Source organism: Juglans microcarpa x Juglans regia, chromosome 3D, assembly GCF_004785595.1.
Source record: "Juglans microcarpa x Juglans regia isolate MS1-56 chromosome 3D, Jm3101_v1.0, whole genome shotgun sequence".
Lineage (NCBI taxonomy): Eukaryota > Viridiplantae > Streptophyta > Magnoliopsida > Fagales > Juglandaceae > Juglans > Juglans microcarpa x Juglans regia.
Window position 1 is genome coordinate 34912198 of NC_054598.1, and position 144179 is coordinate 35056376.

The following is a 144179-nucleotide window of genomic DNA, read 5'->3' on the forward strand; positions in this document are numbered from 1 at the left end:
AAGTAATTAAAAGGTGGCCCCGTGAGCTTTTCCTTATATATGGACAAGATATAATCATAGGGCGGCTACGTGACTCCCCGTTAAGTTTGAGCTGTTTATTTATTTTGTCTTCTCTTCAACGACTTCATTCAGAAATTTAGGCTTCTCAAAAGATGATATTTTGGAATGAAAAAGGAATATTAGAAAAAAAAAAAAAAAAAACATACAAACAAACAAAACTGCAAATAACAATGTCATCTTGACCGGCTCATGCCACGTGGTGAAGCTACGTAATCTTTATCTAATTAAAAATTTTACGCGGAATTTTGTATACTCTATATGCATTCTATTAAGTTACGTATTTTTTTAATATAAATTAATTATTTTAACCTTTCGCATCATTAAAGCATGAAAAAAAAAAACTGTATATAGTAAAATTCGCTCTCTTATAGCTGACTTTAATTCCTCAAATATTGCCAAGATACTTTATATCGTTAAGAGCCAAAATCTCCCACTAAATTGGCCTACTATACATATTGGACGGTACTCGACAGACCATTTTAGATTTAATTTATGGAGCAGTAGTATCGATCTCTTCGGAATTAAAGCATGCAATGCAGGTGGCCTGAGAATATTCTCTAAATCTTTAGCACAAACATATATATATATATATATATAAAGTTATGATCGCTTTTGTGGAGTTCTATCACATCTTAGTCATGATACTGTAAATTCATTACTAGACAACGTCTATAGTTCAATTCAGGCAGGAACGATTTTAGGCACTTCAGAATGAATTAGGTCTGTACGTTGGTTCTGAATTTGTGTGACGTTCGTTTTGGTATTGAAAGAAGAAAAAGAAAAAGAAAAAGAAAAGATAAGGCCCTCTTTTTTTGGTAAGAATTTAGGGAAATCATTAAAAACCAACCTGCAGGATATGCATGATAAACAAACAGTACCAAAGAGGAAGAGCTTAGGTAGCAAGCAAGGGATCTTCATTAATGATATATCATATATTGATGAGGCCGCCGCATTCTAAATGGGAAGTGTACGTCTGTCTTCGCAGAAAAGAGCGTCATGATGTATTGAAGGGATGACACGAGTAGTTTGCATGGTCAAGAGCTAGCTAGCCCATCAATTTTCTTGGAAATTAACGTGGTTGGGGAAACATCAAACCCATATAATTTTGATTTCAGCTTTGTCTTTCGTATTGGCCACGCCCGATTCGAATTAATTCATGATATAAGGTGTCGGCAACTCCTTTGAGATTATGTGATCAATGGCATAAAAAATAAAAAAAATAAAAAAAAGGACCGAGGTAGTCATGTTTATCTATTCACAACTAAGTTATCCACCAAACCAAACCTCTTTGAGATTAGAAAAAGTTCATGCCAATTGGCCGATGAATGTGGACACATGCTAATCTATTCACATTCACATGAGGCAGCTAGCTACAACCCAAAGATTAACACAACGTCGTATATATGCACATACTAACCAAGAGAATCATTACAGATGCTCGATGCAAACAATATATATACATGCATGTCTTAGTTGGGAATATTTTTCACCGAAAAATCATAATCATTGTAAAAGGCTACAAAAAAAAAAAAAAAAAAAATTCCATTCTTCCTAGTTTGTTATATATAAAACATGATCACCTATTAACAACGAGAATTAAGCCTCGTTTGCTTTTATAAATGATATGAGTTGAGTTGAGATTAAAGTTAAAAATTAAATAAAATATTATTAAAATATATTTTTTTAATATTATTATTATTTTGAGATTTGAAAAAATTAAATTATTTATTTTATTTTATATAAGAATTTGAAAAATTTATAATGATTAGATAAAATAAATTAAAAATAATTTTGAAAACAAACGAATCCTTAATATCTTATTTTAAGTTTTGTCATGATTATTACACTGATAAATTGGCAAAGATATTAGTATTATTGGTATCAATATTCGTGGGACACAAAGAGCTATTGACCTCTGATCTCTTTCTTTCATTCTTCTCCTTACATTTTCGGAGAGTGATACTTCTCATCTTTTAACGAGTAGCTAGCTACGAACAAACATTATTTTAAAACAAAAGGCAAACAAAACATGGAAAGAGACATGACATAAGTTATGAACATATATCGATCATGCATATAAAACCGAACCGGCCAAACAAACAGTGGAGACAGACCGCCCGTTAATTAGAGTAGGCACGCTCTATAAACACCCGATCACATGATTTCTTTGGATTGGTCATTATGCCATTATTTGTCTCTCACAAAATTTTATATATATATATATATATATGCATCTTAAAGCAATAACATGACGAAGATGAAAGGTCACGTGCATGACATGACCATGCATGTCGCCTTGGTCTTTAATTTACGAGACAGTCCCTGATCAACAAACCCACCCCCATTGACCCACCTTCGCCGCGCCTTCTCATTTAATACAATAGCATTTCTTATTTTCCTATGTATATCTTCCTTCCCTTCGTTAAGCTGACTTCCTTTACTTGTTCAATTAAAATAAGGAAAATATTATAATTATTACATAAAAATAATCATATAAATTGATGTAGTTAAATATAATTTGTCAAATTATAAAATTATTTTTATTATAAAAAATATCTAATAGATTAAATTAAATCATATCAATTTGTAAGATTATGTTTGTATAATTTCTTTAGACATAACAATACTCTTAAAATAATGAAGAAAAAAATATTATTTATTATTCTCTTGATTAACATCATTTTATCATTTATTAATGATGTGATATTAAATAATATATATATAAATAATAATTAAATGGTGATAATTAAAATTTATCTTATCTTAAAAAAATATTGCTCAGAGCATTAGTATTGGATAGATCATCATATTCTTTAAATTTTGATTAATATGTAACTTTTTCACTTTTAATTAATTATTCAAAACTTGAAGTCTATATTAGATTAATTATCACACTCTCTATAATAATAAAATATTATTATTTTTTATTATTTATACTGTTTAATTAATTTTTATTTTATTTTCATAATCTTCAATAACCTCCAACAATCATATTTATTTTCATTTTCACAATTCAACAATCTATAATATAATAATCTCATATGTATATAGATTAAAATCTCATATGAATAAAAATATCATATTTATAATATAATAATTTTAAAAAATACTTTTAGACTTGCTACAGTTTTTCTTATATTTAAAAAAAGAATGAATTTACTGTAGTTTATATTTTAGATAAAAATTTAGCTAATTTAATATAGATCAAATATAAATAATATTTACTAAATTTGAAAATAAAAAGATATTTGACTAATTTAATGCGAATGCTCTAGTTTAATTTTAAATGTTTAATCAGGCTTATTACGTTGAAACGAAACGCATTGACGTCACTATTACAGCATACACACGAGTTATTCTAAAAAATCATTTGACAATTATGTTTAAAATGTAATAACAAAAATATATTCAAAAAACGACGTGGCAGGAACATGGTCAGTTTGTTTAAGAGACACGTGGAGGGTGTGGATGAGGATATGCGCCGAAACCGGCGAGATAGACGACAGCGTCGCGCATCAATCTGACTGTTCGAAACCGACGGTGGAATTGGGACCCACACTAAACAGCTCAAACAAGAGGCAGTGGGACCCTCTTGGTTGCCAAGCTCCGGCCATAGCGGTCCAGCTGTAAAAAGCGACTGTTTGGCTTCTTTTTTAAAAAAACAAAACAAAAAAAAGTGTTTTTGCAAGTCTTTTAAAAATATTTATATTATGTCGAATTATTTATAGTTGAAGATAAGTTTATTAATTTAAAACATAAGGAAGTGGTTCTGCTTACAAAATTGTTGATGAATCAATAATTTTGGTATTTATTTTAAGGATAAAACCAACTATCAATGATCTCCCACCGTATATTTTATGTTTTGTATATGTCATATTAATCTGAAAAAAATATTTACAGTCGTAAAATATATAAATATTATATAATTTCTTTAAAAAATTTAAATGAATAACAAACATACATGAGATTCTATTTTTTTTTTAAATAATTATATGATATTTACATATTTTATGACTATATATAGTATTACTATTTTAAAATTTTTTAATTAAATCACTTATATTGCCAAAATATTAAAAATTTTGGATAGGACTCTAAATTTTAAAGGTGAAAAATAAATCACAAGCACCAGGAAAACGAGAAAAATGTTTCTTTTATTCTATCAGGAAAAAAAAACTTTAATAAGTTAAAAATTGAAAATTTAATGTGGTTAATGTTCTTTGGAATATTTGTAAGAACATATATTTTCAATTGAACATTATCAATGGATTTGTTCTTAGTAACATTCTGGGTGTCGTTTGGATAAAGAGTTGAGATAATATAAGTTGAGATAGAATTTAAAAGTTAATAAAATATTGTTATAATATTATTTTTTATATTATTATTATTTCAAAATTTGAAAAAAATAATTATTTATTATATTTTGTATAGTAGTTTAAGAAATTCATAATGATGAAATGAAATAAAATAATTTTACTATCCAAACGGGATCTAACGGAGAGAGTGTCAAGTATATTTAGGCCTCATTTAGATAGTGAGATGAAACGAGATAGTTTTAAATTAAAGTTAAAAGTTGAAAAAAATATTATTTTTTTAATATTATTATTGTTTTAAAATTTGAAAAAGTTGAATTGTTTATTATATTTTGTGTAAAAATTTTAAAAAATTGTAATAATAAAATGAAATGAGATAAAACCGTTTCTGTATCCAAACATGACCTTAGTTTTGAAGGAAAAATATCACTTGATTTATCAAAGAGTCATGTGGAATGAAAAATAATTAATATGTATGCTTATTTTTTTTTAGTGAAAGTTATGAAATTCACTTTAAAATAAGAACTTATCTGAAATAAAAAGAACAAATATTATATATAAATTTAAGGTAAGTCTCGTCCTTAATTTCATTTTTTCAAAGAACCGCTTACTTTTTAAGTCACAATTTATTTTTCTTAATATTTTTAAAGTTTTGTTAATGATGTGATGAGATCTACCTATTTTGGAATGAAAATATGCTTGTGCTGAAAATCGAAGGAAAATGTTTTTTAAGGAAAAAAAAAAAAACTACATAACATTGTCTGTTTCTTTCTGAGATAAAATGAACATAATGCCTTTAGCTTACTCTCCATATATTCGTTCAATTATATTTTTCATTCTAAAGAACATATTCTTCCAATGTTCTTTTATAAATTGAAGAAAAAAACCAGCCTTGAAAGGAAAAGAATCATTGTGCATTGGCATATACATCTAATTGGAGAATTAGAAAGATACATCCTATGAATTAATGGACAAATAATTGACACATGAAAATTAAAAAAAGAATTAATTAATTTCTTTTAACAAAAACGCATTATCATATTTCATGGTTATAAAATAATTATATTAGTATCATTATTATAAAAACAATTCATATTAATGCGAAGAAAATCTCAATTATAGATGTAATAATTAATCTAGTTTATATAATAAAGAAAAACTCTATTATCAAACCTTTGTGTAAAGCATACCTACTAAATTGTTTAAGTGACATAATTTAATTTGAAAGATAAATTTTAAATTTTGAATATTATAAATCAAATCTTATCATTTAAATAATATATATATAATATATTCGACTTAAAAATAAAATAATTCTATAATAAAGTATAATAAAAAATTTATGTTAAAATGATTAGGATTTCTAATAGTTTTATGCCTGAAATACTATTTATAATTTAAAGAACATATTGTGTGAATTTTATAATATTTAAAGTTGGGTGCAATTTCGAAAATGTTAAGAAAGAGTCCGGATTCTTTGGACAGTGAGATGAGATAATTTTAGATAAGTTGAATAAAATATTATTAGAATATTATTTTTTAATATTATTATTATTTTAGAATTTGAAAAAGTTGTAATGATGAGATGAAATGAATTAAGATAATTTCTATATCCAAACGAGTCTTAATCCTCGTCCTTAACACATATATATAATAATATAGTATTATATCCACAAAAAGATTACAAAAAATAATCACATAAATTGACATGGTTTAATATGATCCGTTAGATCTACTTTACGATAAAAATAACTTTATAAATTGACAAATCGCATTAATTGATATGTTTATCTTTATATAACTCTTTCTGGTTAAAATATTTTTCTATACATATGGTGTGATAATATTGATGCGCCAAACAAATAAGCTTTATTATAATAGTGGATTGGAAAGAATGCAATCCGCGGTGGCATCGGGATAATGAAATATGTTAAGATGAGGTGGCACCGCGATGTTCTCGTATTCTGTTTTGAAGAAAGAAATAAATAAAAGATTGACTTGAAAATCTAATAATATATTAAATATCGATTTAAATACGACTTTATTTTTGTAACAACTTTATTCGTGGGGTTTATTTATTTATTTTATTTTTTAAAATTCAATATTCGTGGGGTTTATTGGTTTGTAGACCTATCTATGTGAATGGACCACCACGTCGAATCGATGAAGTCGTCACTCTAAATATATGGGGCCTTATTCTATCAAATTGTCTGGTTTTATTTATTTTTTTTCTTATTCACTATTTTTTATTATTTGTTTCCAATATATTAAATGATTGGATCAACCTATGGTCCGATAGATAAAATCAACTAATTATCATTGGTTTGTTAAATCAAGGAACTCATACATATGTATTCAAAATGATTCATAAGAGGAAATAATTTGTATAGTATTTGGGACCCACCTGAAAAAAATGATACATTTAAGATCTACATAAAAAAAATTATTTTTTAATAGTGATCTCACATTTTTAAAATGAATGTGCAGGACATACACGCTCTAAAACTGTATCTACGATTATTCTTAGTCAAGATAAATTCTATATATTTTAACTATTTGTAACGAGTGTAGTGTTTATATATCAACTTATAAATAGCAAAAATTCTATTTGGATAATAGAATGAGATGAGATTGTTTTAGATGAGTTGAATAAAATATTATTGTAATATTATTTTTTAATATTATTATTATTTTAAAATTTGAAAAAATTAAATTATTTATTATATTTTGTATAAAAATTTAAAAAATTTGTAATGATAAGATGAGATGAATTGAGAATATTGTTCTATATCCAAACGAGGCCTTAACCGGATCACTTCATTCCCCCATATTGAGCTTTCAAGGATAATCATGCTCTAACCTCAATTTGCCAAAGCATTAATTGAACTTGTCTCCTTGATGGAAAACATCTATAATTGTATCATAATTTTGGTATAGGTCGAGTGTCGATATTATATATAATTACTAACCACGCATTTATAGATAAACAAGCATTAATATCTTAACATTTCAACTGAATAAAGGAACATAGCATCTAAATTCTAAATGAGTGACCTATATCGTCCTCATAATTGTTGTTATAATTCTTTTAATGTCTTCGGAATATCTCATAAATCATGTCCGAAATAAAAGAATAGGAGGAGTTGGCATATGTTGATCATCATAGGGTGGTTGGAAGTATACATCTAATTCATTAATCTTGAGTTCGTGATCATCAAGGCGATGACCTTAATAATAGGACAGGTCACAAGGTGTGAATTAGAGTTGATTTTGAATTTATGACACGCATGTGGGAAGAGAAGCCCATGAAAAGGATGATGCTTTAAATTTGTATAGAGGAAATTTGTATAGTTGAAACTTTTGATATTAGTAAAAATATTTTAAATGATTTGTAAATAGTAGTGAAAATAGTAGTAAAATAATCTAAAAATATCTGAGAACATTCGTATTTTCAAACAGATAACCATGTGAGTGCAACAAAGAGGTAAAGTTTTATAACAATCACCCTATTATAACTAATACAATGTATAAAACGAGACAAACAAAGTAGAAACATCTTCCAACCGGTCTATAAATATGATAAGTGTTTATTAAATATGTGACTTTAAATATATCTTAAAAAGTTGAAATATCTTTTCATTAAAAAAAAATGTACATGTCACGTGCTCAAAAGATACATGTTAATTTTTTAAATAGATTGGATAATTTTTTCTCCAGTCAAATTTAGAGGAAAACTTTGATAAAATTAAACGATATTATCAAGATTAAAATCTAAAACTTTAAAAACTTTGAAAACTTCTCATCTCATCATTACAATTTTTTTAAATTTTCACACAAAATAAATTAAATAATTCAACTTTTTCAAATTCTAAAATAAAAATAATATTAAAAAATTATATACTAATAATATTTTATTTAACTTCTTAACTTTAATCTCAATTCATCTTATTTCATAAAACAAACGAGACCTAAAAACTGATAAGTGCGAGTTACTCACACTCATAACATATACATGATTGCAACCATACATAACTCACACTCAAAACAATTACTTGATTACGACCATACAAAGCTTTCATTTGTTCGAATAGGAATATACATACGTACATGCTTTGTTGAAAGTGTGTATATTTCGTTTAGTTACGTAATTTAAATGAGATGAGATAATATGTTTTGTTAAAAGTCGAATAAAATATTATTATAATATTATTTTTTTTATATTAATTTTATTTTAAAATTTTAAAAAATTAAATTATTTTATATATTTTATGTGAGAGTTTTAAAAAATTATAATCATTTTATGAGTTGACATGAGATAAGAAACTAAACCAGCCTTAATAACGATGAAGTTTCTTTAGCATGGCTCGCCCCGGCATTTAACTGTTTCATAAATTAATAAAAAGAAAAAGAAAAATCATTATGAACCAAGACCTTAAAATACATACATACATACATTTATATGAAATTAGAGGACATGCATGAAGAAGAAGTGGCTCCAAATTTCCAATGTCGAACATGAAACTTGGAACCTAAGTCTTATAACGTCAGCAACCTAGATTAGCAGTGTCGGACACTTGGATGACAAAAGTATTTAAAATAATGCACCCATCCTATAACTGTTTAGGATATTCTCGTTAACTTGGTCAAATTTATCTTTAAAATTTAATTAATATCACATTTTTTTATATTTATCTATTTTATTTAAATTTAATTTTCATATTAGATTATCTATTTACTCTCTATATAATAATAAAATATTATTAATTTAATAATTTTTTTATTCAATTTATTTTTACCACATTTTGCAGCTCTACCAATTAAATGTTAATAATAATAATGTTCTAATTAAATTAATATTAAAAAATCATATTTTCAAAAGTCATTTAATACTAATAACAAAAGATATTTGATTAAATTCATCTTAAATTCTATCTAAATTTATTAATTACAAACTAATTAATATTTTTATTTTGAGTGAGAAATTAATATTTTAATGTTTACTTGAAGTAAAAAATTAATATTTTAATATTTGATAAATCAATTGTAGTTCTCCATCTTTAGTCAACTACTGTAACAAAAATCTAAATTATTTTAGATTTACCTAATTCAATATAGGATTTTTTTTACATTAATTATATAAATTTTAATCAATCTTTTCATTTAGCTAAGCCAATAAGAGCCGAAAAAATGAAAATGATGTATTTCAGCGTTACAACCTCTCTCGTACATACATATATATCAAAATTCCACATTTGAATTCTCGACCTCACAAAAGTCATAAAAACCTTAATTGGACGACGCACTACTTGATACGGGCCACGAAGTGGGCCATGCCCAAGGATAACTCCAGTCCATGTGCTTATCATTCATCCTCCACCACCCACCACGTCACCCTAATTTACAAGAGAACAATTATTACATCATAAATTATATTTCCAAATAATTATGTATAATATATTTAGTAAAGTATTTATATGGTATTGTTCGATTTGAAAGATTAATTCTAAGATATTATTACGTACCTATCAAAAATAATTCAGATCAAACTACAAAGCTTGATGATATCTAAGTTTCTAATTTTGAAAAAAATATAATACACACCACGAATAAACTACAATATGATTAATGATACTACTGTCACTTTGAGAAATGATTTTTATAATTTTAAAATATGTAAGTAATGGATAAATTTGATAATCACTATAAGAAATTATATTTATTACGACAGACTTCACTATTTCTCAAAAAGAGTTTACAATATTTGAATACTTTATAGTCAGTTAATTTAAATCCTAGTAAGGTTTGATAACTCGCTTAAACAAGAGTATTTTGGAAAGGTTTAGATAATGAGTTTAGATGATATGAAAGTTAAATAAAATATTATTAGAATATTATTTTTTAATATGATTTTATATTTTAAAATTTAAAAAATTTGAATTTTTTATTATATTTTGTATAAAAATTAATAATAATTAAATGACATAAAATAAGATAAGTTGAGATGAATTTTAAATTCAAACCTCCCCAAGGTATAATTTTGCTTTGGGACATCGTATAAGAGTGATTTATGCGAGTTTACTTGAGTCTCTTTTGATAAGTAATAATATAGTAATTAAATGCGAGTTTTACAATAATAACTTTAAAAATTAATGTGATTTAATAGTGTATATTTATAAAATTATTTTTATTATAAATTTAATTTAATATATTACATCCCATTTTGTGAATTTATTTTGACAAGATATTAAAAGTATAAAATCTGAAAAAGTGGGATTTATATTTATATTTATATTTTGAAGAAAGGCGAATAGTTCAAAATAAAAAGGTAGTAGTGATATACACGTTGAAATTTCTAGGCAATTCCGTCACGTCACGATGAAACCAGGGCTTGGAGATAACTCAAGAGAGGAGAGAGTAACCCATAGAAATAGAATGTGAAATGCCTTTTATCATTCTTATCACAATTTCATTTCATGTTTCATTAATTTTTTATTTGAAAATGGATCATTTTTCGTCAGCATATTCTCTTATCATCTCAAATGTTTGATAGAAATAGAAATACTTAATAATTTTTTCAATCATTTATATACATATTCTCTATAATTCGACTAAAGTTTTTAATTAAGGATCTGCATCGCATGCATTTATACCCCTGCCTAAATCCAAACACACTCTCGTGGGAATGGAAGAAAAAGAAAGATGGGAAAATGAATGAAAATTAAATTCAAAAAAATAATAAATAATAAATTTTAATTTTCATAATCAATTTATAAAATTACTAATTAAATTATTCAAATCAACCAAGGTGTGGTAATATGTGATACTATCTGTAAACTCAACATAAACACGACATGAAATTAATGGATTTGAGTTTGATGTTAATGAATTCGGCTCAAAACAGGCGGATCCACTAAAACATGATTTATAAACGAGTCAATAACGAATCAACCTGTTTAATATAAAATTAACCTGTTTTGATATGTTTAGAATTTATTTTAAAATTAAAATTTTATTATTATTAAGTTGTTATATTGATACTTCTCAGTATGCTTATATTTTTATTATCGATATTATAATTTTAAACCTATGCTCATATTTGTAATTATATGGTTTGTAATGTCAGTTTTAGTATATATTAAAATTTGAAAAATATTGATATATTTTTTTAAAGATATTGTAGTTATTAATAAATATAGATTTTAAATTTTATATAAAATTATATTAATCAGGTCAAATGAGTTATGTATTTTAGTTAAACTTATTTACATGAAACAATAATGTTTAAACAAATCGTGTCATGTTAACATATTTCTAATTAATTATTAAACGAATTTAAATGGGTGACCCGACCTATTATTTAAATGGATTGAGAAGTTTGACATCTTTAACTTAACATGTTCGAATTAATCTATATAATCAAAGAGTAATGCTATATACAGTCTCTATTTAGAGACTGCAATGCAAGTTTAGATAATTTTATTTTTAAAATTTTTTAAAATTATAAAAATGTTTCTCCTAAAATGATATCTTTTCTCATTTAATAAAAAACCTATATATACAATCTTTAAATAAAGACTATACTTAAAAATTACAAATAGAATTTCTCATAATCGAATACTCATGACTTACATGACACTTAACATAATCCAAAAATACTATATGCCATCCCTTAATCAACCCATTGCGAGGTGGAACTATAAAAATAGAATAACATTATTCTCAAAAAATACGAAAAGATAAGGGTATATTCGTCATAAGATTTTAAAAGCCGAGCTGGTGCTGTACTCTCTGTTTCGTAGCACCATGTTGGCTAGGTAAGGCCGGCTCATGAATGTCATTCTCTCTCACACCTTTCCTTTTTCTTAGGGGTTTTTTCACATATTAGTGTTCACACGCATATAGTCACAGTACCCCTCTCTCTCTCTCTCTCTCTCTCTCTCTCCGCTTTTCTCCTGTGACTGTTGTGGATGTTTGGAGGATTCCCACCTCTTTTCTATACGCACAAAGAACTGAAGGGAGTTTGCGAGAGAGAGATCACAGGAAAAAAGGGGAAAGTTCTGGAGAGAGAAACTACGAAATACTCCACGCTCCGGCGAGTCTTCCTTTCCTGGATTGAGAACCAGAGTGAAATCCGGTAATGCTGTAAATAATTCGTATATAGGTCTTAAATACAGGGTAAGCGAGAGAGCTTGGCTTGTATGAATGACCCAAAAATGCGTGAAGCGGCACTATTCTGTGACGAGCTTAACGACATCGTTTCCAGCAGCAAGAAGAAGAAATCAGAAGAGGAGAAGCTAGGGAAGGATACGCAGAAACCGCTTCAGCTAGTCGGAGTAGGCCGTTGCAGATCCCAAGCCGCTTCGCGGAGAGTGACGCCGACCACCTTGACGGCTTCGCCTACCTTAAGCGCCGGAGTTGCGTCCCCGTCGACCGTCGAGAAGGCCCTACCGAACGGCGATCTCTACATGGGTAGCTTTGCGGGGAGTGCGCCGCACGGATCGGGAAAGTACCTGTGGACCGACGGGTGCATGTACGAGGGGGAGTGGCGGAGAGGGAAGGCCTCGGGGAAAGGAAGATTCTCGTGGCCCTCTGGCGCCACCTACGAGGGCGACTTCAAGTCGGGTCGGATGGAGGGGTTCGGGACCTTCATCGGGTCTGACGGCGATTCCTACCGAGGGTCCTGGAGCTCTGATCGGAAGCACGGTTATGGCCAGAAGCGCTACGCCAACGGCGACTACTACGAGGGCTACTGGAAGCGTAACGTACAAGACGGGCAAGGCCGGTACGTATGGAAGAACGGGAACGAGTACGTGGGCGAATGGAAGAATGGGGTAATTTCTGGCCGGGGAATCCTGATTTGGGCCAACGGGAACCGTTACGACGGCGAATGGGACAACGGCGTTCCCAAGGGGAGCGGGGTTTTCACTTGGCCGGATGGCAGCTGCTATGTCGGTAGCTGGAACAAAGACCTTAAGATTCAGCTACCGAATGGGACGTTCTATCCGGGAAATGGTAAAGAGCAATGCTTCAAAAGCGGCAATGGCGCTTTTCTTGATGATGATAATTTGATGATAACGATGCGGAAGAGGTCATCCGTGGACGGCGCAAGAGGAAGCTTGACAGAGCGGAGTTTTCCAAGGATTTGTATATGGGAATCAGATGGAGAAGCCGGGGATATCACCTGCGATATACTCGACAATGTGGAGGCCTCCATGTTTTATCGGAACGGGACGGGGTTAGATCGGGACGGGATTCGACAGTTTCCGCGGAGGCCATGCTGTTTCACAGGCGAGGCTAAAAAGCCTGGGCAGACAATATCAAAGGGGCATAAGAATTACGATTTGATGCTTAATCTTCAATTGGGAATTAGGTAATTTGTTGAGCTGTGATTATGGGTTCGATTTAGTTTCTATTATTATGTTTATTCATTGGTTTTGAAGTTGAGTATTGAATTTATTGTTTGTCTTAGGTATTCTGTTGGAAAGCACGCGTCTTTGTTGCATGAGCTTAAGTGTACTGATTTCGATCCCAAGGAGAAGTACTGGACTAGATTTCCACCCGAAGGATCGAAGATAACGCCTCCCCATCTGTCGACAGAGTTCCGGTGGAAAGATTACTGCCCCATGGTGTTTAGGTATTGTTTAATTTGCCTTTTGTAGTTCTTGGTTTTGTTTGTCAATATCTTTCCCAATTTCGCTCGAATGTCTTGTACTGCTATTTTTTCTGCTATGGTGATGAGGTATTTCTGTTTTGGGGCCGTATATTAGACATTTGAGAGAGTTATTCCAAGTAGATCCTGCTGACTACATGATGGCTATTTGTGGGAATGATGCCCTCCGAGAGCTTTCTTCACCGGGGAAGAGCGGAAGCGTCTTTTACCTTACCCAGGATGATAGATTTATGATAAAAACTGTGAAGAAATCAGAAGTCAAGGTTTGTTGCCCGTCTTTTGACCTTTTTGTCTTGCTAAAGTTCAAACTTACCCAATATATTAAAATCAATTCAAAAGAATTACTGGCATAGTTTAAATTATTATTATTTTTTTTTTGTCTGCTATACTTTCTTCACCAAGCACTACTCCTGAGAGGAGGAACAATTAGATTGTGTCTCAAAGTTTGGTAATCATTTTTGTAGGTGCTTCTTAGGATGCTTCCGAGTTACTACAAACATGTTTATCGGTATGACAATTCCCTGGTGACAAAATTCTTTGGGGTGCATTGCGTCAAACCAATTGGTGGCCAGAAGGTGCGCGTTGTGAGATAATTTCTGGTATATAGCTTTAATTGATTTATACGATTATCTGATTGTGTCATGTGATTGGGAAGCAGACTCGGTTCATCGTGATGGGTAACTTATTCTGCTCAGAGTATCGTATCCATAGACGATTTGACCTTAAGGGATCCTCTCATGGCCGCACAACAGATATGCCAGAGGGTGAGATTGATGAAACCACGACCCTCAAGGACCTTGATCTTAATTTTGTCTTTCGCCTCCAGCAGAGTTGGTACCAAGAGCTCGTCAAGTAAGTTCAAACCGTGTACCAGTATCTCCTCTAATTTGATTCACTCAGGTTTCTCTATTTGGTCCTTTCATCTGTCATAACATGCTTGAAACCTTGCTCAGACAAGTCGATCGTGATTGTGAGTTCTTGGAGGCGGAGGGAATCATGGACTACAGTCTTTTGGTTGGTCTTCACTTCCGTGATGACAATACATGTGATAAAATGGGGTTATCACCATTTGTATTGCGCACTGGTAATCAATTAATTCCATATCATATATTTCGCTGATCAATGGATTTATGGAGATCATATGGATGTTGAAGTGAATGAGCGCATTTTTCAGGCAAAAAGGATTCATATCAGAATGAAAAGTTTATGCGAGGATGCCGCTTCCTTGAAGCGGAGCTACACAACATGGATCAAATTTTAGCTGGCCGGTATGTTTTTTAACTGTTGCTTCCTCAGTTTGTTGATTGTTCTAATCACCTAGTGTTGCTGTGGAATCTGTTGGAATATCCTCGAGGTTAATTGGGAAAAACCATTTTCAATTTATCATAAATGTATGCCTTTCATTTGAAAAAACTTTGTCAATCAGAGTTCGCATTTTTGTTAAGCTTTGTCTTATTTTTATTGCATTAATGGATTGAACATGCTTGTTGGAATTATTGAAAGTGACTTGGATTGTCTTAGCGATTCTGTGGGGATAGTTCAGTAGACAACAGTTGTATGTGGGGCATATAGAGGGGTATTATTGTCCAAGGCTTTCTCAAATAAGTTGTGCCCTTGATACTTCTGTCATTGAATGGCTGATGAATTTTGTTGCCATGGATGCTCAGTCTTGATTGCCGATTATCGTAAAAATAAATTTGATAAAAATCACTTCTGATTGAGCCAAGTATTTTCCGTTAGATAAGATTAGCATTACCTATATCTATGTAGGAGGACATGGGAGATTAGAGGGTTCCTAAGAATATGAAATGGGTTGTTTTGGTCTATTGATGCGTTTAGTTTGGTTAAAAAATGAAATTTTCATGCTTATATGAAAGGACCATATTTTTACTGAATTGAAAATGAAACATTTTCTGTATCAGAAAGCCCTTGATCAGGTTAGGAGCGAATATGCCTGCAAGAGCAGAGCGGATGGCCAGGAGGAGTGACTTCGATCAGTATACTCCTGGTGGTATCAGCCGGTTGACCCCTTCACGCAGTGGTGAGAGCTGCGAAGTAGTCCTTTATTTTGGGATCATCGACATTTTACAGGACTATGATATCAGCAAGAAGATAGAGCATGCATACAAATCCTTTCAAGCTGACCCAACTAAGATTTCAGCTGTTGATCCAAAGCTCTACTCAAGGAGATTTCGGGATTTCATAGGGAGAATCTTTATAGAAGACAGGTAGCACACAGACAAGAATATTATTGATGGTGAACCAGTACTGTTGGATTGAGAAGAATCTCCATCTCATTCTGAACCTTTCTAGAGAAAAAGGCTGGGAATCATGAGCTCTTCATCGGTTGGAGCAAATGCATGGGTCAGAAGCCAGGCCGCTACTATGCGGTGGCAATGACCCGACAACCTCTAGTCGGCGGGTTGGGGGCGGTAGTGGCTGATTTTTGAAGATACAGCCGTGGTGTTGTTACTTCTCGAAGGGGTAAAGCACTTGTACATGCGGTGTGGGAGGGGATTGGATTATGATTTGCTTTTTTTTTTTGGGGTTAAAATTTTTGTGGTAATCAAGGAATGTGAAGATTGGAAAGAATAGGGGTATAGGGAAAGCCAAGAAAATGTTGCCCAGAGAGAGATTCAAAAATGGGAGACTTGGAATAAGTGTACAGTCTTATAGAAATGATGGATTATGGAATTCCATTTTCCCATGGAATTATTTTTGTGGAAGATATTTTCAAAAGGAAAGGGAGATATGGGTGGTGTTATAACACAACCTGCCAGCGAGAGGACCCATGGGGGGAATTCTAACCCTCTGGGTCACGCTCTTTTGTTTGCTGTTTATATAAAATATAAGGAAAATGGAACTATTATTAGGTGATGGAAATGGGGTCATTGTATTGCTTTTGCAGTGAAAGGAAGGCAATAGGCAGCAAGAGTAGTAAAGACATGAAAAGGAGAGAAAGCACCATAAAAGATGCGCTGGCCTTTCTTGTTTCTTCACTTTGCTTGCTCAGTTTAGTTACTCCTCTCCCTTCTCTTTCTTTTTTTCTTTTTTATTATTCAGAAATTGTTTTCTATGCTATTTTCTCTTTTTGAATCGAACTCATTTTCAAAAGAAATATATAAAAATAAATAAAAAAATGAAATCGGTGCCCTCACTCTGTCTAGTTACAAAATGTGGGGAATCAAGAATGATCGACGTGGCAGGCACCCAATTGTGGGTATCTGAAAGTGTGATTCCTGAGATTTTGGGAAGGGAGGGTAATGATGTCATTTGGATGATACCAATAGCTCATTGGGACTCGGCCAAGGTTTTTTTTTGCTTTCTACTGCAGAGGTCAAAGACAGTCAGGCTGACAGTGGGGTAGACTGTAGAGAGAGAGAGAGAGAGAGAGAGAGAGAGAGGTGGTCCTGCCCGGGCTGCCCTACCCTATACACACAGATGGGGTCGAAACTCTGGTGCAGTACACTTTTCTTCTTCTCTTTTTGACCTACTTCTCTTCTCTTTTTGGGAGCTTCTAAACTCCTCTTTGCTCATACCAAACCCCAGCTCTCTTGCTCTTTCGGACATGTGGATGCCACTTGATGATGATGGATTTAAAAAGGATTTATATCACTTGAGGGGATAAAAATTTAAAATGCTTTTTTTTTTTTTTTTTTAAGAAACACGATTTTGTTTCTTGAATTGCCTTGCTCAATATAAACAAATTCTAACAACTAAGAACATAGAATGAATTCAAGGATCACTTCAAAACATGGAACATAATGTATAGATTTTTCCCGATCTATTATAAAACTAATCAAGTAATTAAACAGTTCTCGTTCCATCTTTTTTTGTTTTCAAGATAAAGATAATAGTATAAAGTTATCATAGTAATGTACTATTGTTCATGAATTCAAATTCTTAACTCTTATTTCAAATGCATATTTCACACTTGTTAACTATGATTTGGTACTCTCATCCTATCATATGATGTTACGTTGATTAAAATTTATGCTTATATAAGCAATTTTAATTATATGATATATTACGATAAGATGAGACTACCACATCATCCGTCCGAGAGTATTTAATAATTACTCATCTTAAGAGATTGCTGACGTGTTGGCTCGCTTGGAAAAATAAAAACACAATTCCTATCCTTCTAAGTGAGGGGAGATTTCATATGGAATCTACAACATCATGGTAACGTACTTGTGTGCTACAATACATACCCCTTTTGCCACACATGCAACAATTAGATCATATCTCTCCCATTTTTAGCACTTTAAAGAAAGGGGACACTTGTTGAGATTATAAAGGGAGATCATATCAATTGAGATTATAAAGGAAATCTTAAATATTGCACGGATAAAAAAAAAATAATGATAATGTATAGAGAAAGGAACAAAGTTTTTTTTTTTTCTCAATTATATTTGTCAAGAAATTGAATTTATGGAAATTATATTTAAATAGTTCTTGAAATAACTAAACCATGACCAATAATTGAGGAAGATTGAAAAAGTCTCTCTAAAGAAAAATTCTTCTCATCAATTATTATTTACACCCTACACCTTATGAAAAATATTTCTATATTCTATAAAAAAAATATACGTGTAAAATGTGAAAATAAATAGTAACTGATATATAATATTCCTCTCTAAAAAAAAAATATCAAATTAGAGATTACTTATATAAATTAATAAAAAAAACTGTAGTTGAGAAAGATGGAGGTCTCTCTCTGTTTTTATTTTTATTATTTTGTTTTTTTTTTTTTTTTGTCAGTAGTTTAGCACATGTTATAGCACGTATCTCGTCGAAAGGACGACAGGGTTGACCCCTTCTCCCAAAAAAAAAAAAAAAAAAAGGGAAAGAAAAAGGAAGAATGATTGTCAGCTTGCTATTGCTAATGGGATGTAATTAATTCTCAGTATATAAAATTGCAAATTAATTAATAGATCAGAAGATGATGTGGCATTGTGGGTCCATAGCATAATTCCGACCTAATGAATGTACTTTTATTCGGATTGCGTACCCATCAATAGTCTGTATGTTCTGGTGACAATTAAGTAAAACGTACGTTTTCAAAAAATAAAATAAAACGTACGATTAATAAATATTATATAATTAGATAATTTAGATTTTCTTATTTTAATGTCTCTTGTCTTTATTTTGCGTGACACAACGTACCTTTCTTTTTTGTATATAGTGGACTCAAAATGATCAATTATTTTAAGGTTCATTTCGAAATAATATATGTAATACTCCAGTTTAAAATTTAAATGGCATAAAAAAAAAAAAAAAGAAGTTCGCAGCACAAAGCGTGTGGAGTGTGGAATTTGAGACAGTGGCTGAATGAGAAGATTTTCTAATATATAAATAAATAAATAAATAAATATATATATATATATATATATATAGAGAAGTGGGATATGTGTAAGAGTCATGTCTAATGAACATTTCGATTGGATGGTAAGCAGAGTGCATTAGCCATTAAAACAGGGGTAATAATAGACAATCCTTTTATCACCATTTTCTTTTAAGTATTTTTTAATATCTTTAATAATTAAAAAAAATTTAAAAAATATACAATTTCACTAATAGTCATTTTCTTAACAATTAAATAAAAAAAATTAAAAAAATTAAAAAGAGTAGTAGAAAAGTGATAAGACTATTATTATTCTTAAAACAGTGGCGTACCTTAAAAGTAATACTTACCGTCAAGAACTCTTTAAAAATTGACTAGAAAATAAATAAACCTTGATTTATATATGTACCTTAAAAATCCCCACAAAGATCAGTACAGTGTATTAAATCTAAGCTAGATTTCAACAAATTAAATATTGTTAAAATTCAAGGGTTTTGCTAAGGTTTGGACATTAGATTAGTTGCATGCATGTCCACTTGCGGATTCGTTTTTTTTTTTTTTTTTTTTTTTGTTTTTTTAAATAAATTTTTGTGCATTTCTTTACACTTCACACAACCTATATTTCTCTTTTTGTCATCCTTTGGTTAGGTATATAGACTACTCAAACTTCAATTTTACCTTAAAAATATTTGCTCATAAATTATAATTAGATTTACAATCAATTCGTAGTAAAAAAAATTTGAATTAATAAATCATCTTAAATTTAAAAATGCACAATACAATAATTAAAATTTATTCTTTAATGTTGTTGCAATTCTTTTGAACAGGATTTCAATATCTTGAATGAAATCTAATGACGTAGTTATGGATAGATGATCAAGAGGATAATTTTTATTTTAAAATTCTCCATAGCCATGGCTCCCCCCCCCCCCCCCCCCCCAAAAAAAAAAATCAAAAATCTCATTTAGTACTTATTTGTCTAGGTTTCTTTTAGTTTTTTAATAATTTTTCATACTTACACCTATTTTTTGTCATTAATAAAATCTCACATTTTTTTTTACATCTCATAAGAGGCAAGAAAATATCTTGGTATCTTTTTATAAGCTATTTGGTAAATTTACAACCTCATTTTCCCTATTTATTTATACTTTTCCTTTCAAGTCTACCACTAACTAGTTTGTTTGGATTAGTTTTGTTAGTAAGTGAATGCAACAAATCTCACATAACTATTTCTATCTATATTATAGAGACTTTACAGTATTCAATCTTAGATTCAACAGAAAAGTTTATCTTTTTTTACTTAATTTTTATCATTTACTTCAAAAAATCTTATATGGCTATTTTTATCATTTACTTGAATCCGATGGAGCTCAAGTGAGAGGTTTAGATGAGTGGCTTTAATAATTTAATTTTTTCATAGATAACAACCTTATATGGTTAATATTTAATTTCGGTGACATACTTTGCTACCTTAAGAAATTCCTGATTTTTTGTGCGCCACGAGATCGGACTGGTACCGAGCTGGATGAAGTAGCCTGTGGTGGAACGACGGGTGGTGGGGCAGCTGGCCCAATTAGAATCAGTATAAGCTGTAACCTGAGTGGTGCTAGAAGAGTTGAAAAAAATGCCTTGGCCGGGGCTCCCTTTGATGTAACGGAGAACACGCGTAGCAGCAGTCATATGAGGAACACGAGGGGCATGCATAAACTGACTAAGAATGTTGACGGCATAAACAATGTCAGGTCGAGTGATGGTCAAATAAATGAGACGACGATAAATGCTAGGATCAGGAAGTAGAGGCCCATCTTCATTGGAAAGCTTCAAATGTTGTTCCATAGGAAAAAAGAGGTGGTCCGGGCACCATATTGGCTACTGTCAGAAAGTATATCAAGAGCATATTTTCGCTGATTCAGGAAAATACCTGCAGGAGAACGTGCAACTTCGAGGCCAAGAAAGAACTTCAGAGAGCCAAGATCCTTGGTTTTGAAATGAGTGAATAGATGATCCTTGAAAAACTCAATTTGGGGAAGAGCATTGCCAGCAACTAAGATGTCGTCAACATATACAAGAACAATAGTGATGCTTGTGTGAGTAATAAGGGTGAATAAGGAGTGATCAGCCTGAGATTGACGAAAACCTGCATCAAGAAGCACAATAATTAGTTTGAAAAACCAGTTGCGGGAGGCTTGCTTGAGACCATATAGGAATTTTCTGAGTCGACAAACACGGGTCTCCCCCTAAGTGCAATAACCGGGAGGTGGGGTCATGTAGACTTCTTCATCAAGATTGCCATGAAAGAAGACATTGTTGACATCAAGCTGATGAATGATCCAATTTTTGGTAGCAGCAATAGCCAATAAGCAGCGGACAATGGTCATTTTGGCTACCAGAGCAAAAGTCTCATGGTAGTCAAGTCCTTCAACTTGAGTGTAGCCCTTGGCAACCAGTCGGGTTTTGTATCTCTCAATGGATCCATCAGCTTTGAGTTTGGTTTTGAAAACCCATTTACAGCAATGGGTTTCTTATCAGGTGGAAGATGGTCAAGAGTCCAAGTGGAGTTAGCTTCTAGAGCCTGGAGCTCAGTAGACATTGCCTCGCGCCAATGAGGATGTTTGAGAGCATCAGAATAGCATGAAGGTTCAACACAAGAGGTGAGAGCATTTAAATAAGTAATATGTGAGGGAGAAAAGCGAGAATAGGAAAGAAAAAAGATAAAGGATGAGCAATACCTGAAGTCGTTGTAGCAGGTGAAGACGCCGTGGGCTCTGTGTGTAAGGTGGGGCATATGTAATCATGGAGATAGGAAGGCCATAGACAGGTGGAGGTGAAGGTGAGGAATGTGGAGTTGAAGGAGGGGAAGATGAAGGGGGTGGAGTTTGAGGAGGGTTTAGAGGTGTTTGAGAAGTAGGTAAAATGAGTTCAGGGACCGGAAGAGGAATGATGGGAGATGAAGGAGAAGAGGAGGAGGTGTCTGAAATATTTTGAAAAGGGAATTGTTGTTCATGGAAGGTGACATCACGAGAATAGAAAATGGACTGTGTATCAAGCTTGTAGAGTTTAGCTTTGTGAGTGCTAGGGTAGCCGAGAAAGACAAATTTAGTATCACGAGGAGAAAATTTATCACGGTGAGTACGAAGAGTTTGTGCATAACAAAGATACCCAAACACACGAAGGTGATCGTAGTTGGGTATTTTGTTGAAGAGAACCTCAAAGGGTGATTTATTTTGAAGAGTACGACTGTGAGTGCGATTGATGAGATATGCAGCAGTGAGAACACAATCACCTCAAAAATGAAGGGGTAAGTGTGCTTGAAAACGTAGACTGCGAGCAACATTAAGGAAAAGATCCTATTGTAACAGATGCCTAAAAATAAAAAATTCTTGATTTTGTGCAATCCAAAAATATGGAAAGAGATAATTCTGTCAATAAGTATATACATATTCTATAAATACATAATTAAGTAAGTTACAACCTATAGTAGTTGTATACATATTATCTTATGGTATAATATTAGTACGTACTATATATAAGCGAAGCCATGACTTGGATACTATAATGCTACGTACCATATTGCATGCATGTAGTGTATATATATATATATTATATATATAAGAAGTTAGAAAGCAAACTCGACATACTTATAAACGTCGTCGATCAGTTTTTCGTTGCAAAATCATCAACTACCATATATTTGTCAACACGAAAGAATATATATCTCTTGTTTTTGTTTAGCTTCAAAATATTTCTTTCGGAACGTACTGATCTCTTCTGGCTTTTAATTTCCTGAGCTAAAATCTCAGAAGCTCATGATGGTCATAGTGATACGACAGTATTTGAATTTGACTCAGAATGTTACCGTTAATCTGTTCTTACATAAATATATATTTTGTGTACAGAAGTAGACATCGGGAATATAAGACTGGAAGTATTACAATTATAAAAAAATTATATAAAAATAAATTTAAAAAATAATATAATGTATACATTAAATTATAAAAATATTTTTAAGATAAAGTAGATTTAATATATTATATTAAGTCACTTTAATGTATAAATTTAGGTCGATTACACAAATAGATAAAATGAGATAAAAATTAAAAATTAAATAAAATTTTATTAAAATATCATTTTTATTTTAAAATTTTAAAAACTAAATTATTTATTATATTTTATATAAAAATTTAAAAAAATTATAATAATTACATCTCATATCATCCAAAAAACCAAATAAGGCCTTACTTTTTACGTAATCTCCTGCTAAAAGTATTTCTCGGAATAGAAAGAATATGGAAAAAGCTATTTTGCAAGTCAAAATTGTTTGGGGGAGAGGAGATATATCAGAGACAGTAGAGATGAGAGAAGCGTGGAAGCACAGATCTCGAAAAACTGATTGGAGCGAGGAATCGACAATAGAGTGGCAGGTTTAGTAGGAGGGAGTTCTAGGCCTGCAATTTATATATATATAACAGAAACCTATCTAGCATAGTAGCATGCCTGAAAAGCACAAAAGAAAACAAGAAACCCTAAATACGGAGATGTCAACTACTTTGGTAGAGAAATCTACCCCTTTGATCTCTGTACTGTATGTCTTTCGTTGGCAATAGAGCTGCCCTGTTGGGATCATGAGTTGGGGACCATTACAAAAGAAAATTTATTCAAATTTTGTAGTACTGATCATCTCTGTCTTCGCCGAGTCAGACACACTCGCCGTCTCTAATTAGTGGCATGCACTGATGCACGTCGTACATGATCACCACGACATATGCTTCGCTAATTTGCTTTGCTTGGCATGCATGCACAGTCGCACGTCCTCTGATCAATACTGTTTTTTTTTTTTTTTTTTTTTGGCCATTGGAAGTTGGAACTCAGGGACGAAGTTAGGAAGGCTATATATACAGCTCCGAAAAACCTGAAAAGAAGAAAATATTTATGGGTAGATTTTGGCACTATTTTAAGGTTAAAGAATATTGATTATTAGCAATATATAATGAAGGTGAGGCATAAATTTTGCAATTTCCTCTTGATATTATTTAAAAAAAAAGAACAAATAATATTCAGGTTGTAAGAGCTAGCTGCTAGAGAATTCATATTGAAAATTGCCATTAAGCTGGCAACCACCATCCTATTCCTATCTGTACCGGAAGTTTTCGTTCTTAAAGAAATCGCTTTATGTCAACGTTTAAAAGCTGTCAACCTTCTAGCTTTCACCAATAAAACAAATTAATATTAAGATAAAAAGAGAGACAAGGATCCAGATCATCTCACATGCATTCTCATTAATTACCATTTATAGATTATATTAATATATAGGCTAGCTCTTCAATTTAATACATACTACGTACGGATCAACTACCTCATTTACTATAATTCTCTGTGGCCCGTGCCCTAATATATATATATATATATATATATATATTTTCCAACTAGCTCTGAAAGCAGCTCAACGTACATGAGTTAGAAACAGCTAGACTGACTGGCTAAATAATGCAAGCTGAGAAGGCTGCAAAACTTGATAGATATTCTTCTGTTCTTAATTTTCTGCTAGCTGTTCGATCTATATATGTACGTAGAGCCAGAGAGAAACATTCGTTCACATTTATTATATGACAGAATTTGTCCAACCCTCTTTTATGGTTTGTGCGCGCTAGATTGTTTTGCAGTAGTACTTGTGATTTGTGAAGTCCAACTCCAAGCTGGCCATTCATGCATGGAAGACAAATATCTTCACATGACACCATTCATCGGCCACCAAAAGTTTTACGTTCTTCCTCATGTATTTCTCAAACCAATTAGTACCGTTTTGCATAAACTAAGCTGGAAACTTCCTCATGATCAATCTGTGATCTCTGCAATGGGCTAAGTTCGGTTTGTATAATTGTATGAAAAAGTAGCAAATTAAATGCTTCCTCCCATGCGTCATGCATGATCTGCTATATATATATATATATATATATTATATCATGTGTATTTGATCCGTCTGCTTAGTTTACCCTAAAGGCCAATCCTTAACTATGATCGACAACAGATAAAATGTTTATTAACTTAATTTATCTTCTTTCAGATATATTTGATCACTCAGAGTATATTGTAGTTTAGAGAATAAAATACATATATGTATATATATATATAGTATTTGAAGTATTATGAATACATTTTTTTTTAAAGTATACTAATAAACCGTGTAATTCGTTAGATTACTTTTATGATAAAAATAATTTTATAATCTGACGTAACGCATCAAATCATCTACCAGTTTGCAAGATCACTTTTATAAAATTCCTTTGTAACTATAGGATTTAATCTCATGTAATATATCCTCGAGTGACAAAGGAGTTTAACCCTCTGTTTGCTTTTGATCAACAGCCACGTACAGCTTTGTTGCTTTTAATTCATCAAATTATCCATATTTGTGTGAAAAAAGAATAAAGATTTTGTTGCTAAAATATGCATACAAAAAAACAAAAAGAGGAAGAATTGTTTTGATATTTTATTATGGACGCATGGACGCGAACGTATGATTCATGTAGTTGTGTGTGTGCCTACCGATACCATATGGAAGTTGGCGCCGGCTGGTTAATAACAGTACTACTGATCTTACGCTACGTGCTTAGATCATGATCATATCTCATTAATCCACATGCATATAATATATAATATCTGAAACAACGTACGTACGCCCGTGCATGCATCCATCTCTCTCTTTAATTCTCTCCTCTGTTTCACGAAAATACATTAATCTGCCGAATATATATTAAGTTCCCCAAATCATGTGTATCTCGTGCATCGATTGATCATATCATCTCACTCTCTTTTCTGATTTCTCTATTCTCATATATATATATGCGCGTGCACGAGTTTCGTCAACAACTAGCTATTCCTTTTGCAGCTTTTTACCCTACAAAAAACTCTCAATCTTTTCTTTTTTTTTTTTTTTTTTTTTTTTTTTTTTTATCAATTACGTACTGTTAATGTTTTTATCAATCGTAAACAATGTTTTGAATACCGTACTGGACGCCGTACTGGTCAAGGCACTGAAACGAAATATTTCAGTACCGGTACCGTTTCAGAATAGCGTTTCGAGATAATGTTTCGGGATAGTCAATCTATAAATAAATTATATATATATAAATTATATTCTAAAATAATAGTCTATATATAAATAAATTATATACAAATACATATATATATATAAATTATAAATAGTCTAGTCTAAATTGAGGGTTAAAAAATAAGCTTGTAGTTTGGAAAAATGAAAAAAAAAAAGAAAAAACACAGGCCGAAATATAGGCCAGTACAGGCCGAAATTGAGGCCGGTACGACCGGTACCAGCAGGTACGGCCGGTATTTTGGCCGGTACGGAACATGTATAGTACCTGTACCGGCCGGACGGCCGAAACGAAAAATTTCGACCGTACCGGCCGGTACGGTACGAAATTTAAAACACTGATCGTAACACTCATTATATGTCGAATTTTATTAGATGCACTGATTTATTTCCATTAATTTGTGTCTTATAAGCTCAAGTACTACTACTACTAACTAATTAAGGTCTCGTTTAGTTACACGGTTCAGATGAGATGAGATATTTTGTTGAAAATTAAATAAAATATTGTTAAAATATATTTTTTAATATTATAATTTTAAAATTTAAAAAAGTTGAATTGTTTATTATATTTTGTATAAGAGTACGGAAAAATAATTGTAATGATGAGATGAGATGAGATAAGATATGTTTGTGTATCCAAACCGGGCCTAACAAATTGTTATCGAAATAAATCATGAAGAAATAATTTCACAATTAGTTGGCAATAGTTTTCCAAATCAAGGAATTGATTGCTTTATATTTAGGGGCCGGAAGTAAATTTAGATTTCTAGAATTTGTAATGGCTCGTCAACAGAAATGTTTTTAATAATTACTAATTTCTTGGACATATAGGTTAATTCAGACTTTCTAGTGGAATTAAACCTGTATATATAGTATATTTTTCAAGAATATATAGTTTAGTTCGTAAAATATGAAAACAATTTTTGATAAATTTTTTAACAAGAAGTGTTTTCTATCGTTCTCAACAATTGTAACAAATTTTTAATACATTTTTTGAAAAGTTTAATTGGTCCCAATTTAATGGGGCCGTATATTTATGATAGATTAGGCAGATTGCATTAATCGAATCGATATGTTTATTTGTTTATAGTAATGCTATATGCAGTCGTGAACTGTACAAGTGTCATATAGTTACTTTGAAAAGAGTGGAATCTATTATTAAAAAATTATTTTTTTATACGAATCTCGTATTTATTCACTTTTTTTAAAATAATTACACAACACTTATACACTCACGACTGCAACTATAATTTCTTATCTGTTTATAACAATAAAAAAATTGCAGAGCAATTAAAGCATACCATCAACCAAAAATATTAATGCATTAAAAGTTGTGGGATCAGTATCATGCGGACGATTATGGTGAACGTACTCAGTACCGCCAAAATAAGTTCGAGTTCATTGGATTCCTCAGTTTTCATATATACCAAATTAGCTAGGTACAGCAGAAAATTTGTGGCCCCTTATTTACTATTCAATCGAAGAACTAGAAAGGAAATATTATATAGTAATACTCTTATATATTCATCTTAATATTTCTTATCTCTAATCATATTTATTAATATATTTAGCAGATTTTAAGTAGATTTTATTTAATTAGTGATTATTATATATAAAAAACTAGTTGAAATATGATATATCAATAATATGTATATACGACTAAAAATGATAAAACTTAAGAGGAAGAATGTGTTAAATAATGTAAAATTTAGGTAATATATCAACTCTTCAAATAATTAAACCATCCAAATTTAAGATCAGGAAGAATATGTGTTAGAATATTATTTTTTAATATTATTGTTGTTTTGAAATTTGAAAAAGTTGAATTGTTTATTATATTTTGTGTAAAAATTTGAAAAAATTGTAATAATAAGATGAAATGAGATGGATTGAGAATGCTTCTCAATCCAAACGATTCTAAGGCCTAGTTTGAGTATTGAGATATTTATTATTTTATAAATAATACTTGAGAATACTTACTCCCAAGTTGGGATTGTAATGAACCTCTCTTCAGAAACCCCTGCATGGGGCAGGTTTGGTGTAATAACTGATCTATTATCCGTTCTAATTTATGTTACACCGACCAAGAATGATCAGTCCGGCCTAGCTATCAGTTTCAGGAGGAGGCCTGTCTCTAAAATTCTTAAATGGAGGGCGGCCACATGTCGGGGAAAAGATATAATTGTGTCCAACATGACGCTTGTGTGGAGGGGGACACAAAGCGTACGATATATTAATGCTCCATAATTAAATACTTTACACTCGTATCATTCATTTACCCCAATGAAGATTGTGCAAAGAAAAGTATGTAGAAAATCTTAATTATTATGGTCATGTTTTTAATTAAGGTTTCGGGGCGGACGACAGATTTCTTATACCAATGTACTTGATCTATAATGAGCTCGAGTGAGTACTTGTCAAAGGCAGCGGATTTCCTGCCCTGCATGCTGCATGCTTTAAATATATGTTTTTTTTTCACCTTGGGATAATATATTTATGCATATGATTTCATGGGAATTCATTGATTAGTCTTCTTTCAGCAAGACAAGGAACATTTAAACATTGCATAAAAGTAAACATGCATGCTGCTGCTTGAATATAATGATTTCAGATACTTCTAAAGCTCGCTTGCTGGGTCCTATCAATGATAATGGCTGGCTGCATCTGCAGGCATGCATGCAACATGAGTTTTGGTTACTTATGCAGCTTGACAGTAATAATTCAGCAGGGCGAGAGAGAGAGAGAGAGAGAGAGAGAGAGAGAGAGAGAGAGAGAGAGGTTGAAATTTTTGTGGTAGTTGGGAAGATGATCAATTATTGCAGAACTAAGTTTATTGCTGTATGAACTGGAAGAAAGAAGAAAATGGCATGCATGCATGCATGATAATAATGGTCACAGCACGGCGTGATATGCAACTCGCAAATACCCAAAAAAAAAAAGAAAAAGAAAAAGAAAACGATCTATAATAATGATAGATGGTGAAGAAAACGTGGGGGGCACAGTGAAATGATCATAAGAAATCAATTCAAGTGAATCTAATTATTCAGCAGGAATTTCAATTTTCATTTATTTTAATTTGCATGCATGGTATTGTTGTTCTAAATAGTAAATATATATGCTTCTTGTATATCAGCCTACAGATCACTCATATATGTAGTTGATCACACTGAGATTTGAGCTTGCATGGTTATCCAGCTTGAATCTCATCGTGTTTATCTTTTCCTTCTTTTGAAACATATAGATCACTTATTCTGAGTCGGAGGTTAAGTTGCACAAATCTAGTCAAGCTCGATTTATTTAATTCTAATTAAGAGAGCTTGAGTTTAAGTGTCACTACAAAAAGCTGCTTATTTGCTGTTAATTATTTTTTATAAAAATGACTATTTTTTATTAAAATAAATTTATTTTTGTCATAAATAGTTATTCTCACCGTAAATAATCCGTCAAAGATAACTATTGATCATAAGCATTTACCATCTTGCACATTACCATATTTGAGAGGCCAGCCATCGATAGACACAATAATTATCTTATTTGTGTGAGACAGAAGGTAGGATTGTCAGTGTCTAGAAATTGAGTAATAATATTCTTCATCTTAAATTCTGTCGTGATCATTAATAACACTTGCTTGTTGATGTAGCACCTTTTAAATATTTTTATGTGTTAATTATCATTTAAAATAACAATCATTTAACATGTATCATATATATCATGAACAAGTGTGATTAAAGATGATAAAATTTAAGATAAAAAATATATATTAATTTGTCTGAAGATTACTTGGAACAAATTAATAATCTTAAGCACTCTTGTAATAATAATAAAAAAATATTTATTTTATTTCATTATTTACTTTTTTCGAAGATACAATGTGAAATCTTTTAGTACTTTGAGACAAGTTGTCCATTTTTTAACATGAATTATGTTATATACAATCATTTTTACGTATTTTTTTATATATTTTATTGATGTGATTGACTAAAATAATTATTTTATATTAAAAAATGATATAATCAATCTTATTAGTAGAATGCAAAAAAAAAATACCTAAAATAATACACATAAAATATTTGTTTGAACATAAAAGTGCGGCCATTGGTGTACAAAAGATCCATATATATCAATCCCAACATCGGGTAGCACCTGGGGGAGACACTTACCCAACTATTTATTTTTCTTTCTTTCCTTTCACATGCTGATGATCAATTTTTTATAACTTATTTTATTGTTAACTCTTCCTCTATTATTTTTGTACCATGACCTAGCTAGCTAGGGATGTCTACCCAGACAACGCAACATAATTATTTTGTCTGAGGTTCCCAAAAAGGTGTTGTGCATATCGTAGAATACTCATCTATAATAACGGCAGTAGTGAAGTTTTCTCTTCTTCTTGTTCTTTGTACGTTCTACCTTTTTGGGAAATAATTGACATATTAGCTGCCTAGCTAACTATCTTCGTCTCATTTCCCATGAATGGCTGCAATAATATTGATCAGTCAAATTGTATTAACGGTTCGCGTTCGTATCGTATTAAGGTATATATATTATATTATATAAATCAACCTAAACATGATCTGTTAAACTTATCATATCAAAATTTTAAACCCTAACACGACTCATTAACATAACGGGTTATGTTGTGACAACCCGTTTTGACTCATTAGTGAATACTATGAAATAGGTTAACACGACACGACACGACCCGACCCGTCTCAACATGTTTATATAAATGGGTTGAATAGACTTAAAATTAATCCGTTTGATATGATTAAGTTTAACATAATCTATATAAATGTTAAAATCACAATATTTATAAAAAATATAAAACTAACTACAAGTCTAAAATTACAATTCAAACAATAAAAATATTGAAATTAAAATCTCAACAATTTTATTTTTAGGTATAAGAGTATAATTGTAATTTAAACATTCTTAACAGGTCATAATAGGTCTAAATAGGTCGACCTGTTATCAACTCGTTGAACAATCGTGTTTTAAAGGGTCAACCTGTTTTGATCTGAACCTGTTAAGATTAATCCCAAACCTGTTATTATCATGTCATGTTCGTGTGGAGTTAACGGGTCGTGTCAGATATTGCCACCCTTAAACACCAACCGACTTTCAGACGTCTTGGCCCAATAACATCAACTTCTAGATGATCTTTGGCAATTACGGTTTGTTTAAGCGGGTAATTAGAGATAGTTAGAAACTTGAGTTGATCCTTCTCGTGTGTGAAATCACCACTTTTTCCAAAAGTTTAAACTAATGAGAAGATGTAGATTTTATTATTTATTTTATATCTTAACAACTAACACTCTCCTCATGTGTGAGCCAGACTTTCTTTCAATGGGTGACCCTAGGGGTGGGTAGCGGGGGCCCGCCTCCGCTACCTCGCCAGTAGCCCGCACTGCCCATGCGGGGGCGGGCTGACCCCAGCGGGGCCGCGCCCCACACCCCGCTCTGCACCGTCCCACATAATAAAAAAAAATTTATTTTTTTATATTTATATAAATATATATTGTATATAAATATATACAACTTGTTAAAAATTTGAATTCAAGTAAATGGATTGCCTTGGCCTCTTTGGCCAACCTTTATATAGGAGGCCAAGATAATACAATAGTCATTCTTAAGTAATATGAGACTTACTGAAGGCAATCGAAAATATAACTCTAATGAGTTTATATTTTTTTGAATAAAATTTATATTTATATTATATTATAATTTGGGTCTAAAAAAAATTCTACAAAATAAAAATTATAAATCCAGTGAATCACTGGATTGAGCGGGGGGCGGGGCGGGGTGCGGTTTCAACCCCACCCCCCGCCTCCCGAGGGTGGGGTGCGGGGGGTAGGGAGGGGGTGCCCTCGTCCCGCACCATGCGGGTAGCACCCCTAGGTGACCCAACACGTGGAATATTTAATTAAATGGGGTAGAATGTACAGTTTGGCGGGTTCGAAGTTTTGACCTCTACTCTGATACTATTTGAAATCACCACGTGTCCCAAAAACTTAAGCTGATGGGATCAAGAGGTAGATTTTATTATTTATTTTGTATCTTAACATCGGTCACTATTAATTAATATTGTAGAACCCATTTTATATGTTTATTTCTCTTGGCATGACATTATCGAGTTCAAGGAATTAGAACTAGATCAGGACATCGATCCTTTTCTTCCTTTTTGAATAGTACATTTACACATATTATGTATGAATCGATAGAAAAACTATGTCGTGTCTTAAGTTCATAGCAAGCAATCGATGATCATTGAGCAGCATCGATCCGTTGTTGACAAACAGAAGCAGACAGTTTGATATACAAGATCGGTGGATAGTGAAAGGGATCATGAGGAGCGGCAGATTGATGATACATTGTTCAGAATTGGATGGCCAGGGACGTGGCCAATATGGCTGTTGGTTGTGTTGTTGGGAGTGTAGGGACGGAGGCAGCTTAAATGCATCAATATATATGCATGATTGCTTTATTCAATCTGGACCTACACGTCTAAATCATTGTTTATGGTCACAATAATTATTCAACTGTTCTTTATTGTGATAATGGAATATGTTAATAGTTAGATATAAAGGACCCATAAAATTTCTAGATTGGAATGAATTAGATCAGGAATGTGGACCAAAGCTAGGATTATGGAACAATTCCCTTGTCACTATAAGAAACTACTTAATTGTGACTAGTTATTTCTTGTAAAAATAATTATTTTTTTTCAAAATGAATCAATTTTCATCGTAAATAATCATTCTCGTTGCAAATAACCTCTCACAAATATTCATTTTTCTTTTAGTGGCCTGGGTTGGGCTTCAAATTTTTATTCATCAACTTTTAAATTAATATTTTGGTAAATAATAGATACAACATAATTGTAATATAAAAGTAAGATAAGAATGTGATATGCAGTAGTTTGTATGCATGGTACGAACAGAAATGAATGGAGTTATTTTTCAGTCGTCATACCCGAAATCCAACCCGAACTGATTCTAACTTGCGTAAATCACATCAAACATTTCTAGCCATGAAACAAACCATGTAGTAGTTTGCAAGCATGGATTGGAAAATGGCATACACCCCATTAAAAGATGGAAAAGTTTCCCACTTTCCTTTGAAGGCTAGACATGACAATCAGGAGAAATGTGTCACGGCTTAGGTCTCCCAAATTTAATGCAGAAAAACCCCACCTGAACCAAACCTAACAGTTTGAAAAGGACAGAATTAGAATGCAGTTGTAGTTTTGACGAGTTGTGATGATTTTTCTTTAGGGCTATTAATTGACAAATAAACTCCTTTGCATGGCATTTGCTCGTGGGATCATTGGTGGTTGAGACCGAATATATGATATTATTTGTGGGCTCTGAATAAAATCAAAACGAGTGGTTGAAATCTGCATGTGGCACCAGTTGTTGTTGCAGCTGTTTCTGAAACATCGTCGAGACATGAAAAGGATGGCAACCATTTGAGGGGAAAGCACGCCATATGTCTGCTGGGTTTCAAGTATTGCCATGCATCCTGTGCCCCTTGCATGCAGCTTGACTCATCATCTCTCTGTATTCCCTCCAATCCATCACAATGTTTACAAAACATCACACACACACACATCTTTCCATGTCTCAAAAGTACATTAAATATATAGCAGCTTGCTGTTCTGAGAGATATCTATATATCTATCCAAATCCAATCAATCATCACTGCTAGCTATAGGCCAGTTACTTAACATGACATGGAGATCCTAACTAGTAACTATATATCAAGATCGATGAACAAAGATATATTTCAAGATTCCCTTGTAGATATTGTATTAACAAACGAAGAAAACAATTTTGAGTTTTCAGCTTCTTTTGGGCAATTCAATTGCATTTTTTTAAAAAAATTAAAAATAATAAAATAATAATAATTTTTAAATTAAAATTTATTACTTTAAAAAAAAAAATCCTAAAATAAAGAACAAATCCGTATCCAACATATACATAGACATCCCAAGTTTATCTAGAACCTGATTTTCTAGATGTGCCGAGGCCCAATAAACCAACGGAAATAATCCCGAGAGAAACGGGCCGTACTAATATTATTATTATTCACAAAAAAACTAGGGGATGAAATGTACAATTCTTTCCCCAGAATGGAAGCAAGGAAAGAACGAAAATTTTGCTGAAGATCCTAATTCCATTACTTAGTTTAGGGAAAAAATTATTTTTGCCTCCCAAATTCTACTGCTCAAATGTACCGCTCACGCAGCAGAGTAGCATCGACGCTGTTCATTTCAGACGCTAGACAAGGCCGCATTGCTGGGAATTAATTCGATTACTTTATTCACCAACTTAAGCTAATCCGGCCCAATGGGTAGTAGTTGCCTTGTCATTTCTAAAATAAAGAACAATTCTGCATCCAAAGATTTAGACTGCGTTTGGATGTTGAGTTGAATTTAACTGAATTGAGTTTTTTATGAATAGTAGTGAGTTGAGTAGTAGATAGAGTTATGTGGGACCCATCTAAACTGAGTTTAAAATATGTTTAGATGTTAGGATGAGTTTAATACTTTTTATGAGAAATTGAAAAAGGTTGTGGATTCCACGTATAAAGATGTTTTAAGTTAAAAAAGTTTGTGGGTCCCATGTGTAAGAAGGTTTTGAGTTGAGATGAATTTAGTAATTTGAGAGTTAGGTATTTGGATGTTAGACTCAACTTAAAGTTAGACTGAATTCAGCTGAGCTCAGTTGAGTTTGGAAACCAAACGCAGCCTTAGAATCTGATTTTCAAAATGGGCCGAGGCTTAAAAACCTAACTGAAATCAAGGGAAGGCCGACTAATCCCGAGAGGCTGTGCCTTTCATATGGAATAAGACTTGTTCTGTACAATAGGATGAGATTCGAAATTGATTAGGACTGAGACGTCATAAAAAAAATACTCTTGAAAATATTCTTTTTGTGATATTAGAGCATTGGTATTGGACTAGCCAAATGCCAATATAAGTCTAAACTTTAGCTAGATGTTAGAAAAAACTTTCACATTGGACTAGCCAATTATCAAAAGCCCAAGACTTGAGCTACAGTAAAAACACAAGACTAGCCAATGTTGGCGAGTCACTGTTTACATGCCAAATGTTATTTTATGGTTTTCTATACCCTCTTTCTCTCATTTTTTTCTCTCTCTTCGACCCACGTATATCCTCGTTCATCCTTCCTCTTCCTCCGTTTTTCTTTCTTTCACCAATTCTCTCCCTTTTCTCTCAATTTTCTTCCTCGATCGAGATTATCAGACCCGCGTATGCCAAATATTATCATTCTTTGTTTTCTTCCTCGATCGAGATTATCAAATGTCACAGACTCTAAGCTGATATGGGTTTGTGCTGAAATTGCATTTGGTTATGGTTTTGTGGAGTTTGGAGAGTTAGTTTTGTGCGTGAGGTTTTCGTTTTTTGTGGATCTTTTCCTTGGAAAGTGTGGTTTGGAAGCCAATGCCACTTTGAGGAGACTTTGGAGGACTTGCTTGGTGTTTATTTTTAGTGAACGGAAAAGAGAGATCTCTGTGTCGGGGGATGGCCTTGACGATGTCTTGCTCTCCACCTCTCTTGCTAGCTATCTTGATAGTACTTTCTCTCCTCCCTTTTCTCTCTCTTTATGTTTGTGTGTATGAAGGTTGGATTTGAAGCCAAATGCGAATGGGTTGTTCAACGATTTGCAAAGTTATCAAGGTTATAGGTAAATCGACTTTTGTGGCTTATCTTTGGGTTTTTTTTTTTTTTTTAGAAAACAACCGCATTCATTGATAACTTGTTCTAATACAAGGACTTGAGACAGTTAGGAGGATACTCCATATCAAGTACAATTTGTTACAAATAAGGCATCCTTTCCTAAGTTGTGGGCAATTGAATTGCTTTCATGATATGTGGTTGAAATGACAATCTTCATATTTAGCCATACTAGCTTGGATATTTGAAATAAGCATCCCAAAATAACTGTTAGTTTGCCTCATCTGATGGACTTCATTTACCACTTTATTAGAGTCTCCTAATATTATCTTGCTCATGCCCAGCTCAAGGCCAAAGGTGATTGCTTTGAGTGCAGTTGTCGCCTCTGCTAGAAGTGGATCAGGAAAAGAAGCATGTTTCTTCCTCAAAATAGCCAAATAGTTGCCTTCCTCGTCTTTAACAACAACACCTATCCCTATTTTACACTGACTTGTATCAATTGTTGCATCCTAGTTGATCTTACAAAAACCTTAAGGTGGACACTCCCATTCCTTGTGTTTGTAGATGATGTCTGGTTAACATCTCTTGAGTCTAAAGCAGAAATATCGATCAGCATTTGATTCACTCTGTGTAACACAGTCTTTGGATCAATGAGAATGTTCTTAAAAACAAATTCATTCATTCTTTACCATAAATTTCAGAGAATTAAAGATAGTTCAATCATCTCTTCATTGTTTAGCTTTTTGAACATGTCTTGCAATAAGTCCTTAACACTTTTGTATAACAGTTGACTTTTCTGAATTTTCTTGGAACATTGACCCAGAGACTGCCTGGGGGGAGACCGACAAGTGCAGGGTTAGTATTTCCCACACTTGGGTTGGCTGAGGAGCGGGGGGCTTGTGAGGTACTTCTTGAGAGTCTCGTACTCCAGGTCGCACTCGCCGTCCCTTATATGTGCCTTTCGCAGAACTTTGAAAAAAGGCAGGCACTTGTTGGTGGATCTTGATACGAACCTGTTGAGAGCTACCACTTGCCCGACCAATCTTTGTACCTCGTTTATGCTTCGGGGTGGGGCCATGTTGAGGATGGCCTCCACCTTTTCGGGATTGGCTTCGATTTCACGTTTTGACACCATGAATCCTAGAAACTTCTCTGATCCGAGACCAAAGAAGCACTTCGTCGGGTTCAACTTCATCTGGTACTACCTCAATATTGTGAAAGTCTCCCTCAGATCGTCCAAGTGTTGTTCTGGAGTCCTACTCTTAACTAACAGGTCGTCCACGTAAACTTCCATATTTCTTCCCATCTGACTTTAGAACATACGATTGACCAACCGTTGGTAGGTGGCCCCCACATTCTTCAACCCAAAAGGTATTGTCGTGTAACAATACAGGTCTCGGTCGGTGATGAACGAGGTCTTCTCCTTGTCCTCTGTGATGACCCTATACTTATGGGTAGTTATAAGAACCGATATCGGACCGATTCATTACTGTAATCAAAACTTCAGGTTTTTTTTTTTTTTGGGTCTGGTCCAGTCTGATTTTTCTGGTTTTAGGGATCATCTATGTTAGTAATAATATGATGCTTACATATACTAAACTATTAGTCTATTTATATTTTAGTATAAGTATATTATTTTATAATAATTAACGCATACTAGTTTAATATTGAATTTAATTATAGTTTATATAAGTTCTAGACTTTTTATACATGTATATATGATCAAATGTATAAAAATGTATTTACAAAATGAATATACTATAAGAGTAAAGCTACAAAATGAATAAAAATATATTTTTATACGATGTTGTGATTTTTTTATTGTTTTAAAAAATATTTAAAAGTGTTAAAAAAATACATGTAAAAAAAACATAACAATTACACTAGATTAATAGATTTGAATAATAAAATTAGAACTTCATGTTATAATATAACATAAAAAATTATATATAATATGAAAAATTATAAATATATATACCGGTCTGGTTCGGTTTAAACCGATTCTTAAAATATGAAAATCAATACCACACTAATTTAGGACGAGTTTCGATTCTTAAGAACAGGTACTGCACCAGATCGAATCTACCGGTCCAATCAATTTTTCCATTTTTTTTTACATTATGGCTGGCACTGGCACATGGATAAGCATGTGCTGTATGTGTCATAACTCGTGTTGGAGGGGCAGTTTTATTTATGTTTTGTTTGGATTTTGGTTGCAGTGAGTTCTGAAATAGTTAAAAAATGTATACCTTGTCCGTTTACTTTTCGACTTCATCTTAATTGACTACTTATCACTACATTCACGTGAAAGATAAATTGATAATACAACAGAAATTGTCATGAATTAAGACCCCTTCCCTTTCTTTTCTAAACTGAGCAAAACGTTTATTTATGTACCAGATTAAAAAAAAAAAAAAGACTTTTATTTTCTCTGGTCGGTCATCCATGGCGTGCTTTGTTTGAAAACCAGAGCTCACCCCATGCATATACTACGTACTTGAATGAATGGAACACATTACCATTTGGGTTATAAATACCCAGATTCTCATGCTTTTCGTGTTAATTTAAAGATGAAGTGCTTTCCAGCTTTCCCCCTCCTTGTGCTGTTTTTCTTGGTTCTTTCAAGTGGTAAATATTCCCTTTTCGCCTCTGCTTTTTGTAGAGAAGTTCCATTTCTTTATAATTAATAGTGGGTGTTATTTTTTGAAGCTGATCCATCTCCACGTCTCCTCCATCTAACTTACACTGCAGGCAAAAGTTGATTTGATTTTTATCTTGTTGGTTGAAAAACAGGTACTACGTTGGGAGAGGCACAAGGCTGTTCTGAACCTACTCTCCATATTCTGAACTGCACAAAGCAGACATGCGTCCAAAGCTGCGTTGAAACCTATGGCCAAAGTATTAATGGTGGGTGCATCGATGAGAATACTTGCTGTTGCCTCGATGTTTCAATATATGAAATCAAATAATAGAGGAAATTCCACCTCTTTCGAATTAAGGAAATAGTTGTACATTGTTCGTGTACTTTTCCATCTGTAATCCTTGAAAAATTCAAATGATTTGCTCAGAAGTTCTACTCGAATGATTTTTAATCTTGTACTTACCTGAGGAAGGTGATATGTTTCTTTCTTCATTCGCCACCGTTGATGACTATTATTGTTCCTATAACTTTTTTAAGTATAATTTCGCGGCCCAGAGTGATTGGCTAAAAGTAGCAATCAATCAACACAGAGTGTCGAGGTGACCCCCACGACTTACCTGAGGTGTTTTGGGTTACAATCCTTGAAAGAAACCAAACCCATGTACAGTTTGTCCCTCAATCAAACCCAGCTATTATTTCAACTGATTAGCATATCAGTTATCTGTGCAAGTCCTTGTACTTGCAACAAAATTGCATCACACTGTGCACGTATGGTTAGGGGACAGAAGGGGGAGGTTGCAAAGCAACGCTCATGGAGATTTTGAGATCAACAAAGCAAAGATATCATAAAACACACAAATGTTTCATCAAATATTTGATAGGAAGAAGATCCAAGAGCAAAGACTTCTACATTCTAGGTGCTACAAGAACGGAGACATTGAAGAGTGGGATGAACTAAATTAGTTGAAAGGACCAAAACAGTGCTGGAAGTGAATGATTATGAGATTACACCAATACCAGCCATCCATACAACATTAACTGGCGGAACCATCGTTGACTGCAAGTGTCGGAACTGATGGATTTTCAATAATTTAAGTGATAAGAAGTAGATCACTAATATCATTTTGCCTTTGAAAAAATGGGTTTTAGAATTTGACATGATTTCAGAAAATATCCTCCGAACCTCAATTTCATAGCATTTCAACCAAGCCTGACCAAGATTCATGTCACTTGGCCAGTATTTCTACCAGAATGCTACGAATGTCAGGATTTCATACATAGACTGCCACTCAAGACAACTATTAACTTTTCATGGAGAATTAACATGAAGCAAGTTATTCACTTCCAAGAACGTCATTTGAAGAAAGAAACAAGATGAAACCGAATGTCAGAAAATGCACTTCCAAAGATCAATTCTTCAATTTCAGAAACTGAATATGATCAACTCAAGGCAATTAGTTTGCATCAGAAGTTGATTCAGATACAAAAGCCAGATGACAATCCATCAATACAGTAAAAGAAGCAAACCTATGTGCCTAACGGGGTGCCTTCTTCTTTCCAGCAATAGTAACCTTCTTACCCTTCAAGGTCCGGCAATTGTTCTTAGTCCGCTGTCCTCTACATGGCAACCCTTGAATGTGCCGCATTCCTCTATAGCACTGAATCTCCTTCAATCTCCTTATAGCCAGCGCATTGAACCGCCTCTGAAACACCCCAATCGGGTCAGTCAAAGGGAAATTTCTTCACAAGTAAAAGACAGAGAGGGGGATTTACCAAGTCGCCTTCAATCATGTATTTGGAGACTTCTCCACGGATTATAATGAGCTCTTCCTCAGATAAGTCCTTGGTAATTTTGTTCTCCATGCTGAGGTCACAAAGAATTTGGCGTGCTCTAGTACGCCCAATCCCATGAATATACCGCAGAGAGTATTCAACCCTTTTGTTGTTTGGGATCTCCACGCCTCCAACACGAACACATTTGATGCTTAGGCCACGAACCTAAAGATAATAGATGACACTGAGTTCACAACAACGCATCAACTCCAACCCTCCTCGGCCCAAATTTAACAAAATCCAACCTTCTGTTTTAGGAATTCCATTGTTTGGGTGCTAAGAAAATTATAACCGCCAGTAATTTAGGATAATTATGTTGTATAATCCTAACCTTAAACCAAAAACAACAGAAAGTTGGGATTTAGATACCGCATTTTAGTCTCAATCCCCAATATTTTCGTAGAGAAGAAACCGACAAAGACCATAAGGAAGAAAAAATATCCAGCCCATTCAGCGCGAAGAAACATGATAATACGAAAAGTTAGAGAAAAAATTATGACAATCAAAAGAGAAAATTGGGGCTCGATTATCACAAGTGTCAGAGTGATATTTCAAATTCTATTTATTTTCCCAAGGAATTATCCCCAAGCAAACATAAACAAAAGAGACCCCATAGAAAATAAATGCAGAAGCGAAGGTGAACAATACGCACCTTAGGAGTGCTTGCAATTGGGAAGGAGAAGCTGTTAGAGAGAGAAACAGGGTTTCTTCCGTTGCAGATTACGGAGAGCGAGGGCGCCAGAGGCATTGCCAACGTTTGTGCCATTGTTCTTCCTCTCTACGACTACTCAACGCTGCGAGTGTGGATGAAGATGGAGACCAACGCCTGCTTATCCTTTCTACAAACAATGGATTACCACTATTCAATTCGGCCAGGTGCCCGTGGGCTTCAGAACCCAACCCGGCCCAACCAAAAGTAGTACAATAATGAGCCAGGCCCAACTATAAAGTATGAATCACACTAACCATGATCTATGGCTTTCATAAGATAAGGATCCTTCTTAAAAACCCATTTATAATTGTGATTAGAGTGACCTAGAGTTGTAATTTAGCTGCCAGACATTTGGGTATGGGTGGGCAAAAACCTCGACCACTCCGACTCCATCCGAGCTCCGACTCCGACGGAGTTAGAGTTTTCAGAAATCGGAGTTGGAACAACGTCTTTTTATTCACAAAGGGATCCAAAACACAAGATCTCATTCGTTTCGTTCTCACTTCTTCTTGCATAGGAACTCTCTCTCTCATTTCTAGTTCTCCTTCTCTTTCTCCAACTCTTATCTCCCCATTGCCTGCATTGCTGCCAGCCATCGAAAAAGGAACTCCATCCGCCGTTCTTTCGTGTAAGCCTTACATTTCATATTTTGTTATAAGGATTTTAATTGTTTGTTAATTGAATGATTTAGGATTCGAAAATTGTTGTAGTTGTTTGTGAAATTTGTTGTTTTTGTGGTTTTTGTTGTTGATTTATTGTTTGAATGAGGAGATTTCTATTTTTAGGGTTTTAGTCATGAGATTTGTGAGATTTTGTTTAGGAAAAATTGAATGGTGCCCTTCAGACAACGTCCGCTCGAGCCACACAGATTGTTTACTCGATTGTTCGCTCGAGTATGGCTAGAGAGGACGTTCAGTTTTGTGTTTTATTTATTTTTAAAACCACAAACACAACTAGACACATGTTTTTCTTTTTCAATATGTTTCCAATGTGTAGATTATTTTGATAAGATGTTAAATGAAGGTTATTTGTTAATTATTTCAAATTATTTTCATAGCAAATTATGGATAGTACACCATCTTGCCGTGATTCTCCATAAGAAGATAATGTACAACTATTGGTGTCATTGACAGGTACTTCGGGCCGTAGACTCCCCCATCTAGAGCAGCTACCTCTTGTGCAAGTAGTCGAGTCCCAATAGATCTAGAAGATGTTAATATGCTTAATGAGAAGGAGGAGTTGATAATATTGAGGCCGATCGACCAGCACGACCTAGTAAAAAAATATCATAGACATGGAACATTTCACCAAAGTTCTTGATGATTGTGAGAACCCGCAGGCTCGATGCTACTATTGTGGGCAATTATGCGGTTGTCATTTGAAGAAGTAAGACACGTTAGTATTAATAACACATCTTACGGGCTGCCAGCGGCATAAGATACACAAAGGGTTGGTGGCAATTGATCATACGAAACTGACTTACAAGACTTCTACGACCACTGATGGCACGCAAATTTAGAAGCTTTCAATCCCTCAATACAGTGAGAAGATGTTGAGGGATGTTTTTGCGGAGATGATCATCACTGATAAGATGCCTTTTACCATGGTTGACAAGGCAGGCTTCCGCAAATTTGTGCACTCTTTAGAGCCACGATTTTCCATATCTTCACGGTATACGGTAATGCTTGATTTTTTGAAGAGACATGCCAAGGAGAAGGCAGTAATGAAAGAAATGTTTGTTGCCACTGGCCAGAGAGTGTTATTTACTACTGATACGTGGACGTTTATACAGAATGTGGACTACATGTGTATCATAACTTACTTTATTGACAGTGAGTGGACGTTGCAGAAGCGGATTATCGGCTTCAAATAAATTGTTAATCACAAGGGTTCATCCATTAGCAAGGAAATGGATGACTGTATAAAAAATTGGTGCTTTGTATTACGGTTAACAATGCTAGTGCAAATGACACTGTCATTGATTGGTTCAGGTGGAATATGACAATAAATAAGGATATCATTTGTGAGCATCAATTTATCCATGTTCGATGTTGTGCTCATATCATCAATCTCATAGTTTCTCAAGGGTTGAAGGAGATTGATGATTCAATTACTAAAGTTTGGAACTTTGTGAGATATGTGAGGGCTTCCCCCAGTGACTCCGCCAGTTTAAGGCAATAGCCGAACAACTTAAGATTCTATCTTCTAGTATGTTGCAACTGGATGTTCCAACTCGATGAAATTTTACATACATGATGTTGAATGTAGCGCAGAAGTACCAACCAGCGTTCGAGCGGATGGAGGTCGAGGATGTGGGCATGAGGTATGTTTTGTTGGAGTTAGTTGGGGGAGAAGAGAGCTCGGTGCCAATATCAGGTATTTTATTTAATTTTTGAAGTTATTTTATGGCATAATTATGCGTATATCTGGGACAAAATATCCTATTGCGAACATGTACTCTAAGGAGCTCTTAAGGCTTTTTTACCACTTGCAACAGAGTTGTGCTGACAGTGTGAGTTTGTTGAATGCTATGGCTATGAGGATGAAATACAAATATAATAAATATTGGGGGATGCTGAGAAGATAAATAGATTATTATTTGTAGCTGTGATACTTAACCCCCGATATAAGTTGGCAATTCCAGAATTTTGGATTAGGGATGTCTTCGGTGATGAGGACGCTGATCAGTTTATTAGAGAGTAAATGTGATATTGATGATTTATATAGTCATTACAACAGCAGTGGTCAATCTTCAACCGAAGGTGATAGTTCTTCACACCCGACCGGCTCAACATTTTCCTTAAATGACATACATGCACAGAGTTCAAATTTATTGCAGCTACAATAGTATCATTAAAATCGTGTATCAAAGAATATTATGCAGTGTAAGTCTGAACTTGAGCGTTACTTTATGAAAGATGTCGAGGCACCTGATGAAACATTCCAAATATTAATTTAGTGGAATGTGAATTCTGACAAGTTTCTAGTCCTTTCTCAAATAGCCAGGGATGTAGTAGCCATTCTTATCACTACGGTTGCCTTTGAGTTGACATTTAGCACCTAAGGTCATGTCTTGGATGCTTATCGGAGTTCATTGTCTCCGACCACTATCGGGACCCTCGTTTGCACACCGAACTAGTTAAGTTCAACGCTCATTGGAATAAATACCGTTGATGCCGAGAGTTATAGGCTTGAATCATGTAACTTTATGATTTTAAATGATTATTTATATAATTTTAATGTTTTCATTATTTAATTTATAATTTATATGATTTCGTAGATTTAACTGTGAACCTTAGACTAATTGTGGATGACTAAGACGAGCGCACTGTGGGATGGAGAACCCTTTGGCCCCTTTATTGGTGAGAAACTCAATTCCATTATTACTATCACTCAAACTCGTTAGAGTTAAAGGTATAGGTGAGTTCATAATGTGTCATATTTTATGTCATGTATCACTTGATTGATGGTTTAGAAGTCTGTAGTTAAATGACTAAAAAAAAAAAAATAGTGCATATGATCATAAAACTTCATGCAGGAAATCACTATCGAGTATTGAGTCAACAAGTCATCAACTCAAATGCATGGATTGTCAGGACTGAAGTGAGATATTGTGGCTATTTGAATCAAATATATGACATTATTTATATTTTGGTGTTGTAAGTTTAAATTTTTTGCGAATTTGTAGTTTTAAATTTAAATTTATTGTTTGCATACGTTAAATCACTTATTTTTGCATTGTACATTATTTAGTCATTGTATTTAAATTTTAAATTTTTAACTTATTTTTTACAATATTTTATATTTTATAATTATTTGTTTACATTATTTTGTCATTTTTTTAATATTTATAAATAGGGATGGGCCAATAATTGGGCCTTGGATATTGGGTCGTGGACCTAGGTCCAATCTGAGCGAGGCTAACCCACATGCACTATGATTGTATCTCCAACCTCCAAACTTCGATCGGAGTCAAAGGTCAACATTGTGACTCGTCAGAGTCGGAGCCCCCTGCATTTGGGGGGAGCATTTTAGTTCATTCTTTAATTTTGAAAATAATAATTAAATTTTTTTTAAAAAATTAATTTTTGAGAATCTTAATCTTATCATTTTGCTGGCTATGATCCAAATCTAAATGTGAAAAATCAGTGATTTACAAGATAAATGTGATGTAAATGGATTAGACAGGCTCATAAAAAAAGAAAAATTCTACTTATTATCCCCTACGCCACATATCAACATATGATTTCTCATTTTTACCCTTCTATTTTTTATTTTTTTTAGAAGGTATAAGACTTTTATATATGCAGCATATACATAAAATGTCTCTGATCGAGCACATACAGCAGAAAGGCCAGCAACAACCACACTAATACTACTTAGAAGAAATTCCGAAAGATCATGCCACCATTGAAGAGTATCATCCACAAATCACGCATGCCGAGTCAATAAATGTTACCTAGTCTACCAAAGTGCTGAATGTCCATGGATTGGAAAGACGACAACAGAATCTGTATCTCCCTTATCAAAGGGCTATAACTAAACTATTGTTCTTCATTGGAACGAACAGCTTTCACAATAAAAAACGGATCCCCCTCAAGAATCAAGTTGAAATACCCATATTATAAATCATCTGTCGTCCTCTTAAGGTAACAAGAGCCTCAGTGCCAAATCACATGATAATGTGTAAATATGTGTGTTTAAATAGAATAACAAAATGATAAATCACATATTAGTATATAGTGTAGAGATGATGAGTAGCATTAAATATATATATATATATATATATATATATATATGTATATATAGCTTGTTTCTTTGCATCTAGGAAACAAATCGTGTAATAGTGCAATATGGTTGTAATTAGGGCACTCAACGGAGACCACAAATGCACAACAATTTGTACACCACTGTAGCAACGAACATCATTTTCCCATAGCAGAACCAGCACAGTACATACAAATAATCCAAAACCAAACAGGTTGAACAACGTTCAGATTTCTAGTCTTTATGTCCGAGAATGAGAAGGCTTCACTTTCAACGAAACCAAAAAATAAAAAATTGCAATGTCTTGTGCAATCCCCATCGAACGGTGGATACAGTAACTTCATGCTAATTCACTATTTTACGGTCTTAAGAGTAAGAGACTTGAGTTCGGAAAAAGGATAATTACAACATGATAATTAAAAATGCATCCCGAGAAAACTATTATTCATTGCTCATTGTGGACAGGAAAGATCACATAACCATAAAATCTCAAGGACCTAAACTTCTGAAAGAGCAACAATATATTAAAAATGTTGAGCAATGCAGTTCGACTCAAAAGAGAGAGAAAAAAAAAAAAAATAGTACTCCAAATTGATGAGCCATAAGCCCAAACTCAAAACAAGAGGACAAGGATTAGACATAGTTAAATTTTCTTCTTTCCAGCAACGGGACTTGCCTTACCCCTCCAGGTCCGGGCATTGGTGTGTGTGCGCTGTCCTCTGCATGGTAACCCCTGACTATGCCTTATCCCTCTGTAGCACTGAATCTCCATCAACCTCCCTATGTCCTTCTTAACTTGGTTGTTCTGACAAGTAAAAACTGAAATTAAAAATTTGTGAATAGCATAGTTAGGGGTGTAATCAGTCCAGTTCGGTTCAATTTTGGACATATTTTAAAACTGAACCGGTACATACCGATTTTGAGATTTGAAGAACCGACACCGCACTGGTTACACGCCCAAACCGGTTCTTCCAATCTTACTGGTTCCGGTCCCATTTTTTTGGTATATTATATAGTACTATATATATTATAGTATAAATAATATAGTGATAATATATTATAATAAATATTATAAATGTATTATAGATTATAGTGATATATTATAATATATAATAGAGTGATATATTTTAGTATATTATAATATATAGTGATATAATTATAGTGATATATTATAATATATAATAGAGTAATAGAGTAATATATTTTAGTATATTATAATATATAGTGATATAATATTATTATAACTACTAATACAATAAACTATAGTGATAATATATAGTTATTTATATAGGATTTTAATATTATATTAATAAGTAATTTATCATATAATATAAAATTATTTTATATATAATTATATATATTATATATATAAATTATATAATATAAAAAATATTTTATACAATATAAGAAGTTAAAATATATATATATGAACCTGTCCGGTCCAGTGTTAGAAAAAGGAAAACCGGAACCGAACCGATTTTGAGAAAATGGACCCGGTACCGAACTGGACCAAATCCGGTACCAGACCAAACCCACCGGTTCAGTCCGGTCCGGTTTACTGGTTCACCGATTTTTTTTATCACCTTTAAGCATAGTAATTTTAAATCTTTGTTTCTTGATATCCTCGCACTGAGCGGCTGAAAGTTAGAACAACGTTAAACAAAATCCACCTAAACTTGTTCACTGTCTAATCTAAATAAACTTCATATCCTTGATTTGTTCTCTCTCTCTCTCTCTCTCTCCCTTTTTAATTGGATCAGGATTAGAGCAAATCCTCATTTTCCAAACATTGCCTTAGAGACAAAAGGGATTTCCTAAAGGAGAGAGAATTAGAATTACCAAGTCATGCCCAGTCATGTACCGACTGAGTTCCTCGCGGAGAGAGTAGACTTCTCTTCCTGTTAAGTCCCTGGCAAGCTTGTTCACGATGTTGAGCTCAGAAAGGATTTGGCCAGCTCTCGCACGGCCAATTCCATGAATTTGCTGAAGGGCAATCTTTAGGCGCTTCTTGTCTGGAATCTCCCCTATTCCTCCTCCAATATTAATGCAATGGACACGCACACCATGAAGCTACACAAAAGAGTAGACACCGGCACAACACTCAGAAGGTCTAATTTTCCACTTGAATGAGAAGAAAATGCAGGGAAAAACCCCTTTACAATTTTTGAGTACTAGATTTTTAAATTATTTAGAATCCTGGAAATCTAGATACTTAACCCACCTAAGCTTACTTGAATTGCAAAGACCGTAAAAAAGAAAAAGACCATATTGAATAATATGGAAAAAAAATTCACAAATAGTGACACTCTATCAGTCCAATATGAAATCAAATCGTTAATAGAAAGCAGTTCAACAAATATAATAAATTGAATTTTATTGCTTGGAAGAAAATTAACAAATAAAATAATAGAATTCTATCTCACTGTCTGGATTATAAAATAAATGAATTCAATGTACTCATTTTCCAAAATTATCATTAGTAATCATCAAAGGATTTATAAAAAAAAAAAAAAAATATGAAAATTACTACTTGTTGAGACATTTTGCAGCCAACATACTTGAGCTAAAAAAATACAACTTGAAAAATTCTTCCACTTCATTCATCACTTTCTTCTTCTCTAATATGGATGGATTGGATGCACTAGCAAATTGCAACCACGAAAAAAAAAATCCATGTGCTGCAGCTGTGTTACCTTAATTCAAGACACATATGGTTTATCTTAGTTCTGCTCGGGGGAAGTGGTGAGGAGAGAAAGAAAAATGGGGGAAAAAACTCCCGAATAAATGCCTCCCCACCACCACGAAAATCAAACCATTGTTCCTTCATCTTCTCACTTCTCACCATCTATTTCTCCAAGTCCAACCCACCTCAAGACTTCCATAACCAGATGCATATAGCGAGGGAATGAGCCTTGGGAATCCCTGAGATACAGCAATGGTCTGCTTCGCTGCCTCCACCACTTCCCTCTCCTCCAAACTCAGGGTTTTCTTTACAGAATTGCCACTTCCATGGCTTACTTTTCGAAGCCCTTCTCTCAAACCTACCCAAACCCCTACTGTTGATGGACTCGGCAGACCCATTCAATCTTAAATTCCTAAATAATTTTTAAGCCTCATGCATCCCATTCTCGGTGGAACTTCAGTGAAGCTGGTTGTGTAGCATCTCAACAATTTCAATAATTTAGAAGGATATATCCAAGAAACAACATGGACTTGGGGAGCAAACTTAATTTTTATATTTTTCATTTCTTCCCCAATTTTTATCAACAAATGAACCCAGTACAAACCACACAAAGAAAAAAGAAAAACCCTTGAGCCCTGTTCGGTAGCTAAGAATATGTGGGAGAAAGAACCGAAATGCGAATGCATAACTCCGCCAGGGCTGGATAGGAAATCCTATTTCTTTTCGTGAAGCTTCTCGGCAAGCAGAAAAAAGCAAAAGAAATCGAATCAAACAAACAGAAAGCACCAATAGAGAAATGGACATTCGGAAACCAGACTCAAAAACCCTGCTGACCATTTTGCCCGCAAACAATGCAGATTTAGAAGATTTACGAAAGCCATGTGAAACATAATCAGAATCAAAAGATCAATAACCCAACATCCTATCTTTCCAATCACAATTTTGACGGAGATAATAACAAAGATAACATCTTTTAATATACGGCGCAAATTTGATCTTCTAACAGAAGAGATTATGAAAATTACCGATAAATTTGGAAGAATCCGAAGACCAATATCAGAAACCGTTGCTACTGAGGCACGTAAACCAAGCATGATACTTGATTCAGCTTCTGATATTACATCAAACACTATTACACGATTCTGATAGTATATAACGAAAAACGAGTACATTAACATAACCACTGGGAAAGATGATTAGTGAAAGAAAAGAAACTAAATTAGTTGGAGAGAGAAAGAGAGAGAGAGAAGTGGACCTCGAGTTGAGTCCTTGAAGCAGATGCGATGATGGGCGTGGGATTTCTGCCTTCGAGAATCGAGACTGGCAGCGGCGGGCTGCAGATGATGGCAATGGCAGGCGGATGAGAGAGAGAGAGACAACTGGGGTATGAGGGTTTCGAAGGTTCTGGGAACGAAGCACAGAAGAGCGAAGGCTTCAGGCCTTGAGCGGTAACCCGTCCGGTCCGGTCCGATTTTAGAAACGAATTGCGATGTACCTGTTTTATATTTTTTAAAATCGATTACGTTTCGATTACTCTCTTAAACTGGTATTTCTGATTTTATCGATTTTTGGTCCTGTTTTACATTTTTTAAAACCGATTACCCTTCTAAACAGGTATCTCTGATTTTACCGATTTTCGATTCGGTCCGATTTTTTGATTTTTTTAAAATGTAAAAATATATAATAAAGTGTTACCTCTTATGATAAAATGTTATTAATAATTTAGTATATATTTTTTATGTTTAAAGTATATGATCAATTAAATTTTCATCTTTAAGATTAAACTTTTATTTTATAAATTATAATAACATTATCGTATATATAATTATATTAATAACATATAATCAAACAAATTACAAATCTTCGTATTTAAAATTAACATTTTATATTATAATTTATAAATTATAATATGAAATTATTTCCTATATGATATATAATTATATATATTATATATAAAAATTTAATATATAATTATATATTATATATAAAACTTATATATATAATATTTTGTATAATATATAAAATTAATTTTTATATATTTTTTTTCAACCGGTCCGGTTCAGTCCGGTCTGGTCCCGAAAACTATGGAACCGAAACTGGACCGATTCCGGCCGGTTTTCAAAATATAGGAATTGGTTCCGGATCGGACCGGTTCAAAAACCGGACCAACCGGTCCGGTCCGATTTTCTGGTTTAAATTTACACCCCTAATTATACTCAAGAGTCATTACTCTCTAGCTAACGGCACCGTTTAAACACGTGTTCAGTGTTGGGTTGTTCGCTATTATTCTGCCAAATGTTTTTGGATGCTGAAGTGATCTTAGGTTATTTGAATTAATATGTGAATTACTTATTGTAGATCCTATTGATATGTATTTGAATGTACATAAATTGAAAGGGTAGTGATAGTGATAGAGTTATTATCCTATTACTACTCATCTACTACCCAAGTTCATTTCAAGTTTTTTTTTTTTTTTTATCATTTTCTTTTAAGTATTTTTTTAACATCCTTAATCACTAAGAAAAAAATTAAAAAAATATATAATTTTACTAATACTCACTTCTTTAATCATTAAGTAAAAAAAAAAAAAAAAAAAACAAAAGGTGTAGTAGATAGGTAGTAGTAGGGTAGTAACCCTATCATTATTCAAATTGAAATATGTGTTTTAAATTTTCAGTGTATAATACTATAAAGTAGATTGAAATGAGTTTTAACTTTTTTATGAAATGTTTAAAAAATAATGGACTACATTAGTAATTAATTTGAAATGAATTTAGGTGTTTTCATTTTCCAAACACAGTTAGTCAAGGGTCTAATTCATACGAGTCCGTCTACATACAGTCACCCAAACTCAATCCCTGCGTACTCTTCCTGCGTGGCCTCGGTCGAAGTCATTTGCAATGAGCAAAAAGCCCTACAATGACAAAAATTGAATTCGAGTTCTGCCCAGCCCGCGCTGTACGAAATTTCTCTTTGATTTCAAGTTGCAGCTACGTCCGCTGACTTCGACTGGATTTGCTCTCCTCCACCACATCGATTTTCAGGTCTCTCTTTGAGTGTGGTCAGCACAACTTCCCTCCTCCCCACTCCCATCCTCGGTCCTCCCCACAGCTCTCACCATAGATCTGTTGCCGCATCGCCCACCACGAGAGTTCCTTGTGAGAAAATTTCTCATCACGATTATGCGGGTTCTTTTCTAATGAATGAGAGCTCATTGTGAGAAAATTCCTTATCAATAGCCAAGAGAGTGTGTAGCTGAAGTATAGAACTGACTACAACAGCTTCTCGTGTCTTAACTCCTAAATAAACATAAACCAGAAAAATGAATGAATTGGCTTTTACACACTCTTGTGGTTCAGTCGTGCTCTTTATTTATAATAAGCAATCAGTACTTTTATGCTATAAGTAAACTGAGTTGGGTTTAATGAATACTCCGTTACATTCAGAAAGAAACAGAATTGCAAAAATAGAACTGCAGACGAGATTTATGATTCTTCTTCTTGTGATGAATTTCATTATTTTTCTTTATGTTTATCCTTATCTCTTTGTTGCTTTGCTTTGGTTGAGTTTGAGATGGACTCTGTTTCAATAACTCCCAAACTTTAAAGATTAAAATTCACTGCATTGAATCATCATCACGAGAGGCAAAATAGGAGTTGTGCTCAAGGCTGATATCAACATTCTCAATACTATCGGTAGCCACATGGTAAGTGTAAGCTTGAAAAAGATGTATCAAATACAATTATTCTCAGTTTTCAGCTCCTTGAGCCAGCGATATGGTGATCCTAATCCAAGAGATAGTGTCATCCATGAAATGAAGAACGAAGAAATTTGAGAGATCCATGTTTAGCTCCGGTCATATCCAACTGAGAACGAACTCTGTACCCAAATAACATGAGTCGTTTCATTGCCTTTCGGAATCACCCACATAATCTACACAATTCCAAAATGATTGTCTCACAAAGTTTATAAAAGTATTAATCATTTAGAACGCAATATCACCAATTAGACTGTGTAATAGTATTTATAAGACAAAGGTTATGGATGTTTTTACTCGTGAAAATCCTTCCATAAACAATCTTACAAAACATCAAACTATTGTCACGGATTATTGTTCAATATGCAAAGGAGTGATGAATCCACTGACCATCTACTATTTCACTGTAAGGTTGTCATAACCTTGTAGAGTGATTATTTGCTAGGATGGGATGGACTTTGGTGATACTAAGAAGGGTGACCTATCTCTTAGTGTCTTGTAGAGGTGCAACAATCTAAAAAATGATGTCTATTTGTCTATCATCGTGTTTTTGGCGAGAGATGAATGATTTGAAGATCGTGAGCGGCCAATGGATAAGTTTAAACTTTATTTTTTAATACTTTATTCTATTGATTGATTGTAATTATTTTTAATGGCATGAATTTTTATGAGTTTTTTGTCTCACTAGATTATTATGCATAGGTGATGCTCTCAAAGTTTTGAATTTCGTACCGTACTGGCTAGTACAATTGAAATATACCGTTTCTATGATGTAGTAGGTATAGAGAAGGAAATAGTTTTGTACTGGTCATAATTTCAGTCTTTTCGATTTGTACCAGCTGATATTTCAGCCTTTACTTTTTATTTTTTTTTCATTTATTCAAACTGCAAGCTCATTTTTTGACCCCTCAATTTAGATCAGACTATTTATAATTTATATATAATTTATTCATATATATACTATTATTTTGGAATATAATATATATATATATATAATTTATTTATATATAGACTATTCCGAAACGGTATCCAAAACGGTACTGATACTGAAATATCTCGTTTCAATGTCTTGACCAAAATAGTCACCAGTTCGATATTCAAAACATTGGATGCTCTTGTATATGTCAGTGAACTTATATTCTTATTTATTTTGATCAATAAAATCTGCCCTAACAATTATAAAAGTTCACTAATTGGATGATCTTCTACTATATAATTGGAAATCATTTGCATTTCAAACGCCTCATTAGCTATATGTACACGTGGCTAAACTTTTTAATTTTTTACAACTCCTTTACTTTGGATGGGGAGAGAGAGACCACAGATAAACCTTGTACAGTTTTTAAAAATTGTTGATAGTGAGTACTCCATGATCACTAATGTGTCCACATGGATGAGAAAGTTTTTACATACATTAAATTAATATGTGGAAGAAGTCTACGTACAAAAGGGAAAACTCTCCTCTCTCACTACAATTTCCTAAAAAAATTATCTAAATCTCTTGATCTTGAAGCGTAGAATTTATTGGAAGACTCTAGTAGCCTTCTAAGTGACATAGAGGTGCAATTATAACAAAGCGAAATGGGTTGTAAGACAAGAAAAAGGTCTTGTGGGAATTTCGCTCCTTGAAGTAATTCGATTAACCTTATTTAACATTGATATCAAAACCTATGCTGCTTGTTTTCGCCCTTATAAACATTATTACATGTTGTTTGATGCTTTGAAATGAGTTTAAAAGCATGTAATTGAAGATGTACCATGATGGTTTGTGTTTCAAATTTTTCATTAGAAGTTACAGTATGACAAGTTTAAGATTAATTCTCTACATGAAAACATTACTTATAATGTCAGAAACATGTCTCTTAAATTTGGTAAAGTTACGTTGCATATAGAAGAAGAAATCTAAAACCCTAATTTTAAAGTTTATGTTTGGACTGTAACTTTGAACCAACTTTGAACCACCTAAATCTTATTTTCTAGACATACATTTTATATGGTTAGAAATCTGGGTTCATGAGTTTTAATTTGACATATCATACGTGTAATTTGGAATTAGTATGAGTAAATTATGACTGATTGAAAATAGGTGGTCGAAATAGGAAAAACCAGAAATTTGGACTGAGGAAGAAGACGATGAACGGTATTTTTTTTTTACCAGTCCCTCTCTTGGCCATGGAGAGTGTGATCCACCCTTGCACTTGGAGTGCATTTATGCTCACTTTATCGGCACACGCACACATTAAAATGACTAAACTTTGTGTTTGGACGTTGGAAAACACTGTAAGCGGCAGAGGTGATGTACACTCTTCACCGTGGCAAGTAAAGCAGAGGCAAGACAGCCTCTAGAGCCAAAATGAAGCCTACACGTGTAGGAGGTGCGTGGGGGCGTGTGCAACTTCTTCAACTATCCAATTTTTGTCACATGTGGCACGTGTAGTCTTATGTTAGTGTTTAAAGTTTTTTCATTTATTTGTTTTTAGACTGAGAGTCGAAAAATATTTTTTAAATTACTTTTAATAAAATGCTTAAAAAAATTGATAATAATAAAAATTATTTTTGGGACACTAGTCCTACATCCTCAAGTCCCATTTTTCTGTATTTTATGAATATTTATATTGTTAAATACATGTCCATATTGAATATGTGTCTTTAGATTTAATGACCTATTAAACCCTTCTCATAAGTTGAGAATGTGTGTTCTTTATCCATTGACATCATGCATAATGCTATGATTGGATGTTTGAGCTCATTTTTTTTTATTAAAATGGATAGAGTTGACATTGGTAATTTGTTGGGCTCATGTGTAATGTATGTATTTATTTTCTGTGAATGGATAGGGTGTAGCTTATAAGTATATCGATGACGTCACATCCTTATTTATTTATTGTTTTCTTAGAATATTTGTTGTAGGATTTTCTTTAGAAATGTAATATTAAGAATATAATTTTATTATTGAGGCTATGTAAAGGGATGCGTTTCGTGTCTATTGATATACTTTAAGGTTACCTTAACATGATGCACCAAATTATCAATGAGGTTTCGGGTGGAGGCTATGTGCAATGTGTTTAGTGCAATGATTATGGATTTTTCATATTTGATGAATGGATTATATGTGCATGAGTTTTGAGTTTTTTTTTTTTTAAATCCTCAATAAATTTTATTCAAAATTAATTAGATATATTATTTTGACTTATATAGTGGGAGATGATTACAAGCTTTTCGTAAAATTTTTTATCTCACTATGTAGGAAGAAATTCTATGGACTAGGTAAATTTTGGAACAAAATTAAATGTTAATGTCAATCTCGCACAATGAATGGAGTGATAATGACTACTAAGAACGTAGTTGCTAACCTTACTAAATGAGAGAAATTGGATGGGACCAACTATGACATATGACTTAGAAAAATTCAATATTTGCTTAATGAACAAGAGGTGCTTGAAAATCAATCACACCTTATGAGACAACCTGAGGAAGGGAATACTTTCCAATATCATCGTGATATGGAAGCCTATCATGCTTGGGCAAAGAAAGATCACACGCTTTATCATGCGTAGCAGCATGCACAATGATCTTATTGATGAATTTGAGAACTCCCCAACTCTCCAAGATATTTAGAATTAGCTGAGAATTGCCTATAGGGGGACATCAACTACTAGGATTTGTACTCTCACTTTGAGGTTTGAACATTATGTTATGAATCCTAAACATACCATAACTAAGCATTTGAAGTCGATGTCATCCTTGATTTGTGATCTAAAGGTTGCTGGCAATAATCTCACTAATGAACAGTTTAGGCCTCGTTTATTTTCAGAAAATATCTCATTTCATCTCATCTTATCTAATTATTACAACTTTTTCAATTTCCAATACAAAATAAAATAAACAATTCAATTTTTTCAAATCTCAAAACAAAAATAATATTAAAAAATATATTATAACAATATTTTATTCAACTTTTTAACTTTAATCTCAACTCATCTCTTCTGTGAAAACAAACGAGGCTTACTACCGTGATATGATCTTTGCATAAGCCAACATGGGGGCAAATAAAACGACACACGAATATTAAGACTTTTGCTGATATATCTTGCTATTTAAAGCTAGAGGCGGAGCGCATAGATGTGCGCTGTAATACACTCCTTGAAGCCCAAGTAGGGAAGCACAAGACATTCAGACCTAAGCGCAAGCAACATGGAAAATCTGTTGGAGTGGTATATAGTCTTGGGCTAAAGGATGGAAAAGTAGTAAAGTGCCACAGAGGCAAGCATGCTGATAAGGAAATGTCCAAATCGAAGTACTATAACTGTGGAAAAGTGAGACGCTTTACTCATGAGTGCACTAAGGCAAATAATATATCCTCTAAACACAACTCTCTTACTACTTATGTTTGTTCACATATTTTTCTTTCCCACTCAATCCTTGAATGAATTATAGACATGGGTGGAATCAAACATGTAGCTCGAGATCGAGTTGGGTTTATAGATTATAAAAAGATTCAGTTAGCAGATAGTATGTTATATTGGGTAATAGAACTTGATAAGAAGTGTTTAGAGTTGGCACCTATTAACTCAAGATGCGTCTGGGGCGCTTGTTACTTCTTCATGATGTGCCATATGCACCTGGTGTTTAATATAATTTATTTTCAGTTATTTCTATGTTGGAACTTGATTTTACTTTTCACTTTGATGGCCTTTAGCTGGGCTTTTATTTGGATATGACTTTATATGAACATGGTTTTCTTTCAAATGGTTTCTTTATATTGGATTTAGATAGTTCCTTATTTTCTTTCATGTCTAGAAATGATGATGATATTACTTCTAATTCATTGAAATGAACTAGACTAGCTAGAGAAACTCTATTAAGGTCTCATGCTAATGTAAACCGACTATATGTGAGGCTTGTTTAGATGGTAAGGCATGTAGGAAGGCTTTTGGAAAGGCTCCTAAGGCATTTTATCCTTTAAAGCTAGTCGATTCTGATATTTGTAGACATATGAATGTGAAGGCATGCCATGACACCTCTTATTTTTTCACCTTTATAGAAGATTACTCACGTTTCGGGTTATGTCTATTTGATCTCCTATTGCTTTGAAGCATTGGATTGCTTAAGCTTGTGGCTGAGGTTGAGAATCAGAAATAAATGAATTTAAAAATTTTATGAGCTGATCAGGGTCGAGAGTACTTGTTTAAAGAGTTCAGGGATTCTTCGAGCAAAAGGGGATACACATGCAATTAACAATTCCTATAAATATAGAAAACTTGGCCCTAGAGCAGCATATCTTCATAAGATATTCAAAAAACTAAAAGGGCTATGTAATGTTTGGTGAACATTCTAACAGATAGATTATAGAAATAAAGTCGCATGATGTCACATTTATCGAAAATGATTTTTCTAATATTGATAAAATAAAGAAAGATCTTGATTTTTTGAGTTGCAAGAACTTGAGGGTGTTACACCATCTTTTGGTGAAGGTGGAGAATTATTACATTCTAGAATTGTAAAAGATAGTAGGAGTGACTTACCTCCTAGTGGGAGTGTACTACTAGAAAGTGGCTCATAAGAGTCTCCGTTATGTGGAAGCAAATGCGGAACCATTTTTCGTCGTTGTTTTGAGATTGAAGGTGAATCTTTCATGTGTGCACTGTGTGACTTTGATAAACTTTATTCTTATGAAGAAGCACTAAGTTCACATGTTTCAAATAAATGGCTGGTTGCTATGAGAGATGAGATAAGTTCTATGACAAAGAACCAAATTTGAGAGTTAGTTGATCTTCCACTTAAGAGCAAATCTATTGGAAACAAATGGGTTTTAAAAATTAAGCACCAGACAGATGGATCAATTGACAAGTATAAGGCCTGGCTTGTGGTGAATGGTTATACCCAAAGAGAGGGTATAGATTATGAAAAAACATTATCCCTTGCCATTCGCCTTATTCTATCTATATTTGTACATCTAGATTTGAAACTTTTTCAAATGAGTGAAAGCTGCATTTCTCAATGGAAAACTAAATCAGGAGACCTATATGGATCAACCTGTTGGTTTTGAGGTTGAAGGACAAGAGCGCAAAGTATACCAGCTGAAACATTTCATTTATGGCCTTAAACAATTGTCTAGACCATTGTGTGTAAGTCAAACGTAAAAGGAAGAGTTTTCTAATTTTGTCTTTGTACGTAGATGATATCTTATTAGCTATAAATGACATGAAAATAATTGTCGCCGCAAAAAGTGGTTGTCCTCTACTTTTCATATGAAGGATATGAGTGAAGCAAATTATGTGCTGAAAGTTAGAATTTCAATAGATCGATTTAGAAAGCTTCTTGCTTTGTCTCAAGAGACTTACATTAAAAAAATTCTAGAACGATTTCGTATGAACTCCAAACCCATAAACACTCAAATTGAGAAGAATTATACATTGAGTCTAGAACATTGTCCTAAGTATTGTCTAGATGACTAACACAAGATGAGGTGAATTGGGTTATATTTAAAGATTAACAGTTATAAACCAAATGTACAATATAAAATATGAACAAAATACGAAGCAACAATAAATATAAGGAGTAAGGGTAAAAGAGAAGCAAACTCAGTATTTTAACAAGATTCAGCTCCACTGCCTACGTCCTCGCCTCAAGCTATCTCTTGAGGATTCTCAGATTCACTATTCAACCTCTTTTAGGTGGAGATAGAAATCTATTATATTTTTGAGCAGTATCGCTACAAAGAATCCGTGTAGAACACCCTCTACACTTGCAATCACCTTACACGTGATGATTCAACTATTCCATGTGTACTTTTACTGATGCAAGAGCTTATAGTTGGTAGATTATAAAAAAATACTCCTCGATGAGTGGAATAAGAATAATACAGCGTAAACTATATCTCTCTCAAAATGAATAAGGGTTAAGGCTCAATGCTTAGAAAAGAGAAAGATTGAAAGCTTTGAATGAATGTCGTAAAAATTGCAATCTGATGTGAGTATGCTCTTGTTGTTGTATCTTGATTTGAAGATCTCAAATGAGCAATTTATCGGTATATGAGATTTTATTTTTAAATTTAAAAAGATTCACATGTCGAAAAGAAGCACCACTTACTTTTAAAATTTTCAAATAAAAGTTTCTCATTTTTGCAATTGTTGAAGACAACATCATTTACTTTTCAAAATTTTTAAACCTAATCTATTACTTTTCACAGATGACAAAAGGAACATGATTTATTTTTTAAAATTTTCAAATAAAATCATTTACCTTTTGGATATGTCAAAAAGAGCATAAATCACTTTTGAAAAGTTTCAAATAAAACATGCACATGTGAAAATAACAATCAATTATTTTTCGAATTTTCAAAATTCAAACTTTTAATCATGCTATATACACCTGAAAGATGACAATCAATTATCTTTCAAAAATTCAAATTTCAATTAATTTGGCGCTTGGAAAGCGAGTAAATAAACATCTTAATGCCTTTGGAGTATTTAAGATAAATTTAAAGAATGTCGACTTAACTTGACTAAGATGAGACTTTCAAGAGTCATATATGAAATATTTGCACAATTTCATGAAATTTGATTAAAGCGAAATATGATAGATAAGTGACTGTACTAAGAAACTCAAGTTAGAGCACCTTTGTTGTGCCTAGACTAAGATTCTTACAGCATTTGAATGTGACAAGCCTAATTAAGTGAGAGTTCTGCCGTAACATACATTTCATACTGTATGTGCTATAGACGAGCATATGAGGGAGTGATTAGATGTGTCCCTGCCCCATCACTCTGTGAGCCCTAATGGATCAATAAATGATCTATTCCTATGCCATTGAACCTGGAATTATATCATAAAATGGAAACTTGATGTTGCTACCGTAGCATGTTTTCTTAGGACCACGAATGATATGGTCTCACGAAGCATGTCAAGGAAATTAGTCAAGTCTAATTGAATTGACATGAGTTTCTAAGAAAGATTGTTTGGATTTTTATTTGCTATTATATGTCTCATAGTCCGGTCGATTATATCATTTTCACTTAATATAATCATGAGCATATTATTTAATATGAGGTCAAGAATTGATTTGAGTTATATACTCGTGAGAGATTAAGGCCCCTTGACCTAGTGAGATCAAGTAGTTTGGGACATAGGCGAGATATTTTGAGTGATGTGCTATGTTAGTATGATGATAACTTACTATAATGGGCTAGTTACACTTTACCCATTCAAACTTTCACTCAATTCACAATGTGCCTCTGAAACTAATAATTGCATCAAAGTGGACCATCGAACTTTCAAAACTTCCCAATCCCCTCCATTTCGTCTACCAACAGTGTCAAATCTAACGAAAATTCACTGTAAAGATGTAATTTTTATCTAATTTATTATTATTAACCATAAAAAATATAAAAAATATAAACTATCAATTAATAATAAATCATTAATTATTGATTTGTTTCACAATTTGTTATTAAAAATTTGTTTATAAAAAAAAATTGATTTAAAAACAATTGTTTTATACTTTTATTAATATATTAGACTATATAATAGTATTAATATTAGACTATTGGTATAGTTATAAGTTATAAACTTTTAGTGATTTAATATTAACATTTTATGTAATAATTTATAAATTATAACAAGAAATTACTTCATATATGAATATATATAATTATATATATTATATATAAAAATTTCACATAAAAATTTATAATTATACATTATATATAAAACTTATATATATTAATATTTAATATATATAAAATATTTTGTATAAAACTTATATATAAAAATATTATTTTTTATTTTTTTTAATCAACTAGTCCAGTCCGGTTCGGTCCGGTCCAAAAAATCCTAAAACCGGAACCGGACCGAAACCGGCCGGTTTTTAGATTTTAAAAACCGATTCCGGACCGGACCAGTTCAAAACCGTTAAAATCGGTCCGATCCGGACCGGTTTTCCAATTTTCCGATTTGAATTTACACCCCTATGCTCAAGTGATAGTCAATGCAGTAAACAATCACGAAGAAGATAGATCCTTTTATGGAAGCATCCTAGAAGCTGTCAAGAAGTTGTTGATTTCAAGAGAAGATTGGAGTGTTGAGTTTGTGTACAGAAATTCAAATGAGGCAGCACACATTTTAGCAAAGGAAGTACTGTTAAACACTGAATTAGTTTGGATAGAAGAGGTACCAAATTGTATTAGATGCATTAAAGACAAGGAGAGAATATGTACCTAGTGATAATGCTTATTTCAGTAAAGATTACAGAAGTTTATTTTATTAAAAAAAAAAAAAAAAAAAAACTACAAGCTCTCTACCGTCTCCCACCGGTAGTAGATCTACCGCCTGCAGCATGATTGTTGTTGGGATTGATATTGTTATTGTCGCCAACTCCATTAGACCTGAATTGATTTGGTGAGTGCCAAAAACCTCCACGCCCGATTCCAAATCCGAATCCATTAAGATTCGCACCGCCATCGTTGAAAGTAGAGCCGCTGCCGCCGCCAGCACCAAACCCGAAGCTGCCGCTGCTGTCGCCACTTAAAGTAGAGCTGCCCCACCCAAATCCAAACCCACCACCATTAGTACCCCTGCCTGCACCAGAACCAAAGCCGAAAGTACTGCTGCCACCAGGGCCTGAACCCGCGCTCCAGTAGTAGCTCCAAGTTTCATTAGGCGAGGTGCCGGATCCGAATCTGAAGTCCCACCCTCCATTCTGGCTAGAACCTCGTCTGCCACTCCCTCGACCGGCCATGTTCTTGTTTGGTTTTTCTTTGGAGTTTTCTGGGACGAGTCTCTTTCTTTGAAAGCAAGAGGCAGGAACGAAGGAAAGTCGGACTACAATAGAACCGCCACCACCGCCACTCGTGTCTATCTTAATTGCCACTTTATTTTGTCAAAAAGAGATGATAATGATTTAATTTGGACTTGGAGGAATTATAGGATAAGCTTCTGGCTATTATGCACGGTTTGACTCTAGTGCCAAATCACTTACTGCATGTCATCCTCAACTGCACGTATAGTGTGCAAGCGATGCACACCTTAAAAAAAATAAAATAATAAATGTTAAATTTACATGAAAATTTAATAATTTATTGATAAATTTCATATGTAAAAAAAAATACGCCATTTTGAAGGCTTAGGTGTTATGGAATCAGATCATATGCTTTTGGCCGGAGGAAGTTATTATTTAATAAAAAGGAAAAAATAATATTTTATTATCTCATGAGTAGTTTGGATTCAGAGATAAATTTAGATAGTTATTTTAATTTTTTTAAAACATTTCAGAAAGTCGAATGTAAGGTTGAATTTAGTTCATTGACCGGTTCAGATTTAGATCTCTTCTAACATTCAAATATCCAACTCTCAAATTACTAAATTTATCCAAACTAAAAACCTTTTTACACTCAGAACTCATAATCTTTTTCAACTTTCTATAAATACATCTAAACTTATTTTAACATCCAAACACATTTAGGCTGCGTTTGGATGTTGAGCTGAGTTGAGTTCTTTATGAATAATAATGAGTTGAGATGGTAGAGTGAGTTTTGTGGAGTCCACCTAAAAAGAGTTTAAATGTGTTTAGATGTTAAGATGAGTTTAGATGTATTTATAAGAAGTTGAAAAATGTTGTAGGTCTCACCTGTAAAGAAGTGTTAAATTAAAAAAAGTTGTGGATCCCACGTGTAAAGATGTTTTGAGTTGAGATAAATTTAGTAATTTAAAAGTTGGGTGTTTAGATATTATACTTAATTTAAAATTAGACTAAACTGAGTTGAACTCAGATGAGTTTAACAACCAAACCGGGCCCTAAACTTATCTTAGTGTTGGCTCAACAAAATTAATTACATCATTTCAATTTATTATTATTTATAAAGAACTCAGCTCAGCTCAATATATTAACACAGCCTAAATATAGTTAGTCAATTAGTTTTGCTTTTTGTTTTTGTTTGTCTCTATTAGTTGTTACATGAACATAATCGATGTTGCTAGGGACGACGCAGGATTTATGTAGAGTGGAGTCGTAGGACATGTAAAATTTTATATATAATAAAAATTAAAAGATGATGTAAAAGCCAGTATATAGGAAGTTTTAAATTTGAATATAAAATAAAAAATAAAAGCATTTAACATACCAACTAATCTCAATGTTTTATCAAAAAATAAAAATTATTAATTATAATATTCATTCTCAATATAGACTAGTAAATAATTTATAAGAAAGTCGGCATTTATTTTATTTTGAAACCTTTTCTCAGCAATATTAAAAGTTGAAAAAATTCGTTTAATTTAATTTAATTTCGAAACGGCCTAGTTTTAACAATGTTTATTACTTAAGATTTTTGGCTTATACATATTGTTTAACTTAAGTTTTCAAAATAAAATGTAAAGAAAATGACGAAAAGTCATATTATGATATTCAAAACTAATTTAAATGTATATACAACATAATGAATTAAATTAAAAATTTTGATTCACATGAACCAATGAGCATATATATGATTTATCAGGATAAAATATATTTGAAGTTAAAAGGATTCACAACTAATGCTCTTTTATTTTTATTTTTACATAATTTTAAATGAAATTAATAAAAAAAAAATCAGAATTTTCGAACCCTTCTAAATTTGGAGTAATACTAGATACAATCATGTATTATGCAAATTTTATGTATTTCTTTTAAAAAAAAGTAGAGTCTACTATTAAAAAGATTTAATTTTTTAATATAGATCTCATATTTTTTTATTTTTTTTATAAAAAAGTGTATAACACATGAATTAATAGATGGGATAAGATGAATTGAAATGATTTAAAAAATAATTATGAGATTTATAAGTTAAAATTTATAAATAATAATAAATAATAATAAAATGAGTTAAAATGATCTTTCAATTTAAACCGACTCTTAAGCACTAACGACTCCAAATATTATATTTCCTAAATTCGTCCCTGGATGTAGCCGAACCATATCGTGTCTTGATTCTTGGTTTCTTTCTTCCTTTCGAAAGCAAGAAGAGTATCATTTGGGCTAATGACATGAAAAGCTTCTTGAGCTATCTTCTATCTTTGCCCAAGTGGGAAAGGTAAGCTTATGAATCTTGAGGCCCATATTATCAAAATACGTGTTTGGATTAGCCTCTCGGGCAGTGCTAACCTTGGGCCAGCTACCTGGGATCCTCCTGATCATCTACTGCATACGGAATTGCAGAACTCAGTTTTTTAAAAAAATTAGTAATGCTATTTAAAAATATTTATAATATAAATCTTTCACGTGGTATAATTTAATTTATAAAATTTAAATTTTAAAATTTATCTTTAAAATTAAATTATGTCATATGAATAGTATGTAGTGTAAAAGCTACTTGCAAATAGAATTATTGTTTTTCGAATTGTTCCATAGAATTGGATAGTTTAATTTAGAAAAAGATAGAATATATCATGTTATAGTCTTGCAATATTGAATATCCTACATGAATATTTCCTCCTGTATCTTGGTTTTACCATTATTAAATTTGGATGCATTTGTTAATTCCCGGCCAAGGTACGTACTGAAAACATGCAAGCTGCTAGTCAAGCCTTTGAAGTTTCGTGTGGCAAGAAACAAGCATTAACGTAGCGGCACAAAATAGCACTCTTTTTCTGATATTTAGTCACAAAGCTAGATCAAAAGTAAACAATCACTACAAATATATATATATATATATATATATATATAGATTTAGAAGAAAAATCCAAAATAAAATCAACCTAGCTAGCTCAAACAACGTCGGCGTGACCATGCATGAGGCCGGCCGGGAAAATCGACGTGAGGACATCACTATCGTCAATTAATTAAAGTCATTGATCATATACCTACATAGCCAGTTAGTACTGAATTATGTATATTGGAGGACAAGTGGGGATTGATCAATATTCATTCATGTTTTATCATGTGTACGTGGTAATTTAATGCAAGCGGCACCATCAAACAAAGAAATTAAAGACTTACTCCAGCTTCAATTTGGCAAACTGTAAATTTCTTTACATATTAATAATAATAACTTGTAGTAGTATCTACCATCGATCACCTTGACTTTGGAATTAATTTGTTTTACTTACTATCCAGATTCTCAGCCTCATCTTGTTGAATATTGTACAAATATATATGTATCGAAAAGTAACTGTTTTTAATTAATTGGCTAAATAACCACATCACATGTGACATAACTAATTATCTCATGTGGAAAATGAAAGATCTAATTAACTAAAGCATTATATATTTGATCTTTCTTTATCTTTTCTTATTTCTATTGAATCGCTCTGCGAAGGCAAAAATTACCATTTTTTACTTCTATAATCGTATCACATGGGATTACGTGAACTCAACCTAGCCCCATCTTCAATTATCATTCAACTTAAGAGTGGCAATATGTGACACGGCCCGTGAACCTAACACGAACATGACACAAAATTAGCGGGTTTAGATTTGATGTTAACGGGTTATGATCAAAACAAGTTAGCCCGTTAAGATACGATTTATAAACAGGTCAACCTGCTTAACTCAAATTCAACCTGTTTAATTTTATTTCAAAATTATAATTTTATTATTATTGAGTTGTAATATTGATATTTCTTAGTATGTTTATGTTTTTATTATTAAGATTGTAATTTTAGACCTATCCTCATATTTGTTTTTGTAGGGTTTGTAATATTGGTTTTATTATATGTCAAAATTTGAAAAATATTGATAGTTTTTCTTAGTAGGTAGTCTTATTTTAAGATATTGTGGCTACTGATAAATATATATAGATTTTAACTTTTTATGAAAAATTATGTTAATAATGTCAAATGGATTATGTGTGTTAGTTCAACCAATTTATATAAAACTAGTTTAAATGAGTCATGTCGTGTTGACCTATTTCTAATTAATTATTAGACAGGTTAAAATGGGTGACACAATACAACTTGTTATCTAAATGAGTTAGGTTAATGTTTAAAAGTTTGACACGATTAGCTTAATTGGTCAGGTTCGGATTGACTTATATAGTCGAATATTTATGACTTGATATGACACGAATACGATCAAAAAACACGATTTGCCACCCCTAATTCAACATCTCCTTCAAAACGGAGTACGTAGCAACCAATTTAATTTGACAAAAAAGGGTGAAAGTAATTCCTCCCCGTTGTTTATGAAGAAGAGATTTATGTAATTGATGATAACCTTAAGAGACTTTAATTATGATTTTAATTAATCCCTTTAAAATATAAGTTCCTATGTGACTCGAGATTTTCTTAAGTTAACTTCAGATTTAGTATAGAAGAGATGGATGGATTTGACACATAAATTTAGCTAGGATCCCAAGTCCTTGGTATGCACCCATATTAGAAAAAGAAAAATGCTTAGTGCAGTCACCTGGGGGAAGCGCCGTGCAAGCGGCTGCTGATGTGGCAATTAAACGGAACGCACCGTTTTGATGAGTTTGATTTCCCGTTTCCCTCATGCTCATGTTTCAGACGAAACAAGTTTCCCTCTCTGCCATTTTTCTTCCTCCCGTGTTGCCTCCCTCTCTACTCCTCACGAGACCTCTTTCTCCGCACGCCTCGAAGCCACGTCCCTCCACTTAGAGCTGCCTCTTACGGCCTCCCTTCGATTCCCCCTTTCCTCAGCCCCTTCCCCTTCATCCCGAAAAACCCTAAGTTCTTCGTTTCCCTTCATCCCGAAAAACCCTAACTTTCGAATTGCTGGCACTAAGCTCCACTTCCGGCACGCAGCTTCAAACCCTAACGTCTGCTACCACAAATCCGAGGTCCTATTTAAATGGGTATATTTCCTTTTAACATTCCATAATTTTCCCTTAGGATTTTTTTATCTACGAAATGTGTGATTTTTTTTATCTACAAACTGTTAGGGTTTTCAGGTTCTTTGTCTTTGTATTACTGAATGCTATTTTCATTCTTTGCTTATTTCTTGTTGAAGTTTGTACACCCCTGAAGAGGATTTATTGTTGGGAATCTTCGAATTGATCTTTTAGAATTTTGGCGGTTGACCTTTCGGCCTAATTTTGTGGGTTTGGGTTTTGTCAGGTAGTGTCTTGTGCCAGATTTCAGATTTTTTATTTGGTATAATTAAAGTATCGGCTGCTTGAGATTTGAGGAATCTTTTCAGGTTCTATAAAGCCGATTGAATCTGTATTTTGTTGGTTGCAAATATCTGGTAGAGAAGGGTATGTTTTCTGCTTTTGACTTTCAGCTTTGCTATTGACTTTTAACTTTGCTAGTTGTTGCTATTTGTGTGGTTGATCTGTATTCTATGCTTATTCACTCGGAATAAGTCACGGACTCACGGTTGTTTTGACCTTGAATGTTGAGGTTCTGGGTTTTCTTTTGAAGATGTGAATGGTTTGTGGGTTCAGAAAAATCAAATCCTATAGTTTACTGAAATGGTTGGAGATTAAAGCTGGATTCTATGAAAGATTGACAACATTTCAGCTCCAGTTTAAAGTTTCTAGTACACTATGTAGATTGTGAAATTAAAAATCAAGATAGGTTGTTGATTGGTGGTAGTTGGTGTCTGTTGCCTCTTTACCTTCTAAATGAAGCCTTTTTGTTTTAAACTGTAGTTTGGTAAGCTATAAAAGTAGCTACCAATTTTATCTTCTATTTGACTCACTAGCTACTCAGGCTTGTGCTCGTTATGGAAGTGCTTGTTTAAGTGCTTGAAAATCTTGGATTTCCCTGTTTTGTTTATCCTTGGAAAGAAAAAGAATACTTGATATGTTTTCAAATACATCAAAACTTGTAGCTGTCAACTTCCTTAACTTCTTGTGATTAGTCAAAGAGAGTTTCTTAGCAGCAGACTGTTTCACATTCTTGATACAAGAAACTAAAAACTGCTGCATGAGAATGTCCTCATCATCACTGTCTTATTCACCGTTAGCGAAACCATCGTGCTTCTGTAATATTAAAACTACATTGAGATATTCAAATACTAAAAGAAATCCAGGACGACCCTTCTTAGGGTGTCCAAAGTACAACACAAAGGTAAATAGTACTCTTCTAATGTAACTTGAAATAATATATTGATTAATATTAGGTACCTAACAATTTTTTATGTGTTAAATATTAGGGATTACCATATTGCAAATATTTCAAGTGGGTTGATAGTAATCAACACACAGACTCGGATCTACAAGAAAAATAAATTCAACTCTTAAGGAAGGAGGAAGAGCTCGAGAAGAGACTCGTCGATGTCGAAAGGAGGGAGATTCAGCGTAAAATAGTAGATGAGATCGAGAAGAGAGAGATGGTGCTATCCAGTAGAAATGAGGAGGTTCAAAAAAATGAGTTGATCCTTCTTGAGAGAGAAGCTCTCCTAAGGCGTTCACGCATGCTATCCTGGCTGTATTGGAGTTTTGTGATAATTGTTTGTTGTTACTTGGTGAATTGGTAGTGGTTTATGTTATAAATCATAGTCTGAATTTGTAGTGTAAGTGTTGTAAAAAGCTTAGAGAACTAAATTTGTAGTTGAAGTGTTATAAAATAGCTTTTGGAACTTGAATTCAAGTTTCTATGTACAGAATGTATAATATTGTTTTACGTCTAGTTTTTGGTCATTATGATGGATTTTCTCGTCTGTTCTGACTACATTACCTTGAAAACAAATAAAAATGAAGAGCCAAAACATGCCAGACTAACTCACGAACCCGCTACATGAATTATAGGAGTAATTCACGTACAACAACCAGCCAAAACTGGTAGAGTAACTCACGTCCAGCACCCACGTTCAGAATTCATTTCCTTCAAAACAAATTTCAATGGAGAGCCAAAACTAGTAGACTAACTCACGAACACCAAGCAGCATGAATTATAGGACTAACTCACGTACACCAAGAGCCAAAACAGGTAGACTAACTCACGGTCCAGCACCCACAAAATAATTACAACTATTCTGGCCACCAAGCTTACAAACTTACAAAACCCAATCATCACAAATTCACACAAAATGAACCTATAACTAGCATATTCAAAGCTGCCTACACAAATAAATTACAATTTTATTTGTGTGTCATGCTTTCTTCCCACAAAAGTAATTACAACAATTTAAATAGTCCTCTTGCAAGCTTCCTTCACAGGAAAAATAAAAAATTACAATTTTCAACTTGAAAGGCTTTCTTTCCAAAAATATATACGTACAAAAAATATAACTTGCCAAGCTATCCTTGCCACCAAAATAATTACAACTTCCACGACCTCCATTCTTTTTTCCCACCAATATATTTACAAAAACTACAACTTGCAAGAATTCTTCCAAAAATATACATGGAAAATATACAGGAGCAACTATGGAATCCCACAAATCATCATGTTTGGTTACCTTGGCTGTAATCTTAGGCTGTGAACTTGCAACTGTAGGAAAACAAAAAGAAAATTAGACAATAAAACAATTGTAAATAGAAAATTGGATATATGGGGAAGGATTGATGCTTGAATATATGTGCATATGTCAGAAGAAGAATTTTCTAAAAGTGGAAATGAGAAAATACCATTCACAGGAAATAACAGTAGCTATAACCATTCTACAACAGTTATTAAATAAACAGATTATGCAATTGTATATTTTATACTTTACTTGCTAATGTGTATATTTTGAGTGACAAGACACAGCTATAAAATGACAATCCTAGCCCAGATTTCAATTGATTTAGTCCATATTAGACATGCCAAATGACAAGAGCTTAATGGAGCATCTTAGTTCAAACTTCTACCTCCCATTACATTCCCTACCACCAACCATCGTATTCAAAGCTGGCTTTATTAATAGCCATAATAAGTATCTTTTCTGCCAAATTTTTTAAAAATTATCGACATTCAAGGCAAGCATATTCAATTATCTAGAGGTGTGCTAGAGTAAAACAAGAGATCACATGGCCCAAATTTACATTAAGCTGATAAAGTAGAATGAAAAATGCTATCGATATGGCATTAGAAGAAGTTGAAGTTAGAGGTACGCTCAATGTTGTAGAAGTCCGAACCATATCATTTGGGCAAAGGGTTGTGATCCGTCCAAACCAAGTTGCATCTGTAAAGAATAAATAGCAAATATTAATGTGACATCAATTTAGTGATATTAAAAATATTTTGGATTTAGAAATATTACACTTTCTTGACTCCCAACCATATTTTGGAATCCACTAATGTCAAAAGCTGAGTTGACTGGAATAGTCTAAAGATATATAGATAACAACAAAAATATGAACCAATATAAGTCTATCACATGTATGTGGCAAATACCTGTCCAAATATAAGGCAGCAATTTTGTAACAAAAATATGTATACCTACACATTTCCTTCAGAATCAAGATCTATCTCATATGGGCCAAATAAATTCCTACATGTGTTTTGAGATAGCATATCTCCTCCATCTTGCTAATAGTCAAGTAACAAGTAAAAAATCTATATCAGCACAAGATTTGCATAAATAAATCAATCCAAATAAACATGTATGTGGCAAATATTCTCGTTATTATAGATATCGAACTTTTTTACGTTTTCCTTTTATATTTGCTTTCTTCGTCCTCGCTTTAACCTTCCGCATTTCTTGCTCCATCCTGGATGCTCTCTTCAGAGATGAGGATCTGCCTTTTCCGTGCACAACTCGTGGACTGAGTACCTGCTGTGAACTACCAACTGTAGTTGTGTCATTGTCTTTAAACCAACATTGGAATCCGTTGGGGTCATCGAAGGGGGTTCTTGGTTGCCAATATATAAATCAATCATTGCATATAATTTTTTAGTTGCATCTTCAGTATGCTCTTTTGAACCCACTGCATGAGTAATCATCCGATAACAAATATTCAACAGACTTGAATATCTGTTAGTATCTTCCCGTTGATTTCCTGTGTCATAGGTACTCTGGATTAACGTATATCTCCGTTTGATATCCTTCCTCCATCGATCTAAAATGTACCTATCCGGCAAGTACTTTATCCCGTTACATTTGAATATGGCCAAGACATGCCTACACAGTATCCCCTTCATTTGAATAATCCACATGAAAATTTTACATCGCAATCTTCCTCATTAAATCCATGTAATATGTAACATGTTTCGTGAACTCCTCAACAGAAATTTCATTTTCTACCAAGTAGGTCTTCTCCACACCATTTCGTCTAAGTAGAGATGGATCCATATCGAGCATACCCGTAACTTGCTGTTGGACTTTCCTGAATTTTACATTCGAGTACAACTCTTGAAATCTCTTCTCGATTGGAGATCTAGAGATGCATGGTATCGTAACGCTAAATGAGTGGAAGTCCGAATTGATTTCATTCTCGATTTTCTTTCTCAATGCATTGTCAAACTGGTTGACAAACTCCTTCAAGTTTGTCTTCGCATGAACATATCCGTCAAAAAATGCATTTATGCTTTCGCTCCGTTGTGTTGTACTCATACCAGCCTAAAAATACTCCTTCAAAAATACTGGTACCTAATGTGTGCGCTCAGCGTACAAACTTTGCAACCAAACATTTTCTTCCAAGTTGTACGTGCTAATTACCTCTTCCCACGATTTCTCAAATTCTTCAATAGTTTGAGTGTCATACACACATTTCATCATTTGAGTTTTCAGGCCACTTTTGTAGGCACGATGGGAGCCAAGTTTCTCGAGGACTTTTTTTAATATATGCCAGAGGCAAAATCTATGTCGGGTTTTTGGAAATACAATGGCAATTGCATTTTTCATTGCTCTGTCTTGGTCAGTAATAATAGCTGGCAGGGCTATACCATCCATACACTGCAGCCAAGTCTGAAATAACCAAGTAAAAGTCACTGTGTCCTCAATGGAAATTAACCCTGCTCCCAACAGAATCGACTACCCATGATGGTTTACACCAACAAAGGGAGCAAAGGGCATCCCGTATCTGTTTGTTAAGTACGTGGTGTCAAATATTACCATATCACCAAAATCTTGATAAGCTGCCCTACTGCGTGGATATGCCCAAAAGAAATTTTTTAACCTCCCATCATCATTTAAATCCATCAAGGCAAAGAATCCGGGGTTCTTGCGCTGCATTCTACAAAAATAGTCTCGAAGTGCTCTAGCACCACCTGCTCTAAGTCATAGATGTCTTGCCTTATCGATGTAATTGCGACAATCTTTTTTCAAAAATGGGAGATTCTCAAATCCTCCCGCACCCACAACAAGAGATTCGAAACTTTTGTTCATTTGAATGCCAGCTAGGTCATTAGTATCAAGTACCCTTTTTACAGTCTCACTAACTTCGCGATTACATCGGAAAAAACGGGATTTCTGTGGACTCAATCTGTGATTGTGGGTATTATGAACTGTGGTCAACCCACATCTTCCCATCAAATTTTAAGGCATTAATCCTTGCCTTACAGTCAGTCTTTCTTGTCGGGCGTGGTTTGGCGACATTCATTGTCCTATTCCGAGCTTTCCCCGCACGGGCACAAGCAATAGTGACATATCTGACACTCCCTTCGTCATCCCTTTCACTCCTTTGTGTCATGGATCCAAACCCGTATTTCTTAGCATATATCTTATAATAGCTCATTAATTCCTCAAAAGAATCAAACTCCATCCCCGCTTTTGGCTCCTCAATCATATCACCACCATCCATTCGGTCTAACAGAGGTGTCTAAGCAGTGCCATCGCCAGTTTCCCCTAAATCTGGCCTATCATCTTCACCTTGTTCATCAACCCTAGAGGAGGAACAAGGCTCTTCAATTTCCCTACACCCGGGTGTATCCTCTTCGAATCTTTCGGTTGTTTCGGAGCTTGTAGCCATGGGAGGAGTCAGAGGTCTCATCCCATATTGAAATGGATAACCAGTATTCTGTTAAAAAAGAAATCAATTAAACTTCCAAAAAACAGGAAAAAAAAACAAACAATGAAGTTGCATCACCATCTGAATGTTGCTTGGACATTGGTATGCACTTGGATATGTGATAAAAGCCGGTGACCATGCAGGCTCTGGTCCGTAACCGTGCATGTAATTTGGAAAGTTTGAAATAGTTGTTGGGATGTCCTAACATAACAATAATAATGATAATTAGCAAGTACAAAGTTGACAAACTCTTAACAAATATTAAGAATCATATAAGATACCGCAGTTGAGGGATTTAAGCTACATGGTGTTGAGAGAGATGGGTTTTCTTTCCCTTTTTCTATGCTGACATGCTGCATTAAAAAAAAAAATTGTACAACCATTTTTATAGGAGCAAAAATGATGGACAAGAATGATTAAAGCTACACAAAAATGATCCAATCAAACACCCTATTTTTCTTTAAGCTCGTATGCAGAAGTTCTTCTTTTGACTCATACAATGGACAAGATCGTTGTACTACAGCGATGAAGATAATAAAGAAAAATGCAAGCAACAAATCTGATAAAAACATGTAAATATTCTTTAATAAGACGTCATGCAATATTGCAATTTCCATGTGAGGAGTAAGAAAGTAGCTCATGTTCAGACTTTTCAAACTTGTCAATTGTGAACCAGCTTATTAACAACTTCATTAGAGAAGGCAAGTAAGGTTGATTAATGTTTCTTTTAATGATAAAATTATAATTGTTTTACGCAAGGGCCTAGGAGTAAAAGCTTGTTGATTTTTAATCTATATCTGCTGAAATGAACCAAGGTTGAGATTGATTTCTACACAAGTGATGCTCTTAAAGCAGAAACTACAGGTCAATTGATCAAGCTAGGCTGTAAACTGGAGGCTGCCACAATTGCTTCTTTGATTAGTTTATATGCAAAGCAATACAAGTTGAAAACAGCCCAAGAAGTCTTTGCAGTTGTTCTAGATTTCCCAACTTATGAGAAAATAATATATAAGTCAAAGAGATACATATGCCAAATGTGGCAAACCAGAGGAGGCGTACTCGCTTTACTAACAAGTAACAAAAGTTTTCCATTCTTCAATTTACAATGGCAATCAGATAGTAATAGCGTCAACCAATGTGCAAAGCGATTTCTAGTTTTTATGAATGATGTGGTTCGAAACTACTGTGCATGTTATTGGAGTTCAAAGTCATAAAATAGCTTATGTTTTGAGAAACCGAAACCCATTTTTATACATTTTTAGACATGGTTTCAAGCTTGAAAAAATAGCTTCAAAATAGAGGATATTCATCCAATACATTCAAAACACAATCCAAACTATGATTTCTTATCACACGGTCAAGAAGAAGATGAAGACCCACATGGTAGAGTGAAGAAGAAGACGTGATTTTTGGAAGAAAAATATTTCGGAAAAAAATATTCAAACTGCTTCCGTGTTGTGTTCCCTAAATGAAAAACACTTAGTGCTTTTGTTTTGAGAAACCCAAACTCATTTTTATACATTTTTAGACATGGTTTCAAGCTTGAAAAAATAGCTTCAAAACAGAGGATATTCATTCAATACATTTAAAGCACAATCCAAACTATGATTTCTTACCACACGGTCAAGAAGAAGATCAAGACCCACACAGTAGAGTGAAGAAGAAGATGAAGACCGTGAGACGAAGATGCTGAAGACCCACACTGTCGTCAGACGACAATGCTGAAGACCCACACCGTCATTTTCGGAAGAAGAATATTTCAGAAGAAAATATTCAAACTGACGATGATTGGGAGTCCAAACGAAAGAAGAATACACCTGAAGAAACCAGTCCACAAGATCACAATAGTTTCACCATGAAAATACACCTCTCCGCACGGAAGAACCAATATAAGAAGTTTTTTCCACTTTCTTCGCACGGCAAGTTCAGAACATTCGGAGTCCGAAAACTGGCTTGAAGAAGAAGCTTTCTTTCCCGCATTTCTTTTCTTCGTCTTTTCGTTCTTTTTTTTTTTTTAAATTAATCCACGTGGGAATTAAAAAGTATTATTTTAGACGCCGACTGTGCGCCTTTTGCAGTTCTCGACTGTCCCTAGAAGAAGTGTTAGAAAAAAGGATAAACACAAATGTAAAATTAAAGGATTAGGTAACAAATTGGCAGTACAATATATACATACATACATGCATACACACACATATATATAAGTCGGGGCCTTGATGGGAAAATATAATATACATAGTCTTCGTCGTTTGCCCAATAGCACTATGATCGTTCAAGTTTAGGAGAAAAAACCAGAATCTGATTCGCTTGGTTGATACCTTAAAACTGTAATCTTTCTGTACAAAACAAACAAAAAAATGGGCAGAAGTTAATTGAAGGAGACGCACATGCATGTTGTTGCGGGCAGGGAAACTAAAGGCACTATGTCTATATATATGTATGACCTTTCCCACCACCAAACAACAAGGGCGCGCCGGGGCCAAGAGGCCATTAGTGATTATTGTCGCTCTTTGGCTCAATGTGAATGGTGCGGACGCGCGAGCTCGCGACTCTCAGAAGCGGCGATAGTTGCCAAAAGCCCCTCTCTCTCTATTATCAATTTTGACTTGTAATAATGCATGTTCTTATATCATTTCTTTGATTGAAAAGTATAGAAAAAATATATATAGTGGTGTAAAAATATGTCATCTATTTGTGCACTTCGAAGGCATTCAAACCAACCTATTTGAGCTCAAGTCAAGCGTAAACACTACCAATTATCCTATGCGTTAGAATTTCCTCTGTTATAAGAGCACTCTCATTGGATTTAACTTTTAGCTAATCCAATGAGAGTTTTAAATCCAATAAGTATTTAACTATTAGAGAGCCAAATATGTTCACATTGGATTAGCTAAATTCTAAATATTTAGATTTTAGCTACAATGACTTTCAAAAGTTTTTTCAAATTTGAAGGTTACTGTACATACATCAAATACATATTTTATTAATTATTTCTCTCTCCCTTTCTTTCTATCACATATTTTTATCATAATTGATATATTAATTTGAGTTAGTGATATATTAATTTAATAAGAATATGATTATTAATTAATATATAATAGGTAGAATAGTAAAATATCATAAAATTAATTAAATTAATAATTAAAATTAAATATTTTTGAAATTATTAGTTATTCATTACTATTTAATGAATAAATGTATAATCTAATGTGGAGATTTGATGTGAATAACTAAAACTAAATTCATCTTATATTATTTTATTATTATATAATGAAAAAATAACTATTCCAATGTGAAGATTTATGTGAATGGAATAACCAAAAGTCAAATTTCTCTTACATTCATAAAAAATGTCCTTTAACTTTGGTTAATCCAATGAGAGTGCTCTTAGAGGAGTAATCTCCTGGGTCTAGGCTAGGTCGAAGCGAACTGACCCAAGTCGCTTGGGGGGTGTGGGATATGCTGGCCCAGAAGGCTCATAGCGGGAAAAGAAGGAAAGAAGATGCGCTACGTGTGGGGATCGGTCAAGAGTGCAGACTGCTCTTGATCACCACCCACGATCCAAGTGTCAGGATCAGATCAAGGTGTCTGGGGGGACACTGACACCCAAGCACTGAAGGCAGCATAGACGAAGCCCCCCTGCACTCAGGTACTGACATGGTCACACCGCATTAATGGGATGGAGGTGGGCACGCCACGACAGAGAGTCACTCCTCATTTAATACATCCTCGAACTCGACACGCCACGACGTGCCTCCTGGGATGTCAGGGATAGCCGCAACCAAGTCTGACAAGTCTGTATTGCAGTAGGGAAGTGGCAGGGACACCCGACCCCTGTACAAAACTGCACACCCACTATCTCCCCTTTAGAGACCAACTCAGCCAGATATAAATACCCCCTCTCACAGCCAAGGGTGAGGTACACACTCTTTAATACTTCAACTCTCATTCTCCTTGATTGATCATTTCTCTCTTTCTCTCTGTCCCTACAACTAACTTAAGCATCGAAGCTACAACGCCCCCGAGCCCCCTATCCTTTTTTTCAACAGGAACCAGGTCCCGACCTCCACAGCGTGGAGTTGCCCAAGCCGTAAAACACGACATCAACAACCTCAACTAGATGCTTGGTTACTAAGATTAATGTTTGGAAATATTTGAAAATTTATTTGAGATTAGGTTTTGGAAAAGAAGAAAGAAAAATTAGAATAAAATTTTCTATAAAATAAGTATTTATTGGAGTTTGTGAAAATTGATAGATAAAGTTGAAAATTGTTCAAATATAATTTATTAAAATCATTTTTTGCTTTAAAGTTTGTAAAAGTGGTATTAATTTTAGAAAAAATTCTACTTATCATTCCGTACACCACACATAAACATGTGATTTGTCAGAGCCAAAACAACACTTTAATTATTTTTATTTGTTGAGTACCTAATTAGGCCGAGATTATTGTAAGAGCTACTGAGCTAAGGGTGCAAATCGGTCAGTCAGGTCCAGTCCGGTCCGGTCCGGCGATGGACTAAACTTTTTTGGTCCATCATTTTTTTGGACCAGACCGGACTAAACACTCATACGGACCGGACCGGTAGGTCGGTCCATTCGGTCCGGTCTATTTTTTTCTTTTTTTAAATCAATTAATAAAAAAAATTTATTTAAAATATTAAATTAAACTAAGTAACTTATTAATGTGGATTATGTAACAAACTCAATAAAAAATATTTTATATGGCCAATGATAATAAATTAGATGAAAATTACATTATTAATTTATATAATTACTATATAATTAACTAATTGATATTATATATTAGTTAATTCATAGAATATTAACAATTGTTAATAACATATTTAAAATTTTATATTGTTAATAGTGATATGTTAGATGAAGATATATATAAAATATTGTTAATTTATAAAATATTAACAAGTATTAATAACATATTTAAAATTTTATATTGTTAATTATACAATTATTATATAAATAATATATATAAAATATTTTTATTGTTATTTTTATTTTTCATTCGGTCCTGTCCGGTCCAGTCTGGTCTGAAAAAATCCTGAATCGTGGACTGGACCGAAACTTTTCGATCCTCTAAAACGGGGACCGAGACCGATCGGTCTCAATCTTGGTCCGATCTGGTCCATACCGAAACGGTAAGTCCTTTCGATCTGACCAAACCGTTTATCACCCCTAGTAAGAGCGATGCTACTCTGCCGCCTGAGTAGTACCGCTCATTGTTACCGATAGTGTGTTTTGTAAATTTTTTTTTCATTTTTCTATTCATATTTTTTTAATATATTTAAATATTTTTAAAAAATAAAAAATATCTCAATACACTTAAAATTATTTTCTTAATCACTAAATAAAAATTTAAAATTAAAATAAAAATTCCAAGTAGTCACCTAGAGCGGTAACCTTGAAACCGCAAAACAGCTTTTTCCTTAGGACAATGCTACATCCCCGATGGGGGCTCTCGCTGGGGTGTAGTATTGTTTTATATGTGTTTTTTTCAAATTATTTTTCTTATAGATTTTTTAATACTTTTTAATATTTAAAAAAATAAAATAAATTTAAAATATCATTAAAAAATTCTTAATCTGAAAGTTAGAAAAACAAATTATTAAAAAATACTTTCTTAATAATGAAGTAAAATATAAAATATTTTTTATAATTTTTTATTTTACTTCGTGATTAAAATTTTTAATAATATTATGATTTTTTTAATTTTTTTTAAATATTTAAAATTATTAAAAATATTTATATAATAAAAAAATTTAAAAAACCACCCCCAACGGAAGCTCCCAGTGAAAGCTCCAGCGGAAAATCTAGTATTTTCCTTTTCCTTCTTGTAAAGGGTAATGCCATGGCCTAGATGTTGCGTCATCAGGTAAAGTCCAATCAATCCCCTCTAGAAGTGTACGTGTTCGTGAGCTCATCGCGATCGTCAGCCATCAAACTAGTTGAAATTTTCAATTAAAAAAATAAAAAATAAAAAAAAATAACACTACCATCCAATTACAAGTCTGAGGTAGGTAGGTACCGAATAATTTAAGAGCATCTCAACCCAAAAGCCTTTTAAGTTATTCTGTCATATCCTTGTTACATATTATAGTACTATGGCTATTAGAATCTTAATTATTTAAACGATTAATTTATCTCTTTCAATAGTCTTTTGAACGGTCACTGCATGATTATATATATATATATAATAATATTAAACAAAAATTCTTGTCATCAACTATTATTTACTAGTACCTCACACCTCATTTCTTATAAAAAAAATTATAAATATGAGGTGAAAAAATGAATAGTAACTAATGTATAGAATTTATCAATATTAAATCAGTAGAAACCTTTATTCTATATACGGTTAATTTATTTCAGAAGTAATATTAATTAGTCATGCATCCACAAATTAAGAGATTATAAAATTAAACTTATGAGTGTCTTCATATGATGTGTTATATTTACTTTATAATTTAATGTACAATATTAATCTGATGTACAACATCAATCAACATTAATTATGAGTTTAATTTATGAGGAAGATTCTCATGTCATACGGTCATTCCACATTATGATATAGGGAATGAGTGATGCTACATACAGTCGTAAATTATTCAAGTGTCACTCAATCGTTTTAAAAAATAGTTTGGTTTACTATTAAAAAGTTTTTTTTTCATGTGAATTTCGGATTTATTCATTTTTTTAAAAAAATTAAGCTACACTTATGCACTCCACAACTGCAAATACCATTTCAAATACTCAAAGTATTGGTACTAAACCTTGGAATTGCCTTTAATTAAATATATTTCACATCTAACACCATGAGAGAAATTATATCTGTCCTTTGGTTGAAGGAAACCAAATTAAAAAGCCTAAAAACCCAAATATTCAACCAATTTGATTTGAACCTTTTTATGGCCTCGATAAACTTCAAAAGAAGATCAAGAAGAAGGAGAAAGAATGCAAGGGGATGACCACACAAGATATATACAAATTGTATTTTCCATCCTTTAAAAGACCAGCAACGAATTCTTGATATCATAATTCATCTTCTCCAAGTTTGGCTGCACCGCAAACTGAATCATCGGCGGTGGTCCACATGCTAAGGCCAAAGTAGTACCCTCCGATGATCCTTCCGGGATGTGCTCTCGCAGAACACTCTCCGTGATGAATCCCACACTGTACTGCCACCCTTCCTTTCTAGATTCCTGAACCACATACCACACCTTCAATTTGTCATGTTTCTGAGCCCAAGCATCGAGCTCTTCCTTAAGCAAAATATCATCCTCGGTGCGATTCGCGTAGACCACATACATCTCTGTCTCGTCTTCTGGGTCCTTCAGAATGGCCTGAACTATTTGATATATGGGTGTGATCCCTGTCCCGCCGGCGAGCATGGCTAGCTTCTTCGAAAACTTGGGTTTTCCATGAACTGAAAAGCTACCACGGCCAGTATATTCAATGTGACCCAAGGGACCCTTCACGTCAAGAATCGAACCTAGTGGAAGTGCGTCTAGGTACCGTGACATAAGCCCTCCATTTGGAAACTGCGGGTGCACACTTTTTGAGTAAATCTTAACCACTAGATCAAAGTATCCGACTTCATCAACATTGGTGGTTGGAGTGTAAGCCCGCATGCACAGCTTCTCGTCTATGGTAGCGCATAAAAAGATATGCTTCCCTACCGGTAAACCTAAGACCTGGTCATCGGACGGCAATGCAAACCGGAAGAGCCGGACATCATGGGATATTGACTTTTTCTCCATGAGCTTGCATTGGATTTTCTCACGCGGGACTAGCGCGACACATCTGAGCGGCGCAGTCTCTTTGATGGGGGCGAGAGGGGATGTGTTCGAGGCGCCATGCACTGAGCTGTTGGGCGAAGAGGTGGTCAAGTAGTCGGAGGCATAATCCGTTGTAATGAACTCGCCTATTCGATATTCCTCGAGCATCTTCTTGGCCTTGTCGGAGTGAATGGCGTCGAACTCTTCGGTGCAGTCGGTGCCGGCGTTGATAAGAATGCTGTCAGCACCACCGGGGTGATCGTTGAGGAACCGGGTGCAGTCATAGATGTGGCCGTGGACAATGATCCAAGCTGATTCGGCCGAGCTGTGCTTGTTGACCTCAGATATTGAGTACATGTTTGAGGACGTGTTCATGAAGGGTGATGAGACGCTCTTCTTGAGAAATTCGGATGATTTCTCAAGGTGCTTTTCCTTGGCCATCCATCCGCCAGACTGGTTGCCGGGGAGAGTCGGGTGCTCAAACGCGATTCCAATCTCTCCCCTGTGTGGCTGCTTGCACACATTTATTTTTACCCGGAACCAGCAGTTGTTCATCATTCCCTGTTTGCAATTTGTTCTAGCATAAATTAGTGCCCCACGAGCCTGATCAAGTTCCAAAGATATTTCATTGTTTTATTTTAAAGATGGTATTTTTAACAACACCGGCCAGTACGCGTAATATAGGACTGGACTGATGTTTGAATTTCAAAAGAGTAATGTTAGAGAGAAGTTACTATAGCAGTATACATTTTACACTCACTATATAGTTATTTTTAGTTTTCTATTTTTTTATTTTAAACTTGAAAAATATGTAGTCTAGATGATGTCATATCATATGTATAAAATAATTACTTTTAACAGTAACTTCTATCTATATTTATTCATTTTAAAATTTTAATACAATTACCCATTATCCATTATGAGTAATTGAGCATATTCACCTGTAAGTCATGTAAAGATCAATAAAATCGGGTCGGCTTACAATCATTAAAAGATGCATGAATCCATCTTTTTCAAAAAAGTAAGGCTCCCAATAATGCAGTAGTGAAAGTGATAAGTTGGTTTGACAGGATCAACAGAGAAACTCCACTCTTTGTCGGAGGCGGAAATTAAGGAGAATGAGAAACCAATGGTAGTGATCAATTCTGACTTTTACGCAATCATTCATACAAATTAAAAGCGAATATATATATATACATGATGATGAGACGAGACGAACGCCAAACCAACCAAATGAGGAACGTGCATACTCCAATCAAGCAAATACAACTGGACCACTAAAGTGTGAGAAACCAGACAAGTGCATGGCCGACATGATACGACGTACCATGACATTCCATAAGAGCCCGAGTGTTAGGGGCTTCAACCCAAGCTCAAACCGCAATCTCAAATTAAAAGCGAATATATATATGATGAGATGAGACGAATACCAAGCCAACCAAATGAGGAACGTGCATACTCCAATCAAGCAAATACAACTGGACCACTAAAGTGTGAGAAATTAGACAAGTGCATGGTCGACATGATACGACATACCATAACATTCCATATGAGCTTCTCGGGCTGAATGTTAAGGGCTTCATCCCAGGCTTGAACCACAATCTCAAATTAAAAGCGAATTTATATACATGATGAGACGAGACGAACACCAAACCAAGCAAATGAGAAACATGCATACTCCAATCAAGCAAATACAATTGGACCACTAAAGTGTGAGAAACTAGACAAGTGCATGGTCGACATGATACGACGTACCATGACATTCCATATGAGCTTCTTGGGTTGAGTCTTAAGGGCTTCATCCCAGGCTCGAACCGCAATCTCAAATTAAAAGCGAATATATATACATGATGAGACAAGACGAACACCAAACCAACCAAATGAGGAACGTGCATACTCCAATCAAGCAAATACAACTGGACCACTAAAGTGTGGGAAACTAGACAAGTGCATGGTATACGACATAGCATGACATTCCATATGAGCTTCTCGGGCTGAGTGTTAAGGGCTTCATCCCAGGCTCGAACCATCCCAGGCTCGAACCGCAATCTCAAATTAAAAGCGAATATATATACATGATGAGACGAGACGAACACCAAACCAGCCAAATGAGGAACGTGCCTACTCCAATCAAGCAAATACAACTGGACCACTAAAGTGTGAGAAACTAGACAAGTGCATGGTCGACATGATACGACGTACCATGACATTCCATATGAGCTTCTCGGGCTGAGTGTTAAGGGCTTCATCCCAAGCTCGAACCGCAATCTCCTTGGTTCCAAGCAGATCCAACACCTCCACCTCCAATGACCAAAAGCACCAGCACCAATATTTGCCGTACTTGTTCGGCTTCTCCGGGTGCTCCAACCCGCACACTCGCCACGTCTCTCCACCGTCTACAGTCACCTCGACACGAGTCACTTTCCTCCCACCTCCTGATCAAAAGATCATTCTAGTCTGCTCAAAGCTCCTTACTTATGGAAGAAGATATTTGTGTATATATATATATATATAGGATCATTAGAAATTAAACTTCCAAGTTCCAACGTCGGACTTGATGTAAGCCAAAAGCCTCCAAACAAAACACATTCAGCTTTTTCTTGAAAACGGAAAGAGTGCAGTATTATTTAATGCGCTTCATCGATAATAAGAAAAATATTTTAATTATAAAGAGATTATATAAAAATAAATTTATAAACTGATATGATACATTAAGTTGTAAAATTATTTTTATTATAAATTAAATCTAACGAATTTTATGAAATTATATCTATTTGTGTTGATTTATTTTATATAATTTTTTTTTATGTCTCTAGCTCGTAATCAAAATTTGTAACCATTAGATCAGGAAACCATGTGAACTAAAGAGTACGTACGTAAAAATGTAATTATACTTCCGCAACTCACCTGAGTACGCGTAGCCCCTCAAAGTGTACGGCCTTTGGGCCGTCCACGAATTTATCGGTAATATCTCATCATGACATGGCGTCGTTAGCGCAGAGTTTATGTTCAGCTCATTAATAATATACTCCGGCTTATACCACCAAGCTGCATAAACCAAATTAAAGAAAGCAAACGCAACTAATTAATTTTAGAAAAATTACCAAGTTTTATATTACATCTGCAGTCTCATGCATGAGTCGACACATGATCGATGAAAAAGGTTGTTAAAACTCAGGCTTGAAACCCTTATAATTAAGAAATAAAAATATATGTAGATTATAATTTCATATTAATTTTACAAGAAAATCAAGAAATAAATGCAATTTTTATAAATCTTGTTTCAATCTTTTTGTCAAGATCTCATATTTTTCAAAGTGGAAAATGATTTTTATAAATTCTTTTAACAATATCCCATTTGGTTGGTGGACTGTACTGAAATAAATTTATTTCAGTCTAATTTTTATAAGTTGAATATAACATCCAAACACTTAACTTTCAAATTATTAAATTCATTTCAGCTCAAAACTTCTTTACACATGAGACTCAAAACTTTTTTCAATTCAACACCACTTTACACACAGAATCCACAACCTTTTTTAAATTTTTATAAATATATTTAAATTCATTTTAACATCTAAACCCATTTTAATAGATTCTGCAAAACTTATTTTACCATCTCAACTCACTATTATTTAAAAAAAATTCATCTCAACTCAACATTCCACCCTAAATCTCGAGTTATTTTAGGTCATTCTTCCAATTCATTTTCCTCTTTCTTTTTTTAATTTTTTCCTGTTTATCATTGACCAAATAATAGATTTCTTTATTTTTTGAGGTCCGAGGAAATGAGATGCGGGATGACAATTTGAACAAAAAGTATGAAAAAATGGGTCAAAGATCACGTGCGAGGAGTATTATGTGTAGTAGAAATAAGGGCAAAGCTGGCACCTTCAAAATTAGCAAGCTCCGCGTCAACGTGCGAGGGAAGTACTTTGTTGTCGTTACAATGATAATAGCTGTCTGATTCTTTGGTCGTCACAATAATCCGCTTCAGCCACTTTACCATTCGTCCACCTATGAATCCCGGTAAGATCATCCTCACCGGGAACCCATGGTCCGGAGACAAATGCTCACCGTTTTGCATGTACGCCAACATGATTTCCCTCGACGGATCCAAGGCGACCTCGTACTTAATACTCGTCCCGTACTTGGACCCACCTCCACCTGGCAGGTCTTCGTGCCCTTCGAAGCACACATTGAGGGCCCCACGTTTACGGCTCAAGATCCCACACCGCCTCAGCACATGCCGGAGCAGTACACCACGCCACACCGATGTGGAGACCCCGGCTGCTCCCCAGTTGAAACCGATGGTCTGTTTCACCATGTTCTGCTCTTTCCGTCTGTTTCCCGCGCAGACCAGAGTGACCGGTAACTCGCGGGTTTTGAACTCGGTGACCAGTTCGTCCATAGTGAAACGGGCAGGTCGCTTGACGAGTCCGCAGACCTCGACGTCCCAGTCCTCCCACCTGGTCTTGGGGACCGCCCCGTGGTTGCGCACATAGTGGAGTGGCGCCGGGGTGATGAACCCGTGGTGCATGAGCCGAGTCAGGGGCGGCTCCGAGTTGAAGGGGTGCTTCCCCGTGAGCCGGACCATTGAGGGGTTGCGCTCCACCCAATTGTCGGCCGTGGCCTCGTCTCGCGGGTCCACGGTCGACTGCTCTAATTCGCCGTTCCCTTCCTGTATCAATTCTCTGTAATCTTTTTCATTCTCTTCCTCGCTCGACGAATCTTCCGCCGTCACGACTTGTTTCAAGGCATGCGCACTATCCGGGGAGTCGGACCAGTACTGGCAGTTGGGAACCGGATTGAAGGTAAGAACCGCACCTTTCATGGTGGGTTCGAGGCAAGTGAAATGGCGGTTGCCCACTGAAGCCTCCGTTGAAGACACAGAGAGAGAGAAAAAAATTGATGTCTGCTTTGATTTATTATTTTCGAAAGAAAAAGTGAGACACTTCAATTTATAGGTATCACTTTCAGTGAGTTGTTCGTTGCGTGGAAGAGAGGTGCCGATGGAGATGTATATTACTTTGTGAGGATAGAGACGTGGCACACAGAGAAGTAGATCCCATCAGACCTTGACTTCATTTTATTCTTTTACTTTACAATTCTTTTATATACAACTGCCAGCGTGAAACCGGTGCTAAATCAGATGAAGAAGAAAAAATAAAGAAGAATAAGAGGGAGGATGACTATGCCGTATGGAAGAAGAACACTCCGTTCCTTTACAATCTGGTCATCTCCCACCCTCTCGAATGGTTGTCTCTCACCGTCCACTGGGTTTCACTTCTGGCCCCACTGCTGTACCCCTCCGACCCATCTCTCGCCGTCCACAAACTCATTCTCGAGACCCATAAATCCGAAGATTTTCCCAATTCCCTCATGGTCGCCGACGCTCTCCTCCCCAGAGTGTTAAAACGCAATGTTTTGAATACCGTATCGGATGCCGTATCAGTTAAGTCACTGAAATGAAATATTTCAGTACCGGTATCGTTTCGTGTACTGTTTCGGGATAGTCGATATATGAATAAATTATATATATAAATATATATAAATTATATTCTAAAATAATAGTCTATATATAAATAAATTATATATAAATACATATATATAAAAATTATAAATAGCTTAGTGTGAATTGGGGATAAAAAAAATAAACTTGTAGTTTGAAAAAATGAAAAAAATAAATAGAGGCCGGTACAGGCCGAAATATAGGCCAGTACGGCCGGTATTTTGACCGGTACGAAATACATATACTACTTGTACTGGCCCAGTGGCCGGTACGGAAAATACTTGTCGTACTGGCCGGTACGGTACGGTATTAACAACACTGGTCAAGGGTGTATTGACCGCACAACGGTAAGCATAGCATTTTCTAAGTAATGGGTACAGCGTTGAATATTCTTCATCGACTTCTTAGATCCTCCTCATAGTTGTCTTCAAAGAAACAGAGATCTCACCAGACAGTAGTTGCATTTGGCCCAATTTACAACAAGCACAAGCTTTCAAAATCACATCTTTTCCTTTTAGGTCAGCTTTCACTCTTAAACATCTATCAAAGAGCATTATTTTTTCCAGCATGAATATCATCGGTAGCAAAATTATGTGAATTTGAAATAGAAAAGGAAGTTAGACGAGGATGCTGGCTGGCAAGTGGTTGTGAAGCTTTAAATTCTGCTAAAGATAGCGCCTTTATGTTTTATAGGATGACATAAGATGAAGGGTATAGCCGTATGGCCATCAGTAAATAAAATTTCAGCAGAAACATAGAGGAGGAGGGCAGGTTGTGAAATAAAATCAAGTTGTCTAGACTGGACATATGAAGCAGAGCATAGAGGTTATTGCCCAAGTTTTGGACAGGAAATCGACAAAAATTGTACAATTCCACTGGGTGGCAAAGGAAATTTCCCACAAATGTTCAAAATAACAGAGAACTGCCAATAGGAGTTGCTTTGTTTTGAAATCGGCAATTTGCATTTGCTCAGAGAACAAAATGACGCGTTTTCATTTTGCCATGTGGGCGCCAGTTCCGCTGGGTCCCCAAGTCGGTTGTATCTAGAGTTTTTCTTTACTTTATGAGAAGGGTCTCGCTACTGTGTCGCTTGCACAGTACCGCTCTGGATGACCGCTTGACGTGGCATGCTACGTGGCATATAATAATTATTTAAAAAAAAAGACTGAAAATGAGATGTGAACACATTTCAGAAAATTGTTCTTCACCCTCCCATCACCCTCGCCATCCTTGTGGCCAACTGGTCACTGAACATTATCACGAGTGGCTTCCGTCGCCAAGTGACTTCCCTCTCTGAATGGCTTCGGCTGCACAGTGCCTTCCGTCACAGAGCTTCTACCCTCCTCCATGAGTTGCTTATGTTGCCTTCCGTTGCCAAAAGTTCGACTCCCTCTTCATTGTTTGTTTATTTCTGGTAACTTCTGGTAATCTCTCACTTCAATGCATTATTTCTTCTCTTCACAGGTGAGGGTTTGTTTTTTTAATTTTTTTTTTCTCAAAACTTTTGACTTGCTTCTTAGGGGGTTCGGTTTGTTCCTTTTTTAAAGTCTAGAATTAGCTTTGAATAAGTTTTGAGATTTGGTGGAGGTTAGTGAATTTTTTCTATTGTTATTCTATGGATTTGTTTTGATGAATTAAGCGACTGGATTGAATTGGGTTCCATAAATTTTTTTTCTATTGAGTTTGTTGCTACGACCTCTATTTCTATTGGTATTGAAATACACAGCAAAACATGACAAATGCAAGTGATTCATGTAATAAATCCAGGACTAAAATGTGAATATAGAAAAGTTGGCGATCTTCTTTGGTTGCATATCATCTATCCATGTAAATTAAAGAAAATATATCTAATAAATCTAATCTTAATGCCAACATGTCAAAGATCATCAGAAAAGTGATGATGAATCATTGCCTCATTGTCTTTTTAGACAACTTTGCCACATGATCAATGTTGGCCTAAACCCGAAATCATTTGTCTTTCTCTCTCTCAAAAGGTGTGTGGATAATTTATTGTTCTCTAATTTTTGAGTGGTTAAAATTCAATTGAAAGATTAATGCGGCTTAAACTGAACCATATAAGAATGACTTGTAATTTTTCAATCGCATTGATTTTTGCTTTACTGATCAGATAGATGAGGCCAAATCTCAAAACTTATTTTTTTAAAGATTCAAAGACAAAAAACTTCTATGTGATCAAGTATCTACCCCAACTTTAACTAAAAACCTCTTTGTAGAACAGTCATAGTTCTATAATCTTTCTTATTTTTTTATGACTAGCAACAGTATGTAATAATGATCGTTATACTGCTATACATTTAAAATGTGAATGTGAATTTGAATGTAAATGTTGTTAAAATGTACATGTAGTTAAAATGTAAAAAATAATGAGTGAATCTAAATCTATTAAAATGTACATGTTCTCTTTGTATATGAACAACAATGTTTGAGTTACGTAGTGGAAATAGCTCATGTTTAGGAAAGTCAATAGTTGAGTACCCCATTTGTTATTGTGGAATTAATGCTTGTCAAAGAACTATGCATACGAAGGAAAATGAGGGGAGTCGGTTTTTTGGATGCCAAAACTATATGGTGAAATATTCTCTTCTTGCCTTCATATCTCTTTCTTGTTGATAGTGTTGTTTGCCAAAATTTAAGTGAGAATTGATTTTTGCAGTCTAGGAAGTCTTGTGGATACTTCTACTGGTATGATCCTGAAATACCATTATATTGCCAAAATACAATCAAACGATTACAACACTTTATTGATAAATTAAAAGTTGAAGTTGAAAAGATCTAAGCATCAATAGATATACCAACCTTGAATCATTGACTAGAAATAGAGGCCAAGAGGCGCAAGAGGCAAATGGAAAAGGTTACCTATGTTCTAATAATTTTATTGTCGTGGTTTTTCTATTTTGGGTTATTTATATCTGGTTATGGTTGGTTCAAATGAAAATGTTAATGTTATAATAGAAGTTAGCAACTTAGCAATTGTGTATATGAGTGTGGAATCTCTTTGTATTTTGTGGAAATTCTTTGTATTTGTTAAGAACTCAAATGCCACAAGGATATGTAATCTTGAAATGCCACAAGGGTATGTAAAAATGCTAGACCTGAATGCAAGTGGATTCTTCCATTAATGTTGTTTTATTGGTTCTTAAATTAAAGGAGGTTATACTATTTTATTGATTTTATTGGATTATGTCATTATACTATGTTATCCTGAAATGCTGGACCTGAATTTCAAATGAAATGTTGTTTTATTGGCATTTTACTCATGCACAGGCAAGAATATATTATTTGCAGCAAACTTTTACAACACCAGCAAAGTTATATAAATTTTCAGCACCTTCTCAAAAAACACTTCATACAAAAAATTTTGCTATACAATGTCAGATATCAAAATAAACACATTCTGCTATACATAAACAGTGTTCAAAATTCTGCTACACTTCATAAATTCTGCATAATAACTTCATAAATTCTCTACACAACAGCAACAACACCTCCTCAAAAGCACTTCATTTACAATGTTTTGCTAAACACCCTTTGTGTTCAAGATACTTTCTACACAAAAATCACATTTGTTAGACAACACCATCATAAATACAAAAAGGATCACTGTCTACAATAAACACCCAACAACAAGTGTACAAAATAATTTCTACACAAAAATACCAATGCTGGACAACACCATAAAAAATAAAACACCATTATGACTACCACCATCTAGGCTGATGTAGATCATCCCGATCCTAGAGATTCAATCGCACATGTTGCATTTGTATTGGAAGTATAGGAGCAGTCAAGGGAGTACAAAAATAATCCGACGCATGTGTCCAAATTTGACTTTCTTGATCATGTAGCCAGGATACCTAGGAAAATGATCAAATATCATTTTTTTTTGGTACTCGATACATAAACAAAAGAAAAGAATAGGAATAAACTTGTGGACACTTGACTTTTTAATTGTACTTGGGTTTGTAGTGCTACATGTTGTGTGCCGCTCACATTGTAATTTTGTGTATCTTCTCTTGATAAGTGACTACCTGTCTATGCAGATCAACAAAAACAAAAAATAATATCATAAGACACGCAAATTAATATATGCAAAATAAAAAAATGAAGCAGGTGCAAACAAACAACAAGGCAATGTGGAAGTATAGGACTTGTACGTATCTTTTCTGATTTGAAACTTCTAAAAAACTAATAGTATCTAAGAAAGGTGGAGTACATATGTTCAAAAATAATGGTGCAATATACAACCTCAGTTGTGGGCAATCTCCTTGTACTCAGTTTCTTGAGAAACTTCTCAATTGGGTGTGTTCTTCTCTTAGTTGGTGGTCTCCATTTACTCTGAACTACCAATGGACTAAGAACTTTGCCTGTCGAACCATCCATGGGAGTAGCTGGAGCAGTTGTGGAAGTACCATCTATTGAATCATCACTCGGGTACTCTAGCTTCAACTGTTCTAGTTGATCGATCAATTTCACACAGTTTGCTTGGTCTTTGCAGCATTTGAACAAAGTTGATAGAAGTAAGTTTGGATTCGACCATACCTTTGTCTCTCAAGATTGTTCGTTGCCTCATAACTACTTTTTATTTGGATATACTTTCCCTTTACATCCTTCCTCCACAGACCCAAAATGTATTTTGGTAGAACTTCTGTCTTGTCTAACTGCACCAAAATACGAAGAACGTGTCTACATAATATTCCTCTAAACTTAAACCACTTGCAACTATATGTAATATCTAGGGGATCTTCTTCATGTATGATCACGATGTAGTTTACATGTTTAAGGAACCCATCAGTTACTTCAATCTCAACCGCGACTACATACGTATATTTTGCACCATCGCCCCCTAAATACGAGGTAGTCAAATATTAAAACTCTCAAAATTCTTCTTGTACTTCCTTAAACTTGATAATTGTGTATATTTTTTGAAATTACTTCTCGATATGATAGCATGAGATGTAAGGAATCTCAGTGTTAAATGAATTGAAGTAAGCAATTGCTTCATTCTCTGCCTTCTTCCTAAAGGTTGAATCACATTGATCAACAAATTATTTCAATGTGGTCCTAAAGTGAATGTAGTCCTTAAAAAATACATTCATGATTTCACTATGTTGTGTAGTTGACATTTTAGCCCAAAATATGTTTTTAACGTACGTTGACACCGAAAACCGCCTATCAACATAAAGAGATCACAACCAAGCATTATCACGAAGATCATATGTGTCAAGCAATTTGCACCATCGTTCTTCAAACTCATTCTTACTTAACGATTCATACACACATTTGTATAGGGTACTCTTGAACTTGTAATATCGAGAATGTTACCCAAACTTCTCAGGAAGTTTCTTCATGATATACCACAAGCAGAAGCGATGCCTAGACGATGGAAACATTCTCGCAATTGCAAGTTACATTGCCTTATTTTGGTCTGTAATGATTACATTTGGTAGTCAGTCATTCATACACTTTAACTATGACTTAAACAACTACTCAAAAGTATGTGTGTATCCTCATTGGATATCAATCTTCACCTGAATAGAATTGACTAACTACGATGGTTCACGCCTACAAACGGCGCAAGTGGCATTTTATAAGTATTAGTCAGGTATGTTGTATCAAATGTGATCACATCCCTAAATGATTAATACGTAGCTCTACTTCAGGTATCTGCCCAAAACATATTCTTTAACCTTATCAATCGCATAAAAAAAGTCTGGGTTAATTATATTTTGTCCTCTCAAACTTTTATTCAATTCACAATATGCCTCTAAAACTACTAATTGCATCAAAGTCGACCCTCGAGTTTTCAAAACTTCTCAATCCCCACTTCCGTCTACCAGCAGCGTTAAATCTAGCAGAAATTCACTACAAATAAATTCACTACAAATATATAATTTTCATCTAATTTATTATCATTGACAATATAAAATATAAAGTAATGTATACTATCAATTAATAATAAATCATTAATAATTAACCATATATAAAATTATTTTATATCTAAGTTGCAAGCAAGTATGAATAATCTATGTACACAATAAAATTATTTAATATTCATTAACCATATATAAATTAATTAAAAAAATTATTTAATGATTTATGATTTATTATTAATTGATAGCAATATTATTTTATATTTTATGTGGTCAATGATAATAAATTAAATGAAAATCACATCTTTGCAGTGAATGTTATACACATGAGCAGCATGTGCAGTGAATTTTTGTTAGATTTAACGCTGTTTGTAGATAGAAGGGAGGGATTGGAAAGTTTTGAAAGTTCGAGGGTCCACTTTGATGCAACTAGTAGTTTTGGAGGCACATTGTGAATTGAACAAAAGTTCAAGAGAGCAAAATGTAATTAACCCAAAAAGTCTGGATTTTTTTCTGCGTATCCTGGAAGTAGTTCATTAGAGCTTCAACACCTCCAACTCCGAGGCGAAGTTGTCATGCCTTGTCAATATAGTTTTGGCATTCATTCGCCCCAAATGACACATTCTCATACCCCCCCCCCCCCACTTCAACAACTACACTCTTGAAAGTTTTTGACGTACATATTATGGTTTCATCATTTATTTCAAGTCTCTTAGCCACACGAGCATCTAACTTCTTGAAACATCTAAAATGTTTTGCTTTCCCTAGACTACATATATGTGTGTGATCTAAGATTACACTAGACAAGGTGTATCTGCCGTCCTCATTCAAAACCGCATTAACTCTTGATTTATGCCCAACCTTCTCTGTTTGTCTTGCTTGAGGACATTGGAAGCCTGACTCTTTATTCTGCTCTGCCGCACACATACCAATGCAAACCATCTAACCTTCTCATCGTCGCTTTGTCTAGAATTCCTTCTACGCACCCTGAACCCTTTATGCTTAGCATACTTCATATAGTAAGACCGGACTTCTTCCTCACTAGAAAATGTCATTCCAACCTTGGGTTCTTTGACACTATCATCAACATTTGGTTCTTCGACACATCATCATTATCAGACCCATCATCAACCACTTCATCATACTCATTATCCGATAACTCTACAAAGGAAGCCATAGTAACTCAGCCTTGGAGAATCTACAATTAGTATCCAATAATTGAATTAGCATATCATTTTATTTTCTTCATATTATTGACTTGAGCCGCTTATAAAAATTTTCATCATCACATTCAACAATTAGCATACAATTAGAAGTGAAAATTTTCATTTCCAATTCCCATTTAAAAATATATGAAAGAACCGAAAATGTCCAAGTTGAGGCTCATTCAATTAAAAAAACAAATTAAGATTCTTCACAGCATTTTTTTTCCTTGATATCACACATTATCCACCCAAAATCCCAGAAAAATATAGCATAAAATCGCAACTCCATCCAAAGTCACAGAAAAACAGAGCATACGCATCACAGATCATTATCCACCCAAAATCCCAGAAAAAACAGACCATTATCGACCTAATACACATCAACTTAGTAACAACAAATGGATAAGACATTAAATTACTACAAACATAAGTATAAAATTCTCACATTATTGTTTTGCTTTCATCTCTTGTATGGCAAATTTTTTTTTTCAAAAACACCTATAATTTCTACCTTGAGTGCCCGGCGTGGAGTGACTCGTGGAGGTGTCGAATGGTGGTGAGGATGAACTACGGTCATGTGGAATCGAATCAGGGGGCAAATCTGAACATACCAAGCATCAAACCGCTTGCACATAATCAGGGTGCGTCGAGTTTATCACATCGAATGAGGGGGGGAGGGCATGAAGTTTTTGTGTAGATGAAAAACTCTCTGGAGATGGGGCCAAGAATGGTGGTTGGCACCATGAGGGAGGGGGCAAGTGGATGCGAGGGAAAAGGGTTCGGCTCCTTACACAGAGAGAGAGAGAGAGAGAGAGAGAGAGAGAGAGAGTTGATTTCAACAGAGAGAGATGTGATTTTGACTCCATGAGGGAGGGTTCTGCAAGGGAGAAGGGCTCGGCTACACAAAAAGGGTTCTGCAAGGGAAAAGGGTCCGCGCACGAGAAGGGGTTGATTTCTTTTTCTTTTTTCTTTTCACCATGCCACATCAGGATCTATACCTTAGCAGCCACGTCAAGGGGTTAGTTGGAGTAGTCAAATGGAAGCGACAAACTAGCTTTATTCTTATGGGAAATGACATCACATTTTTCGGCAACTTTTTAATAAAATAATATTTTTTTCAATATTTATTTTAGTTTTAATTTTAATTTGATGTGTTTTAATTTTTTTAAAATATTATTTTATTAAAAAAATTATAGAAAAATTATAAATGGATAGTATGGCTATCATTGCTCTTTACTTTGTTAGAAACAGCCAGTCGGGACTAATCGTGTCAGTAGAGCACGAGAGTAGAGTGAACTGTATCAAATTTACATTAAATAAAATAATTTCACCAACCATCCTCTTTTTATATTTTCATTCTATTTGTTAATTATTACTCTCTTATCATTTTTAGATTTTTTTTAAATCTGCTATAAATATAAAGAGATCACACAATAAATCTACAAATTGATGTGATTTTATAAAATTCGTTAGATCTACTTTATACTAAAAGTAATTTTACAATTTGACGTACCACATCAAACCATGTCAATTTGTAGATTTGTTTTCCATTAGGATAAAAGTGTGATATTCTAAATTTTTTAATAAATAATCTAAAATATTTTTTTGTATTTATTGTTCTTAAGGTTGTCCAACTATATATGTTTGATGGGAGTAACATGTATATCTTTTGAGTTGAGTTAAGATCAGTTCGGATTATCCAAGTTCTATTATAGCAATCTTGAAACTGAACTCATGTTTAGCTCGTAGCCTTGTATAAAGTTAGGGTGTGAAAATTTATTAGGCCTCGTTTGGATAGTGAGATTAGATGATTTATAAATAATAGTGAATTAATTTGAGTTAAAATGTTTTATAGAATTTTGAGAAGAGAAAAAATTGAATAAAAAAATTATAAATTTAAAATATTGTTAGAATATTATTTTTATTTTAGGATTTGAAAATGTTAAATTATTTTTTGTGTTTTGTTTGAAAGTTTAGAAAAGTTGTAATGATTAGATGAAAGAGTTGAAGATTTGAAATTAAAAAGTGTTTATGTTTATGATGTTTGGATATTAAGATTATATGAGATTAGATGAGATCAGATGGGAGACTTTTACTATCCAAACTAGACCTTAGGGTTTGACAATTGCATTAAAGTCCATTTGTCAAAAGTTAAACATGAGCTCGATTCAAAATTTAAGTTGTAATCAATGGGTGTTGATTGATTGCACTTGAGAATTTTTGAAAATATTTTATTTTCTATTTTAAAATATAATAAATACAATATTTAAAAAGAGATATATATATATATAATAATGAATTAAAATCATACTTTTTTATTAGCTTGTTAGTCACTAGGTAATAAGTCACATAATTGTATTTATGCATAATAATTATATTTATAACTAATATATATATATATATATCATGTTTATGTATATAATTTGTAACATAATTGTTACTTTATACCTAATATAATGCATATAATATACCTACTATATGTGTGTGCGCGCACACATGTATTTATATATAAATATATATATATATATATATATATATATTATACGGCCTACATTTATATAACTTATTTTTATTGATATAAATTTGCTTGTATTATAATATATATGAGTACGAGTGGAGTTGATCCTTTTTAAAGCATGTTCACAAGTAATATTAACTGGATTGAGTTGAATTTTATACAAGTAATATCACTTAATAATTTATAATAAGTACTTTGTATCCACGAATAACTTATTTAAATAAATGAATCAAGCATCAGTCAAATTTAATTAATAGAGTTCGAGATGTCTGTCAATGAGCCTAGCTTATTCATGTTGCATCCCACAGGAGTACTGGAACTCTAGTTTATCTTGGCCAAATCGTTATTTTGGATCACCTATCCAAGGTTTTGTTAATAATTTTGGAGTACAAATAATTTCAATATCATTAAAAAGTAGTGTTTTTGTAAATAACTTTTTATGTCATATCAATTTCTTATAGGATGAGAGCAACACATCATTTATATTTTTTGAAGTACCTAGTAATAATCTTTTCATGATTGCTATTGTTGGTGTCGTGTTTCGCGGTCTGGACAACTCCACGCTCTTGGAGACAGGCTTAGTTCCTACTAAAATGAAGAATGGGGGGCTTGGGAGCCGTGGTACCTCCGACGCTCAAGTTAGTCTAAGGTAGGAGATGAAGAGGGAAAATGAGAGCTTAGGGGGAATGAGAATATATATATTTAAGAGTGTAAGTACCCTATTCTCGGTTGAGAGAGGGGTATTTATACCTGGTTAGGGTGAGTCTCGAGGTGATGGCGACTGGTATGTGGTTCCGTATTGGGATCGGTTGTCCCTGCTAGCCTTTTGCTTTCCTACAGACCTGCCAAGCTTGACCAAAGTTGTCGCTGACACCCAGGGGGCGTGTTGTTGCATTCTAACCCCCGGGACACATTGAAAGCGGTGTGACTCCTATCATGGTGTGCCCACTCCCGTTCTATTAAATGCGGCGTGATCCTCGTCAGCCACGTTTGTCCTCATGTGCTGTCCGGACAACTGTGTCAAGGATGGGGATGTTGCTGACGGTCGGCCAATTATAGTGTCAGGTTGTCCTGCTTTTCTCCTGTCCTTTTGTCAGGGTACCCTACCCTGTGTCCTGCCTACTAGATCGGGCTGACCCGGCCCAATCTAGACCTTATACGTGAGCTTGGGCTCAGGCCATGTCCCGGGATCGGCCCCTAGGGATTTCTCCCCTCATAGCTATAATTAACTAAAGCTAAAATCCCATTAAAATATCTCTAAAGATTTTTCTTGATCAAAACAATATATTTCATTACTCATAAAAAATCCCATGTATAAAATCCATCTATAATAGTTGTATCAATATTTTCAGAAATCCTCAAGAAAACCTTACATCCAAGGATATGTTAATATTAGTTTTAATTATCTTATTTTTACGTATATATTTTTCAATAAAAATACATGTTGAGCAACTTAGTTTTAACAAAAAATAACCCATGTAGCTGCGAGACTTGGATATTAGAATGATAGAGTCTTAGTTTCAACTGATTTGGTTATTGTTAAATAAAATATTGTTAGAATATAATTTTTAATATTATTTTTATTTTGAAATTTGAAAAAGTTGAATTGTTTATTGTATTTTGTATGAGAGTTTAGAAATTTTGTAATGATTAGATGATATAAGATGAGTTGAGAGGCCTAAAACTTTGGTATCTTTTGATCTGATTATATTTTATTTAAAAAAACTTGTGATTAAAAAGATTAACAAAATTACATTAAATACCCTAAAAAGAAAATAGTGACTACTCATGGTGAGCAATGATGTGGATCCACGTCATGTTAATCATGAGGAGTTTCTGTACTCTTCCTGCACGACCATATAATAGTCACTACAAGAGATTAGCATTTTTGCAATGAAAAATGTCGTTGCTAATGGTCGAATTTTTGTTGCACATAACCAATTGTAATGGGACTTCATCGTTGACCGATCGTGGAAAATATCGTGTGGACAAAGGCTAAAGCTCAATTACTAGGACATATGTTTTTGCAAGGGTTTGTGCTCATTGGAGATTCAATTTCTCGTCGTTGCTACTTGCTAGTGTCTTTCTGACAATATATATATTGATGCAGTTTGAATATTGACAGTATATTGACCACAACGGTACAAATGAATAGAGTGCTATATATACAATGAATACAAAATTTATTCTAGGAAAGCTAGCTAGAATTGTGACTGTGAAGATTGTAATAGTTGTGAGACTTGATTCTTGTGATTAGTTCGACAGTTTACACCCTTGATTCTCAGCTACACTTCTGTGATTTGATTTGTTGCATGATTTGTGGAATTATCTCTAATACGCTCCCGCAAGATAGGGCTGCTGTTGGCAAGTCCAATCTTGGTTTTTATTTGTTCCGTGCATTACTTGGACAGAGGCTTTGTGAGGAGATCAACAAGCTAGTCTTGTGTGTTTACATGATGAACTTTCAACATTCCTTTTTTAACCATATCACGAACAAAGTGTAGGTCTATTCAGATGTGCTTCATCCGAGAGTGTTGAACGGGATTAAAACTGAGTTGGGTGGCACCCAAGTTGTCACAAAGCAATGTTGGTGGGGAAGAGATAGGGAAGCCGAGTTCTTGAAACAAAGACAGTAACCAGATGGTTTTAGATGCGGCATTTGCAAGGGCTATATACTCCGCTTCAATGGATGATCTTACAATAGCCCTTTGTTTTTTCGAACTCCAAGAGATCAGATTTGAACCGAGGAAGCAAATATAGGAAGATGTGGAGCTTCTATCATCATATTTGCCTGCCCAATCAACATCGGTGTAGGTTGTTATGGTTGAGCTTGAGCTTTTGCAAATGTGAATACCATGATAAATGGTTTGCTTCAAATATCGTAGGAGTTTGCCGTTGTCCAGTGCGTAGTAGTGGGTTTATGCATGAATTGTGAGAGTTTGTTGACAGCAAATGATATGTCCGAGCGTGTAAGAGAGAGGTACTGAAGTCCACCTATGACACGCCTAAATTATGTGCTATCCACGGATAAAGTGCCATCAATAAGTGTGAGAGCCGTGATGGTGGACAATGGAGTGAACACCTCTTTTGCACCAAACATGTTTTTTTTTTTTTTAGAGAATGTCATGTATGTATTTGTGCTGAGACAAAAAAAGGCCAGCTATGGTAGGAATGACTTCCATGCTGAGGAAAAAATGAAGTTGCCCCATGTCCTTGAGAAAGAAAGAGACTCCAAGTTTGTTAATGATGGAACACACAAATTTATTGTCACAACCAGTTATGACCAAATCATCTACATAGACAAGCAAAAAGCATAAAACAAAGTTAGATTTATAGATAAACAATGAGCTATCTACTTTGGAGTTGTCAAACCCAAGTTCCAAAATTTTTTTCCTTAAAGCGGAGTACCATTCCCTTGGAGCTTGTTTAAGACCATAAATGGTCTTTTGTAATATGCAAATATGATTAGGTTTTGAAAAATCTTTGAAGCCAGGGGTTGAATCATATACACAGTTTCATGCAAAAATGCGTTGTTAACGTCCAGTTGGCTCAATGACCACCCTCGCATCACAGATATTGTCAGAACAGTTCTTATGGTTGCTGGTTTTACAACCGGACTAAATGTCTCCTTGTAATCCAACCCAGGTTGTTGATTAAAGCCTTTGGCATAAGTCTTGCTTTGAAATTATCAACAGACCCATCTGATTTTCTTTTGACCCTGAACACCCATTTGCAGCCCATTGGTTTACAGTGAGGGGGTGGAGAAACTAATTTCCACGTGTTATGTCTCATTAGGGCTGTTAACTCATCAAACATGGAACTCCTCCATTTCGGGTCATGAATTACTTGACTCACACAACTTGGTTCAATGGATGGTGGGATGGAGTGTTTTGAGACTGAGTGGAATTACTTTGGCTGGAAAATGTTGTTCATTGAGCATGTGGTCATTGAGTGGGTGCGAGATGGAGCATTGGTAAATTGATTTCCTATGGGCTCAAGTTGAGATTCGGGTGTGGGCTTAAGTTGAGATTCGGGTTGGAGGTTTGGCATTTGAGGTTGGAAATTGGGTGATTCTTGCACAGAGTGAGAGGTTGGTGCGAGTGAGCTTGTGCTTGGTATGAAATGGTGAAAATTAGGTAAAGCAGGTGATGAGAAATTAAGGGAAATATCTGAAGGTGATGCGGAAGCATGTGCACTGTCCATCCCCACTAGTGGTGGTTGCGGCATTTGAAGCGGCGCGATGGGCGACGGCGACATGGCAAAGGGATTGCCGAGTGGAGTTGCTAAGGAAGAAGAGAAAAGCGTCTGTGACTCGTGGAAAAGAATATGCCATGAGAGATAAATTCTCTTAGTTTGTAAGTCCATGCACCGATACGCACTCTGAGTTTCAAAGTAGCCCAAAAATACACATGGGCTTGCTTTGGGTTGAAGTTTATGAGTGTTGTAAGGCCGGGTTAGATGGAAAACACAAACAACCAAATTTTCTTAATTTTAGATAATTTGGTGGTTGGTTAAACAAACTTTCAAAGGGAGATTTGTTTTGTAAAATAGTGGTTGGTTGACGATTTATGAGATAAATAGTCGTTTGAAAAGCGTGAGGCCAATATGAGAGTGGTAGTTCGGCATCCTTTAAAAGAGTGAGGCCCGTTTCTACAAGATGACGATGACAGCATTCGGCAACGCCATTTTGTTGGGGAGTGTGAGGGGCGGTGGTGTAGTGGCTATTTCCATGGATTGAAAAATAATTTTTTAAGAGCTACAAACTCAACACCGTTGTCAGAGTAACCACTTTTTATTTTGGCTTGAAACTTTGTTTCAACAAGATGTTTAAATTGAGGAAATATGCTACTTACACTTTCCTTGGTTGACATAGGATAAAACCACATATATTTAGTAAGTGATCAACCAAAATTAAGTAGTAGCATGACCAATCAAGACCAACAATATGTGAAAGACCCCAAACATTCGTGTCAATAAGATCAAGAGGTGCATGGCTTTGAAGGCTTGTTGAATGAAAAGGCTGTTGATGGGCTTTATTGACAGAACAAGAAGTACAAAGAGTTGACACTAAATGTTCTTTTTTTATTGGAAGGGAAAAAGCATTAACAAGGTAAGTTACAATTTTTTGAGACGGATGTCCAAGCCGCTTGTGCCACCCATCAATCGACGTCCTCTTATGCACATTTACAACCATTTTTGGAGATGAGTCCAGAAGCGTGTACACATCGTTTTCACATGCACCTTTGAGAAGTATCGCCATGTGATCTGATCCTTGACAAGAATGTAAGATGGGTGAAATTCAATAAAAATGCAATTTTGGGTAGTAAAGTGATGGACATAAATTAAATTTTTGCGAATACTTGGGACACAAAGAGTATCATTTAATTTAAAGGTACGTGTTGGGGAATGAAATACCAAAGAACCAATGTGTGAGATACGCAAACCTGGACCATCACCGATTACAACTTCATCGGTGCGATCATATTCGGAGTGGACTGATAGATTTGCCAAATCACCTGTAATATTATGAGATGCAGCGAAATCAATTAACCATTCGGTATCCTTTTGATAAGAGGTTGAGACAAAATTGGCAGTGGGCTCCAAAAAATGCACTCGCGGACATTGTTTGGCAACATGACCCTGTTGGTCATACAGTTGACACTATGGTTGATAACGGCGTTGGCCTGTGGGCTTCCCTCCATTAGTGGACTGCTTCCTATTGTCTCTCGGCCCATTTTTATTTTTATTTTCGTGATACTTATTGAAGCCCCGAGAAACAGTATTGCCATTTGAAGAAGTCGCACCAAAGCGATTGCTACCAGAGAGACTGGAGTAGTTCACCATTGCCACCAGTTGCTGGGTGGCGGCTTCAAGGCAACGGAGATACGCCTCATGGCCAACTAGAAAGTCGTGAAGCTCCTCAAACGTAAGGAATTTTTCACGGGCACGGATCGATGCTGCAATCTCATGGCAATCGGGTCCCAAGCCGTTAAGAATATAGAGAGTAAGATCATCATCCGAAATAGGATGATCGATTAGGGCAATCTCGTCTGCAAGGGACTTGACGGTATGGAGGTACTCCTGAATTGTTTTATTTTCTCGCTGAATCAAAGTAAGTTCTTCTTTAAGCTGCATAGCTCTGGTGCGCGACTTGCTGGCGCACATAGTATTTAACTTTTGCCATGCTTCCTTTGAAGTTTTGGCAGTTGAGTGAGTGATTGTGGTGGTGGTGGATGCTAAAATGGCAGAAAGGATAAGTTTATCCTGCCTGACCCAGTGAGTTTTTCGAAGGGTTGAGGCAGGGGTGGCATCGGTTTGGGGACATGGATGATCACTGGTGACATAATCGAGGAGATTGTATACGATTAGAAGAGCCTCAAGTTGTGCACGCCATTGAGGAAAAGTGCAAGGGGTGAGTGAGCTTTTCGTTTATTTGGGCAGAGATATTGAGAGCAATCAATGGGGTTTCAATTGGGGATGGTAGAGTGAAGATTGGGTTATGGAAACTAGGGATCGGGTTCTCATTAAAAGGTAGCTCTCCTGATACCATGATGAAGTTTGAATATAGACAATATATTGACAAACTTGATTACAGTATATTGACCACAACGGTACAAATGAATAGAGTGCTATATATATACAATGAATACAAAATCTATTCTAGGAAAGCTAGCTAGAATTGTGACTGTGAAGATTGTAACAGTTGTGAGACTTGATTCTTGTGATTAGTCCGGTAGTTTACACCCTTGATTCTCGCCTACACTTCTGTGATTTGATTTGTGATTTGTTGCATGATTTGTGGAATTATCTCTTATATATATATATATAATATATATATATATATAGGTAGGCACTCGTTGGTATTAATTATTCTATTTTCAACGAGTTTGATGTCGTTGGTCATCGTTGTATTTCCAACAAAAAGATCATTTCCTTGCAAATGACTACTTATGACTAGAAATGTTCCTTGCAAATGAGCATTCCTGACAAAAGAAATTAATATATGCAACCAATATACCTGCTGTAAATACTCTTACATCAAAGGAAAAAGAACTAATATAAATTTCTTTATATTAGTATATATCTTACATCATAGTACATTGACAAGCAAGTAGTACTACTCTTATACCTTTAAACAATTCTATAGTAGTCACTTGTACATAATTTTCAAGCTTTCAATCATTCCAAATACACAATAAAAGCCTCTGTTTAATCAAGTACCTATTGATCCCTTAAGATCAGAAGCTTACAATTCATCAAGTTTTCAATTAAGTTTTAGAAACTCTCATTCTAAAGAGATCATCATGCTTACATTAAACCAAGTTCTGAGCCCACTTATCCCTAAACAATATATTTGACGTCTTAATTAACAATAGCATCCTCATCTAACAATATATATATATATATATATATATATATATATATATAAGGGGTCATTTACTTTCCTATATCTTACCTAGCAGGATATCATGTACACGGAAGATCAGCTCAGAAATAGAAGGAAGAACAATAATACGTACCACTATTTTTTGATAAAATCACACTACAAGAAAATTACTTATTTGTAGACAGTTATTTCCTGTAAAAATGATTATTTCCTGTTAAAATGAGTTTGTTTTCGTCGCAAATAGTTATTCTCATCTCAAATAATCTATCACAAATGTTCGTTTTTCTTATAGTGGATCACCTATATATATGTATATATGTATGTATGTATGTATAAGTACAAGAAATATTCTGTCTTGAAATTTAGTAAGTAGACAAGCTAGGATAGCAAATTAATGGTAAAAGAAGATAGAGGAGTTGATGATGAGTGGGTGCAAGTTGAATCTTAGACTGCATTCGTATTAATATTATTGCCGCAAACTTTTTGACAAAAATCTCATTGTCGACAACTCGTGTACGTACACTCAAAATTAGTCAAAAACTTTGTACGTTTTCGAGTATCAGTGGGTACAGGCTTCAAATTCCGTGTCATGTGCTAAGTGGCATATGAAAGCCCAATGGTCAATGAGCCATGCATGGACCTTGTGCATATGGAACGTCAGAAAGAAGCTGAGATATTGAGATAAAGATGATGGGCGCGGGGTCACAAAACTCGACGAAACAGGAGGCTGGCCCGGGGCGGCTAATATATACAAACAACAAAAGCAGCATCTTGTTTTAATGTTGTTTGCTGTGGCTCCAGTTTGTGCACCCGACGTCAAGGGTTTTATATATATATATATATATATATATATATATATATACACACACACACGTGATGGTTAATTTGTTGGGTTGTTCTTTCGTGTAACTCAAAGGTTTGGTAGAATATTATAGGATATCCGAGGAATTTTAAGAAATCTACATGTAAACAGTAAAGAAGGATGCTTTTATTTTAAACCCACCAAATATATGAAAAGGTAGCACTACAGCTACCGACGAGGCCATTTTATTTATTTTTTTATACATTTTTTATATTTTTAAATATTTAAAAAAAAATCACAACATCATTAAAAAAATATTTTCTTAATCACTAAATAAAAAAAATAAAAAAAATTAAATCAGGAAAATGCCTCGGGACCACTCTCGGTGCCCAAGCATTTCCATATGAATATGCAATCAATCTTGACTACTTTTAATTAATGACTTGTTTCCATTGAAGATTTGATACAAAGTTTCTTAGATTAAGTTTTTTGATTTTTTGAAAATATTTGAGAAGGTTTTTGAAATATTTCTTTTATTAAAATTTATAATTAAAAGCAGTGATCAGGTCCATTCAAAAAGTGTGCGGAAGAACATTTTGACAAGAGTTTTTGGACTTTTATAAAGTTAATTTTCTATTTGTATGTATTATCACAATTAGTGTTCAAAAAGATTATTGTTATCCTATTCCTCATGTACTCAACTTCCTATTCTCAGCTAATCTTACTCACGTTTCTTATTTCTGATCTTCAACTGAATCATCAACATTATCTAAAAATATTGTAAAGATAAGGGGGTAAATTATTAACAATTCAATAAGTAGAGAACATATACTAGTATGTAAACATGAGCTTTTTTCACAGAATTCAGAATGCAGAACAAAATATTTAGTCTCAGAATGCAGATCCTAAAAACATGTTATCCGAATATTGTAGCAACAGTTCAAAATGTTCATATTCAAAAATCCTTTGGCATAGCAAAACTGAATATCATCATCTTATCATATCATATCATATCATATCATATTAGAGCATCATATTAGAACAGAAACCATATTTAACCCCCTGTAGTAGTGTGTTGCTATCTCCGGTGGTCAAACCAGACAGTATCATAACATGAATTTTCCTCTTATTCATTTTCGGAGTCCCAAGTATGCACACAGGAAAAATCACGCAGAAAAATCACTTTGTTTCCAAAGTGAGTGCACTTAAAAACAGAGATGTTGGTACCAACTATATAACAAAGGCCACAATCTTACGCTTGTGGTAAGATCAGAACAGAACAGAAACAGAATCAAAATCATCGAATCAGAACCAGAAACATAATCAAATACTGAATCAGAATGTCATACCAAAGGTTTTTAAAATACCACATCATATCAGAATAGGGTACTAAACATATCTATATCATCTTCACATAATTAAAACAAATTCAAAGCATCTTTACATAACATGCACAAATTTTCATATTTCATATTCGCTCTTTTTGCATAGTTCAAAAACAGAATACCAAAATTTTTCTCATGTTTACACTAGTCATAACAAAAATAATTTTCTCTTTTATATATATTTCATGAGTAATGCAGAATAAATAACTGAAATTGTTTCAAATTTCTTTTCATAACAAAATATGCATATTTTTCAAAAAGCATCATCAGTTCATTTCTTTTATGCAAAGTCTAGAATAGGAACCCCGCTTACCTGAATTTCGTGTATTATCTACGTTTTGAGTTCATGCTCTAGTTGAATCCAAATAACATAATTCAAAAATTTATTCACTCACACATTAAAATCAATATGAGCACAAAAACCTAACTAATAGAAATTCCATATTCATACTATAGAATAAAACGAGCCTACAAGAAGTTAAATTTATAAACCACCCAACACTTCAATCTTGATTATCCACACAACTCACAATATATAAAACACAACCAGCCCAACATACATCAACCCAACAACTGTCATAAAGCAAACACATACAACCACCTAACTCAATCCAAACAACCATCATATCCAACTCCATGTCCAACATAACTTGCCACAAACTCCAACTCGTCTACTCTTACACCAAGAGAATTTTCACAAACCATGAGAACTCCACAACAACGACGACTCAACCAAAAATAACCCAATTCACCATACGTTTACATAATTAATCAATTCTAACATACATACAGCAGCAGTGTATATTTCTAACAGACACTATTACACAAGTCACAACAAACTCAATGGTTACAGGGATATCACTCATGAATACCTTAGTCCTACAGTGAAGATTTGTTGAATTTCGAGACTATACCAACGCTACTTGGGAGCTAATTTAGTGTCCTGTGACAAAGAACAAAAATCAGATCATGCGAGGAAAGAAATTACCTTGGAGAGGTTATCTCCAGTGGCTACAATTAGTCATGACCTAAATCCTAGAGAAAAGGGATGTGACCATGGAAGGCAAAACCTGAGGGGTTAGAGAGAGCAATGAGTGACATAGGCAATTAACCAAGAAAGTAAATCTAGGTAGGAAAAATTGATACTACCAATAGAGACTCATTGGCGTTGGCGGTGTGTAATAGTAACAAAGGCATCGGTGACGGCAACCCACAGATGGTGTCGACACTCTGTGTATAGCAGGAGAGGTAAGGGCTTGGGATAGAGGAAAATTATACACTCACACAGAGAGAGAGAGAGAGAGAGACAGAGAGAGACAGAGAGAGATTTGGATGTTTAGAGGAAGAGGAAGAGAAAAGTGAGCTTATTGGCGTGAGGAGAGTCAATCGGCGATGATGTGGAGAGTAGAGGTGCACGGCATGGTGATGGGAGGGAATGACCTACGCGAGAAAGAGAGAACAATTTTTGTGAAAGGACATAGTGATACAGAGGATGAAGTGAGTGAGAGGAATAGGGGAAGGACTTACCGTCGTTTGATGGCATTCCGGCGAGGAGATTAGATGGCAACACCGATCCTAGTAGACCCACGAACAGTAACACTCTTAATCACAAAATTTCTTGAGGGAGGGAAAGGGAGAGAGAGTGAGTTTGTCAAGAGGTTTTGGTAGAAATGGGGAGCTAATTGAAAAGGCATGGGGGAAGGTGGGATTCGGGGAAGAGAAAATCATGGAGGAAAAAGAAAACTGATAAGGGAGTGGGGAGTTTGTATCGGGGAAAAGGGATAACAGGGTAGGGCTATACAAGAAACCGAAGAATCGACCGAGATCGACTCAGACCGGCCGGCCAAGTTTGAAACCGGTCAAAACCGGTTGGGAACCAGTCAGCTGGCTATAGTATTTTATCAAAACCAGCGTCGGCCAGTTCGGTCTCGGTTCGAACCAGGAGAAAACCGTTGAACCGGCCAATGTCTTAAACCAATTTATATATATATAATCCATTCTAAAATGACGCAGTTTCACTTAAATAGGTGAAACGACGTCGTTTTGCTTATGCAATTAAAAAAGGGAAAAAAAAAAAAGGAATGGTGTCATTTCTACCTAGGGTTTAAACAATCTTGCACTCTTCTCATTTTAAGCCCTCAGCACTGCTCTCATTTCATCAATTCATCCCTTCTAGCGTTCGCAGTGGCGCATCCCTTCTCTCAGTCTCCACTCTCCAACCGTAGCGGCATTGACAAGTGTAGCGGCCCAACCTCCATGTCCCTCCGGCAAATGTCGCATCCCACGCCCAACCTCCAGGATGTTTTTTTTTAGGTATGAATCCGTATGATTTTGAAGATTTTAGTGATGAGAATTTTATTATTTCGAATTTCATCAATATATAACCTACAACATATTTCATTGATAGCTCCGAATGTCATTTGTATGGCTCTTGCTAAAATATAATATGAATCTGTGTGTCATTTGTTTGGCTCTGAATGTCATTTTCATTTTTAGGGATCTATTTGATTATTGAAGAGTCGAAGACTGCATTGGGAATTTATTTGGAATCTTGAAGAATGAAGATTTGTGAAATTTTATTCAAGAACAATTGTTGCTTACTTGCTTAAGACAATTTGGTTTTGTTTGTAATATGTATTGAACATCTAGTGGAGTTTATTTATTTATTTTTAGTTATCTACTAATTAGTATATAAGATAACAAGACTATAAAGTATAAGTAGTATTAATGAAATTGAAATTGAATATTTAAAATTAATTTTAAAAATTCAGCAAAAAAAGTCCAAAATGTTGATGATCTTGAGTCCAAAAAGAGGTTGAATTGGATTTTTAAAACGCCCAAAAGGAATGGCCCAAACCGTTAAACCGACTGTGGACCGGCCAACAACCGAACTATCTAGTTCTACCCCCTTCCATAGTAAGTTTCAGCCGGTTTGCCACCCCATTTAAGTGGTGTCGGTCGGTTTCAGTTTTCCCTTAAAACCGAACTAAGGCAACTTACCGAACGGTGCCGTTTTGGTCTTCAAGCTGGGATTCGTCTGGACCTAGGTCCATGTAACACCCCGTATTTTAGTGTATTTTTATTGAATGATTATTTTTATTTTATTCAAAATTATTCTCTTGTTTTAAAATTATTGGATTTTAATTGGATTATTTTTAGGATTTTTAATTGGTGAAAATTAATTTTTATGTGCTTTCTTAATATTTATTTATTGTTGTACATTTAAATTATTTTTCATATTTAATTAATTACTGTGGGATTTAATTATTTCAATTTGACTTTACCATTACGTTTAAATTATTTTATTTAACTTGCTGTTTTAAAATCTTTTCCGTTGGATCATTTTTGTGAATCAAGATGTGAGGATTAGACCTCATTTCTTTCTCTGCATTTTCTCTTTCCTCTTTTCTTTTTCTTCCTTTTTCTTTTTCTTCTTTCTTTTCTTTTTCTTTTCCTGGTTCTTCCCTTCCCGTGCGCGTCCAGCTCCCTCTCTCTCTCTCCGTCCGTTCTTCTCCTCCCCAGCCCGCCGCCGTGCGCCGGCGGTGGTCGACACCTCCCGGCTCCCTAGCTTCCCCAACTACCGGCGACGCTACCCCTCCGATCTCAACTCCATTCGCGCTGCCGTTAGCCACCACGAGCCCACTGAAGCCGCGGCATTCTTTTCGCCGCTGCGCCGCCGTCGCACCACCATTGGCCACCATCTTCACACCACTTCATCCTTGACCTCTTGGCAACCCATTGGACCCAACCCCAGCTCCGATCCACCATCGGTGAAGCTCCACCATCCACTTTTCCGATTTGGGTATTTTGGTCTTCTACCGCCCATTGCGCCGCCACCCACGGCCAACCTTCACCACCACTAGCTTCACCGACCTCCCTAGGCCCTACCCTATCATTTTTGGGTCTTCGTTTGTCTCCGTTGAAAAGTGGGTATCTATGACCCACGGCCACAGTATATTTTACACTATTCTGTAGCTGTTATTTCACTTCTTGCAGCTTCCTGATCCTTCGGAAATTGCTTTATAGCGCTGTAAGTATTTCTTCAAAGAATTCTTGTGAATTTAATGTATTTTTGCACTAACACATTTCACTGTATTTGAACTGTTGATTGGTTTTGCCGGACTGAGTCCGAGGAGTACGGGGGTCAGATGGATTGGTGATTGGAGTTGTTTGGTTGGATTTGATTGGATTGGTAATTGTTGGTTTGGATATTGTGTTGGTTCATGTACATTGCATTTGGCACGCATGATCATGTTTGTAAAGGAAAATTGGGTTTTCGTGTATTGCATTCATGTTCATATGTTTATGAAAACTGGGTTTTCAAGTGAGTATGGAATTTGGGTGCGTGTGTATCACGACCCCAAGCCAAGATGGGGCATTATCTCGGTGGAGCTCCTTTGGTTACTCGGGAGCGGAATATACTGAGTAACGTCCCCTGGATTGTCGCCGGGCTACAATGGGATCGGACGAGAGATTCGTGCCGACTCTGTGGTCCTTCTGCTGGCGGGGACTAGAGGATGTCTGGCCACGTACGCGCTGGGCGCGGAACTGGGCATCGCTCGTTGCGTAGTGTGGGTGCTTGGCCATGTACGCGCCGGGCGTGGAACTGAGCACTGCTAGGAAGCCAGGACGTGCGGGTGGTCCATAGGAGAGGCCATGGTGCATATGGAATTAATGCATGGTGCATATGGAGTTAATGCACTATTTTCTGGGAAAATAGTGCGAGTTGGATTTTTGGGTAAATCATTTTCTGGGAAAATGTTTTACGGATATTTTGGGCCAAAATGGGATTTTGGCGTGTGTTGAAATAATTATTTTCGGGAAAAATAATGTGTTGAGTAAAATGCATATTTCATCATATGCATGCATGTTGGTTGCATTAAATGCATTTTATTCTTGAGGATTATTTGGGTTATACTTACCTGCGATACCATTTTGTGGTAACGCAGATTTTGATGCAGATGAGGAGGAGGAGGGCGAGCCTGAGGAGACGGCTCCGCCTGAGGAGTGATCTGGGATCACTCGTTTGTTTATTTGAAAACTATTGTATTATATTTTTATGGATGACTGTATAACTGCTATTTAAATTTTTATTGATGTTTGATTGTAAATAAATTCTGGTACTTAGTTGACTATCCGCTGCGTTATTTTATTTGTACACTGTTGTATGTACACACACTGGCACTTCGTTGGGATGTGTGACCGTGTTGTCACCATCCTGACGTCTCGATCCCTGTGTATTTATATAAGGGAGATTGGGGGCGCCACAGTCTAGGCTGAGGCTTGGGTATTATTGGATGTAATGGAAAAACTCTTTTTTGAGAGTTTGTGTACCTTCAAATTATTCGAAATTTTTTCAGGAACACCTAATACCACTAATTTTAAAAAAGAGTGTGGTGATCTATTATTAAAAAAATTATTTTTTTATGTAAGTCTCATATTTATTTAATTTTTTTAAAGGAATACACAATGTTTACACACTCTGTGATTGTAAACATCGTTTCTAAATAATATTTTTGGAGTCGAAACAACTTCATTAGGGTAGGAATCTAGCGATTGTGATTTGTCTGGGCTATATATGATTCCCACAACACAATCTTTAGGTCATGCAAATGTAAAAGATAGTACAATTCAAGTACATAAATCAGATATAAGGCATTGCTTGGATAGGCATTCATTCAAACAAGTAATTTTTGTTCCTGTTTTGTCAACACTGCATTTATTTTGGATTTTTCATTTCAATGTGTTTAGATTTCTATTCTATTTAAACCTATAGATGATCATCTTCTCTCTTTTTTCTGTTTGGTTTTTTTTCTCTCTTTTGCCTCTGATTTCCCATCAATATATAGAATCCACAGGTCCTACCAACAAATTAAAATTGATTCCCATAATTCTAATTGATAAGGAATGGAAATGCTATAATTGCCTCTAAAGGTTTCCAAAAAATGCATGTGTACGTTAGATTTTTTTTTTTTTTTTTCTTTTGGTTCAATGTTTTCAATAAAAAGGAGAGTGAAAACAAAAAGGAGAGAGATAGATACATTATGTGAGCTTCATAGTACTTGATATTAACTTAATACGGTCAAATTCACATATTATATCTATCCCTCTACTAATTATAAAAAGAGTAATATTATATACAGTCTTGGAGTGTGAAGTCACTATTGAAAAAAATAATTTTTTCATATGGATCCCAAATTTACCTATTTTTTCATAAAATAATGACAATATGGATTGATCCCAACATGACCTTTGTGCTTAGAAAAATTTTATTTATCATCTCCACATTATACACTATACATGATTTTTTTTATTTTGTTGCATTTATCAAATGTGTGGTATACGGATGATTAGTATAACAACTCAATTAGTTTAGGAGCAATAAAAAAAATTAAAAATAAAAATAAGTATAATGTATAGTATATGAAATGATGAGTAACAAAGATCGCTTGCTTAATCCAAACCTTTGAACAACTGTTTGATTAGATCAGCTAGCCCACGTAGTCATTTGGCCCAAACGACATGCCTCCAGCTCTGCAAGGTTGAGCTTTCGCACAAACTAGTACCAGCCAAAAGTTACCAGTTTAGCAACACGAGCATTTGTTATTGGTGTAACTTATATTAATATTTAAATTTAATATTTAATCCACACATTATACGGAATACCGATTTTGCAAACACCAAATTACAACAAAGTCTGGAGGAAACAATGTTTGAGTTGAGGTGTGAAACGTACCCTGGAGAATAAAATTGGATGGAAGCAAGAGAGAGAGAGAGAGAAAAGCGAGGGAAAGAGAGAGGGTAGTTGGATGGAAAAATTATAAAATATCAATTTGGTCCTTCTATAGTGACTCTCCAAATATGACTAGGGCCCTCAATTACTCTAGCTCAAAGTTCGACAAATATACTTTTAGCTAAAACAATGCATGAGTTTTAACTCAAAAAATGTTAAAATTGAGATTTTACTGGCATTTGATTAGGCCAATATTAGTGCTCTTAGGGAGTAATATTACACCTGTTATTGTTTCTATATGTGTCTGAGCAATATTTGTCATAGTTTGAGCTAACAACTCTTTCACAATTTATAAGACAACTTAAATAAAATAATATTTTTTATTAAATTTAAACCCCAATCAAAAGTAAAAGTCAAAATAAAATTTAAAATTTATTACACAGTTGTAAATAAATTGTTATCTGGTTGTCAGTCTACCGTTTCTCAAGAAGATATATGCACAACGCTTTTTAAGTAAAGAGCACCCAAGCTTAGAGCATTGGCAATGACCTAGTTATTGCCAAGTCCAAACTTTGGCTAGAATTTTAAGTTTTAGCTATAGCTTTAACCTAATATTAACATTTCATACTAATATTAACTAAGGTATTTAACCACATCTATTAGAATACTATAATACTAATATACAAACAGATGCATGGGTGAACCACCTATATTACTATATAATATCACTTCTAATAAAATTGCAAGTGTAATCAAATCTCACAATGAATCATGTAGATATGGATATCAAAATTGTGTGAGAGAGAGATAGAGACCTAAGCATAAAGAACAAATCAGAAACTCTATTCTCATTCATGAAAAGGAAAAAAAAAATACAAATGTTATCTTCTACCTAGCACTCGACTGTACTGTCCACTACACTTAAAATCAGACCTACTAAAAATACTAAAAATGACACTAACATAAATTTATTTACAAGCAACAAGCCAAAATAGAGTGGTCCTTTGGTAAAGAATGATATATGATGCATTGTGCATTCCCTGGTGTCTGCCGTGCATCACTTGGTGGCTGCACCTTCATGTCAGGATCATTGAGAGCCTCAACCTGCACAGTGAGCATGATCATCATGCTTCAATATATATGGAGGGTTAACAAGAACAATAGAAAAGTGCTTGTTAACAAGGCCTAGTTGTTAAACCTTTGAAAGAACTTTCTTAATCAAGACAAGAAGCTCAAATGAGGAGTTGGTAGATAAATATCTGATAGAATGAGGAGGTAGTTATGGATTAGTACAGTGGCAGTGGAGGATTAGGGAGGGATATAGAGAATATTTCAGAGTGGAAGCAATACCATGTCTTTGATTTTTTTTAAATGGGTAATAGATAATTTATTAAAGGTATGGCCACTGTACACAGGTGGCAAATCTACAAGCAGTAAGCTAAAGTTATCATATGCCATTGTCCAAACATAGAGAGACAAGCATAATGGAATCATTCACCACACAGCTAGGCGACAAAGATTACTACTTTCCCTTTCAGCTCCACCCTTCCCAAGGGCATAACCCAAACTATCCCAAGACATTTGAAAATTCTGACCAAAGTGCTCTGGCACTGAATTAATTAGAAATATGAAAATGACAATGCCATAACAGTGGCTCAAAGCTATCAAGAATCAATGGAATCAATTTGCTTTACCTTGCTCATCCTCAGGGGGCTTTAGCCTAAAGGAATCCACTGTCTCAGAGTCTATAATGCAATGGGAACGTCGGCCAGTAACCAAATGACGCAAAAAATCATGTAGGCAATCATGTTTTCTAACTTGTTAAACTGATGAAAATCGATGAAAGTTGGATCACTATTTTTGAACATCTTCACTGAAAGGGGATGGCAAAATCAGACTCAAAATCAGTACTCTGAGATGAGGACTGTTTCCACTCTGTAACTCTAACTCAAAACACATACCCTATTTCTTGAAGACATCTTTCCTTGTGAAGCATTTGTTGGCAGCTTGGATGCAGTTATATATACACTGCAGGCCTAAAAGCTTACCTCAAGAAGACTAAAATGGTTTTGACTTGGTCTGGAACAGTGGGTTAACTTGCCAATTACTTCAAGCTTGGTGATCAATGGGTTTCCCAATGATTTAACTAGCCAATACAAGTTACAATGGTAGCAAATAATGGAAATGCAAATACATCTATCCTTTCTTTCTTCATTTTTTATTGGGATCAATAAGGACAAGCTGGAAGGATCCAAAGGCAACCCCACTTCCATAGTTCCATTATTAACAGGGAAGAACAGGCTCATCCAGCCTCTAATAAAGTTGATATTTTCCACAAACAAAACCAGGAGCAAGAAAAAAGGAAAGGAAAAACATAAAATAGCTTACATAAAGAGAGAAAAATGAGGTTTGGGGGTTTGTTCTTTTTCTTCTTTCGTTGCAACCTCTGTTAAGCATCTTTGCTCACTTCTCTCTCTATCTCTCTCTGAATTTTTTATTGGATTTTTTTGGTTTGGTTTGGTTTTCTACTATCATTTCCTCCTCTGCTTCAGCTATAACTTATTGTTTTGGTGAGTCTTCATGGTTTTTCCTCTCTTGCATTGATTTGTTGTTTTAGCCGACAAAAGTTAGGTGCTTTTCTTATTAATTTCCCTTCTTGGGTTTCTCTTTTTCCCTCTAGAATTTGGTTTTCTGGAAATTCATTGCTGATCATTTCTGGGTTGAATGATCATATCCTCTAACTTGAATATAAATTTTTTTACCAATTTTTTGAGATTTTTTGAGCTTCAAATTTCTGAATTTCATTTCCCAGACTTTCACTGGTGCTCTAGAGTTCGTTTCCCAGTCACAAATATTAAACTTTTGCCGATTTCTCGGCAATTTTCGTTCTTTATTTACCTAGGATTCTAATTCCATGGGACTCTGTCATGGGAAACCCATTGACCACCCAACCATTGATATCAAGCATGATTTAAGACCCCATCACAACCAAACATGATGTAGACTAGATCAAGTCAAACCAAAACTAAACAATAAAATTACAAATCGAAAAAAACAAGAGAATGGGAGTTGCTTACCTTTTGTGAAGCACAATAGAACCCTAATAGAGGCATGACCAGTTGATTAAAATTGATTCTCTCTAGCAAATCGACGGCTCCTTCTCCTAGTACCAAATTCCCAACTTCGACGGCCCTGGAGTAATGAAAACAACAAGAGAATTGGAAAAAAATAGAAAAAATGGAGAGAAGGGAAGAGAGGGAGTGTCGGGCCAAAGAGACAACAGAAGAAACAAAAGAAGGGAAGAGAGAAACAGGAAGAAAAAAAAATGAAGGGGGTGTTCGTCGAGGGAGAAAGGGAGAGAAAGCGAAGAGAGAACGAATTCACGAGAGAAATAGGATGTTTCGGTTGAGGAGATGTGATTTTAGAATAAAATAATAGTTTGGCGATGAATAGTACCTCGCCATGTTTGGAGAAAATGATGGAGTTACTGTAGCTGAAAGTTTGAACTTTCTGTTTTACCGAGTCCAATGCAGCGGGCTCAAACACCATGAAGTTCATAATTTAGCTTTTTAAGAGTTTTAGCGAGACCGATGCGGATGCTCTTAAGTGTTTGAGTAGTGAGAGTACTTGAGATACTCTCATTACTATTCTTTATTTTATTATTACTTTTCACCTACTTTTTACTACTATTCAATATTTTATTATTACTTTTTTATTATTATTCACAAACATTCTCAACACTTCTCAGGTATTCTTACTATCCAAACCAAGCCTAAGATTTTTACCAGGAAAAAACAACATGCCCAAGAGTTTATGCGGCACATTTGGCCAAATCAATATCCTAATCCGAACTTTAGGTGCAGTTTGGATACAGACGTGAGATGAAACCATCTCAACTTTGATTGTATAGACAATTACTTTTGTATCCAAACGCTTATTTTAAGATTGTTGAGATCGTTTCAATTGTGTTTGACATAAAGATAAAGTACTGTCAACGCATTTGTGCTTTGTTAGATTCTTGAAAAAAAGGGCCGTAGAAAACCATCTTATCGTCTTTGGCTTTTTCAGTTTTTCTTTCGAGCACCTTCCCCTCACGAACATCGCTGCATCTTTCACAATCCATCCAAGGCCAACCACATATCACATTTCTCACCTAACTCCCCATATCACCTATAGAAATTGCGAGTTTACAAGCACATATTTGAACCAACTTGCAACCCAAGAAGCAAGGTCTGCCGATTTCCGTACAGAGTGTCAATACTTGAAGAAGGCATGCAGTATAACCGACCATATGCATGAAGAAATAAAAATTGAAGAAAAGAGATATGAAATAAACTTCTTCATTAAGAATATAATACTTACAAGGAGATTAATTCTCAAATGAGTTAGAAGCTGAAGACATGAGGGAATGACGATTGAAAGATTTACAAAGAGAGGAGGACAGGACTAGACTGGAGAGGTTTGGGCGAGAGAGGAAGGGATATCAGATTAGAATTCTGAATGCCCTTCTTGCGTCGTGAACCCCTTTATATAGACACCAAAACAATAACCCTAATAATACATGAACAGTACCGGTCGTTATAAGAACAGTATCGGCCGACGCTAAAGACAAACACAGTACCGGCCGACATTAAAGACAAGAACAGTGTCAGCCGTCACTAAAAACAAACATAGTACAGAACACGTAATCAGTACAGAACACGTAATCAGTACAGAACACGTAATCTTGTACAGAATTATTTGTCACTTTGCTGGGCAATAATCTGTCACGAATAACTTTCTAGAGGGATAAAATTCTGACAATGTCATGCTGGTTGGTTAGATAATAATCTTTTTGAATCACATATTCTGAGGATCATAATTTGCTAATTCCAGTTCAAACGGATCTTAAAAATCTATCAGTTGTACCGGATGATAAGGCGAATAATCTTGAGAAGGAGATGCAGCTTGGGTATCCTGAAATTGAGAGGCCTGTTGAGAGGGAGAAGCCTGATGGGCTGGTGATAATTCGGGTTCCTGTAATGGAGATAATCTGGGTTGTGCTTCTTCTTCATCGTCACTATCTGATATTTGTGACATTACTTCAGCTAATTTTTTCAAATCCTTCTTGCTTGTAATGGATGCTAATTGTGCTTGAAATCTGCTCCTTTGGACTAGGACTTCCGAAGTTTTGGTAACTTTTGAAAACATCTTCAATACATTATCAAAATTGTATTTTTCCCATCATTTGATGGAAACTTGACGAGCTAGGAACATAATGGTTTTGAGAGAGGGATGAGGTTTGATAACGTATTCTCATTTCATAATCCAATTTAATTTTGTTTTAAGAAAGAAGAACAAAAGGGGTGAGCAATAGTTTAATGCTGGTAGGCTGTCATTTTGTGAAATGAAATTTTGGAGACTTTCCTGAAGGGGAAGAGGAAGGAGAAGAGGCTCGGGTCCATAATATTCCCACCATAATGAGAACCATTTCGGGAGTGTTTTAATTTCTTGTAGTTTATCAAAATGAAGGAACCATGAATAACACAAATTTTTGTTTTGTTTTAAAAATATTTTTGTCCATGCTTGCTGGTAATCGTAATAATCATAATAAGTAGAATCAAAGGGATGAGAGAATTTTCTTGTTAAATAGGAATTTTTTTCCCATTGTTCCAGAGTGAGAACTTGTTTGATAGTGACTTTATGAAAAGCGATAATTAGAAACGCAGGTGGAGAAGATTGAGTTTGAAGAGAACAAAAAATTTATGAGAGAATAATTGAGTCAGTATCTACTAATATAAATTCATAAAAATGCTGGGTTTTGTTAGGAGAAAGGCATCAAGTAATTCTGAGGGTCAGACAGATGTTAAATTTCAGATTCAATAGGAAAGACTGGATGCCAATGAGATTTGATAATAATAGGAGATGAAGAAGGTTGAGATAATAATGGGGGATTAATAATTTGGGAAGGAGAATGAGAAAAATGAGAAACAACTTTGGAATAAGTTGGTAATTTTGGAGAGGCTAATGGTGAAAATGGATTGTAAGAAGGTCTAATATTTTGTGATAATAACCCCAATACCGTATAAGGTCTTGGAGTTGCAGAAGGACAAGGTGAAGGATAAGGAGGAGATGGCGGCCATGCGTATGAGGATTTGGACTTTATTTTGGACTTTGAAGATGACATGATTCTCCCTGTAAGAATTCTCGGGATAGAAAATCAGGAAGAGAATTAGATTCTCCTTTAATATGCTCAATATCAAAATCAAAAATACTTAATATAGCTTGCCATCTGGCAAATATTTGCTTAGCAGCCAGGTTTTTCATATCTTTAATTAAAACTTCCTTGGCTAATTTGCAATCTATTCTAAGTAAAAACTTTTGATTCAACAAATCATCTTGAAATTTGGAAATACATAATACAATAGATAAAATTTCTTTTTTAATGGTACTATAATTCTTTTGAGTAGGATTCCAACATCCTAAATGGAATCGAACTATCTGCTCCGAGTTGGATGATAATTTTTGTTTCATAATTCCTCCGTATCCAATATCAGATGCATCTGTTTCAACAATTTTAAAAATATGAGGAGATGAAAGCCCTAAGCATGGTAATTTCTTAAGATGGGCTTTAATTTGTTTTATGATATTAGTATGTTTTTCTGTCCAAAGAAGTGGATTCTTTTTTAATCTTTTAAATAATGATTTACATAATGGTCTGAGAGATTGGTAAAAATCTGCAACATAGTTGAGACTTCTTAGAAATCTCTGTAATTAATTTTTGTCTTTTATTTCATCTGAAAATTTATCAGAAAATTCTATTGCTCTACTAATTGGTGTAATAGTTCCTTGATAAATTACATGCCCAAAGAATCTAATTTTTTCTTGAAATAGTTTTATTTTTGATGATGAGACAACTAATCCATTTTGTTTGATAACTTGAATAAAAATATTTAAATGTTTCCAATGTTGTTCAATAGATGAAGAAAATATTAGTACATCATCTATATAAACTATTGAAAAATAAGTGAAAGGAGTAAATATTTCGTTCATAATATTTTGAAATTCACTATGGGCATTTTTTAATCCAAATGGCATAACATTCCATTCAAAATGTCCAAAGGGGACTGTGAAGACTGTTTTATATCGATCCTTTTCAGCAATTTGGATTTACCAAAAACCACTTTTCATGTCGAATTTTGATAATACTGTAGCATTATATAATCGGGATAATAAATCTTTTTTTATTAGGAATTGTGTATCTAATCCATTGTAGTACCTTATTTAAAGGTTTATAATTTATTACTAAACGAGGAACTCCTCTTTCTAATTCTGCCTGTTTTTGGACATAAAAGGCAGCACAACTCCATGGTGATTTACTTTTCCTTATTAATCCTTTTGTTTTTAAATCATTAATTTCTTTTTTACAATATTCTAGTAATTCGTTATTCATTTGGATAGGTCTAGTCTTAGTTAGAATATTTTTCTCAGAAAATTCTTTTTCATAGGGTAATTCTACTATGTGTTGTTTTCTGTTCCAGAAGGCATTAGGCAGGTTAGAGCATATTTCATTTTCAATTGTAATTTTGAAATTATCAATTTTTTGAGTTAATAATGAGTCTTTTAACTGTTCTCGAATTCTTTTATATTTTAATTCTTGTTTTAAGAAGTTTATTTAGTTTTCCTTTCTTCTAATTCTATTTTTTGTTAAAAAATTTATCTCTGGTTAATGAAATTTTCTTTAAAGAGTTAATTTCTTTTGGTATCGGGAGAAATATGAATTTAAATTGTATCTCTTGTCTAAGCATTTTAATAGAAATTCCTTCTTCTGTTACAGAGAAAGGGTAAAGTAATGCAAGAAAGAGATTTCCTAATATTACTTTGGTGTTAATATTTTTTACTAAAATGAATGTTGTTTTAAAGCAAAGTCCATTATTACAGATATGTGCATTAGATAATTTATAATTTATATTCTATTTTGTTCCATTGGCTTGGGATAATGTTTCTTTTATTTTTTCAAAATATTTAGAAGGTATTAATCCCTCTTGTATACAATTTAGATCCGCTCCTGTATCTAATAGGGCAATTGTAGTAAAAGAAAATTCTTGATTAATTGAAACTGTTACTTCAACATACCATTTTTGAAAATTTATCTTATTAAGAATATTAATGAAATTGTCTATTTCATCTAATGTTGAACATTCTCCCTGTTCAACATTATGTTTTTCTTCATGAAGATTTTTCCCATTTTTCTCTATTTTTAATAATATGATTTCTTGTAATAATTGTTCATTTGAAACTTCTAATTTAAGATTAGATGTTTTTAAATTTCTAATTTCTTGTTTTATCTCATTGATTTCTTGTTGTATATCTTAAATCGTAATTTTCTGTTTGTTAGTTTTAAATCTTCCTATTATTTCTGAAAAATTGTAAGGCGTTGAGGATGAAGTTATTGTAGTATTTTAATTATTAAATGTATCTTGTAATTTTTCTAAATAATCTTTTCTTTCTTGAGGGATGTTGATTTTGTCTATTAATTCTAGTATAATGTCTTCTTATTTTGAAAGTACATTATTGATTTTGTTACAAATACAATTATCCTTATTTAGACAATTACAAATATGTACTTCATCTTCTTCTAATTCACTATCGAAAGATTGTTCTGAAAAACTTAATTTTTTTAATTGATAAATTTCTTCTTCTTCTGAAGAACTAACCTCATCTTCATTTGAATGTATTATAAAAATGTCCATTAATTTGTCTTTTAATGTTTCGGATATATCTAATTCATTAATTTGTTGTTTGACTTTACAGTTTGATTTATAATGTCCTACTTTTTCGCATTTATAGCAAACAATTTACTTTTTCTTTTTATTAGTCTTTTTAGGACTTTTTAGTGGCTTATTATATGTTGGTTTGTCTTTTTATCTTTTTATAAAGTTTTCTGTATTTTCGTTTTTTATTGGAATAATTCTTATAAACTATTTTCCCTTTTTTGTGTCTTCTTGAGGGGGCTAATAAAGGAGTATAACCAAATTGTTCACAAAAAGTACCTAATTCATTTCTAGCAAACTTCTTTTCTTTCTCCATTTGCTTTTTTAATCTTAAATCATTGCACATAGTTAATCCAGTTCTGTTAATCTTACTTATTATATCACCATATGTGAGATTATGAAAATCAATAGTACCGTCTGATCTTAATAATGATTCTCGTACCTTTTGGGCGAAGTAATATGGAAGTCCGGCTATGAACTTTTCCTTCCAGTATGGCTGTTGGCAATCATTTCTGATCATAACTTTAGTTAGAAATACATCTTTATACCAACGGAAATCAGATAATTGAGGGCATTTAAGATTAATCAATAAATCACTAGTTCTTTCTTTAAATTGAACGGGATCACCAACAAAGTGTTTAGTTAATGCATATATTAATGTGTTGACAACATCTTCTAAGAGTAAATCATTTTCTGTTTTAATTACTTACATATTTTCATCATATTTATAAGCTGTTAATATTCGTGACCTTTCATCATATGAAAGATAATGATCCCACCAACCCTTTAGTTGGCCAGTAAATCCTGTAACAATAATGTGTGCTACCTAATGATCAGTTTTCTGTTACTTTTATAGACGTTGGCTACCATAATCATTTCCTGAAAATGATTTAGTATTTCATATTCAGATAATCCGTCTATATTCCATTCGTATAATACATCTGGTGCAAAGGCTGATCTTACTATATGTTCTCTTTCCTCGAATTGTATATCCGGTGGAGTAGGTCTGGGATACCAATTACGAGTAATAGAGACATGCTGTTTTAAATCTCTAGCCGAAAAATTATTAACATAATCTCCTCTAATCTTGTTTATTTGTAGATCTAGATTTTTAAATTGATTTTCAATATTACTAATTTCAGAGTCAGATATTACGGGTGAGTCTATTTTGCTTAATACATTAATATGTGGTTGTTTTGAGGTGGTAGCAGTGTTACTAATAGTTAATTTTTCTAATTTACTAGAGATCTGTTCCAATAAATTATTTTTGTTTTTGGAAAAAATCGATTTTAAATGGGATGGAATTTCGTGGGGAACGAATAAGAGAGTTTCTTCTATTTCTTTAATAGTGGGTTTTATAGGAGATATTTGGGTTTCAATCCTTTCTAATTATTGACCCATGATTTTTGAATATAAATTAGTATAATTATTTTGTTGTATTATATTATCAAGGTTTTTTTTCAGTATTTACAATATTATGTTTTTTTATTGGTGTAGTCAAAATTTGAGTATTCCTCTGATTGTACTTGATAGATTCAAAATGGGGATATTCTTCATAAATAATTTAGTTATTTTCTCCTTTAATTCATTGATTAGTAGTACTGTTTATGGTAGATAATTGATTTGATTTATATATCTCAAACCATGTAATAAAAGGTATATTGATCTGTATTTTTTCTAAATCTTCGTAATATTTTTCTTGAATATAATCTCTTTCTATTTTTGTAAAGGTTGAGAAAAATGTTATTCTTTTGTGACTATTTTCTTTTTTCATATAATCTTGTTTGAGATATTCTTTATTAATTTTAAATTCTTCTTTATTCAGGGTATATATTTGGGCATCATCTCCAACTACTTGAAAATACGTCGGAGAAGAGGGTTCTTTTTCAGGATTATGAGATGTAGATGCTTTATCAGGATGGCTAATAGCATATACTAGCGTATCAATAATGTTTCCAGGAATGATTCCTCGAATCTGGGTGTCAAGATTTTGGGATCTAGTATCAAAAGATCTAGTGTCAAAATTTTGAGATTTATTTCTAGAAATTGATGTAAGAATAGATCTGGGTGTATGATAACTGGAAGGTGCTGGAGAGGAATAATGTGAAAAAGATCTTCTAAAAGGCTGAAAAGCTATTTGAACCGTCCCATCCGTTTTTTTATCTATATATTCGAGATTATCTTTAAAATTATTTTCTATCTTGGATGTTGGAGTAATATTCTCTAATTGCCATTCATTAGGAAGTGTGACTTGATTCCAATTGATTTGTTTAGGAATTTGTATACTAGAATTTTGTGTACTGGATTGTAATAATAATGTATATCCTTTAGGGCTAGTAATTAAAGCTTATGGTTCTAATGTTGTTTTCATCAATTTATAATGAATCCTATAAACTACTGTTAAAGCATGTGACCCTTTCATCATTTGATAGCCATTTGTCTTAATATTTAATATTAAGGCGTGTAAAATATTACCATCAAATAATGATAAAGAATAATTGGGATAACAATTAAAATAGACCGGTCCTTGGAACAAGCTAGATTCTACCATTCCGAGTAATGAATCATGAAAGTTATAATGTCTTCCGTCTCTTAAACAAAGTAATACTGATGTATTTAAGCCATTTCGAGTAAGTGGCTTTATAGCTACTTGTACTAGTCCAATATGAATAAAAGAATAATTTTATTTTTTATGATGATCAATAGCCTTTTTTGTCGAGAGTTGTAATGATTCATAGTCATTATTTAAACTAATAGTTTTCTCTACTGTTTTAATTGTATAATTTGTAAGGAATGATAATTTAGAAGAAAAAGTAGAGATTTTGTATATTTGATTTTTTGGAACATCAGGAATTGTCCAGTCTTGTAGATTTATTTCTATATCTAATATACTGTAGTTTTCTTGATTAATATTATCAGATTTTATAGGGATGCTAGTGGTAGATTCATTAGGTTTGAATAAAGAATTCATTGAAACAGATTTTAAACAAAAATTTCCTATTTCCAAAGAGAAATAAGTAGATTAAGAACTTGAGGGAATACCACCGGGACCACCCTTAGAGCCTTCTGGCTTGAATGAGCTGACCATCGGTTTTTCTTGGCTTACCAACACAAGGTTCCCAATATACATTATTCTCTTTAGTTATGGGTTATCTTTGTAAAATTTGTATCAGTGATTCTTTACTCTTTTTTTTTCCTTTTTTTTATAAAGCAAGTATCTTCAAATGGTTTCTTATACTATTAATTTCGTTTCTTAGGAAAGCGTAATCAGCTTCATAGTATTATATCGCAGATTGTCTACTTTGATATACATGATATTTAGACATCATTAATGTATAATTTTGCCTCATTAATTGTTGTTGTCTTTTAAGATCTTTTATATTATCCATCAAGATTTGTAATTCCATTCTTAAATTATATTCTGTGCATTTTAACTCATACAAATCGCGAAAGCCAGTACTATGAGCATAATAGAAATCCATTGAATTGAAAATAGCAGGAAAAATAAGATATAACAATAACAATAACAATAGCAATAACAATACTAAATATAGCAATAACAATACTATCACCAATAGCTCTGATACCAAAGGCATATATCCCCCAGGTAGAATAATAACGTATTAATAAAATTTAAAGGCGGTAAGACCGGCTATATGCATGATAGCAAAGAAGGCAGACGGTATAACCGACCATATGCATGAGGAAATAAAAATTGAATAAAAGAGATATGAAATAAACTTCTTCATTAAGAATATAATACTTACAAAGAGATTAATTCTCAGAGGAGTTGGAAGCTGAAGACATGAGGGAAGGACGATTGAAAGATTTACAAAGAGAGGAGGACAGGACTAGACTGGAGAGGTTTGGGCGAGAGAGGAAGGGATATCATATTAGCATTCTGAATGCCCTTCTTGCCTCGTGAACCCCTTTATATAGACACTAAAACAGTAACCCTAATAATACATGAACAGTACCGGCCGTTATAAGAACAGTATCAGCCGACGCTAAAGACAAACACAGTACTGGCCGACATTAAAGACAAGAACAGTGTCAGCCGTCACTAAAAACAAACATAGTACAGAACACGTAATCTTGTACAGAATTATTTGTCACTTTGCTGGGCAATAATCTATCACGAATAACTTTCTAGAGGGATAATATTCTGACAATGTCATGCTGGTTATTAATTACTATTACTTATTTATAAATAAAATGAAATTATTATAAATACTATGCAATGATTGATGAGATCCTCATCTATCAAATCTCTAAAAAGCTAAAACTATCACATCTCACTTCTAAATCCAAATACACAAAATTTTCAAAAACCATCTCATTTTATCTCAATTCAACAATCTCACTATTATTCATAAATCATCTCAACTAATCTCATCTCAAATTACTATCCAAACGGGACCTAAGCCTCATGTGGAAGATATATAGATACATAGTGAACTCCAAAATGTTTAGTCAGCACTAATATTGCTCTCGGAGATTCGCACATACAATAGTAAAAATTGTAAGACCCACTTGATCTTGCATCTATTTACTCCAAACTTAATAATTCGAACAAAGTCTTTGTGGCCTGCTAATCAATATTAAAATGAAAGAAATACAAGAGCGCTTCTGCTGAGAAAAGGAAACCACAATAAAAATATCAATGAGGATGTCCATATAATATTGGAAACATCATAAAAAAAGCAAACCATTCTTTTTTTCTTAATGAGCAGCTTGAACCAGACAGTCATCCACATAAGAATAAACAAGTTTTTTACATGGAGTCAAGCTGTTGGGAATGATGTCCATGTGGAGCATCATGGACACAATGACGGTACAAATTTAAAGCTAAACATTTGATAGAAGTCTTTTTCTTTTAGCCATTATCATCACCCTGTACTCAAATGGCCAATATGCATCGCTAAATAATGACGGCAAATTCGCACAACTACAAGGGACCTAACTAAAATGTTTTGCTTCTTTTCTAGACAACTAAAAATCAGGAGGCAATGGCGCCTCCTACAATTGTTTCCTAACCTAACCCCTGCAGTGTGCTGAAACTAGCTATCCGTCACCTACTAAACCATATAGTTGCATCAACTGCTACTCTCATCGATGATGAGGACAGTGCTCTAGCACACCAATACACAGGCACCATGTCGCACCAATTGCTTATGAATATAGAAACCAAACCATTGAAGAGTTGAATCCAGTTCTCACCACCACTTCTCTGTATTGTAACAGACAGTTTGCTCTTCAATGCCTCCATTGCCTCCTTGACCGTGCAACCAGGAAACTACGTCCATACGAAGGATCAGAACGAAAAGCAGCAGTACGGGGCCTCCCTAAAAAGTCAACAAATGGGTGTTGCATTGAACTTCGTCCATATGAAGCATCAGAACGAAAAGCAGTAGCACGACGTCTCCCAAAATAGTTGACAAACTCACGGTCCCTGTTATATCTACTCTGCGAAGAAATGCCACGATTCTGTCCATGATTTAATGACGCAAAGGGGAAAAAAGAGTCATCCGAATAGTCATCCAAATCAGAATCATAATCACTATAACTGCCACCATGGTTAGGCTCTATCACGTAATCCCCAGCACCACAGCCCCAGGTATTGATGAAATAATTGTGCTGATCACATCGTTTTGCTCCCTCTCACACTCAAATCTCTTCCATTTTTCTTCAAGAATAGGATCCACTGCCCTTGGGCATGCTAATGGGTGCTTTGCCCTAACATGTTTTCTGAGTTCCTTGTAACTTCCAACAAATGAACAATCATTCTGCATGCAGGCTCTCTTCTTTGCATTCAGATACTTTCTTGCTGGCTCAACCACAGTCCAACCCTTCACTTGCCCGCGACATAAAGGGCATAAAAGCTCCACCTCGATCTTTTTGTTGCAATGGCCCAGACCAGAACTTGAGCTTTCCATCATCCCGGCTAAATGCTGAGAACTTGGAACTGGCGTCATCTTTGTGTAGGCTTTCTTGTATTGCTCAAGACAGTTGGAATAGCGATGGCTAGTAGAACACATATAAGGGCGGCAACCCTTGTCATAAGAGGAACAAAGTAGGAGGACAGCATTGTGAGGGTACTCCAAACAAACTGAGCAGGTTGCATGTTTCCAATCTTTCTTCTCTGATGCTTTTGAACGGCTCTTCTTAAGGATAACATCTTTAAAAACATTCCGAGAGCAAGCTGGGAATGGATGCAGGGTAGCCTGGTGATTGCGGGAGTAAGTCTTTCGTCGCACATTGCTAACTTTACCCATTTAAAAAATAAACCTGAAATTCATTTGCCAGCAAGGGGAAAGGAAGGGGAGACAGAGATCAGACATGCTGACAGAATAACTTTGGCCATTACAAATGAAAGATGACTTTTTCATTCTAATAGCATCTAAATGATCTTTTCGTTGAATTCAACCTCTTAGCACAGGCATTTTGAAATTGTCGTAAAGAGCTTCACTATTATACATTTAAACAAAATTAGTTTATCACCTATCCCAATAAAACCTTGAGGAGTTAGGTACACAACAGAGTTATAACTAAGTGAGAGCATGCTGACCTTGAAGTACATTTCCCAACAAGTCGTACCTGTCTAAATTAGTTTAGGTGCCATCCTAGTTTCCTATGATTTATAACCCGAATATTTGGTGACATCCAATACAAGAAACGAATCTCATTTAATAAGCTAATTAGACATTCTGATTTATAAGAGAAAATGTTGGAAAAATAAAAATAAAGATTTATACAATACACAAAAAGGTAATGACATCCAACAAGAACAACATTACAGGATTATTAAGGCAAAATGGAGTACTGTGAGACTGTAAAAGGTAAACAATCAGATTTTCCAAACGCTGTACACTATTGGGGATACGCACCATCAAACAAATTGCCTCAGAACAAAGAACTGATAAAAAGAAAGTTAGATCAATTTGAAGCACAGCGGCGGAGTTTTGAAGATAGGGAGTGTACAATGGCAAAGTTGCAGAAGTTTTTCGTACACACTTTAATGCTTTGGTTTTTAGCCATTGTACTTGATGGAAACAATGCGCATGACTTCGTCTTTAATCTCTTGATCTTAGTATGTATTTAGGTGTTCTTTTGTATACTTTTTGTGTACATGGGCTATGCATATTTCATTCGTATCAATAAAATTACTCTTACTTGTCAAAAAAATAAAAAATAAAAAAATTGAAGCACATAGATGCAGTTTCCTACAGAAACCTAGATGCTTTAGGGTGGTCAGCACCCTTACCTTGTCATATACCCTCACTCCTCCCTAACCCTCCCCAACCCATGTACATGTACTGGATGGCAGCTAATATATAGTAAACCTGCCCACGGGCTTTAACAGAGTCCATGAATTAAGTGGCTGTAGGTTTAAATGCATGATCCACCCTGCATAGGAAATGTTTCTAAAAAAACCTATAAAACGTGATAAAAATATATATATATATATATATAAATAATAATAGCAATAATCAGCACAGACATACCCACAGTAAACACTACATATAGCACAAACAGAAGTATAATATACAGTCAGACACAAACATTTGATCCATGTATGTGTTACCAGCCATAAGCAGAATGGCACATGCCACAAACAATCAGCATTAATAGTCCAAAATCGAAGGGAATCTCATTTCCAGATGTGCATCCGTAACTAATTTCTGAAAAGTAGAGCACAAGTAATCACATCTTGAAGAAATGCACACACTGGAATTTTAACCAATAATAGGGTCAAGGTTTAGACATAGCAAAGAAACAAGGATAAGGAATTACTTATAAAAAAAGAAAAAAATAAGGAGTGAACAAACGATACCAAAAAACTAGAAGTGATTTTATTTTCATCATCATAATCACAACCCAAGTTTCAATCAACCAACAGCATTCACTGACACTTGTTAGCCCAAATTAACTGTAGCTCATTCTGGAAACTTAAATTGAGACATCCAAAAGGACAAGTCATACCAATTTAGGATGTGTTTGTTTAGGATGAAAATATTTTCTAGAGTTTGTGTTTGAGTGGGGCTGAAAACATTGGTCAAAAGAAAAGCTAAAAGTTGGTCAATTGAAAATAAGAGGGTTGAGGCATAAATTAACTTACCCTCTTTTAGGAGAGTAAGTTATTTTCCCAGTGTTTTTCTATGTGTATGTGAGTGGGACTCTACACTACCGGTTTTTCTTCACAAAGAACTCTAGACTCTAACAAAACTCTTATGTGAAGGCAATCAAGGAGCAAGGTTTTGGCTGGAAAAATCCAAAAGGTATTCTTCTTCTTCCACCTGATTACTTGACGCTTGAGACTCCAAGAAGTGCAAAGACTCACAGTGCTACACATGGTTAAAATTGTAAAATAACGAAAAGGGGTGACTCACACACATTACTAATTGCTTCACTAATATCAAGTATCTGATAGGAGCGACAAACAGAAATAAGACCCTATGAATTTCGATTCAACGGTCATCAATATATATATATATATATATATATGCAAAATAAGGATTCAACATTCCATCAGATAGAAATCTTGACAGAAATGCTGGTAGAGTTTTGCCCCATTTTGGCAAGGTCAACAAAGCATGAACGGGCACAAAGAAAAAATTTAGCCACTAGGCTTTCAAAAGAAAGAAATAAATAAATCCAATCTATATGAAGTCTAGGTAGAATATGTGGTCTGTCAAGCTTCAACTATTTTAAGATATTTTTTCAAAAAAAAAAATATGCTGTCTGCCAAGCTTCAAAAAATAAGAGATAAAAATTCTACTGATTTTCCAATTATTCAATAATATATTCCTATTAATAAATTTTCTTATATGAAATTACACAAACTATTCATGGTTTTTCGATGCAAGAAAAACAACACTTTTTTTTTTTGTAAGTAATAATTTTATTCAAAGAAATAGGCATAAGCCCAAGTACACAGGACGTATACAAAGAAAATACCAACAACTTCCAGAAACAAAAAGAAACTAACACCAGAAAACTAAAACAGCTTCAGAAAATTATCCACCATTACATAAGCTTTAGCCCAAGAACTCAAAGTACTCAAGAAAAAATCCCTAAGATCTCCCAAAGAGCGTTCTTTATCTTCGAAGCATCTCCCATTTCATTCGAGCAATATGCACCACATAAGACAAGGAGGAATCATCTTCCAAACACTCGCCGCCTTCTTACAGCCCTTCAAACCCTTCCACCCTACCAATAAATCACCACTTCTCTGGGCATTACCCAATGTAATCCTGTCCAACTCAAAGCCTGGTTCCACAAGAATCTTGTCACTTCACAGTGAAGAAAAAGATGATTTACTGATTCTCCATCCCTTTTGCACATAACACACCAATCAGCAATAAACAAAACTCCCCTTCTAAGACTATCATTTGTCAATACTTTGCCCAAAGAAGCCACCCAACAGAAAAAAGCAACCTTAGAAGGAACTTTCACTTTCCAAATACTTTTCCAAGGGAATACACAACTACTATGGCTTGACAAAATTCTGTAATAAGATGAAACTGAAAACTTGGCATTTCCAGTAGGAATCCACACCATGCTATCCTCTCTTTCTAGCACCAACTTTGAGCTGTAGAGTTTAACCAGCAAAGCCTTAACTTCATCCATTTCCCAGTCATTAACATCCCTATTAAAAATGGCATTCCATTCAACCTTATTATTACTAATCACAAACAGCTGCATTTTGATCCCTTGCAATTCTGAATAGAGCAGGAAATTCCAGCTTAAGAGCAGTATCCCCACACCACAAATCATGCCAAAAGAGTATCCTCTTTCCATCTCCCACCTTCAATCTGAAATTATTGGAGAAGGAATCCCATCCTTTTCAAATAAATTTCCACAAATTAACCCCATAAGCTCCACTAGATTCTTTAGGACACCAACCTCCCCACAAACGTTCATATTTCACATCTATCACATTTTTCCATAGAGCTTTACTCTCCAATTGATATCTCCAAAGCCATTTCCCAAGTAAAGCTCTATTAAAAACCCTTAAATCTTTAATCCCCAAACCACCACAATCCAATGGTTGACAAACCTTCTTCCAACTAACCAAATGAAACTTCTTTTCCTCACCATTGCCACCCCATAAAAAGTTTCAAAATAAACTCCTGATTCTCTTTTCAACCATTGCCGGAAGAGGAAAAAGAAAAAGGAAATAGGTGGGCAGGTTGGACAAAGTACTTTTTATAAGAGTTAATCTTCCCCCCTTAGATAAGTAGATCCGCTTCCAACCAGCTAACCTCCTTTCAATTTTTTCAATCACCCCATCCCATATGTTTGGATAAAACAACACATTATTTTCAACATGTTTTGGTTGTTAGTCGCACACCACAAATTGCTTTCAGAATCATTTTCAGTGTCATCCAAACTTAGGAAACTAATAGTTTTCTCATAGAACATTTTCAGATCTAAATATTTTCTAATATTTTTTTTTATAAGTAAAAAATTATATATATCAAAAGGAGAAACCAAGTATACTGAATGTATACAAGAAAACACATTGCCCAAAATGATCCAAAAAGCCCCTAATGACCCAAAAAGCCCATGGAGAAACAACCTAAAATACACCAGACCCAACACCAACCCCTTGTTTCCCCTAGAACTAAAACTCTACCTGAACACCCAACCCCAACCCCTTGATTCCCGTCTTCACAATGTCCCCCCTTTAGACTTCCCTCTAGTTGAGCTACCACCCTTAACGTCGTAGTTGATTGCCCAAGAAAGACACTGTAACTCTCTGCTTTTCTTGAAAGTTGATTTGGTTTCAAGCACGTGGCTTGCCTCAATCGCAGTGATTAGTTCTTTAAATTGATCTTCACATCCTCCATGTGAGATTCCCACAAACTGCTGAATCTCATTAACTTTAGGCAAAATCCAATCTGCCATTGGAGGAAAAGAGACCAGGGGAGCAACGTTATCCCCGGACACAGTATCCAACTGCACTCTCGACTCTACACAAGGCACCAATGCCAAATCCATAGGTTCTCCAGCAACTCCATTGGTTCTCTCCATTGGAGATCTGGAGTGACAGCAAGTCCCTTCACCTCTGGGGTGATAGCGGATCCTACATCTCCTTCAAACCTCGGCAGTACAATTTTCCTTCAACTCTGACGAGGGAGCTATAGTTTCTTTGGGGACCAAGGGTGTAATACCGACTATCGGTCTATCCTGTGTTACATGAGGCGAATGGCATTCCACTAATGTAGACCCTACTTCAAATAACCTAGATTTCCTTTTGACCCACCATACTCTCCTGGATCTGGTTATAGGGACATGGCCGAATCCGATATTCCATTTTCCTTTTTCTGAGTTTAAAGGATTCGGGCATATCTTGTTACTTACAACCTTGTTGCCTCCAACTGAAAACCGATCTATTTTCGTAGACAATATAGTTATCGCTGCCTTCAACTCGCCAAGTTGGGTTTCCATCTCTTTTAAAGAATTGTGCATCTCGACAAGCTAGTCTTGAGGCATAATTTGCAGACCCTCCTCACTCTGAACCCCCGAAGCCTGACCCGTCTTTAGAGCTGCTGCATAGGATCGCCTCGCCACATGTATGCTACGCGGCTCCCTGACAGAGCCATGTCCTACAGCACCTTGTCCTTCCAAACCGTCACTCCCTCTCTTGCCGAAGGAAAAATCAGGCAACACCTCCACCATCCTTCTCCAGCCACTGCTCCCCTCCTCAGGAATGAAAATAAAATTCCTCCTCCCTCCACCTCCATACTCCTCCCTCCACCTCCATACTCCTCCACCAACATATAACGTCCTCGAGCATTCGAGCAACGATGCGTAGTGAAACTACATCTAGCTTCCCGAACAATAGAGAAAAAATCTTGTTTCTCATCTTTTGTGCATGCTTCCATGGCCTTGGCCAGCCACTGTACTGTTGTTAAACCCAAAACCAGCTTAGATATTACCCTTCGACTCCTTTCAGTGATGACCAACATGCTCCACTCTAATATTCCCCATTTTAAGTTGAAAAAAATGCACCATAATATGTTAATTTTTCTAAAATTATAGGTGTACCCACAAGGACCTCATTAAGCTAGATTTTTAACCTCAGAAACAATATCAAAGCTAGAATCTCCAAATTCTAGATTTCCCACATAAAAGAAAGCCTAAACCTCCAGCATAGTAGCTAAGCTTGTCTAATTGTTAGATCATGGTAAGTCTTTGGTTCTTCTCAACCACTACCATAAGAGAAATAGAAAAGGTCGAATACACCCAATGATAAAAAAATAACTTATTTTTTCTGAGACAGCATATTTATTAATGAACAAAGTTTTCCTCCAACCCATTTAAAAAACTGATGTGTCTTTTGAGCATGTGAGAAGCACATGCTTTTTAAGTCCCTTCATTAAAAAACATGCGCTTCTCACATGCTTAATTGACACATCATTTTCATAACCCAGTTTGGAGGAAAATCCTGTCCTTTATTAATTACAACTTATAATTTCAATTTTCCTAAAGCCTTAGGTGATTTTTACTATAGATGCTCTGTTATCATTTTTAAAGAAAAGCAAAGGTGCACAAACTCACATCTAATCATTCAACTTAACAACTTAACAATCCTACAAACTGATATGCCCTAATGATTGCTCCACCATTTGCCTTAATTAACAACTGTGTAGATGTTCTGGAAAGAGCTCATATTGGAAGAAGATAAAAACTTTCAAAAACTAGTTCCATTTAGGAATATAAATAATTTCCAATATGCTGCAAAAGAGGGATCTACAAGCATCAAATATTCACCTACCTAAGACTAAAGTAGATGCTGTTGATAAATCATCAACTTCATTTTAAAAGTTTTTTTTTCATTATTATCATGTCGGGGAACCTCTCCAAGGCAGAGCCCTTCAGACCCACTCCTGCAGAGTAAATCCCGGTCTCGTGCACCACACCCTCAGAAGTTTTCCTACACGGAACTAGTTAAATTGTTCGCTCTTCACCACGGGGTGTGGCCCCTAGAGATTGTTTGCACCCAAGGGGATTTGAACCTTGGACTTGGGAGGAGCATACCCCAAGCCCAAGGCCTTTACCACTTGAGCCAACCCCTAGGGGTTTTAAAAGAAAATCAGCTGCAATGAAACGAGAGAACCAAAATGTTTGGAACTCAACAACCATGCCTCTTTTGCACCCTTATCATTCAATTATACCCCTAGGTGTGGAATCAGACATCCACACCTACCATGAGCAATCAATTAGCTGGCTTGAAGATAAAAACTGAAGCTATTCTATGGAAATGAGTGGCATTTACCAAGCTTGTAAACCAATAATGAAAGGAAAGAAATTTAAAAACAAGATATTCCTACAAAGCAATTCTAAGAGATAAATTTTTAACATGACAGAACAACCCAACCCCAAATCATTCATCATCATAGTTGATTCAGTGGTATACATAAAAACCAAACAAGTTCATGTTCCCCAAACAAGCAAATTGGGATGCAAACAAGATACTTTTTTTTTATACATAATTTTAGTCACAGATAAGATTCCTCTTCTAAATTTGTCTAGGTATGGTAGTTCTGTTTTGATAAGTCATCGTGTGGTAGTATTGTAATGCCCATAAAAAAATAACTAAAAGACAATGACAATTTATGTAACATAAATATCTGGATGCAAGCTTCTCATGATTCTGCTGTCTATTGTTTGACGTTGCTCCAAGAATCAATCAGGCAACCAACCCCAAGTAAGCACAACTCCTTCCATCTCTTATTTGGCTTCCTACCCTTACTCTGGCCCCGTTACTTATATTTCATTGTTCTATAAACAAAGTCAATCAGCTTGATTAATACACGTTCTCTGAAAACCAAGTTGACAATAAAGAAGTGAAATCACCCAAGTTCTTACATTTCAAGGTCATGCAGACAAAATTTAAAAGACATACACGCACCCACACACCCAAAATACTTAGCAATTTACATTTCTCTATATTCTACATTAAAGTGATTTACTTTCCATGAATTTTTTTTTTATGACATGGGACCTCACCAATGAAGGGCCCTTCAGACGCAACAAGGGGAGTATACCCCGGATGCACAACCCCACCAGCCAGAACAGTGTAGAAATCCAAGCACGGAATCGACTCATACTTCTGCTTCTCGTCAAGTATTTGGTAACAATCGACTCATAATTCCAAGAAGACAATACAGAGATCAAGAGTGGGATGAAAAGAAGAGGAAAAAAAATAGAGAGAGCTTTCAAAGAGGCCGGCAATACCAACTCGGACATTATTAAACTTACTGTTGAAATATAACACTCCATTTCGAAATGAAACGATCTCTAAAGCAGGCAACCGATTCTGTCTGATCACTAAATTGAACCTAATTTAACCGACAAAACCTGAGCTTCATCGCGAATCCAAGTTACAAATCACTCCAACCAATGCATAGTGGAACTATACCATCCAACCCACATACATAAATCATGAAAGTGAAAGACTTTGCTGGAAAATTTCCTCAACAAGGCACGATTATGAACGTCGAAGCATAAACAAAAAAATCATAAGATTTGAAACGGAAGTTTGAGATCTGGAACCGATCGTACCTTGACGTCTCCGAGAATTCTGAGTCTCGTCGATTTAGCCCCAGAGAAAGACAGAGAGAGAACCTCTGCGAATGTGCGTGAGAGTGCAGAAACGGAGGAAGAGGATGCGAAAGGGATCTCGTCGCTCTCGTTCGCCCACTAGGCTGCGGGTGCGTTGCGTGCGCTACTGCTTTTAAAAGAGTTTAAACATTGAGCGGTGCTCCTCTGCGGAGCAGCACCGCTTCAAGTGACCGCCAGTGGGCTTTTTTTTTTTTTTCAATTTTTTTATTTATATTTTTTATCATTTTAAATATTTTTAAAAAATATAAAAAATAAAAAATTAATACAATAATAGTTATTTCCTTAACTATTATTAAGTAAAAAAATTTAAAAAAAAAAATAAAATAAAAGATGTGTCAAATTTAAGTGTCAAAATAGCATTTTCCTTAAACATTAGAAAAAGGAAAATGAAACACTACCAAGTATTTTACATCTCAATTACTATTATATATTAAAATATTAATATTTTTTACTTTAATTCAAATCTTTTATACTTTTTTTATAAAACATACTACATTCATTAATAATAAACATTACAATTTTGATCTAAAACATACATAAGAGCACTCCCAATGGATTTTGTAAAACCCATTTTTATATAAAATTTGAAAAAAAAAAAGTAGCGCAAAACTGCCTCCAACGAATCATATATTTTCAAATCTATTTTTTATTTTGCTATAGTGTTCACCTACATGTAGAGTGAACTATACACAAATGTAAAAAAAAAAAAAAAATTATTTTTTATCTTTTCATGTACTTTGTCTTCCACAACAGTTTCTCTCTCCTTGTACTTTTTTTCCAACAAACTATTAAATAATATAATATTTAAATGATATAAAGAAAAAATAGATAAACTGATATATGGTATATTGTAAAAGTCAGTATGTAAAAAAAAAAATGAGTTTTGGTAATGTATTTTAAAGGATATGATACATAAACTATTGGGAGTGCTTAAGCCAACTACAACCTTAATAGCTCCCAGTAAACAACTGTAACTGACATGGTCTAATCCATTATGCAAACTTCTATAGACCACCGTCTGAGAGACACCACAACTCTGTATCAAGACAGAGTTTACAAATCTCATACTCTGTCGAAAACAGAGTAGAGGATACACTCTATGGACAAAAGTTCAAGAGACACACTTTATGGACAAAAGTCCAAGAGACTGTGTTTTTTGTTTTTATTTTTCTAAAATAAAGAGACATAACATAATTAAAGATACATGAGAAAAAATTAATTATATCTTTAAAAGATATAAAACGGCATTTCCAACCTTAGAAGAAAAAAAATAAAGTGACTGTGATGGCGCGCCACCTTGGGAGTATGGCAGTCAGTCAAGTCTAAAGTAACCAGTGGCCCTAGACCCAAAAAGGTCACACGTGGCAGTAGAAGAGCACCATTGGCGATGGCGCGTGAATTTCACACGCCCACTTTGGACCACGCATGTGGCTCATGTGCAATGTCGTTTGGCAAAATTCTTCACCCGTCTAAAGGATCGGCGCATTGGGAAACCTACAGTAGGGCGCGTGGTGATCGTCGGACGTCGGACGTTTAGAGATGAGAAATAAAAGAGATGAACACATAGGTTTATGCGATTCGTCATAATGCCTACGTCCACAGGCGTTTAGAGATGAGAAATCCACTATAATATTCTTATTTACAGTCGCTCATTCCTCACTGTATAAATGGTGGCTTCGGAATATAACTTTACTGGAGAAAAGACATTCACTTGAACTCCCTGTCTCGAGGTTGAAGGAGAAGAGAAGAAGAACTGAAGAAGAAGATCCTCCCTGGTCATCTAGCTGAAGGCCTTTTTATATATCTATTTGCGCGTGCCCGTCATTGCGTGTGTAAGGAAGCCATCCATTCCCACTTGCGCCACTCATGTTGATGCTCTGAAGCCTGTCACCTGCCTTCATGTCCTCCACTCATAATGAGGTCTGGTAGTTGGGCCCTGTATTGGGCTTTTTGTTTTTACCCACTCATATCTTTATTATTTTATTATCAAAGTGTTCCTCATTTGCTGAAGAAATGCGATACACGCCAATTTAAGAGACTGGAGATAACTCTCCTCAATTTAGCCCACAAAGACCCTTCTTAAGCAGTAACCAAGGTTCTACCATAAGTAGCCTAAGACACAAAGATAAACTTTTCAGATACTTTTATCACCCTTAAAGCTCACTCAATTGAAGACTATCTCACACTGGACATTTAACAAAACTGATGTCTTTTTTGCAAGCTAGATTATCAAGCCGAAGATATAGTTATTGGCATCAAGAATTGTACCCACGGTAACAATATATAAGATATTGTTTAAGGGTTTGGTTTTGGGGGGCTATCCCCATCAAGAACGATCATCTCTAGTTTAGACTGCCACATTTTAAGCAGACGGCTATTCTTTTCATTCTTTATTTCTTCTAACGGGTTATTTGTTGCTGATAAGAGTCACTGCATCCATCATAAGCTAGCTAGCTTGTTATGATCAATTTATATCAAAAGAGAAGCTCGAAGTATAAAAGGAAAGGAGCATGAGGATGTAATCTGTTGGTTAAACTGTTAGTTAGTCATGTGATGCGCACGTGTTGATTCAAGCCTTAATATACGTTTAGGTCCTTACTTACTTGCTTAGAATTACTATACTAACCCTGTTGTAACGGTCATTAACGTTCATAAGACTTCTATAAATACTGAAGTCTCTTATTGTTTAAAGCATTGAACAAGTTAATAAAAAAGTATTGGAGGTTTCTGATTCCTCGAAGATCAGCAAGTTAATTTTCTTTTTATTCTAGTCTGCTGCTACAATTGGCATCAGAGCCCTTCGAATTCTGGGCACAAAATTTTCTTTTCTTTTATCTTACAATGGCAGAAGGCACAAGGTTCAAAGAACTGGAGAAGATTGTTCTGGGGTTGAAGCAAAATCAAGAACTACAAGAGAAGCGAGTTGCAGATCATCAGAGTGCTTTGGAGGGTTTGAATTCAAAGATGGACCTTTTGTTGGAAGCCATGAATGGAGGAAGAACTGCTCGGAATGGGAATGGCAAGAATGCTGATGGGGTTCACATGGAGAACTCATCTCTGAATTCTGGTATGCTGTTTCGTAGCATCAAGTTAGATTTTCCAAGATTTAATGGTGGCAATCCATCTGGATGGATCTATAAGGCAAATCATTATTTTGCCTTACACCCCATGCCAGATGGACAGAAGATCATGATGGCCTCGTTTTATATGGAGGGGAATGCCTTAGTTTGGTTTCAAGATGCTGAGGAGACTAATTCTTTCCATTCTTGGAATTCCTTTGTTGAGGCAGTTCAGTTAAGGTTTGGGAGTTGTTCTTATGATGACCCTATGGAGGCCATTACAAGGTTGAGGCAAACTTCTACAGTTGGTGCATACAAAACTCAGTTTGAGGTCCTTTCAAATAGATTGAAAGGCTTGTCTGAAAATTATAAACTTTCTTGCTTCTTGAGTGGCCTTAGGGATGAGATCCGACTTCCTGTAAGAATGTTGCACCCTCAGACCTTGAATACTGCTTTTGGATTAGCCAAGATCCAAGAAGAATATATCAATAGCACTCGGGGAAACAACAGGTTCCACTCCTCTTTTGTTTCTGTTCCTAGTGAGAGTAGTAATTCAGTTCTTGCTAATTCAATGAGGAAAGAAGGGTTTTCTGGCCCAAAGCCTAATGGCTTCAAAACCTCAGCTCCATTTCAGAGACTTACACCAGTAGAGATGAAAGTAAAAAGGGACAAAGGGGTTTGCTACTTCTGTGAGGATAAGTGGCAGCCTGGTCATAAGTGTACTAAACCCAAGCTCTTTGAAATGGCAGGATTGGAATGGTTACAAGATGCTGAGAGGGAAGAAGGAAATCAACAAGATTCACAGGAAACTAATGAACTTGTGGGAATAGACACTAAGGTGCCTGAAATTTCATTCCATGCAATTGAAGGTTGTATAAGCCCGAAAACTATGAGAGTTCATGGCAAGGTTAAGAACTGCTCAGTGATAGTCCTTGTTGACACTGGCAGTACACACAATTTCCTTGACCCTATGATAGCAAGGAAGGTGGGGTTAGCTGTCAAGCATAGTGGACAAATTGAAGTAAGGGTAGCCAATGGGGAAAGAATGAATGGTGAAGGTCTGGTCCAGAATTTACAATTTCAAATGCAAGGCCACCATTTCAACACTGATTTCTTCTTACTACTATTGGGAGACTGTGATGTGGTGGTTGGTATGCAATGGTTACGAACCTTAGGTCCTGTCTTGTGGGATTTTACTAACCTAACCATGACATTCACCAATGGCAAGAGTTCTGTCACACTTAGGGGCTTGAGTTCCAGCAAGCCTGAGTTTGTGAAAGATGTTCAGATTTGCCAACTCACTATGGTAGAGAGAAAGGGCATGCTACTTCAGCTTGTTGCTAAGTAGACAGACCATGAGGTGGGCATATATGCTGCTGATATTGAGGCAGTGTTGGCTAAATACAACCATGTCTTTGCTGAACCAAAAGGCTTGCCTCCAAGAAGAACTAAAGATCACCAAATAACCCTCAAGGAGGGGACCATGCCAATATCTGCTCGACCTCACAGGTATCCTTTTTTCCAAAAATCTGAAATATAAAAAATAGTTAAGGTATTATTGGATGCTGGAGTAATAAGGAGCAGTCAATCCCCCTTCTCATCACCTGTCCTCTTGGTGAGAAAATCTGATGGATCATGGCGTATGTGTATAGATTATAGGGGTTTAAATAGGGAAACAGTTAAACACAAATTCCATATCCCTGTCATTGATGAACTCTTGGATGAACTGCATGGAGCCTCAATTTTTTCTAAATTAGATCTTAGATCTGGGTACCACCAGATTCATGTGAAGGAGGAGGATATTGAAAAAACTGCATTTAGAACACACCAAGGGCAGTATGAATTTCTGGTTATGCCCTTTGGTTTAACCAATGCTCCAGCCACTTTTCAATCCTTGATGAATGAGATCTTTCAACCTTTGTTAAGAAAGTTTGTTATTGTTTTTTTTTATGATATTTTGATCTATAGTAAATCAATAGATGAACATATAGCACATCTTTCTGTGGTATTGGATACATTGGCAGCAAACACTCTTTTTGCAAAAAAGAGTAAGTGCAGGTTTGCTTGTGGGGAGATCGAATATTTGGGACACTTAGTCTCTGCACAGAGTGTCAGAGCAGATCTAGCAAAGATCAAGGCAATGCTTGAGAGGCCTCTACCAAAATCCCTTAAGTCATTAAGAGGATTTCTTGGTCTAACTGGTTACTACAGGAAATTTGTCAAAGGGTATGGTTCCATTGCTGCCCCATTGACAAATTTATTGAAAAAAGATGCCTTCTATTGGAAAGCTGAAGCTACTACAGCATTTGAAGATCTGAAAAAGGTTGTGACAAACCCACCTATCTTGGCCTTACCAGATTTCTCCAAGCCATTCTTGTTGGAGTGTGATGCTTCTGGTAGAGGGATTGGTGTTGTCTTGAGTCAAGAAGGGAGGCCTTTAGCATTCTTGAGTCAAGCCTTGAAGGAAAAAGCACTGGACCTCTCCACATATGAAAAATAATTCCTTGCAATTGTATTAGCCGTGAAGAAATGGAGGCCATACCTATTGGGTGCTGAGTTTGTAATTAAAACAGATCAACAAAGTTTGAAGTTTCTATTGGAACAAAAGATAGGAACTCCATCTCAACAAAAGTGGATTACCAAGCTACTTGGTTATGATTTTACAATAGAATATAAGCATGGCAAGGATAATGTGGCAGCAGATAGTCTTTCGAGAAGAGAGGAAGTGGAGGAAGGAGCTGTTGAAATGATGGCTATAACAGTTCTTGATCCACTCTGGTTAGAGCAGTTGAGACATTCTTACTTGGATGATGAAGAAATTTCAACTATTTGTAAAAAGCTCCAAGAAGGCAAGTTTTCTGATAAGAAGTTTGAAGTCAGAAATGGGTTGTTATTCAAGAAAAGGCAGGCTGTTTTTGTCATCCTCATCCCCTATGAAGGATCAAGTCCTGCAGTTTATACATAGCAGTGCCTTTGGGGGCCATTTTGGTTATCACAAGACTCTACATCGAGCAAGGGAAGACTTTATATGGAGTGATATGAGAAGAGACATTAAGCAATTTATAAAAGAATGTCAAGTTTGCCAAATATGCAAGACAGAGAATTTACAACCTACTGGGTTATTGCAGCCTTTGCCTCTTCCCAGCAGATCTTGGAGTGATATCTCCATGGATTTTATTGACTACTTACCATGTTCAAAGGGTTTTCTGTTATATTGGTGGTAGTTGATAGGCTCACCAAGTATGCACATTTTTTACCTCTATCTCACCCTTATACAGCTGCATCAGTGGCTGCTGTCTTCACATCTCAGGTATTCAAGTTACATGGGTTGCCATCCACCATTGTAACTGATAGGGATGTAATTTTCACAAGTAATTTCTGGAAAGAGTTGTTTAAATTAGAAGGAACTAAACTACACTTTACATCTGCCTATCACCCACAATCAAATGGGCAGACTGAAGTGGTGAATAAATGTGTGCAACAATATTTGAGATGTTTTGTTAGTGAGAGACCAAAACAGTGGGTGCATTGGCTTCCTTGGGCTGAATGATGGTATAATACCTCAGTCCACTCATCGACTAAAATGACACCATTTGAGGCATTATATGGGGTCCCTCCTCCAACCATAATTCAATATGTTGAGGGTACTACTCAGAATGAAGCTGTGGGCAGAGAGTTGAAATCAAGAGATGAGATACTACAGTTGTTAAAAAAGAATTTGATGGCTATGAAATAGCAATATGATAAACGTCACGTTCCAAGGAAGTTTCAGGTGGATGATTTAGTTTATTTGAAGATGCATAAGTATAAGCAGCAGACCATTAGTCAAGCCAGCAAATCCGCTTGCTGCTAGATACTGTGGTCCCTTCAGAATATTGGAATGCATTGGGAGGTAGCTTACAGGCTCGAGTTGCCACCAAGTTCGTCAATTCATCCAGTCTTTCATGTCTCGAGGTTGAAGAAATATGTTGGCTCTGATTCACAGATTTCTCCTATGTTACCATTAGTTAATTCTCATGGGAATTTTAAGGTGGAACCAGAAGCTATTCTGGACAGACGAATGACTGCTAGGGACAATAAACCTTTTATCGAACTATTGGTAAAATGGCGTGGTATGGATGAGGAAAGTTCCACTTGGGAACCTGTCGAACAGCTGAGGACTCATTATCCTGACCTTGTGGGCAAGGTCTTTTGAAGAAAGGGGCAATTGTTATGATCAGTTTATATCAGAAGAGGAGCTCGAAGTATAAAAGGAAAGGAGCATGAGGATGTAATCTGTTGGTTAAACTGTTAGTTAGTCATGTGTTGCGCACGTGTTGATTCAAGCCTTAATATACGTTTAGGTCCTTACTTACTTGCTTAGAATTACTATACTACCCCTGTTGTAACGGTCATTACCGTTCATAAGACTTCTATAAATACTGAAGTCTCTTATTGTGTAAAGCATTGAACAAGTTAATAAAAAAGTATTGGAGGTTTCTGATCCCTCGAAGATCAGCAAGTTAATTTTCTTTTTATTCTAGTCTACTGCTCCATAGCTGCTAATCGTTGAATGACGAGCAAACAAACTAAACTATGTTGGGAGGTGGGAAGTTCCCGTTTAGACATGTGAAACGAGATATGTTCCTGGATCATTGAATCTGTGCTATTATTGATTCTGTCATATTTGGTTTGGAGAGCATCTATTTCAGTATATTGTATGTCATGCTTATGTATCATTACATAACGTTTTTTTTTTTTTTTTTTTTTTTCGGCTTAAAACAACAATAGGTTGAAAATTGAATTAGCAGAAATGCAAGCTATTTGTTATCTATATCATTATGAAAGAAAGAGAATTCATACAACTGACTTGTGAGGGGATTTTCTTTTGTTTCTATATCATTTTTGTTTCTTTTTTCAAGACCATTTTTGTGGGGCCTTCTTTCAAGATTATTGATGATTGGGTGTAGATTCTATAGAATATTTATATGACCAATATGAATGGGAAAAGACTGTAAAAGTTTGTGTTTTATCCCAAAATTGAATATGATGTGTCATTCATATTATGACACTGCGTTTACTTTCTAGTAAAGTTGTTTACCATATACTGAGGTGCCTCAACAATTTAG

The 144179-nt window shown here is 34.5% G+C and overlaps 5 protein-coding genes, 3 long non-coding RNA genes and 1 pseudogene across 11 annotated transcripts in view; 4 read left to right on the forward strand and 5 right to left on the reverse strand.

The window, feature by feature from the left end:
• Positions 1-12230: 12230 nt before the first annotated feature.
• On the forward strand, positions 12231-16918 carry LOC121256671 (phosphatidylinositol 4-phosphate 5-kinase 1-like). Its single transcript, XM_041157523.1, has 8 exons — positions 12231-13743; positions 13843-14007; positions 14141-14306; positions 14508-14618; positions 14702-14895; positions 14997-15127; positions 15218-15311; positions 15966-16918. The coding sequence occupies exons 1-8, from the start codon at positions 12572-12574 to the stop codon at positions 16273-16275; spliced, it is 2343 nt and encodes a 780-aa protein (XP_041013457.1). The 5' UTR covers positions 12231-12571; the 3' UTR covers positions 16276-16918.
• Positions 16919-40211: 23293 nt separating this feature from the next.
• LOC121256673 (30S ribosomal protein S13, chloroplastic-like) lies at positions 40212-41501 on the reverse strand. The gene is made up of 3 exons (XM_041157529.1): positions 41322-41501; positions 40610-40834; positions 40212-40539 (listed from the first exon to the last, which is right to left on the reverse strand). Exons 1-3 carry the CDS (start codon positions 41433-41435, stop codon positions 40372-40374), a joined length of 507 nt encoding a protein of 168 aa, XP_041013463.1. The 5' UTR covers positions 41436-41501; the 3' UTR covers positions 40212-40371.
• Positions 41502-46478: 4977 nt separating this feature from the next.
• Positions 46479-51120, reverse strand: LOC121256672 (small ribosomal subunit protein S13, mitochondrial). 4 transcript variants are annotated; one of them, XM_041157526.1, is made up of 6 exons: positions 51041-51120; positions 50087-50278; positions 49857-49973; positions 48126-48218; positions 47988-48092; positions 46479-46953 (listed from the first exon to the last, which is right to left on the reverse strand). In XM_041157526.1, the coding sequence occupies exons 1-6, from the start codon at positions 51056-51058 to the stop codon at positions 46792-46794; spliced, it is 687 nt and encodes a 228-aa protein (XP_041013460.1). In that variant the 5' UTR covers positions 51059-51120; the 3' UTR covers positions 46479-46791. The 4 variants fall into 4 exon arrangements, with proteins under 4 accessions (XP_041013460.1, XP_041013459.1, XP_041013461.1 ...); XM_041157525.1 differs by having other exon boundaries at positions 47988-48218; positions 51041-51110; XM_041157527.1 differs by lacking the exon at positions 49857-49973 and having other exon boundaries at positions 47988-48218; positions 51041-51111.
• A 1319-nt stretch (positions 51121-52439) lies between these two features.
• LOC121256675 lies at positions 52440-70780 on the reverse strand. The gene is made up of 4 exons (XR_005939045.1): positions 70713-70780; positions 70588-70634; positions 69806-69812; positions 52440-52450 (listed from the first exon to the last, which is right to left on the reverse strand). It is a non-coding gene; the product is annotated as an uncharacterized LOC121256675 (long non-coding RNA).
• LOC121256674 lies at positions 68139-68747 on the forward strand. Its single transcript, XR_005939044.1, has 3 exons — positions 68139-68179; positions 68406-68596; positions 68682-68747. It is a non-coding gene; the product is annotated as an uncharacterized LOC121256674 (long non-coding RNA).
• A 9398-nt stretch (positions 70781-80178) lies between the features above and the next one.
• LOC121256676 (nitrate reductase [NAD(P)H]-like) lies at positions 80179-86155 on the reverse strand. Its single transcript, XM_041157530.1, has 4 exons — positions 85084-86155; positions 84100-84240; positions 83395-83627; positions 80179-81753 (listed from the first exon to the last, which is right to left on the reverse strand). Exons 1-4 carry the CDS (start codon positions 86024-86026, stop codon positions 80419-80421), a joined length of 2652 nt encoding a protein of 883 aa, XP_041013464.1. The 5' UTR covers positions 86027-86155; the 3' UTR covers positions 80179-80418.
• A 29361-nt stretch (positions 86156-115516) lies between these two features.
• Positions 115517-134371, forward strand: LOC121256678. The gene is made up of 3 exons (XR_005939046.1): positions 115517-115549; positions 129350-129354; positions 134259-134371. It is a non-coding gene; the product is annotated as an uncharacterized LOC121256678 (long non-coding RNA).
• LOC121256677 lies at positions 126016-136124 on the reverse strand (annotated as a pseudogene).
• Positions 136125-142261: 6137 nt separating this feature from the next.
• Positions 142262-144179, forward strand: part of LOC121255262 (leucine-rich repeat receptor-like protein kinase PXL1) — a 6180-nt gene continuing 4262 nt past the window's right edge. The window contains exons 1-2 of the mRNA XM_041155539.1: positions 142262-142381; positions 142964-143257. Coding sequence (XP_041011473.1) covers positions 142262-142381; positions 142964-143257 — 414 coding nt within the window. The remainder of the gene's footprint in view (positions 142382-142963; positions 143258-144179) is intronic.

Excerpts from the sequence above, each read along its gene's own strand:
- LOC121256671 (XM_041157523.1), top strand. The coding sequence starts at position 12,572 with ATGAATGACCCAAAAATGCGTGAAGCGGCACTATTCTGTGACGAGCTT. Across the intron at positions 14,008-14,140 it reads TACTGCCCCATGGTGTTTAG|ACATTTGAGAGAGTTATTCC; the intron begins GTATTGTTTAAT and ends GCCGTATATTAG. Across the intron at positions 15,128-15,217 it reads ACCATTTGTATTGCGCACTG|GCAAAAAGGATTCATATCAG; the intron begins GTAATCAATTAA and ends CGCATTTTTCAG.
- LOC121256673 (XM_041157529.1), bottom strand. The coding sequence starts at position 41,435 with ATGGCACAAACGTTGGCAATGCCTCTGGCGCCCTCGCTCTCCGTAATC. Across the intron at positions 40,835-41,321 it reads CAATTGCAAGCACTCCTAAG|GTTCGTGGCCTAAGCATCAA; the intron begins GTGCGTATTGTT and ends TATTATCTTTAG. Across the intron at positions 40,540-40,609 it reads ACATGATTGAAGGCGACTTG|AGGCGGTTCAATGCGCTGGC; the intron begins GTAAATCCCCCT and ends GGGGTGTTTCAG.
- LOC121256672 (XM_041157525.1), bottom strand. Across the intron at positions 48,219-49,856 it reads GGATTCTTCCAAATTTATCG|CTTCATGGTGTGCGTGTCCA; the intron begins GTAATTTTCATA and ends TCTTTTGTGTAG. Across the intron at positions 46,954-47,987 it reads ACATGACTGGGCATGACTTG|AACAACCAAGTTAAGAAGGA; the intron begins GTAATTCTAATT and ends TTTACTTGTCAG.
- LOC121256676 (XM_041157530.1), bottom strand. The coding sequence starts at position 86,026 with ATGAAAGGTGCGGTTCTTACCTTCAATCCGGTTCCCAACTGCCAGTAC. Across the intron at positions 84,241-85,083 it reads GGAGCTTGCTAATTTTGAAG|CTTGGTGGTATAAGCCGGAG; the intron begins GTGCCAGCTTTG and ends TGGTTTATGCAG. Across the intron at positions 81,754-83,394 it reads AGCTCATATGGAATGTCATG|GGAATGATGAACAACTGCTG; the intron begins GTACGTCGTATC and ends AATTGCAAACAG.